Consider the following 144179-nt stretch of genomic DNA (forward strand, 5'->3'; position numbering starts at 1 on the left):
TATTTGTATTTTATGTACATTGTCAAGCACAAATGCAATTCATCGGACCTGGTGCATTTGGGGAGTGAAGAGGAAGGTTATTGGTCTAAATCTAACATCATCAGTTTCATTTAGGCTATTAATACACTTCAGTATTTTCTCTGTAACATAATTTTTAGGCTGCTGTATGGGACATTCAGATGTTAAGCATTTCACCTGACTGTCACAGGAAGGTCTTAAACACTAATTAACATTGGTCCACTACCACCCTATTCTCTGCTTCCTCTTATTCTTTTGGGGAAGAAAGAAGTTTTAATAATAGCAGAACAAATTTATAGAGAAGTTTAAGGTTTACAAAGAATTTCTTTTAATTTCCATATTTGATCTTCACCTCTACTTTTTTTAATGCAAACATTGAAAGCTCAGTGAGACTAGTCAGTAACTAAGTTCACAGAGATTATAAAGATAAAATATAGGACACAAAGTTATATATTCATACTCAAAACCCTATGTTTCTTTCCATTATACCATAACAAAGATAGAAAGAATAAATGGTATTGATAAGCAAAGAGGGGAAGGATGAGATGTAGAAAGACATTGGGAAACTTGGACAAAATTCCATGCTTCTTGATGAACTTCAAAATTGTGGTGGCCAGAAGTCAACATAGGATTTCAGATGGAGTCTGATCAAGACAGAGTTGAGTGAGACTATCATCTTGCTAAAACTGAAAGTTAGGCTCTTCCCAACAAAGCCCAAAGATTATATTAACTTTTATAAAAGTTGAATCTTATTGAGTTTGGTGTCCACTAAGACCTCCAGATTCTTTTTAGAATGAATGTTATCCATCGCGGACTTCTCCACTTTATATTTATAAAACTTAGTTTTTGTCCCAAGTACAATTTAATACTGTTGAATTTTATCTTATTAGATTAAGTCTAGCTAGGAAGATGAGTGACTAGACAGCTGGACCTAGATTTAGGAATATCTGTTTTAAAATCTGAATTTAGTGTCATAATAATATATTCATTAGTTTTATGACTGAGCATATCATTTAACTTCTGTTTGCCTCAGATTTCTCAACTGTAAAATGGGCATCATAATTGAAACTATGCCTCCAGAATGTTGTGGGGGGAAAATAATTTTAAAATTTTAGTTTTTAAGATTTTAAAATGGGATAAAAATTAAATTAAAAAATAAAACATAGCACAATTCCTGGCACATTATAAAATGCTTGCTTCCATCCTTTCTAATTTGTCAAGATTTTTTTTGGACCCTGAATCTGTCATTCTCTATATTAGTTATCTCTTCCAGCATTTTGTCATCTTTAATTTTGAATTCCATACTACTTTGCCCTTTACAAGTCATGAATAAATTCATCAAAGTGAATATGTATTTTATTTTAAGTGAGTGATCATTAGATGAATTTTCTCCTCAGTTTTATATACATAGTAGTCAACTGATTAATAATTATTTTAAGTGCCCACTATGTGCCAGGAAATGAGAATATAAATATGAAAATGAAATATTCCCCATTTTCAAGGAAATCACATTGTACTAGACCATATAAACACTGTTCAACTAGGAAAAGAATTAAATTTAGAAAGGAAACTTTATTAGAAGTTAAAAAGTATAACAAGAAGAAATACACAAGGAATGTTCCTAAACCTGATGGTCAACATAAGTAAAACTAGTATGATGTGTATACCTTTAAAAAGTAAACTTATCAAAACAGGATATGGTGTTGCATTCCTGCAATACTTGCTACCAGGAGATTTAAGTTGGTGAGGCACTGGAGCTGAGAATATTCCAGGAAAATAATTTTCGCATCTTTTTTTACCGTTCTAAGTTGCTCACCTCCTTCTCTTATCTCCAACTGCCTATTGGGTATCTCAAAGTGGATGTTCTTTAGATACTTTAAAATCAACATATCCAAAATAGAATTCATTATTCTTCTTCTCAGTTTATCCTCTCTATAGCTGCTCTATTACTGTGGAAGGCAACGCCATCTTTCCTCTCATCATCCCCCAGGTTTGCAATCTTAAGTATCATTCCTGACTTCTAAATCTCTCTCATTTTCATATTCAATCTGTTGCTAAGTCCTATAGAATCACCTTTAAAGATCCTTCAGATATACTCACTCTTCTGACACAGCTACCACCTTGGTTCAGACCCTCATCATGTCTTGATTGAACTATTCCAATAGGCTTCTGGTTGACCTACTTGACTCAGATTTTTCCCAACTAAAGTCCTTTATCCACTCAGCTATCAAACTTATTTTTCCAAGATTAAATCTAATCATGTCACATAACTCCAGCCATTAATTAAACTCCAACAGTTATCTATTACCCCCAAGATCAAATATAAAATCTGCTCTTTGGCATCCAAAATGATCATAACCTTTTCTCCTACATTTCCAAATTTCTCATCCTTTAACACCCCCCAAACACATCCTCACCAATGCAATGACACTATTTGAAAAAATTAAAAAAAAGATTTCCTATGGAACAGAGGGTGTTAAAAGTAATACTGTTCCAAGCAGATAACTTCCAAACATTGGATATTTTAGATTCTGCCTAGTGTTAGAACTGCAGCTCATCAGATTATTTGTGCTCCCATTAGTTAATTAAATGAGTTAATCAATTAATTAGTTAGTTAAATGAGTTAATAAGTTGTGCCAATTTGGGCACATGCCATCCAACAAAAAGCAATTTGTTTAACTGCTTTTGTTTTAACTGTCATCACAACAATTGCCATTTAAAAATAACAATTAACATTAAGGGAAAAGAAGAAGAAATATAACCATCCCCAAATTTTCAAATAGATTGGTGATTCCATTCATATTTAAGTGCCTTCCAATGATCCTGATGGCAAACTCTCAGTGAATATCTATCCTGTATGACATCCATCTTCTAGCAATAAGTTAACCATAAGGGCTAACCAACTATGCTAAAAGCCTTCCTTATATTTTGCTGATACTAAGAAGGTATCAGTGGTACACGCTGTCAGTCTAACTATCATCCTTTGTCCTCTCTGCCTTACCCTCTTTATCTTTTCTTCTATCATATAAGTATTTATTCCATTTCTTTAGAGTTCCTCAATGGATCTATATAATAAACCGCTCACTTTCCACCATTCACCTGTCTCTTTTATGATGCCTTCTATTATGCCCTTGTTATTTAGAAAACATTCCATTCCATAGCTCACAGAAGTACACTGATGTCAATAGAATTTTGATTTTACAGAATTAGATTATTTGTGTTCTTGGGTTCATTAAAGAAGCTTTGCAGTTTTCTGAAGACAATTCAACCTGTTCTTTTCCTGTTCAGTGCTTGGGTCAACTCTTCTCTCTGCACAGATATATAAAGATCAACTCTATACATTGTTCTTTCAAATGTATGTTACATTCTGGTGAGTAGACATTCTTCTTCTACTTGGTCTTTCCTAAGTGAATTGTCAGTCCTGACTTCTTGATTTACCAAAGAGCTCTTCCATGAAGCCCTATGATGTTGCATACAATTGGCACATTATCAGGAAATGTGAGCATCTTGAGGACCTAGACATCCTCAGAGAATTCTCCTGATTTGAATTTTGCACTGGATATCTTCCATCACCATGATGACCATCTATGGTAAGCATATATTTCCCTATTTTTTGATGACTGACTTGATGCTTATGATAAGACAGAGAATGATCAGGGTTATTTCTGCTTTTATATTTTTCAAATATTTGGAATGATTTTGATGTGTGGATGGGATATACTTTGTTGCAAGAATATCCAGTAAGGTGGCATTTTGTTCTATAAATTTTTCAGCAAACAATAATGAAACTGGGACCTTACATTCTCTCCATCTTTTAGTAAATTATAAATTTGTTGGATCTGGCCCATTGTTGAATTTTTCTTGTAAAAGCCTATTTATTTCCTATGAACATCCTTATCAAGGATGCCCAAGCTTCACCAGTTTAGACTATAAATTCATTTATAAAATTTTACAAGGAAGGATGATGAGTGATTATGAAAATTATCCTCTCATAAAGTAGAAAGTGACAGTTGAGGGTAAAACCAGATTGAAGATAGCTTGGCAAAATATCCAAATAAGCAAAATTATCTCAAAAGCATTTAGGAATTAAAATGAGAAGAGTAAAGCAAACTAAATAAAAATAAAAAGTAGTTTATGTGTCATTGAAACAAAGCATTTCCTCTATCAAGCATAATAAAACCAGCATATTTAAACTCTAAAATGAAAGTCTCTGATATGATTATATGGAGACAGAAAGAATAAATAGTAAAATGATTAAAGATGAGAAAAACAGCCTGAATCTAGTATAAATAGAAGAAAACAATGCTGGCATGGACACAATTTGAGTTGGCCAAAACTTAGATCATATTAATATCCATCAAAAGATGACCAAAATATCACTGCTAACTATCATCCTATAGGTCTGCTCTTCCCATCTTTATAAGTCACCTATATACAAATATAATCATATCTTTCAAATTCCCAGGTTTAATCAACATTCTTTTGCTATGATATCCCCTCAAAAAAAAAAAGATCTTGACCATCATTAGAATGGAATATTACATTTCATATAGTATTATTAACACAAACACATAAACAAACTGGTTGGCAATGCATTCTAAGAGTCAAAGGATCAACTAGTATATCTGAGTAAACATCATAAAATATTCCCAGGACAAATGGCAAAAACTATGTCCTTAAGTCTATTTTTTCCAGAAAAAAATAAATCAAATAAAGAACTGTTGAGAAGTGAACCCAAACCTTATAATGAAAGATATTCTTGGAGAAAACACTTCAGGAGACTACTTCCAGAACACTGAAGCTCTTTCTGGAGAAGTCTTTGACAGCAGCAAAAGGAGTTTGGGAATGGATCAAAAATGAGCTAAGTTAGGAATCTATCTCCCTAGACAAAGACAGGAACTATATGAACACAACTACAAAACACCCTTCACACAGCTAAAACTAGACTTGAGCAATTGGAAAAACATTAACTGTTCATGGGTAGGATGAGCCAATATAATAAAAATGACCATCCTACCCAAACATATCTATCTATTTAGTGCCATACCTATTGAACTTCCAAAAAAATTTTTACTGAATTAGAAAAAACCATAACAAAGTTCATTTGTAAGAACAAAGGATCAAGGATATCCTGGGAAATAATGAAAAAAATACAAAGTAAGCTGGCCTTGAAGTCCCAGAACTCAAACTATACTATAAAGCAGTGGTCATCAAAACAATTTGGTCCTGGCTAAGAGATAGAAAGGAGGACCAGTGAAATAGACTTGGGGTAAGTGACCCCAGCAAGACAGTCTATGACAAACCCAAAGACCCCAGTTTGGGGACAAAAATCCACTATTTGACAAAAACTGCTGGGAAAACTGAAAGACAGTGTGGGAGAGATTAGGTTTGGATCAACACCTCACACCCTACACCAAGATAAACTCAGAATGGGAGAATGACTTAAACATAAAGAAGGAAACCATAAGTAAACTAAGTAAACACAGAATAGTATACATGTCAGATCTTTGGGAAAAGAAAGACTTTAAAACCAAGCGAGAGCTAGAAAAAATCACAAAATGTAAAATAAACAATTTTTATTACATCAAATTAAAAAGTTTTTGTGCAAGTAAAACCAATGTAACCAAAACTAGAAGGGAAGCAACAAATTGGGAAACAATCTTCATAACAAAAACCTCTGACAAAGGTCTAATTACTCAAATCTATAAAGAGCTAAATCAATTGTACAAAAAAATCAAGCCATTCTCCAATTGATAAATGGGTAAGGGACATGAATAGGCAGTTTTCAGACAAAGAAATCAAAACTATTAATAAGCACATGAAAAAGTATTCTAAATCTCTTATAATTAGAGATGCAAATCAAAACAACTCTGAGGTACCACCTCACACCTAGCAGATTGGCTAACATGACAGCAAAGGAAAGTAATGAATGTTGGAGGGGATGTGGCAAAGTTGGGACATTAATTCATTGCTGGTGGAGTTGTGAATTCATCTAACCATTCTGGAGGACAATTTGGAACTATACCCAAAGGGCAATAAAAGACTGTCTGCCCTTTGATCCAGCCATAGCACTGCTGGGATTGTACTCCAAAGAGATAATAATGGAAAAGACTTGTACAAGAATATTCATAGCTGCACTCTTTGTGGTGGCCAAAAATTGGAAAATGAGGGGATGCTCTTCAATTGGGGAATGGCTGAACAAATTGTGGTAAATGTTGGTGATGGAATACTATTGTGCTAAAAGGAATAATAAAGTGGAGGAATTCCATGGAGACTGGAATGACCTCCAGGAAGTGATGCCTCAGAGCAAAAGGAGCAGAAGCAGGAAAACACTGTACACAGAGACTGATACACCGTGGTTCAATTGAATGTAATGGACTTCTCCATTAGTGTCAATACAATATCCCTGAACAATCTGCAGGGATCTTGGAGAAAAAACACTATCCACAAGCAGGGGACAAACTGTGGGATTAAAAACACTGAGGAAAAGCAACTGCTTGACTACAGGGGTTGAGGGGTCAACACCCTAATGCAAATACCAACAATATGGAAATGGGTTTGAATCAAGGACACATGTGATACCCAGTGGAAATGTGCATCAGCTATGGGAGGGTTGGTGGGAGGAGGGGGGAGGAAAAGAAAATGATCTTTTTTTTTCCCAATGAATAATGTTTGAAAAATGACCAAATAAAATAATCTTTAAAAGGGGGGAAATGAGCTCAGTTGCCATCTGATGACAGGAATGGGGGTGGGAGGGTTAGGGTAAAAGATGATGAATTCTGGTTTGGACATATTGAGTTTAAGATGTCTATGGGCATCCATTTTGAGATGTCTGATAGGTATTTAGAGATGTGAGATTGAATGACAACAAAGAGTTTGAGGCATTTTAGGTAGATTTGAGAATGATCAGCATAGACATGATAATCAAATCTACTAGAGTTGACAAGATCATCAAATGAGGGATTTTAGAGAGAGCTCGAGGATTCAGGAGAAAATTCTTTAGCTAAAGGGAGTGATCTGGAAGAAGAAATAGCAAAGGAGACAGAGAGGTAGTCAGAAAGGTAGGAGAAAAACCATGAGAGAGTGGTGTCCTGAAAACCTTGTAAGAAAAGAATATAAAGGAGGAAGAAGTGCCAAAGGTTTCAGATAGATCAGGGGAAAAGAGGATTGTGAAAAAGTCATTAGATTTGGCAATTAAGAAATCATTAAGAACATTGGATAAAGCAGTTTCAGTGAAAAGAGAAAGTCATGAAGCTTTATCATAAGGGGTTAAGAAGAAAATAAAAGGAGAGAAAATGGAGGCACTTATTGCAAATGGCCTTTTCAAGGAGATCAGCTACCAAGAGACAAAGAGATATAGGATGATCTTTAGCAAGAATGGAAGGATCAAATAAAGTGTTTTTTTTTGTTTTGTTTTGTTTTTAAGAATAAGAAGCTAGTAGGCATAAGGGAATGAGTTAGTAGACAAGGAGAGAATGAGAGTAAGTGGAAGAGTGGAGATGATAGAGCAGACAATCTATAGGAGGAAAAGAGATGAAATGAGATCACGTGAACAAGTAGAGGAGTTAGCCTTGGTAAGGAATAAGGCCACTTCATCATGTGAGACAGGAGTGGAGGAAAAGATAGTGGAAGAAGCATCTGAGACATAGGATATGAGGAAGAGGGAAAAGGAGGAAATTCACAACAAATGGCTTCAATTTTTCTGTAAAGTATGAGGCAAGATTCTCAGCTGAGGAAGAGGTTAGGTCTAACTATGTACAAAAAAAAGCAGGAAAAGACCTTATAGGAATAAACATATATCACAGCTATTTTTTGTGGTGACAAAAAATTAGGTTTGCCCATCATTTGAGGAATGGATAAATAGATTATAATGTATGAATGTGACAGGGTATTGTTATACTATAAGAAATAAGGGAATAGATTATTGCTATGATTCATAGAAAAACACATAAACTAGTGACTAATTAAATAAACATAAACAGCTAGGTGACTCAGTGGAGAGAGACAGGAGTTCCTAGGCTCAATCTGGACTCAGACAGTTCCTAACTATGTGACCCTGAGCAAGTCATTTAAGCCCCAAAGCCTAGACCTTGCTGGTCTTCTGCTTTGGAACCAATAATTAATAAAGATTCTAAGGCTGAAGGTAAAGGTTAATAAAAAGAATTAAATTAACAGAGCAAGAAGAACAATTTGTAAAATAACAATAATGTAAAGATAAACAACTTTGAAAACTGTAAGAACTTTGATCAAACAATGACTATCCATAATTCCAAAAGATCAATCATGAAGCAAACTATCTCAGAGAAAGGTGATGGATTTAGGTAACAGAATTTAATATATTTACATACATATCCATATGTTGTGTATGTTTATAGAGATGCATATAAACTTGTAAATATACAATCTATACATATATAAATTTATATATACATATATACATTCAATGAGAAATGTTGTTTTACTATGCATTTTTATTACAAGAAATTTGTTTTTCTTTGCTCTCAGCTACTCTGGGATAGTCTTTGATGATATATAATAATAATATATGATTATGATTTTACATGTGCAATAATCAAAGTGTTTTTTAACTACATGTGTACCTGGAACTTCCATTTTCCTAAGTTCTTCAAATCAAGCATTTCTTTCTTGCCAAAGAAATCACTGCAACAACTGTTTGAGGAGGGATATGTATTTGATTATAAATACAGTCTTGAACAAATCATCTTTTGCGCAAGTCCTTATTCCCTTGGGACTTTCAAAAGTATGTGTTCAAGCACCAAAGTAACCCTAAGCTGATGGGTATAAATAACCCTGTTGAAGTGTTAGAAGATGAGTAAACAAGTGATTCTTTTATCTTCTTTATGTGATAATTATAGTGAGGTAAATCCCACAAGGAAGCAAATTATATCATTTGAAACTCCTCATTGAGCAATCTCTGCCTTTCTTTTTATTCAACCCTATGTCCAGAGAAATCAAATTTTAATATGAAGTATGAGCCAAAATAATAAGATCATAGAATCATAGTTCAGGAGGTAGAAAGGATCATAGGAATCATGTAAATGGGACATGATCAAAGTCTCCATCAATTCTCAAGGCATCTAGAATGTAGGTTCCTAAAGCTGAGGGACAGAAACCAATTCAATCTTGTCTCTATAGTAAATCGAAATAATGGGCATATACACACTTTTATTTTTGTCTTAAAGAAAGTCTTATAAGAATTTCTAAATAAAGAATTTACTATAAGAAATGAGGAAATAGATAATTTCAATGATTCATATAAAATATATAAAATGATAAAGAATTAAATGAACAGTCAGCCAAGGTGTCTCAGTGAATAGAGAGGCAGACCTAGATAAAGGAGGTCCTAAATTCAATTCTGCACTCAGATGTTTAAACCTGGGCAGGTTACTTATTGTCTAGTACTTGCCGCTCTCCTGCCTTGGAACCAATACTTAGTATCCATTCTTTGACAGAAGCTAAAGGTTTAAAAAGAAAGGAATGAACAGAACAGGAAAAATTTTCAGAATAATAATACTCTAAAGATAAGCAACACAATGACATTTTTTTCAATTTATAAACTTTTCCAGATTATTCCCACTCCATGAAAGCATTCCTGCAACAAAGCAAAAAAAAAAAAAGTGATACTAACAATACAGTGACCTCATCTGAAAAAACGTGCAACATTCCACATTTGTAGCAACACCCATTTCTGTTTTTTTAATTACCAGAAATGTATTTCCTTTCCCTCCCTCCCACCCTCCACCAATTTGGAAAAAAGAAAGTGGAAAAAAAAAGCAAATTCCCTCATTGACTCTTACACATGTGTGTGTGTGTGTGTATGTGTGTATTTTATAGAGATAGACATATATATATATATATATACATGGATAGATGTAAATATGGATGTAAAAATCAATAGACATAGGGATAGGGACAAAGATATGACTCTCTACCCTATTCAAAAGTAACTAGAATATTACTTTCTTGGTCCTTTGAAATCATGGATGATCATTTTATTTACCAAAGTTCTTAGTTGTTTGTCTTAACACTGGACAGAGTAGTATGCCCAGAGCCATGAAGCTTGGAAGTTTCTGAAGATGGATTTTTAAAATCAGGTCTTCTCCATTTCAAGACCAGAATGATAGAACCTGCCAAAGCTTGGGTTTCAGAAGAATTCCCTTTAAGAACTCAAGACTACCTTCAGTGCTATGATGAAAGGAAGATGTGAATAGAACATTTGCCAAAAAGAAAATATTGTCCTAATCACTTATCAAGGAAACACAGTTGAAGTCACTTAGGACTACTCAGCAACAAGAAATCAAAAAACAAAAGTTTGAGATATGATATTCCACATATAAAGTACACTGTCAAATTTATGCAAATTATTTCATCAAACAGAAAAATGCAAAATTGTCATCAGTCCAATGAATGATCCTTTTGCTTCATCAATGATGGGGGCAAAGTAATGGAAATTATAAAGAGGTTACACCTACTTTTAAGACCATGAATGAACACTACCTTAACTATGATTAATTCAAATGTGATTTTTTTTATACATTGTCCACGAAATGTACATACTGCTGTAGGAACAGAGCCAGATAAACCTTTGCCTTCTCACCATAAATTAAAACAGAGATAAATAGGGATCACATTTTATTTTAGCTATTTTTTGTTTGATTGATTGTTTCAATGAAATATAAAAATGTCTCACTGTTCAGAAAAGTCAACAATGAGCCATTTACAATGGGCCAAGTACTGTACTAAGTGGGGAAGATAAAAAGAAAGATCAAATCAGGTCTGCTCTCAAGGAGATCACAGTTTAAAGGAGAAGACAACAGGAAATAATTAGGCAGTGTGGGGTGAATATGGAAGTAAACAAATTATGAAGTAAAGATAATTGTAGTTTATGTACTTCCAAGGGCTATAGATGATAAATATTTAGATAGATTCAATGAAGGTCTTTCTTATAATTGATTAACATAACAGCAACACAAAATTAACAGTTATGTCAGAGTAACATTTCCTATTGCTTTTGGATACAGAATAAAATTTATTTTACAGTGTATTGAACCTCTAAAACTGCTTTATTTGTCATTATATTTATTCTTATTTTTAGCAGCGTCTCCTGTTTAAGTTTTAGCATCCTTCTACCTAATCTTGTAACCACAAAATGGTGGCTCTGGACCTAATGTAGGGAAGAGCTGAGTTCAAATATAACTTCAGGTTTTAGTTGTATAACCTTGGACAAGTAATTTAACTGATTCCTGCCTCAGTTTCCTCATCTACAAAATTAGACTAATAATAGAACTAATTTCCCAAAGTGTTTATCATAATAAAATAGCATTTTATGATGTTCTTTGTAAAACATAAAAGACTAAATAAATGTAATTATTAATATAAAATCATGTCATGTTTTTGCATTCATCTTCTGTTATCTGCCTTTGTTTCCATCTTCTATGTATGCTATTTAAAAATGATGAATCTAGACAACTTTCTAAGACATGAAAATTGCTCTAAATTGCCTTGGAGAATGGAGCTTCTGGCCCAGAGATCACTGTAATGGTAACATCAAAAATCAAGGTCAATCCCCATTCTTCCTCCCCAATTGAAAGAAAATATCAATAAGTAATTGAAAATAAATAAATAAAATAAAAAAACTACCTGTCTAACATAAGAATTTTGAAAATAACTTTTTGATTAGAACGAATAAACAGTGTTCATTTGATCCTTTTGACATTATCACAATTCAGTTGGCTCATTTGATTTTGAATTTTCTTGAGGCAAATCTCTTTGTCAACAACAACAACAACAAAAAGAAAGCTGACTGTGTTCTCCATTCCCAATTGTTATGCTTTTTATACATTGCCCCACCCAGTCCACTTCAGTTTAACAACCATTTATTTGGTATCTATTATATGAGAGATAACTGTGTGCTGGATCACAAGGAGGTTTTTTAAAAAATAACTCTGCCATTTTAGAGATTAGGACATTTGAATGAGTAGCAATGATAGTCTGGAATAAGAAGTTAGAAATAATGTTGAAATTAGGGTTATGAGCAGAAGATGAATTCTTTAAATAAGAGGCAGAGGTCATTTAAAAAGATTAAATTCTATGCTTTTGCTTAGATGAAACTGAAAAAACCATTTGCACAAATAAAATTAATATATCCAGGAAAAAATCGGAAGTGGTTATCTGAAAAAAAATACTTTTGTCTCAAATATATAAGCTAAGTATTTGTTATGACATATAGGAAAGTGACAGAAATATAAAATTAGATGTGATAAAAAATATCAATATTATCCCAAATAATAATCACAAACTATTAATAACTATAAGAAAGAATGCTCTAAATCACAAATAGGAAAAATGAAAATAAAAAGAATCTTAAGCTCTCACATAAGACCAAACAAATGAGTAAAATTGACAAAATAGCAGTCAATGTTTCATGGCCAATGGAAATACTAATGCATTTTTGGTTGAGCCATGCATTGCTATATAGCTTTTCTGGAAAGCAATTTGGAATTATGCAAATAAAGTTGCTAAAATATCCATACATAGTGATCCAGAGATTCCACTGCTTTGTAAATATCCTAGATATAAAGCTGGGGAAATAAAATAAATAAAAATATGCACCAAAAAAATTTAGTAGCATTTTCCTGGCAACAAGGAACCAGAAATAAAGTAGATGTCCATCACTTGGGGGACTAGATAAACAAATTATAATAACAACAATTTTACTATGGCAAATAATAAGGACAGAGAAGCATGGGAAGACTTGTGCAAAATGCCACAAAGTAAAATACATTAAGTCAGGAGAAAATATGCATCATGATTACATCAATGAAAATAGAAAACACAACATACCACTCAGTTCAACTGAAGATTAATATTGTGAAATTACAGAACAAGTGGAGATGCAAAGAAGGTATATGAGAAAACATACACTTTTCAGGAGCAGTGGGCATAGAGATATTGGACATGTTATATATCATTTTATAGATCACACTTTTATTTACTGACCAGTGTCATTGACTTTTTTCTCTTTTTTTTCTTTTTATCTTTGAAAAAATCCTTACCATATGAGACGTCTCTGAGAAGAGACATAGAGAATTCTAGGTGATATAAAAAAATCTTAATAAATATTTATTACAATCAAAAGAAAAAACCTTAGTGACTTTTCTTCTATTTGTATAGAGCATTTCAACTTCTAAAAAATCACAGGAAATATAACTAAATAGAGTGAATATAGCATTGTAGAAAAAGAACTTTGAGTCCAGCTCTTGAATACAGATACCATCATAAGACTGTTATTTGAAGGAGCCGAGAAAGATTAGCCTGGAAAAGGAAAGGTTCAGGAGGTTATATACTAGGAGACTGTAAATATTTTTAAAACAAAATTGTAAGAGAGTCATTAACTTTGTTCTACATGGTCCCAATGAGGAGAAGTATAAACAGTGATGAAAACTTAGTTTTGATGTCAGGAAGAACTTCCCAAACATTAGAGGACTATCACCTTGGCATGGAATAGGTTCCTGCTTTTTGAGGTATTGAATCAGGGCTGGACAGCTACTGGGTGATGATGGAGAATGCCATAGAAAGGATCCTTCTTCACATATAGATTAAACTACATAATATCCAAGATCCCTTTCAAAACAAATAATCTGCAGTTGGCACAAAATTCCCCTTCCCCAAAGGAGCTCAAGATCTGGTAAGATCAGTACACGAAAGTATATAAAACAAGTTAGAAGTTTGTGTTAAGTGCTTAAGTGAGGTCCCAACAAAATGCTTGAAGAGTTCTCAAAATCAGGCCATTAACGTGGTTTGTTGTTCCTTTGCTTGCTTTATTCTAGCTTTAAGGAAGGTTTTCAAAGATTTTAGAGTCTCTCAGGGTTTTGTAAAACATCTTCTGTTTCAGGGATTCATGAAAAAGCCTGAGGGTTAATGCATTATCACTCACATCAGTATTGTCCCAATAAGATGTAGGTTCCTACCTTATTCAGCTTAAGAAAATATCACACACACACACACACACACACACACACACACATACACACACCCTTATATTTGATGCTGCAATTTCAAGATTTCAAAGATGCTTCCTTCCTATGAGCTTCACTTCTATTTTGTAGTTTACAAGACTACTTCCAACTCCCTAAAGGTTCTTAGCTATCAGTATTTCAGGTCTGCAAAAGATCAGCCAAATCTCCAGGGGACAGTATTCAAAGCATGGACAGAAGAATCTGTATTTAACATATTTATTTATTTATTTATTTCACAAATTTGGGGTTTAATAATTTTCTTTAATTATAAAACACTCTTTATGAAAGGAAAATTATTTTATGCTCATTTTCCCCAAATTATTGCTTTTAAAATCCATAGCAACTTTGAATATTTTTAAACACCCATTCTTCTCTTCCTCTAAGAAATCAGAAGCTGTATTTTTTTAGGAATGCAAATTAATTCACACCCTAGAGTTTAAAAAAATGAGTACCCACAAAGTTGTAGTTAATTAAAATCCCAGCAAACCATCTCTCCTGTCACTTGTTAAAATTTATAGAAACATAGATAAAAGAACTCACTATGTTCTAAAAAGAAGAAGAAAAAAAGAAAACCTTCACAATACTATAAATCCTCTCTATGCAAGATCCAAAGCCTGTGGAAAAGCTGGAAAAGTTTTATGAATTATAAGAGACAAACAACATACCCATCTGGAATTACTCAATAGATTTGTTAAGGAATTTTGATTTTACACCTGGGCATGGATCTGCGAACCATTAAGGCTAATGTTGGACCTGTGCTCATACATTACTACGCTTTAATGGCACCATTCACACTGCATCCCTGGCGAGGGTGGCTGGCGTACATACACGCTTCTCTTTTCCCAGTTCTCTCAGCATTTCCCCATCAATCTCTAGAACCTTTTTTCAAATATTATCAAATCAGATTTCCCTGTGACAGGTTTCTCACTTTTAGGTCCCAGGAACATAATGACCAGAATGTCTCCCTTGCCATCTTTAAAATCAATAACCTTAAAACAATATTACTGTTCCCTCCCGTATGCAGGGCCAAGCCTGCCTTCCAGCTGGAGAGGAGTATCCACACATATACCTCCCTGAGATGCATAGAAACACACAAAAGGGGAGAAATAACATTTTTAGCTTTACCAGAAAGAGCTCCAAAAGATGGGAGCAGAGGTTATCTGTGACACGTTGAATAGGTGGGTGCATATAAGGACCCAGCTGCCTTATTTTTTAAATGGACCTTAAAAATTATTTAAAATGTTTTTTCCCACTGAACTCTTACAGCAGAGCATCCTATAGGCTAATCGAATTTGTTCCTACAGGTAGCACTGTGTGTAGAAACAGTTATAGACGTGTCTACTGGATGACTGGGGAGGCCACTCTCAACAGAATGGAGACTCAGACCATGACTTGGCTAGCTCCCAAGTTCCAAACCAAGGTCTAGGGAGGGAAGAGCAAGGAGGCAAAGATTCCCCACACACACAAAAGAGTCTGCCAAGAGCCCTTGTGTAGGATGGAGCACAGGAGTCATTAATAAGACCCCTTCTTGTGAGGCAGGATGCCAAGGGTGATTGTCACTCTGTACGCAGAATGGAGAGTGAAGCTACCAGCTAATGAGATTCTCAGAGTCTTGGAGAGTAAGTCCCTCTTGGCTGCCTGGGAAACCATACAAAGAGGGACAGAAAGGACCTTTCCAAGGTGATACTCTGGCTGCATTTTTAAAGCAGTGTGAATGGATAGAATGTTTGGTGTCACTCCCAAAGGCAGCTTTAAGAATCAAGTATAATGATGTAGGGCTGTCACCTAGCAAAGCAGAATTATGCCCAGCCACCTAATTAGCCAGAGGCCTGTTTCAGAGAAATCTTTCCCTACTCCTTCTGCACCTGGCCAATTTACCACCTGCCATATAGTAATCATGGGGAGGTGGGGGGGTGGAGTTGCAATGAGGAGTAAAATGATTGAAGTCTGCTGAAGCCTACAAATTCCTTCTCAGAATAATGTCTAAGTGCATTAAAAAATACAATTTATTGAAAAAAATACAATTTAATAAAAAAAATCTAATTTATTACAAAACTAATACAATGTATTACAAAATACAATATATTGAAATAGTTTGTATATATAAAATGTATACATGTAAAATGCATGTGAACATTCTCATATGTATGCATGTGTACGTATATATAAATATATATTTTTTTTAAGTTCATATACCCAAGTTAAGAATGTTTTCTCTAAAACTTTCCCCTTACTACAGTCTTCATTCATTCATTCATTCATCCATTTGCTTATTCATGCAATTAATGAGCATTTTTAAGCACTTCTCTGTTCTCAAAGAATGTATATATTATTGGAGGAAATGTACACATATAAGTATACATATATGTACTTTTATTTATATGTATTTATATTCATATATAATTTATATTTAATGCATAATACTACCTAAAATGTAATACAGATTTATATGGAATAATTTATTATTTGATACACGTTCATTACAATTTGGTTGAGCATTAATTACTGGACTTATAGGAGAGGCACTGGAAAAAGGTGAGAAGTTATCTGAGTTATGAAGGAAGCTAGAGATTCTAAAAGGCAAGTGTAGAGATGGAATGCATTCTAAGAAAAGGAACAGTGGTCTATGCAAAGATTCAGGCACAAGAGATGGAATATCATATATGGTGGACAGAAAGTAAGACCATCTGGAAGAAATGTAGCATTTCTACAGAGAAGAAATGCACAGAGAAGTAGGCTGATGGACTTTAAAAGCCAGAGCTTTTTTGCTTTAGCCCCCATAGAAGCAGTAGGGAACCAGCCATTTATGCTTTTTAAGAAAGGGAGTATATGGGCAGACTTATGCTTTGGGAATACCATTTGTCTGTTCTTAATTATTATTACATTAAATTAATTTATTAAATACTGATTATTAATTTAAAACAAATTAATATAAAACTTAAAATTATATATATATATATATATATATATATATATAATGAGGGAATGAATTAGGATGATGGTGATATGAAAAGAAAGGGAGTTAACAAAGATATTGTGAAGGCAGAATTGGCAAGACAATAACTGACTTGATATATGTAACAAAGGTGAGTGAGGAAATAAGCATAAGTTTGAAAGTCTGAAAACAACTGGGAAGATGGTGATGACCTTGAAAAAACTAGAGGAGTTCAAAAGATGCCAAGTGTGGGAATCAAAGGTAATGAGTTCTGTTTTGAACATGTAGGATATGATATGCATCAAGGACATTCATTTTGATATGCCCAATAGGTAGAGATGATCTGAGATTGGAATTCAGAAGATGGAATTGGTTGGATACATAGATTGAGCTCATGGGAGTAGATTAGGTCACCCAGGGAGAGTCTAGGAAGAGAAAAAAAAAGGAACCTAGAGGTACATCTACATTTAGGACTCAAGACATAAATGATGATCCAGAGGAGTAATGTCATCAGATGGGTGGTAGAACTAAGAGGAAGTAGTGTCATTAAAACTCAAAGAGAAGAGATCATTCATACAGTGGTTTTCAACAGTGTTCAATGCTGCAGAAATTAGTCAAGAAAAATGAAGAAAAATCCATTAAATTTGTCAATTAAGAAATCATTGATAACTTTGAAGAAAACATGCATAGTTGAATGTTGAGATCAAAAGGCATGATGCAAAGTTATAAGCATAAAAAGCATAAAAAAGAAGATTTGGAGATAAATGTGGAAATAAAAAATAGAGAAAAAAGGGGGGAAAGAGCTGTGTGGAGAGCTGTGAATGTGAAAGAGAGTAAAGTTATAGGAGCATATCTTGAAGGTCTACTATAGTCAATTGAATCTGTTTTGGTTTGTTTGTTGTAAAAGATAAGGGAGGGGAAAATATGGGTTGTCTGTAGGCATTTTAGGCAGCTGGCAGGAACCATGAGATAGGAAGAGATTGAAGATTAAATAGATGAGATAGTTGTGAGAATAATCTGTCAAAAATGGTTCAATGAAATAGAATCTCAGGTTGACAATGGTAAGAAGAGTTTCTGATCTAGAGAAACATTTTACAATTAGTGGAATCAGTTCAAGGGAGCTAAGTTCTGATTATGCGTGCATGTGTTTGTGCATGCATGAATGTATGTATATGTGTATCTAGAGAGAGAGCAAGTTTGAATGCCCCTTTAGCTTTTTAACTTGTTTTTTGTTTTGTCTTCCTTTCCCTCTTTTGTGACACCTAGAGTACTAATATTCTTTTTCCTAATGTCACTGTATCAAATTTGAGGGAGGATCTTGGAAAAATCATCTCATTTATACCTCTTCCTTCAGGTAGGGGTCTTACCGTAATTTTAAAAGCCATCAAAGAGAGAGAAAAAGAGAGAGAGAGAGAGAGAGAGAGAGAGAGAGAGAGAGAGAGAGAGAGAGAGAGAGAGAGAGAGAGAGAGAGAGAGAGAGAGCTTTAACCAGATAGGATGAAAGTTGAAAGAGAACTGGTGGAATGAAATTATTGTTGAGTAAAATGCTCATTAAATGTTAATAGACATTAATCCAAGTGACATTTAGTTACAAAATAAATGCACACACATACACACTCATCTTTAGAAAGTAGAAGCAGTTTAAGGGTTTAGCTGAAGGGAAAGTCATACTGTTATCTTTGCTTTTAAAGGCTCATGACCTTCCAATTCCCAGGAATATCTTCTCTCCCTCATTGCATCCTCTTCTAGACCCATTTATGCTGCACCACAAATTCAAAACCTGTCTCTCTAACTTATTAATATAATTATGTGAACTTGGGCAAGCAGACCAAGCAGTGCACTTCCCCTTCAACTGCTTCCACTTTATAAAGATCATTGTTTATGTGTGTGTGTGTGTGTGTATTTTGTAACTAAATGTCACTTAGGCTAATGCCTATAAACATTTAATGAGCATTTTACTCAACAATAATTGCATTCCACAAGCATTCTTTGACAACTTAGTGCAGTAATATGACTGATTTTTTTTTTGCTGGAAACACAAAGATGAATAAAACATTGCCTGCCCTCAGAAAGCTTAGCATAGAGTAGGCGAGCTAAGAAAAGTATCTAAATAAACACAGTGAGAAAGGCAGTATAGAAACGTTTTTAAAAATGTGCGTTTCAGAGGATGGAATAATGCTTCACAGATTCCTTATTAAGGTTCATCTTTAAAGCTTTGTTGTCAATTAAAATTTTTGTTTGTTTACAGTCAGACCTTCTTCCTGGCCTCTGACCACTATTGCCTGACAGTGAAAGATAATGTGTTTGAATTTGACAAGTCCTTGGGAACTATAAATTCCCTATGAGAGCCCCACTTTCAGTCAATATTTTCACAGGTTGACGACTCTCCCAAAGGAAAGATACAGCGTCTTATTTGAGCTAATAAATGGCTATACTGCACAATGGATCTACAAATAGGACCCCAATAAATGAATCTCCTAATAGATTTTCCCTGTTGTCTCTTCTGTAGTCATGGGGCTCACTTACACCTGGGTGAAAACTTACTTGAAAGTTTCCTCCAAACTAAGGCAAAAATGACAGATATCAAGGAAGCCTAATTTTAATGTTTATCTTTTTAGGAGAGTTATTCCTAGTTTGTTCTATGGCTATTCTGTTTGCCCATGAGTCACTACTCCAACAGTGGCTCATTCATTATTTATAAGCCACTTTGGGACCCTTTGAGTAGGAAAGATGCTACAGAAAACCAATTCTCTTCCTCTTATTGTGTTAATCCTGGATTAAAATTAATGAATTTTATAGCAGAGGGAAAATGAAATAATGCAGAAAGCTAACAGGGCAAATACAATGAAAGTCGGAAAATTAAATTTTAATACATTTCGCTTTGGAACTTTTTGGTTAAGTGTCTTATTACAACTGCCTTTGTTCTGAGACTTTTACAGACCTTGTGGCAAAAATCACTGAGAGCCTATGTTCTATCTTCACTAACCTATCAATGGGTGAGCTGTTTGCAGATGAAAGATAGAGTTAACCTCCACAGTGAATCAAAGGGCTTTAAGTCATCACTGGGACCCTTGGCTCCTCTGATATCTCTGGTCTGTGCTTTCCTGTCTGAAAATTTCACAGTGAGGTGATGAGGACTGGAGCTCCAGTTACAGCATCACACCTATGTAGTGAACGTATAGGAAGGGAGATCAAAAGTTCAGCCAGACTTGCTTACAAGTCACTGTGCCTGCAAAACATGCTCCAATGAAAAGAGGGAACAAAGATATACAGGAACACTGAAAATAGTCAATACTCAGCAGGAGAGCACCTACTTGCAAACATTTTGGAGTAAAAGCTCAGCACCGTAAACTTAGTTACTAGTGAAAATGATGATTTATTTGAGTTAAAACAACATAATCAGCCTAATTCTTATACCCATAGGTCCTTGGCTTGCATAACCAACCAACTAAGGGAAATTTTCCTTTCAGGACATGTACCAGACCCAAGGGAGAATAGCATTCTTTTTACACTGGTAAGAAAGAAAGTGGCTCTCTCTCTCTCTCTCTCTCTCTCTCTCTCTCTCTCTCTCTCTCTCTCTCTCTCTCTCTCTCTCTGTCACTCTGTCTCTGTCTCTGTCTCTCAACTTCTCTGATCTTAGGTTATATAGAAGGAATTCTTAACTTTTTCTATTCTTTGAGCCCCTGGTACAATCTGGTAAAGCCAATGGACCTTTTTTCATGAACAAAATAAAATAGAAAAAATTTCAAAGTGAGCCATGTTGACTTAGTTGAGAACAGAGAGTTGAATGTTGGGGAAAAAATATTATCAACATATTTAAAAAAATAAAAAACAAGTCCATATACCTACTCTCTCTTGTATCTTCCATCTCTCCTTATCTTTTTCACAGCTTCCTTGCTGCCTAAAAACATGCCCATGTCTCTTCCATTCTCAGAAAACCCTCACTTCATCCATCTTTCCCTACTTTCATTCTATAGTCCTCCTTATTTTTGTGACTAAATTCCTTGAGAAAGTTGTCTCCAATTGGTGACCTAATCTCTTTTCTCTCACTCTCTCCTTAACTCTGTAGAGTTTAGTTTTTGACCTCATCATCAACTGAAATAATCTACTCCAAAGTCACTCACAATCTTTATTTACGTATTTATTTTAAAAATATTTTCCATGTTTATATCATTCATTTTCTTCCCTTCCCCTCCTCCCTCACCCCTCCCAGAGCAATTCCACTTGATACCTATTTCCATATTATTCATTTTTGTTATAGAGTGATTTTTAAGGCCTAAACCCCGAATCACATACCTATAAACATGTGTTAAGTGATGTCATATGTTTTGCTTTTGCATTTCTACTCCTATAGTTCTTTCGTTCAATGTAGATAGCATTATTTTATGCAAGTCCTTCAGGAGTGCCCTGGCTTGTTGCATTGCTACTAGTAGCAAAGTCTGTTACATTGGATTGTTCCACAATGTTTTACTTTGTGTGTAATGTTCTCCTGGTTCTGCTCATTTCACTCTGCATCAGTTCATTATGGTTCTCCCAGTTCATATGGAAAGTCTACAGATCATCAATCCTTAGAGCACAATAGTATTCCATTGCCATCATGTGTTCATCTATTCTCCAATCAAGAGACATACCCTCATTTTCCAGTTTTTTGTCACCACAATGAACGTGGTTATAAATATTTTTGTACAAGTTTTTTTTCCCCTTATTATATTTTTGGAATAAAAATCCAGCAGTGCTATGACTGGGTCAAAAGGCAGGCAGTCTTTTAAAGCCCTTTGTGCACAATTCCAAATTTTCTCCCAGAATGGCTGGATTATTTCACAACTCCAACAGCAATGCATTAGTGACCCAATTTTGCCACATCCCATCCAACATTTATTATATTCCTTTTGTTAATATAATTCCTGATTTTTCTTGGAAGTAGATTCCCAGGTAGTTTATCTTGTCTAGAATAATTTTAAATGGAATTTCTCTTTTAACTCTTACATCTGGGTTTTGTTGGAAACATATAGGAATGCTGATGATTTATGTGGGTTTATTTTGTACCCTGAAACTTTGTTAAAGTTATTGATTGTTTCTACTAGTTTTTAGTTGAATTTTTTGTATTCTCTAGGTATACCATCATGTCATCTGCAAAGAATGATAGTTTAGTTTCTTCATTGCCTACTTTCAACCCTCTGATTTCATTTTCTTCTCTAATTGCTACTGCTAGCATTTCTAGTACAATAGTAGTCATGATAATGGGCATCCTTTCTTCACTCCTGATCTTATTGGGAAGGCATCTAACTTATTCCCATTGCAGATGATACCTGCTGATAATTTTAAATAAATACTGTTTACTATTTTGAGGGAAGGCCCTTCTATTCCTATATTTTTAGTGTTTTCAATATGAATGAGTGTGGTATTTTGTCAAAGACTTTTTCTGGATCTATTGAGATAATCATGTGATTTCTATTAGTTTCGTTGCTGATATGATCAATTACGTAGATGCTTTTTCTAATATTAAACCATCCTTGAATTCCTGGTATAAATCCCACCTGATCATAGTGAATAATCCTTGTGATAATTTGTTGTAACCTTTTAGCATGTATTTTATTTAATATTATTTGTATCTATGCCCATTAAGGACATTGGTCTATAGTTTTCCTTCTCTGTTTTTGGTCTTCCTGGCTTGGGAATCAGTACCACATTAGTATCATGAAAAGAATTTGATAAGACTCCTTCTTTGCCAATTTTGTCAAATAGTTTGTAGACTATTGGGATTAATTGATCTTTAAATGTTTGATGGAATTCACTTGTGAATCCATCTGGCCCTGGGGATTTTTTCTTAGGGAGTTCTTTTATGACTTTTTCAAATTCTTTTTCTGATGTGGGATTATTTACATATTCCATTTCCTCTTCTGTTAGTCTAGGCAATTTATATTTTTGTAAATATTCATCCATTTCACCTAGATCACCATATTTATTGCCATATAATAGGGCAAAGTAGTTTTTAATAATTACCTTAATTTCCTCTTAATTAGAGGTGAGGTCACCCTTTTCATTCATGATACTGTTATTTTGGTTCTCTTCTTTCTTTTTCTTAAGTAGATTAACCAATACTTTATCAAGTTTGTTTTTTTCAAAATATGAGCTCCTATTCTTATTTATTAGTTTAATAGTTCTTTTACTTTCAATTTTATTAATTTCCCCCTTGATTTTTAGGATTTCCAATTTGATCTTTATCTGAGGGTTTTTGCTTTGTTCTTTTTCTAGTTTTTTAGTTGTATGCCCAATTTGTTAATTTCTTCTTTCTCTTTTTTGTTAATATGGGGACTCAGGAATATACATTTTCCCCTGAGTACTGCTTTTTCAGTATCCCAAAAATTTCGATATATTATATCCTTATTGTCATTCTCTTCAATGAAATCATTAATTGTTTCTATGATTTGTTCTTTAACAATCAGCTTTGGAAAATCACATTATTTAATTTCCAATTTATTTCTGATTTACCTCTCCATGTACCTTTACTAATTATAATTTTATTTATTTATTAATTTATGTAAGGATATTAGAAAATAATTTTTCTAATTTCTAATTTCTAAATTCTAATTTCTAAAAAAAAAAAGTTTAGGGATAAGAAGGAAGTGGCTGGCTTGAGAAAAGAACTAGAGTTTGAAGCAGAGCTGAGAGAGCATGTAATTTCAACTGCTGACAGTTATAACCAGTTTTCTATGTCAATTACTCTCTCTGGCAGTTGGAAGTTTGTCTCTGGCAGTTGGCAAAGACACACTCTCAGAGACTCTCTCTCAGGGATGGAGGAGGTAACATCTTTGCCTCTCTCTCATTCTGAGGGAAAGACCTAAAGGAGCTCAGTGTTTTCCTTTCCCAACTTGGGAAATACTATTGATTACCTATTGTGGTTTTTATAGATTGTTAAGAAGACCAAAGAAAAACCTGGTCTTTCGTTTGGACTCTGAATCTGTTAAGACTCAGAGTCCTAACTGGATTGTTGTTGAGACTCAACCAGCTAGCCTTTGCTAGTTTATAATTTGAAGGCAAAGTTAAGAAGTATAAGTATAATCGTGATAGTTTTTATTTAGATAATATAAATTTGGGATAGCCAGATCAGGGAGGATTAGTGTGTCCTGTGAAACACAGGAGAAGTGGTTCTTTGAGGAACTTGGGAATTTATTTGGGTGGATTTAGAATCCCTCAGAATTAGAAACCCTTTATTTATCATTATATATTTCAATAAATATTTTATTTTTATAATAAGAGTCCTTTTAGCATCCTTGCACCCGGCCCTGAAGATAAGTAAGCATTTGAGCTTTACTTCATCACTGAGGATACTTTTGATTACATGTATCAAAAGTATCCAAACAGTTCTGAACCTTTATTGAATAGTTTGAACCTAATTGGTGAGTTAAATATTTTTAACAGTTTTTGAACAATTTTGAACAGTTTTTCTATCTATATTTATGTAGCTCACCATTATTTTTTTTACACCATGTACCCTTACTAATTATAATTTTATTGCATTATTATTTGAAAAAGTTGAATTTATTATTTCTGCTTTTCTGCATTTGTTTGCAATGTTTTTATGCCCTCATACATGGTTAATCTTTGTGAATGTACCATAAGCTGCTGAAAAGAAGGTATATTCCTTTTTGTCCATATTTATTTTTCTCCATATATTTTAACTCTATTTTTTCTAAAATTTCATTCACATCTCTTCCTTCTTTTTTATTTATTTTTTGGTTTGATTTATCTAGATCTGACAGAGGAAGGTTGAGGTCTCCCTCTAGTGTAGTTTTACTATCTGTTTCCTCCTTAACCTCCAATAGTTTCTCCCTTAAAAATATGGATGCTATACAATTTGGTGCATACAGATTGAGTACTGATATTTCTTCATTGTCTATACTGCCTTTTATCAGAATGTAATTGCCTTATCTCTTTTAATCAGATCCATTTTTACTTTGTCAGATATCATGATTGCAACTCCTGCCTTCTTTTCTCAGTTGATGCCCAATAAACTGATCCAGCCTCTAACCGTTTACCCTATGTGTTTCTATCTGCTTCAGGTGTGTTTCTTGTAGAAAATATATGATAGGATTTTGGTTTCTAATCAACTCTGCTATTTGCTTCTGTTTTGAGATACTAGCTAACATCTATTAGATTGGCAAATATAATGGAAAATGGAAATATATTTGAGAAATGAGGCCTTTAGCAAAGAAACTTGATGTAAATTTTCTCCCATATCTTGTTTTCCTTCTAATTTTGGATACATTGATTTTGTTTTTGCCAAAGCTTTTTTTTTAAATTTCATGTAATCAAAATTATCCTTTTTTACTTCTTGTGACCTTCTCTATCTTATTTGGTCATAAAAGTTTCTCTTATCCAGAGATCTAAGTACATTTGCCTATAATCTCCTAATTTACATTTATCACCCTTTATGTCTAAATATTTTATGCATTTACCTTACTTTGCAATATAGTAAGATGTTTATCTATATCTTGTTTATGCCAAACCATTTTCTAGCTTTCCCAACAATTTTTTTTCAAATTGTGAATTCTTACCTCCAAAGCTTGTATCTTTGGGGTTTTCAAACACTAGATCACTAAAGTAATTTACTTCTTCTATTATATCTAACCTATTCCACTGATCCACCATTCTATACCTTAGTATCTAACTGTTTTGATGATTAACACTTTATGATATATTTCAAAATCTGGTACCACTATACTATCTTCACTTTTTTCTCATTGATTCCCTTGATAATATTGATATTTTGTCTTTCCAGAGGAATGTCATTTTTTCTAGTGCTATTAAACAATACTTCAGTAATTTGATGGATAGAACACTAAAAAAGCAAATTAACTTAGGTAACATTGGCATGTTTATTATATTAGCCCATCCTACACATGAACAATTAATATTTCTCCAAATTATTAGATCTGCCTTAATTTGTGTTTAAAGTGTTTTGTATTATGTTCATATAGTCCCTGGGATTTTTTTTGGCAGGTAGATTCTCAAGCATTTTATGTAGTTTGTCAATAACATAAATTGAATTTCTCTTTCTTTCTCCTCCTGCTGAGTTTTATTGATAGCATATAGAAATGTCAATGATTTCTGTGGATTTACTTTGTTTCCTACAACTCTGCAGAATTTAACTATTTCCATTAGTTTTTCTTTGTTGGCTCTATAGGGTTCTCTATGTATAACATATCTTGTGCAAAGTGACAGTTTCGTTTCCTCGTCTATTTTTATTCCCCTAATTTCTTTTTCTTGTTTTATCACTATAGCTAGAATTTCTACTGTCATACTAAATAACAGTGATGATAATGGACATCCTTCCTTCACCCATCATCTTATTAGGAAGGCTTCAAGTTTATTCCCATTGCAAATAATGCTTAATCTTGACTTCAGATAGATATTTTTTCTAGCTCAATAAAATAAAATTTTTGCCTAGTGGTCAGGAACCATCTCTATTGCTACCACTTACTTAGAACCAAAGAGTCTTGTCTTCTGATCTGTTACTAAGTACTACTTGGCCTTCCCATATGCCATTGAATATAAGCGTGGTTGCAAACTATCTGTTTAGTCTCCTTCAATTCAAATGTGAGCTTCTTGAGAGTCAAGATTGTCTCCATTTTCTAAATTTGTATCTATACATAATCCACATTTATATCTGCCTCATCCAGAAGTATTACTACATAATATAAGGTGAGCACATGGAAAATACTTATATGTTCCATGAGATATTAAAGAAAATGTAGTCTTCAACACAACTAAGTAATATAACATTGGAGCTGGATTAAGGAAGACTTGAGTTTAAATTCAGTCTCTGACACTTCTTAGCTATGTGACTCTGGGCTTGCCTTAATTTATTTATCTATAAAATGGAGATAATAATACCTTTAGCTCTGGAGTATTGTAAGGATTAATCATAATATTTGTCAAGCACCTTGTAAATCTCAGGATGCTATATAAATGTTAGCTTTTGTCAGTATTGTTGCTAAAAAAACTATGTGTCATATTATTTTTCATGTTGAAAATTGGCAATAAAAATTTATTTTCCCATTAAATTCTTGAGAATTCTAATAGATTTGTGATATTAATGATGTAGATATTCACTCAAAGAGTACAGATTTTTTCCCATCAATACCTTCTCCTATGTGAACCTTTGTCCATCTTCTCTTCTTCTCTGTCTTATAAATATCATATCTTTTATATTGTGGGTGCCTAATAAATGCCTGTTGACCAATAAGGACTTTCCTGAGAGAAGTAGAATAACCCCCCATATGCTAAACATCTTACTCCCAGTCCCTTGGCATATCATGGGTACCAGACCCCAGTAAATGGGGATATGTTTTGCTCCCTGATTATTTAATCCACTTATAGTCCAAGATTATTTGAGAATAATTTATTGTTGGTAAAATGATATAGCATATTTAGATATATCATAATTTCTTAAATAGTTTCTGAATGATTTTTAATTTTGATTCATTGGAAAGGATGATATAAGTCAAAGAGCATCACTGAAAATGAATGGGTATAGTTTAATATTCCTTTGTCTACTTGCCCTTCCCCTGTTTTACTCTTCTGTTATAGGAGTAAAGATGTTTTCTCAAAGTATTCCTAAGACTGGACTCTTTACTTCTTGAATTTCTAAGTGTTTAAATTCCTGGGGGAAACTGGGGGCTCAGTTGATAGAATCAGACTTCAAAATGGGAGTCTTGGGTTCAAATCTGACCTCAGACATTACTTAACTGTATGACTCTGGGCAAGTCACTTAACCCGAATTGCCTAATCCTTTTGCAAATATTAATACTATAGAAATAGGTCTTGATCAATGATACATGTAAAACCCAGTTGAATTACTCATTGTAATGGAGGAGATGGGAGAGAGGAGGCAAGGGAAAGAACTTAAATCATGTAACCATGGAAAAATACTTTAAATTAATTATTTTTAAATGAAACTATGTAGATATGTGACCATGGGCAAGTAGCTTAACCCCCATTTCCTATCCTTTATTGCTCTTCAGTCTTAGAACCAATGCAAAGGTTTGATTCTAAGATGGAAGGTGAGGATTTAAAAAAAAAAGGAAAACAAAAGAACATGGGTTAGGTCTGGTGGCGACAATACTACTATTTAAGAATAAACTAGCAAACAGCTATATAAATATATAAATAAAGGTTTAGGAAGAAAAACATGAAAGAACAATGATACAGAATCTAAGGATGGAGACAGAATCAAGGTAAGAGAGGTTTATTCAAAGTCATACATGCTAAGGAGAGGTCAAGAAAGATGATAGAAAAGAAATGTGCAATTTTATGAAGTTTTAAATGCCTAAATAGGATGTTTTTAATTTTGAAGAGCACTTCTTATTAGTGAGAATAGAGATCAGGATGAAAGGACTGATGGGGAAGGAAGTTTACCCTTTCTAGGAATCTGTAGGTAAAAAAAGAAAAAAAATAGGAAGACTAGGAAGGTGTGCTTCTATTCTTCCATCTGTCCATAGACCAATTTTTTTTTTCTGGGGAGGGGGGATATTTTTTTCTCAAGAAAGCTTAAAGTTATTCAACCTATGTGGTACAGCTAATAGAACACTAGACTAGACTGAAGAAGTTCCAAGTTTAAATAAAATCTGGCCTTACACACACTTTCTAGCACAGTAACTCTAGATGAGCCTGATCCTTTGTCTGTGTATTTTCTCTTCTATAAAATGGAAATAATAATAACACCTAATTGACAGGATTGTCATGAGTAGAAAATGATACCATGTTTGTAAAGACCCCTACATACCTTCAAGTGTTACCTATAATCCTAGCTATATTTGTTCAACAGGGATATGGAGTCCATGAACATTAAAAAAAAATTTTTTAAATTAACATCTAACTAAAATTTAGCTTTTCCTTCAATTATGAATGTGGACAACAAACCATAGTAATCTTAGCAGCACCTGTGACTATACTGCCAATAAAAATCATAAACAGATTTATATCACAAAGCCACTGAGGTAGATATCTCAAAAATATCATTTACACTCATCATAATTTCAAAATTGTTATAGTTACTGTAAATTGATGTATGGAAGTTTTCATTCCATGCCCAACAACATATTTTTACCTATCAAAATATTCAGTGCTTGAAAATATCTAACTAAACAATGGAAATAGCCCTGAATGTCCAAGATAACATATATATTTCCCTGTTAAAGATCATCCCATAGACCTATGCTCTTATTCAAGCAAAAATAACCTTCATTATTATGTATTTATGACATAAATTTTAACTTTAACTTTTCTACCTTTTAATTTTTTTAATTTAATTTTAAATTTAATTTAATTAATTTAATTTATTTAATTTATTTAATTTATTTTTTAATTTAATTTTAAAAATAAATCATTATCTTAATGAATATATTATTAAAGAAGCACATATATTATCCTATTACATTTACACTTCAACCTAATGGGTTTCCTTTGTAATCTCTACACATTTTATTTTGTATATTCTTTTAATAACACTATAGAGAGATGTCTCTGAGATTCACCAAACTACCAAAGGGTTCCATGACACACACAAAAAGGTTAAGAACCCATATTCTATAGAATATTCTTTAAATTAGTGGCATACTATTGTGTCAGTGACCAAAAAAAAAAGGGACAAGAGAAATGAAAAAAAGAATTTTGAAGCCAATGGTTATGGGATGGATTAGAATCACTTACGGTGAGAGACAAGAAAGGGTCCCCTTTAGCGGGACCTGGGAAAGGATTAGCTCAAGAGGATCATCTAGTTAGTCTGGGAAGCAGGAGCAAAGAAGTAATAATATGAAGCACTGTATAGAGAAGTCATTAAAAGTTTGTCTTCTGTTATTCTTTGTCTGTGAGAATGTTGGAGGTGAAGTGGTGACTTTCATTGTTCTTTCTCATCCTTTCTCAAGATATATGGGCTGAAATGGGAAAGGAGATGCTTTTATTCACATTGCCCTCAATGTTTTTTTTTCTTTTTTTTATCATCCCAAGCATCCGTCTTTTATAATTGCAGTATGTAAGAGACACAAAGAGAAACTTCCAGCTGAGACAAGTAGAGCTGAGAGCCTCAGTTCAGCAAGAGAATGACTGCCTTTTCACACACTCAATAGCTTTTCTGTTGTCAAACCTTCCCCCTTCCCCCTAAAAAAGAAAAAAAAATCCATGAGATATAGGATCTATGGATCTGGCAAACCTGATGAATATGAAATAAGTCAAAGCGTCATATTGCTGGAATATGTGATATTCAGGTGATAGATAGTATGTGACCAGAATTAGTTTTTTCTCCCTCTTGAATCCTATCTCGCCCTACTCTACCCTAACCAGAACACACTTGGTATAATGTATTCAAGTTCCAGTCTCCAGAGGTTGGGAAGGCAGCATCTAGGTGTAACAGTACTGGGTTTGGAATCAGGAAGATGAATTAAAATCCTGCCTTGGACACTGCCTGAGTGACCCCAGATAAATCATCTAACTTTTCTCAACCTCAGTTTCCTTCTCTGTAAAATAATGGAGTTGGAGCAGATGGGGTCCAAGTTCTCTTCCACCTCTAAACCTGCAAGCATATGAAGAGCATTGGTAGACTGGAAAGTGTCTAGAGAGAGTCAACCCATATGGTGAGGAGCCATGAATCTCTTCCATATGAGGATCAGATGGAGGAACTAGGAATATGTAGCTTAAAGAAAAAAAGACTCAGAAGAGACAAGAAAAACTTGCAAATATATTAAGGCTTGTCATTTAGTGACAGAATTAATCTTTTTTTCTATTTGACCCTGTATGGTAGAAGCAGGGGAAATGGAGTGCAAAGAGGTAATGATCTCTGGAAGCAGCTCATTCCACTTTTGAATAAGCAGAAACTTTTTTTGTGAAATCCAGTCTAAATCTGACTTAAAGAGCATTTAATACTGCTTCTAGTACTGCCTTCTATGGACAGATTCTCTAGGAGGAAGTCCTTTAAAGACTTGAAGGATGCCGTCCTGGATCACCTCCCACAATAAATTTACTCTTCAGCCTAAATATCCCCCCATTTCTTCAAGCAATACATATGGAATGTGGATTCAAGAGGAAGGCCCAGAATTGGAAGCCAAAAGCAATCCAGCTGGTTTGTTCTTCTCTGAATATAGTTGGTTCCCCCTTCTTTGGAGATCTTCAAGTAGAATCTTTATGCTCATGTTTCAATAACATTATAATGAAAATTGCTTTGCCGTGTAGATTGGACTAGATGGCTGTTTCTAACTCTAAATTCTATGGATCTGGGATTCCATAAATATTATAAGATTTCCAAATGGACAGATTTAATTTTAAGTCATTTTTGGCTAATCTCAAAAGCATTATATTGCTCGTGAACAAGGTATCATAGTATGATTAATAGGGCACTGAATGTAAAGTCAGGAAGACCTGAGATTGAGTTCTATATTAGATACTTAATAGCTGTGTGACCCTGGGTACCATGAAATTTATACTCCCACCCAGTCTAAATCTATGATTCCACAATTTTAGGTTTCTTGCCAAAGGAGAATTCAAATAGCATAAATGTGTGATATAAAATTTACAAGCTTTAGGAGTCATTTGCCTTCTATTTATGTTCTCTTGTGTAATTGGAAGAAAAATGGCAAATATATTTTTGAATTTCTGTGGACTGAATTACCATCCAGTTGGCCAATACATAATAACTTCTTGGACTGAAAATCCAGATTGTTAGGGAAATAAACATCTGTGATAATTTCAGATTTTTAAAAACAAAGAGCAAAATGTTAAGGAGCTTAGTTTATAAATGGTTTAGCTGTGGGGGCAGCTGGGTAGCTCAGCAGATTGAGAGCCAGGCCCAGAGATGGGAGGTCCTGGGTTCAAATCTGGCCTCAGATACTTCCTAGCTGTGTGACCCTGAGCAAGTCACTTAATGCCCATTGCCTAGCTTTTGCCATTCTTATGTCTTGGAATCAATACTCAGTATTCCAAGTATTCCAAGAGCAAAGTTAAGGGTTTAAAAAAATGGTTTAGTTGCAATAAATGGATGTTCTTTTAGCAGAGTCATAGTTTGGTGCACTGAATTTTTCAATGCACAACTTCATGACTTAAAAAAAATGCTCTTATTAAAACTTCACATTTATTTTATAATGTCTTCCTCCCATCCTCATCACTACTTTCCCATGAAGCAAGCTATTCCTAGTAACAAAGATTTAAAAAAGAACTAACTTTCAAATAATAAATTTTTACATGTTGAAGAAATGAATAATGTGGGAGAAAGAGCAAAAAACTTGCAACTTCATACAGTTCATTGTATCAGGCTAAATCAATCACAAAATTTCTAAAGCCATCCAATCCAACTCACACGTAATCTAAGTCGTCTATCTAGCATGCAGAGTATCATGATAAAAACCTCTCCTGAAAGACCTAGAGTAAGGGAGAATCCATTACCTCTCAGAGGCATCTGATTTCATTTTCCCATAGTTTCCATTAAGAAGATGGTTTTCCCTTACATATAGTCTAAATTTTCCAATTCAATTTAATACAACAATCATTCATTAAGCACTTACTATGGGAAAAGACGTATCTTTTTCTTTAGTCTGTAAACTGAAAAGGTTGTTTTGTATAATTCTAATAAATTTTTTTTAGCTCTAAAGCCTATGATTCTATCTGTTGAAAACCTAGCAAAGTCAAAATAACAGAGCAACATATAGGTTTAGACCTATGAAAAGAGCTATTTGAGTTTGCTTAAGAATTTGTTTTTGTGAAAACTGGCCATTCTGGCATCTTAGCTACAAAAAGTCAGCTGTCAGATGGGAACTCTGTGCACATATCAAAAGAATATCTTACAGGTAATTATGATGCATTTCTAATTCATTGTCCTTTCCAAAGGGCACTTACTGAAAAGTATGGCCCATTCTGAGTTCTATGTTAAGAGAAATTGGAAAAAAGTAGCCATCTCAAGTTCAGTTTCCCTATCACTTTCCCAATCACCTCATTGTTTCACCAATAAACAGCACAATGCACATTTAGGTAGGAATACTAGCTTTTAATATTTATTCCCTTATTTTCTCTGTGCTTTAAACTATTTTTGATTGGGCCTGTCAAGGTGAAAACTTAGCTCTAGTCATGTTGTTTCAGAGACTTGTCTAAAATGATCTAGAGAAGAAAATAAATGAAAAGAAGTCTCATTGCTCTCTCTGTCTAAGTGGAGCTGGCACATGTTACTTTTTAATAGAATATGTTTGTGACAAGAAGTTTTCTTTTAGTACTTGACATTTTCAAGACATTTCCTTAACTGACGGAGAGGTAGTCCCATGGTAAACAGTCAGTTAAGATAATACAATTTGATTACACAGTACTGTGGCAGCCTTTATGTGAAATATTCCTGGACAATTTACAAGTAGCATACAGTGAAATTAGCACTGAAAGAAGGCATAGGGAAATGGGAACTCTGTGGGTTTGGTTGACTGACAGGACTCTTAAGAAAATGTACCTTGGATTATCCAGACCTAGATAATTAAGAGAAACGATCTCTGGTTATTTTCTAAAAGCAGATGATTTAAAGAAAATAATCATAGTAAGTTATAGTGATGATATCAATGTGAAATTAGCATTTATTCTTCCACTTTGGAAAGTGTAAAAGGAATGTTATATTAATCGTTATCATCATTAGTAGAATGTTATTTATTATTAATTAATCTATTATTAATAATGATAAAATAATTGTGTTATGATAAATGCATAATTATATGACACGATATGGTGATCATTTATATACTAGTATAATGTATTTGATTAAATTATTATTGTGATGTTGATATAATGACATTATAATATTAGTATTGATATAATGCTTGAAGGTTTACAAAATGATCATTATTAATACAATGTTAGTATAATAACAATTATATTATAATAATATTTTGGATTACAAATTTATTATTGATATAATTTAATAAAATATTATAGTAGCAATAATTATGCTTCTATTATTATAATAGTGCTTGAAGATTTGCAAAGGGATTTATATATATATATATATATCATTTGACCCTCAAAACAACTCATTAAGGAATAAATTATATTATTATCCTTAAAACAGATGAGGAAATTGAGGCTGGTTGAGGTTGCCCAGGATCACATAGCTTAGCAAATATCTAAGGCAGATTTCAAACTCAGATCTTCTTGTCTCCAAATCTAATGCTCTATCTGCTATGAATTTATAGCCAGGTGTACCAAAGAATCCTCTCTCTCTTCCTCCTCTGCCCCCACCATTACCAGCAAAAAAGAATTATTTTGACTTAAATAAAATGTTATCATATTTTTATGACAAAATAACATTTTTGGACTGAAACTATACACTTTATTATTAGTCCTTAACCATTTTAATTTCTTAGATCCTTTGGCAGACTGTTGAAGCCTATGGAACCTTTCTCAAAATAATATTTTTTAAATAATTGAAGGAATTGCCAAATTTCAGGTAAGGGTTAATAAAAATAGGGAATGTTTCCCCATTCCATATTTACAGACCACCTGAAATCTATCCATGCATTTCTTAGAGTTATGAAGTCCTGTGCAAGAATGTTTGAAATAAAGATAAATACAACTCCAAATAAGATCAGAGGTTGTCATTTTGAACTCTTCTGCCAATATATTAATTTATCTCTATTGGTAATTTCCACACTCTCCACTGTTCTTCCTGTCTTCTACAATGCCAAATGTGACTTGCTATGCCTCAGATGAGAGCAAATGAATAGAACAATGTGACTCAAGGTCCAGTGTCAACTAGTACATGTCACCTTTTCCTGAGGCTATACGTTGACAAGCTCCAATTCAGTTTTCTACAGTTTGCTGGCATTTTGATAAAGAGAGAGGCCCCTTGTCAAGTAGCAGTCAGGATACACAAGGGTCAAAGGCAAAGAAGAATGAATGGGAAGAGAAGAGGAGGGGAGTCATTTTTCCAAGTATGAAGATTAAATTTTGACAAGCTTGTGTATTTCGATGATTTTGCTTAGGAGAAAGAACCATGTGAAATGGAGCCCTTGTGGAGATATCAAAGTTCCAGCTATTGCTAACAGTGAGATCAGAAACTGGGTATTAGAGCATATTTCTTAATATTCTATATAAAGCCCAGATGGTGTGGCATTTGGAGCAATGGGAAAACCAAAGCAATGTGATCTTGCCAAGTGTGTTTGACTTCAGACCTGAATCTAAAAAATTAGAATCATAGACCTTAGGAGATCAAAGTTTCTTCTGAGATTTATATATTTTCTGTTGCCAGCCTTGTAGAAAACACTTAGAATATATGCAATCTATCTAGAAGTTAGGAACCATTGTTCTTCAAGGCCTCTCGAATGCTTCTATATTATTTCTGTGAATTTTATATTGTCTCCATTTTGCTTAGTCTTAGAAATTTAGCAACCAAGGAATGTATACACTCCCACTTCAGGATTAACTGTGAGAAGGATGGCCTGTGACCACATGTGCTAGCATGTGACAAATCAGAAACAACTGATAGACCCCCTAGGCTGTCCTAAGTCAAGCTTAAACTACCATTGATACATGTAAGACACAGGACATGATGTAAAGGATGGTCTATATATTTCATGTAGCTTTCTCTCTCTGGCCTCTCTCGTGGAGACATGGTTCTCGCTCTCACTCACGCTCATGGAGATGTTGGTCTCTGTTGGCAGCATGAGGAGTGCTGGGCAACATTTGGTGTGCTTGCAGCTCTTGTTGAGTTTTTAGTGTTTTGTGGCTGGAAGAAGTTCTTAGCATGCTTGGTGAGTGGTTTAGACTGATTCCCTTTTCCTTTACCTCTTAAAACACTATCCTCCTAGGAAACCCCTCATCTCTGAGGAAGCCTTGTGATGGGTAGCCGAGCTAGATTGAGAAGGCCCCTTGGCCTAGGCCTCTGAAATCCTGCCTGGCTCAGCATTGGCTGGAACAGTTTAAATTTTCTTTCCCCTCTCTGTCTCTGTCTCTCTCTCTGTCTCTCTCTCTGTCTCTCTCTCTTTCTCTCTCTCTCTCTCTTCATCTTAATTTCTTCCCTCTATTGTAATTAAACCACCAAAAAAATCCAAAACTGACTTGATTATTTTATTGGGATTGAATTAATCCCTGGCAAAAACTAATATAATATATTCAGTCAATAACCGCTAAATTTTACTCCTTACATTTCCTTCCCTTAGATTTAGACCAATAGTGATCAGATCTATCATTTAGGTGCTTCACTTAAGGAAATTTCAGGAAATATCTTTCCAGTCCTTTTAATTTACTTTATTATTTTTTTTATTTTTTAATAACATTTATATCACCTACACTCCCAATATAGGAAAGCTGTACTTTATGATATAATTTTAAAAATGGGAGGGAAAAAAACATAGTTTAGCAAAACTAACAAAAATTCTGAAAAATTTTGACATTAGGTATATTATTCTATATTCATAGTGCTAACCATCTGAAAAGAAGCAGAGGAGGCGTTTTGGGGTGGGGAGTATATCTGAGGTAGGAAAAGTGGAGAGACATCCCTTTTTTCATATCTCTTCTAGGGAATGGTTTCATCATTATTCTTTGGTAACATTGAGTTTTTACCATTTTGTCAATATTGTTCTTTCTTTTACATTATTTTATAATTTGCATTTATTAAAATGCATTAAATTATTCTTACTTTATATTATTTACATTATTTTTATTTCAAATCAATTTACATTATTACATTTTACATTATTATATACTTTTACTTTCCAATCAACTGACAGGAATGAACAGTATTTTTGTGTGTGTTTGCATGTCTATATAAGAGATATACATATTATGAAGATGGGATTGACTCTCCCCTTGCCTACTTTTAAATTTAATAAACTAAAAGCAAAGACATCCCTACTTAACATTAAGTAAGGGAGGTTCACAAATGACTTACTAATGTGAGATACACCTCCAGAAGTGACTGACTGACCCCTGGGCAGTGTTAAGCAAATTTAAAGACTGCAATTGGTCCCCATAAAGTGGAGAAAGGCAGGAAGTGATATAAAAAGGAAATATAAAAGATTATGAACTTCCTATCCAAAGGGGCCTTCTATCTTTGGCCTGAATCTTACTGCTTCTGGTAAGACTGCTCTTTGATATTCTCCCTTTGGACATTGGGTTGGATGAGTCAAAAAAGCTGACCCTCCTTTCTTGGCTTCTGGAGAGATTAGCAATCTTATAGCAAGCAGAATTTGATCAGAGCTTTGAAGGAAGTTACAGATTCTTAGAGGCAGAAATAGTCTCCTTTCATCCTTTCATCTCTTAATCCTATCAAAAATTGTCATCTATTCTTCCATTTTCCCCAATAATAATGACTAAATTTTAAAAATATTCTTTTCTGAAAGCATGGATTAACCCACCCCCCTTTTTGGAGGATATTTAGTTTGTTTTTCTTATATTTTGAACCCCCTAGCATAGGGCATTGATAGCAGCAAACACTCATTACATTCTTGATGGTTTGGAATGTTGGGAAAATCATGACTACCAGACCTTTAACTAGAATTTATTAAATATCTATGATGTGCCAGGGACTCTTCTAAGTACTGAGAATAAGATGACAAAATTTTTAAATAATCCCTGATTTCAAGAATCTCAAAATTGATGGGATATATAAAACCTTGATTTGTATAAAACCATTAGTTGCATGAATTTTTGGAACTAGATTCCAACTTTTATAAAAATTTCTACCTGAGAAAATGAGTTTCTGTCATAAGAAATGACAGACAAAATGTTCATTGAAAAAAAAAATCTGGAAAGCTGAAATGAAACGATGCAAAGTGATACGACCAGAAACAAGTGAATGTTGTACACAGTAACAGCAATAAAGTACAATGATCAGTTGTGAATGATTTAACTATTATCAGCAAAGCAAGTATATGATACAACTCTAAGAGTCTCATGGAGAAAAAGGCTATCCAGTACCATAGAAGGCAATAAAAAATCTGAATCCAGATTAAAGCATGCTACTATTAATTTTATTTCTTCTATGAATTTTTCTCTAATGTAAGCAATGTGTCTTTTTTCAGAGAATGTGGATCACAAAATGTCAAAAAAAAGATTATTGAAAATTAATAACAACTTGTAATCTGGAGAAAAAGAAGAAAAAATAAAAGAAAATAGAATGTTAAAACACAACAAAGGTGTGATAATCAAGCCTTACATGTTAAGAAAAATATTTTTTGAATATTATAATGCCCTTCAAACTGTTCTCTCACTGTCTCTCTCTATCTCCCTGTCTCCATCTATTTATCTGTCTCTGCCTCTGTATCTCTATGTCTCTGTCTATTTCTGTTGGTGTCTGTCTTTCTGTCTCTCTTCTTCACCCTATTTCAATCTATCCTTCAGATAGGTTCCAAATCAGTCTAACTGAGACACAGTTCTAATCTTCCTTAGACAATTTTCCCTATGTTAAAACACCTTAATGATTCCTATGGACTATAGGACTAAAATGCAAATTCCTTGGCTTAATCTAGAAGGTTCTCTACTTACCTTTCCAGCCTTTCTCTACACAAATCAATCATTCAAGAAAGAAACTTCTAGTAAGTGCTTTATTCGGTTCCAGACTTTGCAATAATAAAGGAACTCCCTTTGGTCCCATTGCCATGTGGTCAGAGGGTCAGAGTTTACATTTCACCATTAGTATTTACTACCAGGATGACCTGAGACAAGCCACTTAAACTCCCCATGCCTCAGTTGCCTCATCTATAAAATGAGAAGATTGAACTAAGTAGCCTCTGATATTTCTTCTAATGCTACACAACAACCCTGGGATCTGGGAATTCACAGATGTAATGAATCCTCAATGAGAAACTTTTCCTAGTACCTCCTCTGCTGTTCTATCATTGTCTAGTTCTACCACTGAAGAACTAGAGTTAGATGTCCAGAAAAGGGGTCATTGCATTCCCCACTCCCTGTTTTAGACTGATGAATGTGGCATGGACCAACTCTTTTCCGGGGGGAAGCAGCCTCTACTTTGAACAAGTAGATTTCCCTTTCTCAGTCTTTGACTCATAAGGTTCCTTACCTCCATGCCTTAGGAAAAAAAATGTTGAAGTCCTAAATCACACGGCTCACATCTAAGACTCCCTGTATAAGAGAACAAAAGAAGTGCTCAAGGTTCAAGTATGAATCAGGAATGAGACAGGTAATCTATTCCTACTAAACCCAAGGCACCCAATTGTGCTTTTAAAAATCACAAACGTAAAACAAGATTCAATAACTTATCCCCCATGTTACAATCTTCTGCACTTTCGCTTCATCGGGACATAAAGCAATTTGCCCAAATGTTAATCAGGCGTTTTACATTCTTTCACTTTTCTCTGAATTATCAATCTACTCTATGCTGGACCTCTTCTGAAACATTCCCTGCAATTGACCACCTTTGCCATAGCTGAAACAAACCACTCCAGAGGACGCTACCACTCCAATTCCGGTAGACACTGATGCCACAGACTTCTAAGCCTTTTAATGCAAAGGTTATCTGAAAGCTTGAATATATTATCCTGCTGGAGAGAAAAAGCATAAAGAGGTAGCTCAGTTCAGTCAGGATCTTGCTTAGGTGGGACGTGCTTTAGATGTCATATGTTCATAGTTAAAAAAAAATGTCAAGGTGATGAAATGGAGCCGTTTTCCACTCTCTGTGCCTGTTTTATTCTCAAGAACAGCTTCAAAACCGTCTTGCACAACTGGAAACCAGAATGGAAGTCAATCCCTTTCATGCACACTGAGTCATCTACTCCTCCCACTCAACAGCCAATTGGGAGATTCTAATCTTACAGTGCAAACCTCTCTTAATCTGAAGCAAATCCTAAAGCTCTCCTGCCATCAGTCAGAAGGAAAGACTATGTGTATTCTCTTTGGAACCCCTCTGTGGTATGGTCTTAGGATGGTTAAGTGAATTATACTATAAGAAATGAAGAAAGGGACAAAAAAACAAAAGACACTTGTATGAAGTGATGCAGAGTAAAGTGAATAGGACCAAGAGAACAATTAGTATAACAAACACATTGTAAAAGCAAATAATATTTTTGAAAGACTTAATTATCCTGAGTAATGCTATGTTCAACTCTCATTCTGAAGGACTAGATGGTGAAGGCATCTATCTTTCTTCTGAAACAGATGATGATAAAGAAAGAGATACACATTTTTTGGACACGGTCAGTGTATGAATTTATTTTACTTAACCCTGCATGTTTATTATAAAGCTTTTGTTTTCCTTTTTAAGGTGTGGAATGGGGAAGGAGGATAGAGGAGAGGAACAAAAATGAATGATTCTCAATTAAAAATTAATTGGAAAAAAAAGAAAAGTTAAGTAAACTGCACTGGGTCATCCATGAGATATGTATAAGAGATGGGATTTTAACTGGTTTTCCTTATTCCAAGGCTAAACTCTAATCGCTCTACCATGTTGCCTCTCAATTTATAGGAAATATTATTGTCATTTCATAGATAAGGAAACTGAGGCACAGAAAGACAATAGCTTGTTCATAGCCACACAGCTAGAAAATATTGAGATTGAGATTTGAATTTCAATGAGTCTAAGTTCAGAATTCTATCTTCTAAACTCAGCCATTTAATAATTGTTTGTGAGATTTGAATTTGGAAGATTGAGTAGAATGGTTTTGATTCAAGTAGAAGTTTAGAAACTGAAGGATCAATACACCTACTAGACAAACAAAAGAAATTGTCCACATTTCCTTTGCTCTCCTCCTACCATCCTCCCAACCCCCATCAAATCCTCTCTGCCTCAAAAGTGTCAGTCATATATTGATCTTATATTTCCTTAGACTTTCTTCTCTCCCCTTCAGGCTTTCAAAACAAAGTTTATCCTCAAGACCCATGTTTTCCTCTTCTCCCTTAATCCGATAGCACAGATGGTTCATTTGTTGTTATGGGAGCTGAAATGCACAGCTTGGAACAGAGGAGTTGCCTGGTTTGTGGGGGGAAAACAATGTGAGCCCCATCAAGTACAACAAGTACAGCCTATTAGTCACATGTAAAGCCTTCCCTGCTGAGAGACAAATCCAAGGGAAGATAAGGAGCGAAGCAAAAGAGAAAAGTAGGGAAATTGAGGGAGAAAAAAAGAAATGAAAATGGTAGGCAGCTCACCCTAATGGGCATATAAATAATACTAAACTTTTCATGCCCTCTGGAGTCTACTTCCAGTATATTCTTTGGAATCCAGGAGTATATGGAGAACAGTTGCTTTAAAAATAAGTAAGTTCTTGTGCTGGGAAAAAAAAAAAAAAAGAGCCAGGCTAGTCATTGCAAAGATGATGCTCCTTCATTGATGATTCCCTTATTGGAATGGATTAGAAGTCTACACATCCTGGCCATTCCAATGTGTGAATTTATTTTTCTTGCCAACTTGGTAAAGTGACTGGAGTACCAGCCCTGGAGTTAGGAAGAATCATCTTCCTGAGTTCAAATCCAGCCTTTGACACTTATTAGCTGTGTGATTCTGGGCAAGTCACTTAACCCTGGTTGCCTCAGTTTCCTCATCTGTAAGACTCAGAGGAAGGAGGCATAATACACAACCAAAAAAGGTTGGTTTGGCTTGATGGTAGAGTGACTAAAGGAAAAGGGTATACAATAAGCTTAGAAATATAGTCAGAACCTACACTGTGAAAGTCTTTAAAGCTCAAACACAACTTTTAAATTTTTATCCTAGAAAAAGAGGACATCAAAGGAGAAGCTTCCTCCAAAGGGGAGTGATTTGGTGAGATATGGGCTTGAGTGATTTCAATTTGCCAACTTTATGGAAGATGGACTGCATAGGAGAGAGATAGGATGCTCAAAAAGGCTACTGCAGTTGCCAAGGTAAGAAGGGATGAGTGCCTGGATGAGATAGAAACACCTTTAGGGAATTCAATCTTCTCTTCTTCCATCTTCTGATCATCAGCACCTAGCACTGCATTGCAATTGCTGAGTCTTAAGAATTAATTATTGATTTTATTGCAAAATACTTTTGTTTTCTCTTCATTCAGAATTTCTGACAACGGCTCCATTTTGATGGCATCTACCCTGAATTAGTCATAACTAGATACTTTGTTTCTATATTTCTTAACTCTTTTTGTAAATGATCTTGTTATGGTTTTATTTTGTCTATGAGACAAATGTCTCCCCATTTGGCACAGGAAGTGCAGGGACTAATTATGGCTCCACTGGTGATTGGGATGGAATCTCAACCTTATCTGTTCCTTCTCTAGGCCAGTTTACTCCTTCTTTGGCAGCTTGTGTTGTCTTCCACCTCTACCCCCTTTCCCCTCTGAAGGCTTGGATCTCAAGATAGTGCCAGATTTAGCCAGTTTTAGACCTACTGTAGCACAGAGCTCCCTAACTCATGTGATTCACCACCAGCCTTTTCCTTTACAATAGCAAGATTTGCAGGCATGTGTTACCACACTTGGCTATTCATGTGTTTCTTAAAAGTAGTCATGAAACATCTTGGTTATGCCATCTCAACTGACTTGGCCCTATTAGGATTAACCTGTCTTGAAAGCTAGAAAACCTGGGGTCACTGGTGTATGTTGAAGGATATACATCTAGGCAGTTTTTATTTTTGTTTTATTTTTTTTTTTGAGATCCATAATCCTAGAGATTTTACTCCGAGGGAAGAAAAGTGCACCATATTTCAATTTGCAAGCCATTAGCATTGTCGTGAAAATCTGCTTTATGGAAAAAAAAAATAGGTAGGAAAGCTAGGTTTGGAGGATGTGGATTCAGGGACAATAATAATGCATAGACAGTTTTCTTTTTTCATGCAAAAAAATCTATTGACTCTCTAGGTGGGAAACAGACATTAGTTATTAATGCACACTTCTGGAGGTTCATTTTTTAAATGAAGTAATGTAGAGCAATCATCTCTTTTTTATTTACTACAGGTTATGGGAGGACATTAAGCAGGATTGAGGAAGTCATTAATTGTAGGCACTAAAGAATGGTGGTTGGAGTAGGTAATATGTATTTCTTTTTTAATTTTTTTTCCAGAATAAGTTTGACTTTACATTCATTTTTTATTTAAACTCTCAGAATAACTTCTTGATGTAGATTCTAAAACCAGTGTTATCCTCATTTTGACAATAAGGAAACTGAGGTTCATTCAGGTTGTGACTTTCCTACATTTGTATAGTTATTTTTAATTTTGTTTTTATATCATTCAAATTTTCCTTTGTATTTTTTACTCCTCCCTTCCAGAGAGCCAAATGTTAAAATAAATATTTTTTTAAAAAATAAGAGAAAAAGAGGAAGGCTGGAAAAAATATTGAGCTAAACCGATCGACACAAAATTTGACACACAACAAACAAAAAAACTCATATCATGGACAATGTTCCAGACCCTTATGTCTCTTCTTTGGATGAAGCTTTTCTTTATAATCTTGTAATATTCAGTTTTGATTATTTTATTATTAGTTTTTCCATTTCCTTTTTATTTTATAATAATCACATAAATTGTTTTTATGACTGTTTAATTCTCTTTGCATCAGCTTGTATCTTTGTATTCATCATGTTCTTTGTTCTTTGCAACAGAGTAATATTCATTACATTCATGAACTAAAATATGTTTATCTGTCCTCTAATCTATAAGCATCTACTTTGGGGAGAGGAGTTCAACTCAGCCAAGTCTTCCTTGACCCTAAGTAATGCACTTAACCTCTCTCTCTCTCTCTCTCTCTCTCTCTCTCTCTCTCTCTCTCTCTCTCTCTCTCTCTCTCTCTCTCTCTCTCTCTCTCTCTTTCTCTCACTCTCTCTCTCTCTCTTTCTCTCTCTCTCTCACTCTCTCTTTCTCTCTCTCTCCTCTCTCTCTCTCTCTCTCTCTCTCTCTCTCTCTCTTTCTCTCACTCTCTCTCTCTTCTTCCTCTCTCTCTCTCTCTCACTCTCTTTCTCTCTCTCTCTCTCTCTCTCTCTCTCTCTCTCTCTCTCTCTCTCTCTCTCTCTCTCTCTCACACTCTCTCTCTCTCTGTCTTTGTTTCCTCATCAGTAAAATGGGTATGATAATAGTACTTGACTTCTAGGGTTCTTGTGAAGATCAAATGAGCTAATATATGTAAAATGTTTCATGAATCTTAAAGCACTATGGGGTATAAGTCATAGCTAGCATCAAACCCAAGGGGTTTAAAATATCACTCTTAACAAAATTAATAAGAAGTCACTTTGTAATTTCTTATAATTTCTAAATTAGATTTCATAAAAATGCCTATATTAACATTTTCTGTAAAGGCATGCCAAAAGAAAGTTACCATAAACAACCACTCCAAAAAACAGTTTCACAAAGAGAAGTCATAACAGAATTCCTTGAAGAAGTGTTAGTTTTCGATAAAGGCAAGTGTTCCATGATACAAAGGTCAAAAACTCCCCCCTCCCTTTCTCCCAAAGGTCACATTGTCTTCTATTTACTTTCCTTCTTTAAAATTGAGATTAAACATTTTTATTTGTCCTGTCTCTAGCTGTTAATCAACATCTGGCAAAATGTCAGCAATCCTCTTCCTCTTTCTTAACTGCTTTTGTCACCACTCAGCATCTGGGACAGGCTGGGAATCCCCCTAAGGAAATGCCACTGCCCCCTGCCTTGCCCTGTAAGTTGCCCCCTTCAAAGGAAGTTTCAGATGGTGTTTTGAGGCCAGAAGTCTTTTTCTGTTGTCCAACCCTAGCCCCAACTAAGGATCTGGGCTAGAATGCTTTCATGCTCGTTCCTGGTTCTTAAGATTCATTTAAAAGCATAAGCTTTTGAAAAATGAAGATTAAGCAAGCTCTCATTTGCTCTTTGCCAAAGACACTGCATATCTGCCTGGTCCTGGGGCTAATTCTGAATCAAGCAGTCCTGTTTGTTGACTTTGTGGCAGGAAGTAAAGCCTGAGCAAAACAGAGTAACTGAGATAATGGCTGTCATTCACGCTGGGAGCACCAGCCTGTAAAGTTGAAAAGTGTTGTTTATGCTCTGGCCTCTGACTCACCAGACAGCATCCGTCCAGGCAGCTGCTTGGGTTCCCTTAGCCTTGGTTTTCCCCCATTAAAATAATAGCTCTTTCTTACAAAAGAGTACCACTCCTGCATGTTGTAAGCTTCCTGTCATTTATGTTATCAGAGGACTTCAGAGGCTTGACAGAAAAGATGTTTTTTACAGGCGCCATTTTGTCCAACCTCCTAATGTGCCATTTGGGAAAATTGAGGCGAAGAGAGTTTAAATGACTTGTGCCCCAGGTCAGGCAGTCAGTGACCTCTCAGAGACAAAATGAGAAGCAAATTCTTCTGAAATCAGAGCCAGTATTCTTTGTATTGTATACCACAAGCTCAAACCACCCAATGAAATAGTGAGGTCTGGTATTATTATCTTGATTCTGTAGATGAAGATACCGGACCTACACACATTCAATGGCTTCTGAATTATACAGCTAGTAACTGGCAGAGCTAAGGGTACATCTGAGTTGTTTAATTTTGTCTAGTACTAATCTGGATAGGAAACACTGAATATAGAAACTTCCACCACCCATACCACTCAGCAACTCATCTAATTTGTTGTCTTCATTCATTTCAATCCAATATGTTTCAACAAGCATTTATTGAACACCCATAATAAGAAAGCATTGTGTTAGGTGTTGAAAATATAAAAAAAAAAATTGAAAAAAAAAAACCCTTACCTCTAGGAATTTAGGTTCTAAATATAGATTTACCTGATGCAATAAGAGAGTCCTTGGTTACATGGCTAGAATATGTCATTGAGAGTAAAGGGATTTGTGCCAAAGGTCATATAGGGGAAGAAGAGACATTGAAAGACGTCAGTCAATCCACAAATATTTTTATAAACTCATACTATGTTCTAGGCAGTGGATAAGCCCTGAGGATATAAGAAAGGGCAAAACCATTTCCTGCTTTCAAAGGGAATATATTCTAATAGTTGTAACATGCAAGCAAACTAGGATGTTCCAAGCTCATAGCCTGTAAGAAAAAGAGTCTCAATTTAAGCATGATGCTGGGGTGAGGAAATGCCTTTCCAAACTCCATATTTCATTTCTGAGATGAATCTACCTAATCATCTGAGGAATAGTTTTACACAAAGAAGAGATTTCATACTTTCCTAAAGAATGAGAATGTGTCTACAAATGTGACAAAGAGCTGGGTGTGTTACATGCTTGGTCAGAAGGGGATCCTGTGCTAGAGTCAACTCAAATCCAATCTATTGTTAAATTTTCAGTGTTGGTACCCAAACCCTGGAAATCAACAAATACTATATACATGAGGGCTTGTTTTATTGTTTTACTGATTGTGTGTTACACAAAGTAATGGAGTAAACGTTAATAGTTTAGATGAAAGTTAAATGTGTGTCTTGCTGGGCATTTGCTTTCAGAGAGATAGTTGTTAAACATTTCTCAGCATACCTCTGGATTAGCCTATATTTCTGAAGTTAATTTATTATTTGGTTAAAGAAAGCTACTTTCAAACACAGTTACACATAGAATAATCATTCAGGTTTCTCAAAATTCTGAAATCTACCTGACCCTTTCCCCAGAAAAATCTTCTGCAAATATCAGCAATAGCCATATTTGTAATAATCGTAAAGCACTTTGCCTCCATTATCCAGAAAAATTTAAACTACTAGAAGTCAAGGATAGTTTGGGTTTGTTGTTGCTTGGTTTTTGCTTTTGACTTTGCCTCTCCACCCACCCCACACACAGACTAGCATGTAGGAGATGCAGGACAAAGACTAGCAGAACATATGAATTACATTTTATCCTCCCAACCACTCTACAAGGTAGTAACTACATGTTAGCCCTGTTTTACAGATACAAAAACTCAGACTCATAGAGATTAAATACCTCCCCATTCCACAGAGGAGTGGAACCTCAATTAGAGTAAAGTATTTCCCAGAGAGACATCCACCACCATACACTAAACCATGATTTCTCTCAAGTCCAAAGAAAGAGAGAAGATCTAACCTTTCCCTCACAGTCATGGAATCACAGAATCTCAGAATTATGAAAAGAACCTTGAGACAGTTAGGTGATTCAATGAATGGAGAGCCAGGTTCAAATTTGACCTCAGGCATTTCCTAGCTGTGTGACCCTGGACTGGTCATTTAACCCCTATTGTGTAAACCTTATCATTCCGCAACCTTGGAACCCATAATTAGTGTTGATTTCAAGACAGAAGGGTTTAAAGAGAAAGAAAAGAAAAGAACCTCAACAACCACTCATTGTAAATTATATCTGAATTAGAATCTCTAATCCAACATATCCAACAAGTGATCATCCAGAAACATATCTAAGGAAGGATTCCCTTCTGTGGAACCTAAATACTACAGTATACAATATATATAGCAGTACATACATACTCCTAAATGCTAAATATATTATATACTACTAAATTCTTAGTATTACATTACTGATCTATTTCCTTGTTGTGGGAAGAGACCTGGTCTTGAGTTGGAAGACCTGGAGGAAACTGAGGCAAGATTGAGTCTGAGTTTCCACCTCTTAAAAATGGAAATAACAATTATTTGCCTTTTGTCCCTTATGTGAATATTATAAGGAATATAGATTGCAGAAATGACAAGTTGTTTTTATTGTAGTGGTTGTTTTTATTGTTAGTATTTTTACAATTATTATTCACGTGAATTTAGAAAAAAATGTTCGACATTTTTTCCAGTTCTAAAGAGATGTTTGTGTTAATCTCATTTTTTTTTTTTTGGAAAACTATCAAATGTCTCTTTCCAGAGAACGCCCTGAATAGAATGAGATGGGATTGGATGAAGCTTCTTTTAGTGCTCACTGTTTAGAATCAGGTCCCATGTTCATTTCTCTCAAAAAGATGTTTTATGAGAATAAATGTTAAAGACCTTTCTCTGTCATTTATCTTTTGGGCTTCTTTCATGTTTCATATCCCCTTAGAGATTTGAATTCTTAATAGAAAGGATGGAAAATCACCATTCTTTATCTGCCCCATAATTAGATCACAAGTCAGAGTTGGGGAAATATCCACTAAGATATTGCCAAATTCCCTCACCTCCAAATATTTTGTACGCATTGTCATATTACCCTGGAGAGTATTCATGTGTAGTTTGTGTATTCAATTCATGTAATTTATGTAAGGAACTTTAAAAATCTTAGAATGATACATATAAATTTTTATTATTACCATGAAAATGAATGAAAAATCATTGTGTTTTCTATATTCTAGGACCTTTACCAAGCGATAAGAATGCAAATAAGATGACAATGATATGTCTCATTTTTAATTTCTGTTGAAAGTTTGATAGATAGCCAGAGTGCTACACGGGTGTTCAAGAACTATTCAAATAAACAGAGAAAGGCCTCCAGAACATTTAGATATATCCCCTATGGAGAACTTACTGAAAGTCAGAATCTCATAGAGTGAGAAGGAGGTACTGAAGGCTACTATAAGAACTAAAATTTATATAATAAAGTAGTCTGAGAGGAAAGTGCTATTATTACCCCCCCCCAATTTTATGGGTGAGGAAACTGAGACTGAGAAGTTAAATGACTGTCCCAGTGTCACAAATAATAACTAACATTTATATAGCATTTTCTATGTGCAAGGAACTGTGCTAAGTACTTTACAGTTATGATCTTCTTGGACCCTTGCAAAAACTGTAGGAAAAAAAGTTCTATTTTTATCTCAATTTGACAGATGAGGAAACTGAGGCAAATAATAGTGAAGAGATTTGCTCAAGGTCACAAAGTATGAGGCAAAAGAGGAACTCATTTATTCCTAACTCCAAGACCAACACTCTATCTACTGAGTCATTTAGTTGCCAATGAAGAGCATACCTACTCCAGGGAGAAGACACAGGACACAGTGACCCAAATGAGAAAATGCTAAAATTCTTGCAGGAAACCTCATTTCCTTTTGACCCACATAATTTTACTGGGTCCATGGGCTCATGCTAATTTGTACAATGGGCACAATTTAAAACATTAATTGCCACAAATTATAGCAAGGAACAGCTAACCGCTTAAGTGCCAACTTTGAAATCAACTCTTGTTATTCACCTTGTGCCAGGTAGATCCATGCCAGCTCATTTACACAATGTTCTCAACTAAGACAGCTCACCCAGAAAACCATGTAATTAGAAGTACAATTTTAGCATATCTTTTCAGTTACATATCAGACAATTCATTATGTTTGCTATTTGAAAGAACCATTGATTGTTGTTTTTTAACTCTGACTTATAACTCATGGCAAGTTTGCTGTTTCCCATAAGGAAATAAAGGGGATTTGGAAATTATTTGGGACCACACATGGTTTATAAGATTGATGGCTATTGATCCTCAATTCTTCATTCTATGTTGTCCCAGATAGCTTAACAAGTTGCCTGTTCTTAATTTTATCGCCACAATACCTCTCAGAAATGTCCCCTTCTCTTCCCTCAAACAGCCATGTCCCTAAATCAGGGCTATAGAATCCCATATCTATTGCAACAACCTCCTAAATGTCTCCCTTCCTTAAGTCTCTCCCTCCAATCCAGCCTCCACATCTATGCCGAAGCATCAATATTCCTTCATCCCAAAGGGCAGATCTGAATGTGTATATCCACCCTCTCATAAACTCTACAAATTTATTTTTTTCTTCTAGGATCACATAAACTTCTCTGACATTTAAGGCTAGACCCTTCTTACCTCTGTAATCTACTTACAGATCACTTTCCTTTTTGCTCTCTCTAGATCAACCATTCTTGGCCAACTTGCTTCTGCTTAAAACCAACACATCATCTCCTGACCCAGCTCCTCAATGCTAGCTCTCTCCATTCCCTGAATTATTTCTGCCCTTACTTCAACCTCCAAGGACTCCCTTTTTTTTAAGATTTAACTCAAATGTCACCTCCTTAAGGAAGTCATTCCCAGGTCCTCATTAGCCAGTGCCTTTCCTTCCAAGATTGCCTTGTATATTATTGGTGAATATCTCATATATACCCTAGATACACAGATTCTCTCTCCCGTCATGATGTAAAATTACTCATAGTAGGGAATGTTTCCCTTTTTCTATACCCTGACCCACTCCCTCATTTTGCAGATGAAGAAATTGTAGGTCACTTAACATAAATTTCAGAGGTGGAATTATCACTGATCTCATATCATGCCTCATCTTCCAAGACAATAAAATCTCTCAAAGCACCTCTGATTCCTACTCTGCTACGACAAATAATTATTGACCCAGAACACATGGACATGTAACTGTATGACTGCCCTAACTACCATATAATGAAATAAAGAGATTCAGGAATCACTAGATCTTTTGGAAGCAGATTGTACTGTGTTTCAATTTGACTCCATTCAATTTATTTACATGATGATCAAATAATCTACCTCCCAACAGGGTATGAATCCTGAACATTTGCTTTCCTCTTTAAGGCTTCTAAATCATTTTGAATTGGTAATAAATAATGTTGTTGGTCTTATCTCCATCTGATGACTTTATTAAGGAAACCTGTTTAGATTAATCTATGGAGCACAATGATGACTTCTATCACATTTCCTGTTTTCCCCCCTTCTGTGTATCCCCTTGACATTATTCCACAAATGATTTGTGAGACAAGGCATTTCCCTCAATTTTTCTGGTTTCAACTCACACCAAAATAGCAAAATTAGTCTTTGAGCCCTTGGGTAGAGATGAGGAAGATTATTCCCTCTTTAGAGGACAAGAAACTTTACTATCATTTTGTTTGCCAACAAATGCCTATGCCAGTTCATTAAATGAATGTGTCCATTTAAAGGAAAGTTCTTACTTGCTTAGCATCCTCAGTATCCATTAGGATTATGAAATAGAAAAAAATCACATCTGAGAGAAAAAAACATACATATTTAGAGGATCCATGATTGAGACTGAATCACTGACATTTCTTAATGTGTATCTGTTTAGAATAAAGTCTGCTGAGAAATTGTTTGTAAATTTCACAAAAATAATCTATTCTCTCATTCATTAATCAAATATTTATTTAAAAATTATATAGCAGATAAGAGAACTTGACAAAGTGGATAGACCAACAGCCTTGAATCTAGGAAAACCTGATTTTGAGTTCTGACTGGACACATAAAAATAATTATTTATATAAGTTTAAGTTTGCAAATTATACTCATATTATATAAACACATTTGTTTTGCAAAGATAAATATATACAACTACACACATATGTCACATTTAATCCTTACAACTGCTCTGAGAAGCAAATGATGTTATTGTCCTCATTTACAGATGAGAAAACTGAGACCAAGAAAGAATAAGGTGTTTGCCCAGAGTCATATAGATAGGAAGTTTCTGAGGAAGGATTAGAATTCAGGTCTTCCAGATTCCAAGTCCAGCCTTGTGCTAACAAGTTTCTTCATCTTGCCTCTGTAATCCTAGGGAACTCTCAACTTCATAATGATTTAATTAAATCTCTCCCTAAGACTGTAAACTGGAGATGAAGTGCTGACCTATATTAGTAGAAAGGATTTCCCATACGGATGAGATCAGGATTCTAGTTCCTATTCCTATCCATTCTTCCAGGCATTGTGTTAGATGCCACAATACCAAGACCAAAACCAAACAAAACCAAAAACAACCTAAAACAAAACAAACAAATAATTAGTTCTCTTCAAAAGGAATTTAGATTATACTTGAAGGAGAATAGGTTTACAGATAAGTAACTACAAATTATATGAAATCTCATTCCCAATAAGTGTAATCACAGAAGGCTCAGCCACTTTAATTAAATCAATCAATCAACCAACCAATAAAATAAACTATTAAAGCATTTTCTTATAAAAATCATAACACTCTGCAGAAAAAAAAAAACCCTTAATTAAATTGAAAGGATCAGTGATCTTCTGGACCAAAGAAGGATAATGCCACACAGGAAACATATTTTGATCATTGAACAGATTTTCATTGGGAAAACTGAGTCATACCTCATAGGCTCTGTACAAAAAAAAAAAAAAAACAAACAAACAAAACCTTGTACTAAGTTTAGCAATGAACCTGGTCAAGCTGTGTATCTACTTAGTGACACTGAGTCCCTGATTAGACTTGAGTTTCTGCACATGGAAGATAATTTTTTTTCCTCTGTCTCTGTCTCCTCCATGTCTCCATGTCTTTATTTCTGTTTTTCTGCCACTTTCTCACTATTTCTTCCTCTGGCCCTCTCTGTCTCCATCTCTCTATCTGCATCTGTATATTTCTATGTCTTTCTCTATCTCTGACTCTGTCTCTGTCTCTCTTTTTTTCTCTCTCTCTCTCTCCCTTTCTCCTCCTGCTTATTAACCATACAAATCAGAGGAACTTTTGGCATTGCAGAGGCAGAGCAAAATGGTAGAGTACAGGAAATGGCTGAGTTTGCCCCAAAACAACTTTAAAATAATAGCCCAGATTCACTTCTAAAGTGTCAAAGTCAACAAAAGGTAGAGGTGAGAAATTTTGCAACCCAAACCAACTTAGGCAATTGAAAGGAGAGGTCTGTGACACTAAGGTAGGAGCTGGCCTAGAGAACACATGGTGGCAACACTAATTATGGTACCTGGTGGAGGCAACATCAGCAACAGCTATTTTGGGAGCTCTGAAGCCAGAAATGATAAGGAAATCTGGCAGCTATTCAGAAAGAAACTACAGGGGACCCTTATGATAGCACCAAGCAAAGGACAAGGCACTTTTTAGCAATTCTATTTCTTATACTACTTCAGCAGGGAAGAGAAAGATGCTTATAATCAAATGGGTGCAGGGGCTCTTATGATCAGTATCACATGTTGTCCCAGGATAGCTGGGGCCCTGAAGAGCAGTATAGCTTCTAGCTTTAAGGTATGATGGGGCTTTCCTGGGAAAAGATTAGAGTGCAGAACAGGAGAGCAACATGCACAGAGTTACCTGGATTATAATAATTTGAAACTACTGAAAATTTACAGACTACCAGAAATAGATTGGAAGAAAAACAGTGTGGAAAGCACCTGAAACTTGGGAACCTGCTCCCATCGTTACCCCAGGAAAAGAGCTCAACTTTTCAATTTTAACAGAAAGACCAGAGTCAAGAAATAGAAAAGGAAGGAAGGAAGGAAGGAAGGAAGGAAGGAAGGAAGGAAGGAAGGAAGGAAGGAAGAAAGAAAGAAAGGAAGAAAGGAAGAAAGGAAGGAAGGAAGGAAGGAAGGAAGAAAGGAAGGAAGAAAGAAAGAAAGAAAGAAAGAAAGAAAGAAAGAAAGAAAGAAAGAAAGAAAGAAAGAAAGAAAGAAAGAAAGAAAGAAAGAAAGAAAGAAAGAAAGAAAGAAAGAAAGAAAGAAAGAAAGAAAGAAAGAAAGAAAGAAAGAAAGAAAGAAAGAAAGAAAGAAAGAAAGAAAGAAAGAAAGAAAGAAAGAAAGAAAGAAAGAAAGAAAGGAAGGAAGGAAGGAAGGAAGGAAGGAAGGAAGGAAGGAAGGAAGGAAGGAAGGAAGGAAGAAAGGAAGGAAGAAAGGAAGGAAGAAAGGAAGAAAGGAAGAGAAGGGAAAAAAGAAAATAAAGAAAGGAAGGAAGGAAGGAAGAGAGAGAGAGAGACATAAAGAGTTACTATGGTAACAAAGAAGATCAAGACAAACTCATGTGATTGAAGAAATTTGGGCAAAGACAAAAAGTTGGATCTGCAAAGCAATGAGAGCTCAGAACATTTGGAACACACAAATCATCAAAGGAGGGGAGAGTGTTCCAATGGAAGTTTGAGGGAGAGCATTTAGGGTCTCCAGATGCCTGGGAATTCACTTGGCTATTTCTGCTTAAAGGTTGAAGACAGATACCCTTCATCAACTCTCTGGCCATTGCCTTCTACTTATACTGTGATCTGAAAAGATATTTGGTCTTGCCCAGAAGAGACTTATTATAGCAGTGCTCTTATTATCTATCTTTAGGTGGAGAATTTTTTTGAAGAGACTTTTATTTCAAAAGCCTTCAATCAACAAGATAATTTAGAATTAGGGTGACCCTAATTTCCCTCTTTCCCCAGCCTTATCTTATCCCCTTCTTCCCAAAGAATAAAAGATTCTTTAGTTAAAGTACTACTTTGTAGGAATGGTTATTAGTGGGGAAATTTACAAAATTGTACTAGAGATAGAAACTTGGTGAATTATAGTGGGGGGAAATTTAGAGATGTTGCACTAGGAAGTAAGCAAAAGAAAGAGGCTTAATCATGAGCCCCTCCCCTTTACTCCTTCCTGTTACTTCATTCCCAACTGTCTTGATGGAGATTTTCTCACAGATGGTAAGTTGTAAATTTTCCCACTAATAACCATTCCTACAAACTAGTACTTTAACTAAAGGATCTTTTATTCTTTGGGAAGAAGGGGATAAGATAAGGCTGGGGAAAGAGGGAAATTAGGGTTACCCTAATTCTAAATTATCTTGTTGATTGAAGGCTTTTGAAATAAAAGTCTCTTCAGAAACAAACAAAATTATCTTACCATAAGGGTAGATAATAAGAGCACTGCTAATAAGTCTCTTCTGGGCAAGACCAAATATCTTTTCAGATCACAGTATAAGTAGAAGGCAATGGCCAGAGAGGAGATGAAGGGGGTCTGTCTTCCACCTTCATGCAGAAATAGCCAAGTGAATTCCCAGGCATCTGGAGACCCTAAATGCCTCTCCCTCAAGCTTCCATTGAAACAGACTCTCCCCTCCTTTGATGATTTGTGTGTTCCAAATGTTCTGAGTTCTCATTGCTTTGCAGATCCAACTTTTTGTCTTTGCCCAAATTTATTCAATCACACTCAGAAGACAAGGATCTCAACACAGCTAAAAGCAAAACATCAAAGAAAACTATGAATTGGATATAAGACCAAGTAGCATTTCTGGAATAGCTATTTTTAAAAATCAAATAAGATTAGTGGAAGAAAACATGGGAAATGAGGACAATGAAAGGAAATTATGAAAAGGCATTAGCAACTTGGAGAAAGAGGCGCAAAATACTGAAAATACTGAAGAAAATGACACTTTTAAAAATCAGGATTAAATAAATAGAAGAGGTACAAAGAAAAGAACATCTTAAAAATATAGTTGACCAAATGGAAAAGGAAATGTAAAAGCTCCTGAAGAAAATAATTACTTAAAAATTAGAATTGGGCAAGTGGAAATGAATAACTCCATGAGATATTAAGAAACAATAATACAAAGTCAAAAGAATAAAAAAGGGGAAAGGAAATATTTCATTAGAAAAATAAAACTCACCAGGAAAGTCAATTAAGGAGAGAAAACTTAAGAACTTATGGACAACTTTAAAGCCATGATGGAAAAAAAAAGCCTAGACTTTGGTTAGACTTCAGATTTTAAGATATTGTCAGCCAAAAGTGCCCCAATATCCTAGAATCATAGAGTAAAGTAGGAAATCAAAAGAATACAATGATCAATACCTGAGAAGGATTCAAATATAAATTCCCAAGAATATTATAGTCAAATTCCAGAGTTCCCACATTAAAGAAAAAAATTATTCATACAGTAAAAAACATTCAATATTGTGGAACCATAGTAAGGATCATGCAGATTTGGCAGCTTCCATATTAAAGAAGCAATGAATTTGAAATATGAGATTCTGGAAGACTAATAAGCTAGGATTAGACCCAAGAATAATCTACATAGCCAAAGTATAATACTTAAGGGGAAATGAATATTAATTAAAATAAGAATTTTCTTACATTCCTGATGAAAAGAACATAGCTGAATAGAAAATTCAACATTCAAATACAAGACTTATGAGAAGCATGAAAAGATAAACATGAAAGAGAAAACATAAAAAGGTCAATAGGTTTAAACTATTTAAATTCCTACATGGGAAAATAATACTTTAAACGTTAAGAACTTTATCACTGGAGGCAGTTGGGTAGCTTAGTGGATTGAGAATCAAGCCAGAGATAGGAGGTCCTGGGTTCAAATCTGGATTCAGACACTTCCTAGCTGTGTGACCCTGGGCAAGTCACTTGACCCCTGTTGCCTAGCTCTTACCACTCTTCTGTCTTAGAACCAATACCCAGTATTAATTCTAAGATAGAAGGCAAGGGTTTAAAAAAAAAAGAACTTCATCATTATTAGGGCAATTAGAAAGTCGCTACATAGAAAAGGCACTGGGAATGAGTTGATAATGGTGTAATGTTCTAAGAAAAGAAAAAAGGATGAATGAGAAAAAGGTATACACTGAGAGAAAGGGGATGGGAGAGAGAAAAATGTAAAAGAGCAAAAGGAAAAAGCATTATAGTAAAGAGCAAAATTGTGGGGAAAACACCTGAATCTTATTCTCATTGTAATTGGATCAAGAGGATATAAACACACAAACACATGCACACCCAAATGGGCATCGAAATCTATCCTATTCAATAGGAAAGTAAAAGGGGAAGATAATAAGAAAAGGGGGTGATGATAAAACAGAGCACAGATTAAGACAGTGGTTAGAAGCAAAGAAGACATTTATGGAGAAAGAGGGTAGAAGAAAGAGAAAAGGATAAACAGATGAAAATAAGTTGGAAGGAAATGCCCAATTAGTAATCATAACTGAATGTGAATGGGATGAATTCACCATAAAACTGAAGTGGATAGCAGAGTGGGTTGTAAACTAGAATCCAAAAATATGGTGTTTACAAGAAATATATTTGAAACAGAAAGATGCACACATAAAATTAAAATAAGGGACTGGAGCATAATCTATCCTGCTTCTGTTGAAATTAAAAAAGGCAGAAGTAGCAATTATGATCTCAAACAAAGCAAAAGTAAAAATAAACCCAATTAAAAGAGGTAAGCAGAGAAACTGTATCTTGCTAAAAAGGCACTACAAACAGTGAAGTAATATCAATAATTAACATAAGCACCAAATGGAATAGAATGCAATTCTTATAGGAAAAGTTATTCAGATTCAATGAAATAAATTTTCAAGTCCTGAAAGAACTGGAAGATGTGATTACATGGTCTAGAAAGAAGTATAGAAAGATTCAGATGCAGAGGTCAGAGGGATAAATGTAAAGTCATTCATTTGGTACAAAAAATAAATATCAAAAGTAGAATATGAGAGAGGCATAATTGGTCAACAGTCATTCTGGGGAAAAATCTAAGGGTTTTAGTGGTCTACAGCCTAAATATAATGGCAGCTAGATGGTACAGAGGATAAAGTGCCAGATCTGAAGTCAGAAAGACACATCTTCCTTAATTCTTATTTTGCCTCAGACAATTACTAGCTCGGTGACTCTTGGTAAGTCACTTAGCCCTGTCTGCCTCAGTTTCCTTTTCTATAAAATGAGCTGGAAAATGAAATGGTAAAGCCCTACAGCATCTCTGCCCAAAAATCTCCAAATTTGGTCACAAAGTTTTGGCAACAATTGAAAGTGGCTGAGTAACAGAAAGTTCAATATGAGTCAACAATGTGACTTGACAGCCTAACAAACTAATTAAGAGAATTCTAGCTTCCAGGAATAGGAAAATGACAGTTTTGCTGCACTTTGATCTTGTCTTACTCTGCTGAAGTATTGAGGTCATTTCTGGGAATCACAATTTAGGGAAAATGACAACCTGGACAGTGTCCAGAGGAGGCCAACAAAATGGGGAAGGGCCTTGAATCTATGACTTTTGAGGGCCAAATGAAGACATGAGGAATATTTGATCTTGCAAAAAGAAAATTCAGAGATGACAGCTGTCTTCAAGTAATTGAAAGAATATCACGTAGAGTAGAAATCATACTTTTCTGGTTAGTAGCTTAGGAGACAATCAGAGACAATGGGTGGAAATTGTTGTTCATTAATTCAGTTATGTCTGACTCTTAGCAACCTTGCATGAGGTTTTCTTGACAAAAATATTAGAGTGGTTTGCCATGTGCTTTTCCATATCATTTTATTTATAAGGAAACTGAGGGAAACAGGGTTAATTGACCAGCCCAGGGTCACACATCTAGTAAGTGTCTGAGACCAGATTTGAGCTTAGCTCTTCCTGACTTCAGGTCCAGCATCTATCCACTGAGATACCCAGCTGCCTCATAAGTAATAATGAAGCAATTTAGGGTAGGTGTAAGGAATAGCTAACAATTAGAGCTATAAAAATGTTAAGTTGTCAGGCATTAGCCTGTTCCCCTTCCCCAACTTTTAGGTTTCCAAATTGGCCTTAGAAGAATACTTATTGGATACACAAATATAAGGATCTTTGGGGACAAAGAATTGGAGTATATGATCACTTATGACGCTTTTTGCTCTCAAATTCTATAATGATTCTTTGTCTGAAGTAATTGTGACATCACTGTACTTGATGATTTGCTGAGTATCTGTTCAATCCAGTAGGATAGATTAAATTAAACAACAAATTCAGTTCTCTTGTCTCCTGCCTAGAAATGTGACTCCAAGAACTCATGAAGCCCTCATCGGTCTTCCAAACAGCATATAGTTGCTGTTTATTATTTGTTCCCTCTCTCCAGATGACAGCTTAAGAGATTTATAAGTGGAAGGGAATTAAGAAGATATTGAGTCCAACCCTCTTGTTTTATAGTTGTAGAAACTGATATTAAGTGTATTGAAGTAAATTGTTTGGTCCCTGGATGGAGATACAACCCTTTGTTGGTTAATGTTTGTTGTCCTTCATAATCAGAGTACTAAAATGGCATTAGTATGTTGGGGTCAATGTAAAGTATTGTAAGAGAAGAGGAGACATTCTACATGGAGGAGAGAACAGTCTCTGAGAGAGACTAGCTGAAGAGAGAGTAGAGGAGGAAAAGAAGAAAAAACTGGGAATTCTAAAGAAGAATCAGAAGCACGAAGATCTGACTGGCAGTTTGCTTCTGGCTTGGGGAAGGCAGAGGAGAGAAGGTGGATTCCCTAAGCTGAGAAGAAGCCTATTTCTTTGGAGATCTACTGTCCCTTCTGAACCCCTGAATACCTTCAAAAAGACTCTGTGACAGCAGTCTGAAGTCTGCAGTGGGATTGTGGATTGGAACATTTGAAGGGAGCCATCCACAGACCTTTTTCCTAGGATTTCTCTCTGTCTCTTTCTCCCTTACTTGTCCCTGGACTCATATTTTTAAGGTCTAGCTAGTTGAGAGTAGGGACAAGAAGCAGTTGGCAAAAGGGAGAAGACAGGACTGAGAAGACTGTGACCTCTAGACTGGGGCGGAGGGAGGGGGGACCTGCTAGAGGGGACAATCTATAGGACTTCCTTGCTTGCCCACTTTCCTACCTGATATCCTTGCCACCCCTTCCCTGCTTGAACCCCAATAAATTAGCTGACATTTAATATTTATGTTTGGGCCAGTCTCTAAACAACATAGTTAAGGGGATTGAAGATTTGGGGACGGTCACATCTCTCCCCAAAAGAGGGTTGACTTCTACATCCCAGTGATTCAAGATTGCCTGATTCAAGGAACTGACATCTTTCCTTGGCAGTTGAGTAGTCCTAATACCCTGAAAGGAGCCGATAGTTAATGTCCCTGGGGAAAGCAGAGGCATAAGAAATCATCTTGCCTCTCAAGGATAGATTGGTCCTCAGGAGACCTGGGATCCTCTGAGGGAGGCATCTTGCCATCTCACTGAGGCATTCCCTCTCTAGTATCCTGTCCTCTATTTCCCAGAAAACATCTCAGGAGAGACATACTCCCTTATCAAGGGGACAGGACCTGGCTTATTTCCCCCCAGAAGGAAGGGAGGAGAACAATCTCTTCACTCTCTCTTACCCCTATTCCCTCTTTTTCCCATCATCACCATCTCCTCTCTAATCCCTTCATTACATTTGGCACCCCAGTTAGAGAACAAGAATCCACCACTGGCAGTTAGAAGTGACTGGGGGAGGGGTAGCAATCTTGTTACACAGAATTCTGTCAACAGTACTCCATTTCCTTCATTACAGTATGTCCAATCAGCCCAATAAGGACTATTCAGAACAATATGAGCCCAGAAGGTTTTACCCTGTTGTGGGCACAGATATTCTATTTGAACATTTAGGTTAGAGATGTCTCTAAATTGGCATATCTCATCTTTTTCCTGAGCTCCTGCTATTCTACATTGTTCATATATAGCACAGCCCTTTCTTTGATACAGGTAAGCCATATAGGACTTCCCTGTGCCATTGTCTCCTGTGTCTCACAATTGATAGTTTTCCAGAGTGTCTTGTATCACTTCTTCTAACTTCTGTGTGAATGCTTGCCTTGAGTTCTCTGTAAACCTACATTTGGCATTTGAACAATATGACCAGTCAGTTCATGGGAGCTATACTTTTTCCAGTAGATTCTGAATGCTTAGCAGTTCATCTCAAGAAAGGACCTCAGTGTCTGGTACTTTATCTTGCCAGTTGATCTTCAGAATCTTCCTAAGACGATCCAAATGAAAGCGACTCTTTTTCTAGCCTACCACTGGCACACAGGGTTTCTTGAGTATACAACAGTATCATACCACAAGCCTAGAGGATCACTCAGAAGTAGGGTCTTTGCGTCTTCCCTTCCTTGACAGAGGGTCCAGATAAGTTCGACAAAGGTTAACTTGTAATGACAGCAAATAAGAAAGGCCTAAAGTGTTAGGATTATTTAAACTAAGGAAGCAATAGCTTTCAAATTAAAATAATCCTCATGTACTCATGCATACCTTCCAAAATGACAAAGTCTGTAAAAGACAGAAGATTTATGATGTCAGAGATCATGGGAAAATGCATTCAATCAATGTGAATAAAGGAAAACAAACTCTCTGATCTAACTAAAACTTTATTTAAAAGCAAAAATAACTGGAGCTCTAGCTGCTTGAAATTGACTAAACCCCCACTTCTCTGACTCTTTTCCAACTGAATGGTCCCTCCTTGGAGTGGGATTGGTCTACATAAAGACCAATCCCGTGCCTGGAAGTAGGAGGCGTGGTCCCTCCCCCAACACAGAATTGGGCCATTCAAGACCAATCTCACACCAGGAAGTAGGGGTGAGGGACCCCTGAAGCATGCTAGGGGAGTGTAGTTTCCCTGGCCACAATATTTTTAAAAAAGCAGATGATAATTGAGCTGGAGTTGGTCCAGCCATTGGGAATTTTGCATAAACACCTATGAAGCTTTTCATACCCTTTGACCCAATGCATCCTTCTATTGGGTTTATAAGCCAAGAAATTTATTGATGATATGAAAAGACCTTTAGTTCTCCAGTGGATCTGTGGTCTGTTGCCTCCAATGATATAGATTACAATCTATTGATACCTATATACTCTGTGTGATTCTTGCCCATGTCCTCTTGAATCCTTCTTAGGGAAGACTTATTGAGGCAGCTTCATGGAGGATCCTCTAAGATGTGATGTTTCTTAGTAAAGTATCTATACACTATTTTACTATCAATAGAGATAAAGAGGAAGGGAAATAAAGAGGAAGAGAGAGGGAGAGAGAAGAATAAGAAGGTAGAGAGAGGAGAGATAGAGAAAAACAGAGAGAGAGACAAAGAAAAAGAAACAGCAAGCATTTACTTATATATACCACAAAGACTGGGCTATGGTTGAATAAATGGTACTTATAATAGCAACCTGGGATACTGGAATATTGCTGTGCCATAAGGAACAACAGATAACAAAAAATTGGGGGAAATATAAAAAATCTTGTGAGAAGTCATCCAGATTGATCAAAGGAGAAGAAAAAGAGCAATATGTGCAAGTAACCAAATATGCAAATTAATCTCTCCAAATGGCAGCAAAATTCTGATTTTTTTTAAATGAATAACAGTGGTCCTAACTTCTAAAGCATACATATGTCTTTTCCTATAACAAATGGAAAACTGTTGAAGTGTAAAGTTTCATGTATAATCCATCTTCTAATTCACTCTTTCCAGGGATTAAAATTCAGTTAGAAGGAAACATAGTCCAAATGAGAAGATTGATATATCCGGAGTAAGAAAACCAGGGCTCACTTTCTGGTAATGCTACTAACTACTAAAAAGCCATTTAATTATTATCTAATAGCATATAGAAAAAGGCAGGGTTTTTTTGTGTTTTTTTTTTGTTTGTTTTTTTTTGTGGGGAGGAGTGTTTAATGAGAAGAATGACAAGGTATTTTCCATATTGTCCCCTGATCTACAAACTATAGAAAATGGACTAAAGTTAGTATAAGTTTTACTTTGATCAAGAGAAGATTGATTAGTGAAGGAATAAAATGTCATAGTGAACTCTAAAATGCAGTTATAATATTGTACTATATTCTTACTTAGAAATCTTAAAGAAAAATAAATACATAAATGGTTGACATAAGTTTGACATTCTGCTGCCAAAAAATCTAAGGGTTGAATAAGATATTTCTTTAGATTCCATCAACTCATCACTGCAAATGGAAGCCCTAGTAAAATGGGGTAACCTATTGTATGGTCTACATCTCCTTGTTACTCTATTATGGAGCAAATAAATTAGGCTGATAGAAAAAGTATATTACATCATTTTGGATTTTTTTTATTTGTTTGCTTTTGAGACAATCTCCTCCTCTTGTCCAAGATGGAAATTTAGTGACTCTGACAGCAGATGGTCTCAGAAGTCTTAACTTGCCCTATTTTTTTAAACCCTATACTTCCATCTTGGAGTCAATACTATGTATTTGTTCTAAGGCAGAAGAGTGGCAAGGGCTAGGCAATAGTGGTTACACAGCTAGGAAGTGTCTGAGGCCAGACTTGAACCCAGGACCTCCCATCTCTAGACCTGACTCTCAATCCACTGAGCTACTCAGCTGCCTCCTAACTTGCTCTATTTTCCAAAGAGGGCCATATTGATCATCTTAATCTCCCCACTCCTCTGCCCCTCTACTTCCATGTCTTCAGGCACTTGCCATATTGATGCCAAATTTAATATGAACTCCTCTATAGCAGTTTTGAACTCCCAAGCTCAAATCATCTATCAGCCTTAACCTCTTCTAGTAGCAAGAAATATAGGTCTGGGCTACTATCGTTGACCAAATATATTCCTTCACACTGAAGTTCCTATGGTATATTTTGAATACAAATTACAAATTTGACCAAGATTACCCAGCTTCTTCCTCCTAACTAGCCTTTCTTTCAGGATTTAGATTCCTGTTGTCATGACCTACCATCCTTGATTCAGTCCATACTTCTGAAGAGACATGTGGATCATTGTGGATGAGATTACAGATTGTTGAAATAACATCATGCAGAAAGAGGATGGAATTCTGCTGCCAATGGGGGATGGGGCTAGAACCTCTCACCAAGAAAAAGAGATCAGCAGTTGGAGAGAGGATTCTTCTCTCTTTTGAACTTGAAGAGAGGGGAGCATCTTGCTGCACTCAACCTGTTGTGATCCCTCCTCTATCTGAAGAAAATCAGATTAGCCATCCACTCCTCACTGGTGGATAGAGACTTTTTCCCTTTGGGGAAGAGGAGAGACTATCCACCCAAGAAGATTTTCAATTGCCCTCTTATACAACTGTCCATCCCTCTATTTCAGGAAAATCCAATAGCCTGACTCCACAATCTATTCCCCTGAGGGGAATTTAGGATAAAATAATAATTAAGGGATTCCTAAGTTTCTTCAGAAGTCTTAACTTGCTCTATTTTCTTTTTTATTTATTTATTTATTTTTTGAAACCCTTACCTTCTGTATTGTAATCAATACTATGTATTGGTTCCAAGGCAGAAGAGTGGTAAGGGCTAGGAAAGGGGGGTTAAGTGACTTGCCCAAGGTCACATAGCTGGTTACACTATTCCTAACTACTACAAAGAATAAATAGATTTTATTAATCCAGAAAAAACTGAACATCTTGTTCATCTAATATGCTAAGGGGATCAGGATAATATCTGTCAAGGGAAGAAGCCAGAAAACCAGAGACTGAAGAGGAGTTCCTCCTTGCCTCTCAGCTCTGGACCTTGATCAAATCTCCCCTATTCCCTTGTGTAGCTTTACCTAAGAGAGGAAGTAGTGCTTCTTTTTATCAGTCCCCTCTCTCTCTTAGACCTTCCAAACTTTAGTTCCTGATCCTCCTGCTAGTACACCATCTAAATGTTAATGCCTCCAGCACTGGTACAACTTCTACAATGCATCCATCCTTCAGTATCTTTATGACAATCCTGCCTAAACTTTGACCCTTCTGAGTTTGCTTCTAACCCATTTACCTACTCAACCCCCACCTTACAAATCAACTTGATCCCACTGTCACATAAGACAGAGCAAAAACCCTATAGAGATTAAAAAAAATAGAATAGCAAATAGGATGCTGTTCATCGGAGATGTTATAGAAGAGATTCTTATACCAGTATGGATTGGAGTAAAGGGACTCTGAAGTTTCATTTAACTCTAAGATTCTCTATGATTCTCTGTGTGTTGTGAACATGAAAAGCAGCAAGGGCCTTCTATGGCTTTGGAGTCAGAGTTCCATGTGGTCCCACGCTTTCACTTCCAGGTGCTGAAAATAGAAAATACAATTAATAATAAAGATGGTGCTACCCACCTGTTACTTTTTCCATCCTTTCATGAGAGTAACAAGAAAGAAATGGAAAAAAAGATACATGCTTAATGAGTTCTGATTCATGCTGAGCTATCTTGATCAGGTACTTTTCAAATTCAAAACCCTCTGAGCCATTCCACTTCATAAATCACATAAAAGTCAGAATTTATTCTCCCAAATTGCCAAAAATCATATCTGATCACAGCAATTTCTTATGAAGTACTTTGTTATTTTGGCTAAATATTATGAATCTTCATCTCCCATTAGCCCAGTATAAGTTCTGTGACTTAACAATTTGGGGTAAACAAATGTCCTTTGATTTACAGAAGCAGCTGTGAAAATTTCTTATTGCAATACCAGCAGTCAGTGAAAATTTTTGCTATTATCAGTAATTATTGTCAGCAGAGAGAGAGATATCCTGAGCTGCCATTCATCTGAGGACTGGAAGAGAGAAAAGAAGGAGGAAGCTAGCAAATGTGCAGAGAATTGGATTAAGCATATGAATTGACCTTGAAAAAGGCATGGAGAAGTAGGGCAAGAATCAAGCAATATTAAATAGAAACACTGCAGGTAAGATGGTAATTACATGGAAACAAGCTGCAATCTAAAACATTTTTATATACACATATGTAGATTTTTATTTCTCTTATGTTAAAAAAGATGTAGGAATTGAAGACATCTTCCATTTAGGCAAATGGAGTAGAGTTAGAATGTATCTTGAATATTTACCTTAGGGTAATATGCAATACCCCAGGCTGTTTCTGAATCTCAATTTATGTATCTCTGGGGGAAAGCAAAGGCAGTGTTTTATTGTAAGCTCTCCTAGGTAAAAACTCAATATATCTTAAATAAAGCTTAACTTTTTACCCCTACCCAAAATAAATATTCTTAATTTCTTCTTATTCTTGTTAATGGTAATCCCATCATTCCAATTACCAGAGTTCAAATTGTCCCTCTCTCATGTCCCATACAAAAGAAATCACTCTCAGTCTCCAATTTGCTTGCTTCCTTCCCCTTCATTCATCCCCATTGCCATCACTCTCCTTCTAGCCTTCATGAACCTTTTTGTTCATATGATTCACATTCCAAGTCATAGTTTCCTTAAAATTGTCCATCTTTTGGCTTTTTTATTCGGCTTATGCTGCCACTCTGAGTTCAGTTGGATTTTTGGAGTTAGGATGTGAAAAATTCCTTTCAATACATTTTCACTCCCTCAAAGCTAGTTGTGGTCCATACATTTCTCTCCTCCATGTTCCCACTCCCTGCACACTAGAGCAGAAGTGGAAGAGAGTTCATTTGTGTCCTGATTCCCTACTACAATCCTTAACAAATAATAATTGCACTATCAGATGGTCTAGGAGGATTATTCTCAAGAAGATCTGTGTATGCCTCCTATAAGCAAAAATCGACTTATCGTCATGATGGTGATGAGACTCTGAACAGATCTGGGTTGATCCTCTCACAATAGACATCCAATTTGTCACTAGGCTCCTATAAGACACATTTCTAGGCTTGTAGGAAATGCTTTCACTCTTCTAGAGCAGACATTAAGAACCAGGTCATTTCAATTCCAGGTTAAGAAATGATAGCAGGACTTCTATGTTTTATATCACTCTTCTTTTGTGCCTTTGATTACCAAAATGAACAAATAAAACAGAGGAAGCCCAACATCATCCTGTACACAATTCTGGACTAGGAATCAGGAAGACCAAAATTTAAATTCTGCCTTAGGCACTTACTATCTGAGTGACCCTGAGCAAGTCATTTAATGCTGAGCCTTAGTTTTCCCACTTATAAAATGAAAATAATAATAGTTGTGCAGATAATTAAGATAATACATACAAAATAATTTTTAAATTTTAAAAAACACTTATCTTCCATCTTAGAATCAATACTGTATATTGGTTCTAAGTCAGAAGAGTGGTAAGGGCTAGGCAATGGGGGTTAAGTGACTTGCCCAGGGTCATACAGCTAGGAAGTGTCTGAAGCCAGATTTAAACCCAGGATCTCTCATCTCTGGGCCTGGCTCTCAGTCCACTGAGCCATCTATCTGCCCCCTGTGTAAATCTTAAAGATATTTTTTTGTTGTTCAGTCATTTGAGTCTTGTCAGACTCCATGAGACCATTTGGGATTTTCTCAACAAAGATACTAGAGTGGCTTGTTATTTCTTTCCCCAGTTCATGTTCCAGATGAAGAAACTGAGGCAAACAGGATCAAGTGACTTGCCTAAGATCACACAACTAGTAAATGTCTGAGCACAGCTTTGAACTCAGGGAAATGAGTCTCCTTGACTTTAGGCCAAGCACTCTAGCCTCTCTACTAATTACATCCTTGTTGATACAGATAGATGGATGGATGGATAGAGAGATAGATAGATAGATAGATAGATAGATAGATAGATAGATAGATAGATGGATAGATAGATAGATAGATAGATAGATAGATAGATAGATAGATAGAGGGACAGAGATAAAGAGAAAGAGAAAGAGAGAGAGATGGAGGGACAGAGAGAGAGAGAAAGAGAGGAAAAGAGAGAGATGGGTAGAGGGACAGAGATAGAGAGAGAAAGAGAAAGAAAGAGAGAGATGGAGGGACAGAGATAGAGAAAGAGAGGAAAAGAGAGAGAAAGAGATAGATAGATAGATAGATAGATAGATAGATAGATAGATAGATAGATAGATAGACAGACAGACAGATGGATAGATAGAGACATAGATATTCTGGATGGGGAGGTGAATAAGAAGCAAAGTGACGGGAAATCTGATCTGAAATTTGATTCTTAGATTCCTAGTCAAGTCTACGTGTCAGAAACTTAGATGTGACCTTTAACTCTATTGACAACCTCATTTTTCTCTGAGCTGGTGAGGTTTATGTTCTTGCGTTAGTTTTAATGAATCCTGTTCCTACATGTAATAAAGAGGAAATAATGTCTTACTCTACTGAATCCCTTCTTCCCTCCTGATTGTCCCTCTTCTGTCATGTCTTATCCTCAGATGTTTCTTCAATTCCAATTTTCTCTAGTGAGTGGACTTGATTTACTGAAGTTGGCTTATGTCAGTCTGGAGATCCTCCCTTCACCTGCTGTTCTAGATATGAGAACCCCAGTCCTTAGGGGGAGCAAGTCTATCCTCTACATTCTTTCCTTTTATTTCAAACCCAAACTTTTCCTGCCCTAGACTTTCTGGTTAAAGACCTAGAGATATCTTTTATTCACCTTACCTCCTAGATAAAGAAGACTCTTCCTTCTCTGGCCATCCAAGTTATTTCTCCTCTCAGGCTTCAATCAATCACTTCATTTAAAATTTTTTTATTAAATTCCCCAAAATTTCAGGAATAGGCATAGGTATGGAAGATACATAGATAAAAATGAAGACAATCCCTGCTTATAGAATAGCTTCCATTGACTTTCTGAAGTTAACATAGAGGTGAAATTCAATTAAAAGGACAAAAACAGTGAAAGGAGTCCTAAGAATTCAGCACCAGCATCACTTGGTGAGTACAAGTTACAAGCATGGTAAAGTGGAAAAAATACTGAACTTGGAATCACAGGACATGAATTCAAATTCTGGCTTGACCACTTGCTACCTGTATGACCCTGACCAAAACCAATTAGCATCTCTGATCCCCAGTTTCCTCCTCCATATGATTAGGGTATTAGATCAGTTCTAGGTCTACATCTGTGATCTCAGGACAATGTAAGAAACTGGAAGAAGGGAAATCCAAGCCACTGTTTGTGAGGTTTGGACTATTGGGAACATAAATAGAACTTTTCATTGAAGTAGAGGAGGGCCAACGATGACCAAATTCTCAAGAAGAGTTACAGACTATCTTTTTTGGAAAACATGAAATGCCCTGAAGGATACATGCAGGATAACCTATTTGTTGAGGTTATAGTAGAAAGAATTTATGCAGTGGGTCGAAGGATTGTTCAAGTCAACCTCTAATATTTTTCCAACTCTGAAATTCTATCAGCTGTGACTGATTTCATGGGTGAATATCCCTTCACACAGAAAATGATTGATTCAGTTGCCCCATGTCCCAAGGGAGCTTCCTGTTATCCCTAAATAATATAGTGGATGGCTTTACTTGGTAATAATAGACAAGACCTGAACAAGAATCAGAAGCACAAAGAGTAACTTACAGCTTCCTAGTATTGTCACAGAATATTAGATCTGTAAGGAGACTTAAAGGAGCTCATCTTATCCAACTCCCTCATTCATATCGTAACAATGATGGCTTGACAATGTTCACTTGCTGGAGTCATCAAGGTCAGTTTCCAGGAAAATTTAATTTTTAAAAAAAAAATTTAACATTAAAATTGACTTTGACCAGTCACGCTAATATTATAGCTCCTGCCAGTCACTTTAATTGGATGATGGCCTAACCTTGTTTGGAATGTATTTCAAAATTCTATCTTCATCATATTTTTTAGATTAGCTATTATAAGAAAAATGTAAATTAGAAAAATTAGTAAAGGGAGCTGAAGGGATATAGTGGCATTTGTCACACATATATCATCTTCTGCATAAAGAGATGACAAAAAGCATTGTATTTGGAACAGTTTCTGAAAATTCTGATACAAAGCTTGACAGGTCCCTAAATATCAGCATTACTAAATTCTACTTTGAGAATTCCATCAAGGCTGACCTTTTCTTCTCCCTGACTACATTTCCTTAAGAAGGGGCCTCATTTAATTCATTTTTTTATCAAAATGAGTTTCTTTAATTTTGACTTAATAATTTGTCACTATGATGAAGTGAATAGAACTCTGGCCTCTGAGAGGAATACCCAAGTTAAAATCCCTCTTCTGGCACAAACTGGTCATGTAAATAAAGCAAAGCAAGTCTCGAGGTCATGGAATTTGGGAAAGAGTAAATTAAGAAAGAGAAGGAAAAGAAAAGGAGAGGAAATAAAACATCAAATTATAATTCTAACATGAAACAACTGATTACTGACATGACGATTTCTAATTATGAATCTGTGTAAAATCAATCAACAACAACTTTTTAAGAATTAACTTGGGGTGAGGGGCCAGCTAGGTGATAGTGGATTGAGAGCCAGGCCTTGAGGCAAGAGGTCTTGGGTTCAAAAGTGGCCTTAGACACTTCCTAGCGGTGTGACCCTGGGCAAGTCACTTAACCCCTATTGCCTAGCTTTTACTGCCCTTCTGCTTTGGAATCAATAAACAGTATTGATTCTAAGATGGAAGGTAAGATTAAAAAAAAAAGTAAAAAAAAACTAAGTATGTTGGGCATTGTGCTAAGCACTGAGGGTTTAAAAAAAAAAAAAGGATAAATCATCATTCCTAACTGCAAGATTCTAACTAGTTAGAGCTAGAAGGGACCTCAGAAGGCATCCACTCTTCAATTTAGAGATCAGGAACCAAGTGAGGCACATATAGACGAGGTACCTTAACCACAGTAAATAGCTGAGCCAGGATTTAAACCCTGGTCCTGTGAATTCATATCCAGAACTAATTCCTGGTCCTTGCTTTTTGCCATTTTGGAAAAAGTGAAGGATTTTAAATGAGAGGAGCTAGGTTCATATCCCATTCCTGAAGCTCATCACTTGAACATCTAGTCGAGTGACAACCTTCCTACGCCTCATTTTCTTCATCTCTAAAATGAGGAGGTTGGATTAAATAGCCTGAAGCCTCTTCCAGCTGTAAATACATGATTCTAGAATCTTAAGACAGTGGGCATAAGATATGTTGCTTTTGTTAGCATACACACATTTTCAAATGAGATACTATGTGTAAAGTACTTGTCAGAACTTTAAACTTATAACTATTAGCTATTATTTGCTATCAAATAAAAGCAAATTTGGTACTTCAAATCTGAATCCAGCAGTCTAAAACAAAGTGGGGAGCAACTAAAGTAGATATATTTTTTATTTCCTCCCTAAATTAATAGGTATAAAGTTTAGAATTGAGACTACTGCCTTCTGAAAGAGAAAAAAAAAACACTTTTAGGTAAATATTAATTAAACCTACAATAGATACCAAATCTCTTTGTTTCTAGGTATATCATTATCCACTTATGGAAAAAAATAATCTCCCCAAGCCATCTCAAACCTGTTCATTAGTTATCTTACCCTACCCTTCCTGTCACCTGATGAGATTCTCTCTAAGCAATGGTATAAAGGACTATTCTATTGCTTCAATGGTCAGCTTCGAAGGTTTCAAACTTTTCCACCATCGTCAGCATCAGAGGTCTTCAGCAACTCCAGCCTCACTCCTGCTTTAGACAGTCATGGGAACTCAGCTCCACTACTTGTATCCAGAACTGTAAAGACCAATATGTCGGGGGTCAGTCGGTGGGGTTTGTTTCTTTGATTGCTAGTTCCCGTTCCCCTTTGGCTACTAATAATTGGGACATAAATATAGTCATTTTCCCCCCAATCCTGAATCAAGCTGAATTCTCCCGTAGTCAGTCCTTTCTGGTTTTCCAGGGCTTCATTGTTTTTCAGGTGCCAAATAAACTACATGAGTTTGTGCAGTCTTTTTCTTGCATACAGCTGTTGAGAAATTATATACCAAATGGGTATTACTTAGCATTCTGGTGGCCGACTAGAGGAGAGGAATAGAGGAAACATATTAAATGAATCACCTTCTTGTAGAAGATGTCTATTTCTTTAACATATATTTATTTACCAGGGCTCTGTTATTTTATGAAATATTGCTTGGGCTGTGAATAAGCATTTATCAGATCAGCTTTCTACTGATTTTACCTTTCAGTGAACTGGAAGTTCATTCCTTTGCGCCAATTTATTCATCTTGTCAGGGACATTCATTTTAGAGGAGAGAAAGAGGGGAGAAAGATGTTGCTGTTTCTAAAGATTTCATTCTAGTACACAGAAAATCAGTTCATTCTTGGATCTCCTTCTCTTTGGGCTATTTTCTCTAATGGGTCCTCTTGTTTTATTCCAGCCCTACAATACTGAATCCTTATTTTCAATGATGCTCAGGCCCTTAGAGAGTCTTTTGGGGCAAGATAGATAGAATGGTGATCTCTCCGATGGTGATGTGCAGAGCCAGGCAGAGGCATTTCTTCACCTGCCCACGGCAAGGTTAGAAAATTGTGCCCATTCTCTCAATTTCTGCCATTTTAAATGTGCCCCTTTTACATTACTGTTCACTGGAGGCAGTGATCCTTCATGGAAACATGCGGCTTCACTAATCACAAAACAAATATGATGAAGAGAGGAAGTTTATAGCTTTAAAAAACAAGGGAATTTATTCCTTCCACAATCGCATGTTTATTCAGTTCTGAAGTTATTGAGAGGCAGCTAGGTTGCCTAGTGGATAGAGTAGTTGACCTGGAATCAAGAAGACTTGACCCTGGGCAAGTCATTTAACTCCTATTTGCCTTACTTCTCTCACCTATAAAATGGGAATAGGATAGCACCTACTTACCTCCCAGGATTGTGGTGACTTTCAAATGAGACTCCAAAAGTTCAGAGCACAGAGCCTAGCAAATGGTAAGCACTCTATAAACTCTAGTTACCATCATTTATTAAGCACCCACTCTGGGAAGTGTTTTGGTGGATGCTGAGCTTACAAAGATGAAAACAAGAGAGTCCTTGTCCCTCCTCCCCCATTCTAATGGGGGTTGGAGGTGTTAATTATATATGTGTGTGTGTGTATGTAAATAAATTCAATAATATCTATAAAGTTAATACTAGATATCTTGAGTGGAGTCTAGAAGTATCTATGGCATGAAAGTTGGGGAAGGGCTAGACTTGATAGCAGTTGAGTAATAATTGTTTTCTCTCTGTAGATCCTATCTTTCCATTCTCCAATTAAGTACTCAGTTCCAAACTCCTACAATTTTTTTAGAGCATTTTGTCTGGGTCCCTACTTTGCATCTAACATACTCTACCTTGGAAAAACAATATAGCATTGTGGATAGCATACTAAACTCAAGGTCAGGAAGATCTGGGTTCAAATCCTGCTTCTGACACTTGCTAGTTCTGCAAACAAGTCTCTGAGTCTCAATCCTAGTACTTATATCACAGGGCTACCAGGGGGTTTCAAGGAGATAATACAGGTGAAATGTTTTTAAAAAGTTAAAATGCTTTTAAGATTTATACAAGTTTATTATTATTATTATTATTATTATTATTATTATTATTATTATCTTGTATTACATTTATGTGTAAACATGTCATATTCCCTAACCTCTAAACTGTGTTCAGGATAATCTGTTGTTCAGTCATTTTTCAGTCGTTTCTGATTCTACAAGACCCCATTTGGGGTTTCCTTGTAGAAAATAGTAGAATGGTTTGCCAGTTCCTTCTCCAGCTCATTTTACAGATGAGGAAACCGAGGTAAACAGGGCTAAGTGATTTGCCCAGGGTCACATAGCTAGTAAGTGTCTGAGGTTGGATTTGAACTCAAGAAGATAACTCTAGGTCTGGTATTCTGTTCACTGCACTAACTAGCTTCCCCAGTATAATCCAAACTCCTAGTATGCAGAAATTATACAATTTATGTCTCTATCCCTATTGCCTAAGACAGTTTTATATGGAGCAGGATCTTATTAAATATTAGTTTAATTAAATTGTACTCTGAGTGAAAGTGTATTAACTCTTGTCCTTTCTTATATATCTAATCCATTGCTATGCTTGTTTAAATAAAGTCAGGCTTCAAGAACAGAGCTAAACACCCAGGCATTTATCTCTATGCACTAAAACATGTGACCATTTTGCCCTCAGTATGGGATGAGGATTATTGTCCAGTAGTGTCACTTTGGGATTTATGCTCCCTCTTCTTATTTTTCATATGAGACATAAAGTTTTGAGATTTGGATCTTTATAGAGATCTAGAAACAATGGTGTCTAGTCCTTCCATTTTACATATAAATAAATGAAGACAGATAGAAGTAAAGTGCCTTGACCAAAGCCACACAGCTAATAAGGACCTAAGGTACGATTTGGATTTAGATCTTCCAGATGAAAAATGAAATGCTCTATGCACTGTACCCTCTGGCAACATTACGAACTTGATCAAACTGCATTGTTGGCTAATTCTATTGTTATTCTTTAGTTTGGCCTCTTTTATTTTTACTATGTGAAATGGGACTCTGTATTCTAGAATCATAACTAGGGTAGGTCAACTAGATTTTTGTCTTAGGGCACTAAAAAGTAAAGCAATGAAAATGCCTGGAACTGATACTATCTCTATTTCTTCCTATTTCTATAGGAATGGTATCCTTTTTATCACTGGTCTTATGTACCCATAAGATCTCTCTTTGTGGTGTTTCATAGAAGACACATTTTGTACCTCTGTTCCAGGTATTGTCCTAGACCAATGATGGGCAACCTTTTGAGCTTGGTGTGTCAAAATTCACCAAAAAACTGACCATAACTTGGGCATTGTGTCGCTTTAAGGAAAAATCCCATAATTTCATGAAATCTATAGTTTAAGTCAGAAAAATATATAATTTTAATATATAATTATTTAATATTTATTTATTTAACTTACCTGATTAGTGACTTCTTTGTTCATCTGTCAGTCAGTTTCTTTTGTTGGCTTTGATATTATTTAACTTGTGTGGGGTGCCCTGAACTAAGATAAGTGAGGAGGGCAGAGGAATTCTTTAGATAATATGCCTATTGGTGACTTTTTTTGTTGTTGAATTTCATTGGTTAAATCTTCAATTGAAGGTTGGTATTTTGTACACTTCAAGCCCAAGCAAGTACTACTAACTTCATCTGTCAATCTGTTTCTTTTGTTGGTTTTGATATTATTTTGAGAATAAGGTCTCAAAAATACATAAAGGAAAAATGTGAGTAAAGCCATTGTTATATTTTTCAGGGTGCTAAAAGTGTCTGGTAATCAGTTCCAGGCACTCCTCCATTGCAGGTGGGCCAGAGCCCCTCCCAGTCTTCCACAGGCAAGGCCCCACCCCACTCCTCCCCAGCTGGCTGGCCTGAGGCCAGCCTGTCCCCAAGAGCTCCTTCCACAGCATGTGCTCCTCCTCCCTGCCCCCATGGGAGCCCCAAGAGCCCCAGTTACCTGGCAAGCAGTGCCTGCCTTTTGCCCTGTACCCCCCACCCCCTTAGCCAGTGCATGGAGCAGCCCTCCCCACTGGGCCAGGGCAGGGCATGGCCAAGCAGGGGAATTCCTGGCCCTAAGGCACCCTGAGCCCACATGTGGCCTCGTGCCATTAAACATGGCTATGTGTGTCAGTGTTGACATGTGTCATAGGTTTGCCATCATAGTCCTACACACTAAAATCACTTATTTCTGGTCAGATAATTCTTGCAAACACAAAGACTTTAATTGGGAACAGTTTAGATAATGTGATACTATGCTGCAGAAGATCAACAATATTTATTTTAGTTTTGATTGAAGACACAACCAATTTATTCATTTTCTTTTTCTCCTTTCAAATTGAATAGATTGTATAGATAGACATTATTAAACACCTTGCCCAGAAAATCTGAGAGTAAAATTTTTTACTATAAAAATTATGTTTGTAAAAAGATATAACTTCTACTTCATCCAAAAATAACCATATTGAGTGTTTTAAATTTTGGAGTCTGTGAGCTTTTTAAAAAATTATTTGATAAATGTATTTCAATATAATTTATTTATTTTTGTAATTCTGTGAATTTTATTGTATTTAATTTAAAATATTCTGATATTGTCAGAGAAGTACAAGACACTCAAACAAAGTTAAGAACCAGTGGACTTGGAGTCTGACAGAGCTTGGATTAAAATCCTGCCTCTTACATTTGCTAGCTGTATAACCAGGAAAGATAGATGAATAGATGGATAGGGAGAAAGAAAGAGAAAGACAGTAAAATAGGAAGAGGGTGATGAATCAAAAGATCTTGAGTGAGAAAGAGTAAGACAGACAGACAGACAGACAGACAGACAGACAGACAGACAGATAGATAGATAGATAGATAGATATGTAGCAATAGATAAGATTGAATGGATAGATAGTTAATAGTTAGAAAGATAGACAAGTAGTCATGTCGTTTCACCACTCATAACCCAATTATTTCAAGTTAAGTGTGTCTAATAATAATACCTGTGGCATTTACCTCCTAGTGTTATGAGGCTCAAAGGAGATGATACTCAAAATGTCCTTTACAAACCTATGAGTACTATATAAATGTCAATTCCTATTTGTACTTTAAGCAATTCTTCTGAGCTATTATCCCTGCCTTGGATAATTTCATAGCTAAAGAAGCTCCTAATGTCAGAGGTCTTCATATTTTAATATCCTTGAAAAAGACCCAAATTAAGAACTTCTACTGACATCCAAGTGTCAAGTCTGAAAAACCAGCATCTGCTTAACCTATCATTTTTTAACACAATTAAGGGATGAGCTGGAAGTGTGCAGGCATAGCCATTAATGCCTTCCAATGGGCACATTCCTTCTGCTATCTATTTTACAATGTCTTAGCTGTCTATCTAAACTTTTCACAATAGCATTAGCACCCACATTGTTCATTGTTTAATGAATAAGAGATTTGTTTTGTTTCATTTTATACTTAATCTGATTAAAAAAAGAGAGAACCCACCAGCATAAGGGTTAAGAGAGTTCACCTAGGAATCAAGTTCTGAGTCAAAACCCAGCTTCTAACATTTCCTAGCTGTGGGAGCATGGGTATTTAATCCATCTGAGCCTCAGGCAACTCTAAGATTATCTATTAAGTCATAGACAACCTTAAGGAGCTCACATCCTAAGGGGAGAGAAGATGCAACAAATTAAACATTTAAGATAAGTTATATGTTGTATAGATTAAATGTATATTACATATAGATAAAATTTAAATAGAAATATTAAATGTGAATAGAAATATATATTAAATGTAAATAGAAAATCATTTTAGAGGAAAAATAGTAGTACTGGGACGAACTAGGAAAAACCTTTTACTGAAGGGTTGCTTTGACCTGAGATAAGAGTCTTCTCCTTAGCCTTCAAAGTCCTTCACAACCTGTCTCCAATCTACCTTCCTGACCCAAGTACTTAGGATTGTACATCACACCCTCTTGCAGTCCTTCACACATGGTATCCCACCTACTATCACTAGATTTTGGTAGATTATCCCTCCTGCCAGGAATGCTCCCCCTCCTCACCTCAAAAATTGAGGGTCTCTACTTCTTTCAACCCTCTACTCCTTTGCAACCTCTTACAATCATCCCTTGTTTCCTTGCATATATGTGAGTATACATATGCATTGGCTTACACAGATAGAGATATGTAAATATACAATAAATCTGAATTTTTATATGTTCCCGCTTGTTCTTTCTTCCCTCTTGTTCTTTCCACACCAAAATGCCTATCATAACAGAACATACATGGATGGCCTTCATGAGTCCTAGGAGTAGATGTCAGGTGGGCCAACATTGGTTGGGGAACAACTGAACAAATTGTGATGGATTCTGATGGAATACTATTGTGCTATAAGGAATGATGAATAGGATGATTTCAGAAAGAGCTAGAAAGACCTACATGAACTGATGCAGAGTGGGATAAGCAGAACCAAGAAAACCCCATGTACGGTAGCAGCAATACTATGGAATGATCATCTATAAAAGACTCAGCAATACAATAATGCAGGAAAAGTCTGAAGAACTTATGACAAAGAATGCTATCCACCTCTAGAGAAAGAACTGTTGGAGCTGGAAAGCACATCAAAGGATGCTATTTTTCACTTTAGCTTCTTTCAGTTTTCATTATGGTATTTTTGGGTTTATATGATTATTCTCTTTTAAAAAATGAACACTATGGAAATACGTTTGCATGATACTACATGTATAACTGTAAATCTTGAAATTTCTCAGACTTGTGAATGTTAAAAATTTCCACATTGAGGAATCCTCCATTGGAACAAATTCCCTACTGGGAAAACATTCCCCATTTTGATGTGAGAACTCACCAGGATCAGAAATGGGAGGACCTCTACTCCACCCATACTTAAGACTGCTTTAGGGGAGAAAAATCCTTGCTATGGGAGGACCTCTACTCCACCCATACTTAAGACTACTTTAGGGGAGAAACTCCTTGCTAAACAATGAAAGTACTTGGACCCATGCTTATAATAAGGCAAGGAGTTCTTTGAGCCATTCCTGTTTTTTAGAATTGATACAATGAGATGCTAGGTACCTAAAAGGGTCGGGCAAGTTTTCTCTTAATGAGATTAGTTGACTCAGCTGTGTTTTCACTGGTTCAGATTTACTGAGGAGATTAGTCGACACAGCAGCATTTTTTCTGGTTCAGACTTACTGAGGAGATTTGTCAACTTAGCAAGAATTCAGATGGGCAGTCCTTTGGAAAACGTCTACAGTGATTGGTAGATGTAAGGACTTAGGGGAGGTGACATAGGAGAAAAACCCCTATATAAGAAAAAGCAGAATCTCTTGAGAGACAATCCTTTTGGAAGATCTCTGATGAGGATCACTTGGGAAGAATCTCTTGAGAGAGGCTCTGGAGAAGGGAAGCTCTTAGAGGACAATCTCTAAGGAGGTCTTGCTGGAGCTCCTCTGAGGGGACTCTGTCCCTCTGGAGGCTCTGGAGAGAGGCCCTTTGGAACAGTCTCTGACTGGAAGGCTCTTTAAGTAGGACTCTGGCTGGAACTCTCTCTGGTGAAGTCAGCTGAGATGGAGCTGGCCTGGTGTCACTAGAATCCTTGCTTAGACAGACCTTGTGGTGAGTGTTAAAAGACTGACTGACTGATCTCTCTCTCTTAAGACTCAGGTATAGGCCATGTTGGCTTAAGGCCCTTCATACTTATTTCCTTTATCTCTCTCTCTCTCTTTTCTTTAATTCCACATTTGTATTAATTAAAATCTCTATAAAACTCAGTTGACTTGGGTATTTGAATAATTGGGAATATTTCCCTGGTGACCACCTTATATTTGATTTAAAAACCAAGACACTGTAGTGAAACATATTTTCTGTGGTCAAATTTACTCACCCTCTCTTATATCTATCACAATTTATATCTTCCACCATTTTAACTCACTACAGTTTACAACATCACTCTTTTAACTGTTACAGTTTAAGGCCTTCAACCATTTTAAATCTAACATAACCCAGATCAAATTGCTTGCCATTTCTGGGAAGGAGGAGAAAAGGAAGGGAGGGAAAGATTTTAGATTATGTAACTTCAGAAAGCTTATGTTGAAAACTGTTATTATATGTAATTAGTAAAATAAAAATATATTTACAAAAAATAGACTACCAGAAAACTTGGAACAAATAAAAATAAAAGTATTTTTAAACAGAGAATAATTGTCTTCAAACATGAGTGTATTTCTCAGTTTTTTAAGTTTTAAACAATCAAATCTTAAAATGAATATATGTAAATGATCTTATATATATATGTGTGTATGCCTACAAATAGACACATACACAAACATATAGCATATATATTTGTTTATATGCTGTATTTCCAATTAGTATGTGAGATCCTTGATGGATCTCAAGATATTTTTGTCTTTTTTTTTTAATGCCCAGCACTTAGTGCACTATGAGCACAAAGACTAATAAGTGCTCAGCACGTGACTATCTATACCACCTTTAGCCAGTGTTGATAGAGTCTGTCCCCATCCAAAAGCCTTGTACTTTGGTATGACAAGTTAAGGTTTTTAATTAATCAGGCAAACATTTTGGTTTGCAATCTGTTTTCCACGTAGGCATAGAGTTTTACAGCTTGGGTTTTTGTTTTATGATGGCACTATCATTTCAGGTACATCTGTAGCTTTAAAAATAAAAATATCTCCCCTGTCACCTCTTCTTTATATGAGATGTCCTTTCCTGTCAGCACGTCATCTTCTTGAGGACAAGTTCATCAGCTAATCATATCTTAACTGTTGTATCTGTATCCCCAGTGATTTGTGCATAGTAAGTACCTAAGCTTTCCTCCCCCTCATTCATTCATTCATTCATTCATTTTATAGAAATAAACAAAAACAGAGGAAATTACAACTTCAGTTGGTTTCCTGCTCATCTTCTACAGGGAATAATCAGTGAAAAGTTTTCACAAGTTTAAGGAGAATTAAATGAGAAAGGAGAAATAGTTTAGTTTCATTATCTTTCATTTCCATGTCACAGAATATCTGAGGTTCATGAAAAGAAAATGCAACACTTTGAGCAATGCTCTCATAAATGGCATTCATTTTCCCATTTGTTTTTCTTAAGAAGAAAATGAATTGCAAAACAGCAGGAGAGACTATTTGAAACCCACAAATACAGAGGTATAAAAAGTGATTAGGTGATTGATAGTAATAAAAATGGGTTGACAGATATACTGTCTTAAATCAGAGACAAAAGTCATTTATAGTATAGTTTAAATGTAGATTCTAATTGACAGTACAGAAAAGCTAAATGAGTTAATACTACTAGAAGCAAATATTTCTTTTGACATATAGGAGTTTGCTAAGTGCATGAGGATTATTGCGTATTTTTATGTTAGGAAGAAATGAAAAGAAAATATTTAATTTACTGTAGTAGGTCCTCTTTGAATATACAACACCATTATTATCAGAATTGATCTTCTCGCATCCTAGATGTTTGAGGTGGTATTTCTACCTTCAGTTCAGGTAATAAAACAATAGTCCACAAACTAAATATAAATTGACAATTTCTTTTGTAAAAGCCTAAAAATGGTGACATGCTACCAAACTGCAAGATGTCAAGAGACATGAAAAGCCATTCAAATATATCCACCCCAGAAGAAAAATCCTCTCTGCAACACATCTGAGAAGTGGTCATCCCTCCTCTCAGGGTCCATCTTGTTCTAAATCTAGATCTGTGAATAAGAAGAGGAAATTATGCTATACTGTAGTCTGAAGATTCAATAAAGTCAATCAGCTCCCTACCTGCTGCCAAAGCATATATTTTTAATATTTAATATCCTCCTGGTTATACTCTGCTTTGAATAATCAAAGTTGAAGGTGGCTCAAAGGACAGAACTCATATATAATAGGTGAAAATAAACTATAATATGCTCTTAATGATGATCTTTGAATAAGAAATGATTAAAAAGATAACAACATTTGAAAATGGATAGGGGGATGGACTAGTTACATAAGGGTTAATAAAATGGGCAGCTTGAATGTTGAACTTATAGACATAAGAGAGTAAAAGGACCAAAAGGTCTTCATAGAGATCAGAGCTCCTGTGGAGAAGAATTTATAAGAAAACATGAATAAGATACAAATAAGACAATAAGCTACAAATGGGGCATTGTCTATACTAGTAGAAGGAATACTCATACCAGTAAAATCACAGATCACTCGAAATAATAAGATAAGTAGTGTGATCTATACAGATACGTGTATATCTGCATACACATGTATGGGCCCAACTTCTAAAGGTTATATTTCCACTTTGGTGAACTTTCAGGAATATAAGTGAAAGCCAAGCCTAAAAAAGAAAAAAAAATTACACGAAATCTCTTTTCATTCCAAACTCGGTGCCATGATGGAATTTAAAAACAAAAGTGGCATCTGAAGCTTTCAGGACTAATAAATTACTAGCACAGCTTCATGTGAAGGGACTGGACCCTCGGCATTTATGATGAAGTGTGGTGGCTGTTTGCATGTCAAAAACAGAGAGGGCTTGGTTTCAGTGATTGTGGAGTAGCAGAAAGAATGATTAATTAATGAAACTGTTTAAAGGTAGAAATATCATAAGAGGGGTGTGCGTGCATGCATGTGTGTGTGTGTGTGTGTGTGTGTGTGTGTTTAGTATGTGTGAATTTGGTATGAATTCTCTGCAATTGAAGGTATATTTCAAGCCTTCAGGTGTAAATGTCCAGAGGGCTCAGAGTGATGCTTAGAGCAAAACTCCACTTAGGGATCTTGGAAATGATTGAACATCTTGGCAACACACAGAAACAGGTGCTCCTAAACTACATCCAACCAGCAAGATTGAGTGCATGTTCTATCCCAGTGCCAAATCTCATGTAGCAGTTCTAACATTTGAGAATTAGGAATTTTTTTTAAATCAACAACTCTGACAGAAGTGAAGTCTTTGGATCTCTACAGAGAAGAGAGCACCTATGAGAATATGAGTGGAACCAAAGCCAGAGTGTAAAAGCATATGTGTGAGTGGATCTGGAACATAAGGAACTTGGCCAGGAGGGAAAGGCATATTCTTCTTTCCCCATTGCCATTTTAAAAGTTAAATTTCATTGTTATCTTTTGTTTTTACATCATCTATGTTTCCTATTATAGCTCTCCTCTCTTTCTCTATCAGAGAGAAATCCCAAGTTTAGAAAAAAAAATGAACAGTTCAGCAAAACTAACTTAGAAGAAGTCTCCCAAGGTCGTGAAAGAACCTTTTCAAATTCAATAAGTCAAAAATATGTATCAAGTACTTATTATGTGTGAATCACAATGCTAGGTGATAAAAAAACTCTAGTGAAAGAGTCTCTACTTTCAAGAAGAATATATTGGAAGGGTAGAGAGAAAAATATAGAGATATATACATGCATACATAGATGAATACATTTATATATGTATATTGTATGTTTCAGCACAGAATATGCACAAAATAATGCAAGGTACTGTAGGAGGAAAAGGGGGGTAATTTTAAAAGGGTTGGACTGGATTATTTAAGAGTATGGTCTCCAGGAATTTAATTTAGTACAAAGAGATTTATTTACAATTTATTTACAAAATGTAGAAAGAGTGAAATAAGAAAATCAGAGAGAGGATAAGGTAAGTCGCTCCTGAGGTTAGTTTTTTCAGAAAATCCAGCAGTTAAGGATAAGCTTCTCACTCACCATGTGTCAGTTCAAAGGAAGAGATTTTAGAACAGCCTCAGCAGGAACAGGGTCTTGGGTCCAGTCTCCACTCCAAAGAATGAAGAATTGTCTCCTGTCTCCACTCCAAAGAATGAAGAACTATCTCTCACAGGAAGTGACAGCTCCTTTTAAAGATGCTTCTTTTGAATCACTTCCTATCTTCCCCTAATTTTACATCTAACAATCACAGTTGAAGCTTTGCTTTATGACTGCCCAGGGGCAGTTAGTTTGATTCTGATTTGTCACCCACTATTGCACACGTGGGTCACAGACTTCCCACTTAATGATTAAGTGGGATGTTTACACTTTTGGTGATTAGATCTAAAAATGGGCAGATCTCCATACTCAACTTTTAAGTAGGATGTTTACACTTTTTAATCCTCACAATCAGGAAAGAGTTCATTTTAATCTTCATAGTACTTTGAAGAGGTTGTCTATTTTTTTTATCAAATACATAGAGCATCAACGATATTTTTATCAGCCAATTGGAACAAAAACATCGTTGTGGGAAAAGTGCTTAAACTGAAAGAAACCAGAGTTACCAAGATATAGTAGTGGAAGAGGAAATAAATTCAAGGCATAGGATACAGCCTGTGAAAAGGTTTAAAGATAGGAGATTTAGAAAGATTATAAGCACACTACTTTGTAGGTCATCGGGGCACCTGAGTGGTACAGTGGATAGAGTTCTAAGCCTGGAATCAGGAAGACCTTAGTTCAAATTTTACTTTTGACACTTACTAACTATATGTCACTGTGTGGAGTCACTTAATTCTGTTTGCCTCAATTTCTCCATCTATAAAATGATCAGGAGAAGGAAATGGCAGAACATTCCAGTTTCTCTGCCAAGAAAACCTCAACTGGAGTCATGAAGAGCAAGACCCAACACAAGAATAACAAATTGATTAAAAAAAAAATAGGCACTTAACAAATGTTTATTGAATTGAATCATGTGTGAGAACAATGGAAATGGAAGAGCGAAGAGGTTGTATAGAGTTTTAAATGTCAAACAATTTATAATGGACTATAGAAGCAATAGATAGCAATTAGTGATCACTGAATGGGGCAGAGGTAACATGATAAGACCTGTGCTAAAAGAAAAATAAAATAAATCCTGACAGCTGCTTGGAGGAACTTTAGCAAACAGGGTAAAGTGCCTTGCCCAGAGTAAGACAGTGCATAAGTGTCTGAGACAAGATTTGAACTGAGGAAGATAAGTCTTCTCAACTGCAAACTTGGTTTTTGCAAAAAGGTTTCATTCTATCTACTGCTTCACCTAGCTGTTCATAATCATGAAGATTAGATGAGACGATATTTGTAAAGTGCTTAACAATTCCTGGTGCAAAGAAAGGGTTTAATAGATGCTTACTTCCTTCTTTCTTTCCTTTTCTCTCTTAATTCCCACTACTAATAGCCTAGAACAAGACTTCATTACCACCTTCATTCATTTATTATTTTGTAATATTGTTTTAGTTTCTCCCTTCATCCACCTTTCTAATTCACCCTTCAAACCATTGGAAAAGTAAACTTCCCAGTATACAAGTCTAATCATTTTATTCCCCTGCTAAAACAACAGCAACAACAATAACAACAGCAAAAAAAAAAAACACTTTCTTGGTTTTCTATTACATACAGGATAAAATACACATTTCTTTAGTTGATTTTTATTATCTTATGTCTTCTAGCTTATTCTTCTCTTTCAAGATTTGTTTACTATGTTACCAACCATATGGGTTACTGACTATTCCCCAGTCTTCTCTCATGGCTTCTCTTACCATCCTGTATTTGTATCAGATCTTCCTGGTCTATGGGCGATACCCTGAACCTTTCTACCTGTAGGAAATTGGTCCTTACTTCAAAGCCCAATTCAAATGGATCCATTTCCTTCAGACCTTTCCTGAGCTATACCTCTGCCTCTTTGCTTGAACTACAGTTCTAAGTCTTTCTGTGATCCTAGGAAAGCAGTTCATCTGGGTTAGGGGATATGAACTCATGAGAGCTCTCTAATATTCTCATTATCCCATCTGTGAGTTCTCTAAAGAAAACTTCATAGATCCAGTCCAATCTCTAATCCTATGACAAAAATGTCCGAATAGAGATAGTGAGGGGACGAAGTAGATAGAGACCTGGACCTGGAGTCAGGAAGACCTGAGATCAAATCCATCTAAAAGACACTAGTTGGGTGACCCCAGGCAAGTCATTTAACCTCTGTTTACTTATCTGTCTCATCAGTAAATTGGGGATAATTCTAGCACCTACCTCCATAATCCTCCTCAAGATTAAATGAAGTAATAATTAATAAATGTATAACATAATGCCTGGCACATAGTAAGCACCATGTAAATGTTAGCTACTACTACGATTGTCATTATTATAATTATTTTTAATACTTACCTCTTTCTCTCAACTAAATTATAATCTCATTGAGGGTAAGAGCTATTTCATTGTTGTCTTTGTATCTCAAAATCAATCATGATTCCTCCAATAAGGTTGGGAAATATTTGTTGACTTGAATGTTGTTGTCTGATTCACTTGAAACAGAAGAATTTTTGTTAATTAAATTTGCTTAAAGGGTAATTTGACCGGGATAGGACGTTTATAGCTGATCTAGTCAGAAAATTGAATTAAATACTTCTAGAATGGATAACGTAAATTTAAAATTGACATATGGAAAGATATCTGGAGGCTAGCTAATGCTTTTGATCAGATGCATTTTGGAGACTTCACATTGATCCTGAGATAAAAGAGGGCTTACCCTTCAAATATTTTGCTTGCTAAATGACTAAGTGTACATATTGGAATTTCCTCTTTGGTTGATAGTAAGTAACTAGAGGAACATCTTTGTGTCTCATTCCCCAGGTGGTCCATTACTGGGCAAGATGTGCCTTTGAAAAGTAGCTTATGGTTCCCTAATTTTAATCACCCAGTGATTTTCTGACGTGATACTACAATGTACTGCCTTTGATGCTTATAGTACATGAGTGAACAGATTATTTTCCTTGGTCCATCATGCCAGCAGTTAATTCTAAGTTTGTGGAAAATTGATCCAGACTGAGACTTTAGTGATTCTGGTTTTTACTAAGGAACTAGTTTTTCTTGGCTCTATATCCCCAAGCTTTTGTTAAATCAGACTATTAACCTTACTCCCGTCACAATCTTACTTTACATTTTATTAGACACTCCCAGTGTGCTTGGTAACACAAAATAAAAAGGGGAAGACATTGCTTTTCATCAAAGCAGGTGTGTAGATAACCTCTATGTTTATACAGTTCCACATTTATTTAGGCACTTGTAAAAGGGGTTTTGATGATGAGAAGTCATTATAGATCCAAGACATATAAACTGAAGCCTGTTTTCTGCAGTTGAATGCAGGGTCAATAAAGCCTTCAGAGTGGGTTATTTTGTTAATCTAAAACTGTTATTAGTAGGATTGATGCACGAAAACCTTTGTGTTCCTGTTTTCCCTCAAAATCCAGCCTGATTCTATTTTTATCCCATGGAATGTGCAATGGTAACTCTGTATGGAAATACTACTCTAAAAAGTCCAGTAGCCTCCTTCTAACTAAAAAACAAAACACAAAACACAAAAAAGCCATACACAGAAACCTCAATTCTCCCAGATACCTCATAAAAAAAAAAGGCCTCCAATAAAGGCAAAAAGCCCCTTTAACTCAAGTAGGTAGTTTCAGTATCAAGTAGCCACCAATTCCCTGCACAGTTACCCTATGTATGACAGTACTTGGCCCAAACTTTGACCTCTACCTTAGGTCAGAGCCTCCCACTTCCTCCCCAGAATCCTTGGTTCTGCTTGAGCTAGAAAAGAGCCCTTTGAAAACCTACTCCATTTCCCATTTTGTGCTGTGTTCTATCAGGTGGTTTTCAGATTCCCAGCTAAACCAGTTTTCTCCTTAGAAGCATCAGCTCAGATCTGAGATTGATCTTAGCAGTGACATCTACCTCCATAGCCTCAGCTTTTAGGGAATGTAGAACACAGAGACTGGACTTGGGAGCCATGTGACCCTGAATACCCCAAAGATATGTCTGACCGTGACTATGGAAAAAATAAATTTGATACCTCCCTCTATTCTCTTCCACTTACTCTGTTCTTCTAACAATGGTTCTTCTGTTTAGGAGGTTCATATGATAACTTATTTTAGAATATCAAGGGTCTTTAGGGAAAATCTAGTCCCAACCCCTCATTTTACAGGGAGGCAAACTGAGACTCAGCGATACTAAGTGATTTGTCCATGGTCATATATCTGCTGTGAAACATTTTTCCATGTAGGTCTAAACATTTAGTCTATGAAGATTGAATAAGGTAGTTATTTCATGTCTTTCTCTGATTAGTAGAGATCAATCCATTTCTTCTTCTATTGTATCACTGTTGTAAGAGTTGGATATTATCTGATTTGGGTGGGTACCCACTTAAAGAATTACTAGGCTCCAAAGAATCTTTAAAAATAGAGGAATTTATCATGTGAATGTCTGGGAGGCAGGTGCAAGTGAAATTGGCTTCCACTGGGGAGAAAGGGTCCCAGGTTTTTATAATTTAAAGGAACAGAAGCTATGCGACACTGGAAAGGAAGGTAAGGGAGAGAGACACTGAAGGAGAATTAGATGACATTCTTGCGGTCTGGGGTAGGACAGTTATACATTGTTCATGATATATTAGGCCTTGATCAGAAAGAAGGGTGAGTTGCATATGTCAGAGAATCTAGTGATATTTGAGATGCAAACAGAAGGTATACATCTGTGTTACTACATCTGTAAAAATGGAGATTTGAACTCCAGACTTCAATCCCCAGAAGTCCTTGCTCTAGTTCCCGAGATGCCCTCTAATCTCACTGAGATTTCCACCTGGGCGAGATCAAAAATTTCTATTTAAACTGGATGTAAAGCCTACTGATGCTCTCTTCCTACTTTCGCTTCCAAGCAGACGCGTCTCTCATGATGTAAGTGAAATTGAATGGGCCTTTTGGCCCTCCTATGCACGTGCTTTCTTACTTGTACTTTCTTAAATTCTTAATCTTTAATAAACCTCATAAAACATAATACTCCTAGCAGAGCAACTAATTTTAAATGCTTGACATCCTTATCATAAAACTAGGGGAAATGCATGTAAACCAGAAGGAAATGTATCTCTCAAAGGATTCTTTGTTTATGCTGTTGTCTCTTTGGTTGAATCAGGGTCAACTTTCTTCCACCACCAACATTCTTGTGGATCAAAGATTGAGGAATTTCTTGTGTCCTCTTTTGACTTGGGATTCCCCTAGAGACTTAGGGTGACCAAGGACTGTGTGCCCCATTTCATCACCCTGACAAAAATAGTGTGGATAGGACAGATTTATTTTAGAATTAATAAGCATTTAGTAAACATGTTCAATGTGACAGGCACTGGAGCTAATCACCAGAAAAAAAAGAGAAAAAAAAAGAGACTGGGGATTTTATTTGAAGGAAAGGAGGCAAGGAGGAGAGGAATGAGGCCATTTCTGTCTGTCAAATGTAAGTTTATCCCTGAAGTAAAGATAGGAAAGGAGTTTTGGGGGCCAGGCAGGGTAGGAAGGGGTAGATTAGAGGAAGGACCTAGAAAGAAGATACTACAGCATAATGTGAGTTCCCTGAGAATAGGAACTGCCTTCCTTCTTTTTCTATTTGCATCCTCAGTGCTTAGGACAGTGTTTTGCACACAATAAAACCTTACTGCATGTCCTTATTAAATAAAATTTTCATCCATTCATAATACAAGTCAGAGACAAATTAATTGATTTGATCATGAGTGAAAACTTATGATCTGTGTCATTAAAGGTCATTATGAAATCAGGGCTCAGACAAAGAGTTAGCCTCCCCAGACCTTGCTTGACTACCTTCTTGCAGGTCCACAGAAGTTAGAAGATTGAAGAAATGAATTGCGATCCGATAGGAAGATGTAGGACCTTTCATAAACAAGTGGCCAGATAGAAGAGAGTATGAAATACAAAGAAGGGAAGAAAGAGCTGAAAAGAATCAGTGTTCAAGCAAGAAAACCCAATTTCAGGAAAGTTGCTTACAAGAGATTGTACAAACCCTGTGGAATAGGAGCTATATGTCACCTCATGCAATACAGACACTAAATAAATGTGCAGTTATTACCATTATTACTTTTCTATTGCTATCATTAATGTTATTAATTTATGAAAACTCAGAAAATAGATGGTAACCGTAGTGCTTAATTAAAACAGGCATAGTGCTAATGGATTGGATTTATAATAAAGAAAATTCCCCAGCTCTCCATAAGAAAACTTAAGCAATATAACATTGTTACACTTCTCTCTAGTAATTTCCTTCATAGAAATAGAAAAGTTAAGGCAAGCCTACATTTTAAAAAAATTCTCATCATATCTGTCATTGCCTCATCATTCAGATAACCACATACACTACGACGTTCCTACCTGACATATACATTTTGGCAGAGAGTTATATTTTTGTCCCCAATTCTCTAGAAATTCTGTATATATCAGAGGAGATTTAATCAAAACTGCTTAGTTTAAAGAAGAGTTACTTTTTTCTGCTTTAATATTATGCGAACAATTTAAGGTCATTATATTCCATCATTAGCTTTACTTGCTTTTCTGAAAAACATTTTTATGCAAACCTGGATTTGATAAGCATTGCAATTCATGACACTTGTCCTTCTTAATGAAGGCTTTCCTGGGGAAGTATCCCCCATCTCCCTATGTATTAGTGCTCTCTCCTTACTAAAATGATATTGTCTTTATTTATCTTTTTAAATGCCATATTCTTCTCTGCTCAGAAATATGACAAAATCATCAGACTCTACAATCATAGACTTAGAGCTTGTAGGAATTGTCAGGGCCAACTAAGGAAGAAATTTAGCATAAGGGAATAGTCATTGACTGACCTTGGATTCAGGAAAGTTTGAATTTGAAATCTGCCTCAGTGGCTAGCAACATGACACTTAATGTCTCTCAGCCTCAGTTTCTTCATCTTTAAAATGGGGAATTAATAGTATCTCCAGGGAGGTAAGTGGAACAGTGGATAGAGTACAGCACCTGCAGACAGGAAAACCTGAGTTCAAATTTGGTCTCAAACACTAACTATGTGATCCTGGGTAAGTCACTAAAAATGTTTGTCTCAGTTTCTTCATCTGTAAAATAAGCTGGAGAAAGAAATAGCATACTACTCTAGTATAAATATCTTTGCCAAGAAAACCTAAACGGGGTCAGGAAGAGTCAGACACGATTGAAATGACTGAACAACAACAAAAATAAACCTTCCTAGCAGGTTTGAAGTGAGAACACATGGGACTTTATATGCATAAAAGTTTATGAAACATTAAGTGCTATTCGATTGCGAGTTAATATTCCAATGCCCTCACTTTACATTTGAAATTCAAGTTCAGAGGTAGCCCAAAGGGTTTGTCATTCTTTCTGTACAACAAAAATAGTAAGATGAAGAGAATAAATTTGAATCCAGACCCTCTAATTCCAAAGACAGTAAATTCAATTTCTACTGGACAATATTGCTCTCTGAATATTAGTTTCTGGAGTATATACTTTTGTTGTATATTTTCCCAAATAATTTAATTCTTACAAATCCATTAAACTATTAATCAAAAGTAACCTCCTTGTCCCAAACTAAAAGTCATGGTTATAATAGACATGGTATTTTTTTTAATATAGGATTTCTTGCTCTTTTTTCCAGGAGCTGAAATCATAGACATACTAGTCTAGATGGGAGAAGGTAAAAGATTTTAGTGGAGTGTAAAGCTTCGCCACACTTCCTTTCTTATCTTGGTCTCTTGGTGAATCAGTTCAACTATATTGTCCTCTTCTCTTAGAACCATGAACTACTTATAAGTATGTATACACATAAATACATATGAGAGAAAGAGAGAGAGAGAGGGAGAGAGAGAGAGAGAATGTCTTACTAAGGTAATTCCCCCATCTTTCACATTTCAATCACTACATTTAACAGTTATTCATGATACTAAAAGACTCTAGCATAATGGTTCCAGTACTTGACTAGTTCCAGGCTCTAATGAAATGCTAAAGGTTTTTGTCCTTGGAAAAGGACATGGATGAGAGGTACCCATTACATGTAGCTGAGAGTAATAGGAAATATGTTTGATGATGGACTCAAGAGTCGAAATAGGCTAGAAAGATTAGCTGAACTGAATAAGATTAAATATAACATTGTGTTCTTGGACATTAATAAAATGGGCCTATACTTAACATAAGATTCAACACGAATGCTTGGAGGAGGAAGCAACAACTTGGCATCTGAAGCTTGGTTATTTGCCCAACATTTAAAAGAATATTGTGTCTGTAATAATTTTGTTCCTTTCTTCATAAGGAATTCATTCAGAGACAGACATTCCAAAGCTCTTGTTCATTGTTATTTGTTACAGAAATGGCTTTAAAATGGTTTCTGGGAAACTAGAGATGAATTACTAGCTTCCTTGAGCATCCTAGATTCCAGTGGATACAGTTACCTGGGTGTGGTCCTTTTAGATAGAGCTGATTACTAATTGTAGGGAGGGGAAAAAAGCAACATATTGAATATAAAAAAAAATCAAGCTATCACAGACTGGACAGGCTGTCCTATTTGATTGTTTGGAGTCTACCGGGAAGTCAACTCTGCCCTAATTTCCTCTGTGACTCAATAGGGCATTTTTCAGAGAATCTAGAGCCAAAAGGGATCCATTCCAATGTGGTCACTAAAAATATCCTCATGGTTATAAGACTTCTATGAGAAAGATCATTTGTTTGTAAGAGCCATTAACTAATAAGAACAGAGCTATTCAGACTGCAGTATTATCATGCAGACTGTACTTATTCTGAGCAATAAGAACAACTAATAGGTCCCTCTTAGAAATAGGAATCAGCTCAAATTGACAGAAAATTATATTCACATGCATATCTTATCTTACACATTTCATGCATCCTAACTCTGGAGGAGGCTGTAACACTTTAGAAGACATTAGATTTAATCATCTAGATGTATTTGTACTCTCTAGATAAGCCTTTTATCATGTGAACTTTGTTCTTTTTTATTACTTTGAATTGTGTCCTACTTTTGGCCTTGAACCCCAATCCTTATCTCTAACCTAATTATGGGGAATTATTGATTGCATTCTAATTCTATGCATATGATCAACATTAATATCAGCTCCACAGTGGAGAAAGAAAGAAAGAAAGAAAAGAAAGAAAGAAAGAAAGAAAGAAAGAAAGAAAGAAAGAAAGAAAGAAAAAGAAAGAAAGAAAGAAAGAAAGAAAGAAAGAAAGAAAGAAAGAAAGAAAGAAAGAAAGAAAGAAAGAAAGAGAAAGAAAGAAAGAGAGAAAGAAAGAGAGAAAGAGAGAAAGAAGAAGAAGAGAGAAAGAGAGAAAGAGAGAAAGAGAGAAAGAGAGAAAGAGAGAAAGAAAGAAAGAAAGAAAGAAAGAAAGAAAGAAAGAAAGAAAGAAAGAAAGAAAGAAAGAAAGAAAGAAAGAGAAGAAGAAAGAGAGAAAGAGAGAAAAAGAAAGAAAGAAAGAAAAAAGAAAAAAGAAAGAAAAGAAAAGAAAAAGAGAGCGCGTCGGCTCATCCGCCGTTGCACTTTCCAAGATGAAGAAGAGGAAGGAGGAAGAAGAGGAAGGAAGGAAGGAAGGAAGAAGGAAGGGAAGGAAGGAAGGAAAGGAAGGAAGGAAGGAAGGAAGGAAGGAAGGAAGGAAGGAAAGGAAGGAAAGTTTGGAATGCCTATTGACCAGACTTCTCATATAGGCTTAGCTAATAGGAATCATCAGTGTAGTACTGATGTGCTCATAAAAGTCCTGTGCATTTAATGGGTGAAAAATTCCACATGCCTGAAAGAGGGAATATGCTGGTCTTCATTTAAGATATACAAAATGTTTCACTTGTATATACAAAATATTTCATTTGTAAATATGATCCATGAAAAGAAAAAAATATAATTTCAATTTTCTCCAAAACAATGATGGCCACAGCAGCAACAATAGCAGGGACAGTATCAATAAGAGAAACAATAGCACCAGCAGTAAGTGCAACAAGAGAAGCAAATAGAGCAACAACAGCAGCAAAACAATAACAATTGCAATGACAACAGCAGCAGCTTTGTTTTGAGAAATGGAGCTGAAGCATGAGGAGTGGATACAATTTTAGTTCCTGCACCACAGTATTAAAGTAACCTTCTATTTATGATCATTTGTAAAAAAAAAAAATTAAAATAGAATATATGAAAATATTGTTCCAGGGGATGACACATAAAAATAAGTGCATTTGAGACCATTCCTACATCTCCAGTTCCCACTCCAATGCACCCTAATGCTTAGGTAACATAAGTAAATGACATAGTCCACCACATTTGACTTCTGCTCCATGTGTCCCCAGTGGGCATCAGTCTCATAAAGATGGGGTGGGGAGGCAGAGGAGAGGCTGTATAAGCATGACTAGACAATTCATTGGATGTCAATTTTAAGGAAAGTAACCTTTGTTTTTCCTCCTGGGATTCTATAGATGTGTGTACAAAATGTGTCAGGTGAACGAGTTAGTTGTAAAGAGTAATATTGAAAAGACCATTTTAAAAATTATTATAATTTTTTATGTTTTCCAAATTACACATCAATACAATTTTTCAATATTCATTTTCTGATATTTTGCAGTCCATATTCTCTCTCTCTCCCTTCCATTCCTGCCTCGTCCCAAGAAGGTAGGTAATATAACATAGGTTATACATATATTATCATATAATATGTATTTCCATGTTTGTCATGCTATGAAAGAAGATAAAGAGGTCAGTTCTTATGGGCTGATTTAGTATACAACACACAAATATAAGCCTGGAAATCTTGCAGGAGGTAGGGTGGCATAGTAAAAAGAGTAATTAATTAATTACCTTAACTTAAGAACTCTTCCATTAATTAAAGTGTCTGTCACTCTGGGCATGCCATAGTATCATAAATACAGAATTGGAAGGGATCATAGAAGTTACTTAGTTCAATCTCCTCATTTGACAGATGTGGAAACTAAGACTCAAGAGGTTAAGTGATTTGAGAAGGTCATACAGTAGCAAAGTCTTCTTCTCCATTTTAGATTGCAAATTCCTTGAGGGCAGATTTTTTGTGTTTTGATTTTTCTTTTTTTTCTCCAGTGTTTAGCATTGAATAAATAAATGGTTCCTGGAAGAGTGATTAATTTGTCTCCAAAGCCTAAACTCTTTCTACTATTCCACCACACTATTTCTTAACCTCTCCAACTGTCATTTCCTCAGTTTCTTTATATTTAAAAATGAAAATGTTGTCCAAGGCTCATCCATGTTTAAATCTTTGCTTATATCAGTCTTTGTTCTTCCAGAAAATATGCCTTGAATCAGGTCCAATGTATCCAACAACCAGATGTGGCCAGAGAATGAGCTGAGTGTGTATTAGTCTATTATCTTTTTTTCTTTCCTTTTCAGATACTAGAGATGAGCAAAGCAATTAGATCAGCAGAGTTGTTATCAATGGAAATTAATAAAATGTCTACCATAGTCATTAAGATAAACTTCCCTGTTGCTGTGGAAGACAGCAATAACTCTCTCTTAAAACATTCATTTGCCAACCACTGTAAAAGCTGCAATTTCTATCAGAGCTGCCTAAGAGAAGAGCCCTTGGTTTTGACTATAGGCTACAGAATATTTTCGGCATTCCCAGGGTTTATGATTGAGTCAAAGCTGACCTGAAGGTCGGAAGATCTAATTGCAGCTTTTCTTTAGTAGGTATTGAGAGAGATCTGAGTTAAGCACCATTAAGGCTGATGGAATAGGAATGCATCTGTTTTAAATGACTGGATGGCATATCATCAAAGTCTATTACTATTTCCCCATTTTCATTCAGATAATAAATAATGGCCCTGGAGCATCAAAAGCAAATTGAGTTTGCATTTACAATTTTCTTTTGCACATGAGAATATCAGTTTTAAAGTTTCAACATATTTTTGTTCTTTTTGCTAGGAAACTGCCCCGTAGGGGAAGATTCTTCGGAATGCTTTTTCAATTTTGTATTTTTGATATGTGATGATGTTCTCATGAAAACCAATACTTAGGGTACTTTAGCCTCAACTAAAAGAAAAAAAAAGTAAAGACAATAGAAAAGAGAGTAGAAGATGAGAAGGAAGGGAAGGAAAGAAGACTTTTTAATATTCTTATATTTTATGAATCCAAACTCTTCAAAATCATCTACCAGTCTCCTCTATAATTATGTTCAAGTAAACCTTGCTTATTAAAAAGTTGGAGCATGTATTGTCTGGGATAGTAGATGGGCTCTTCCAGTTTTCTATTAGTATAATATCAATTAAACAACGTCCCCATGACTTTGTGATCATTAGTCAAGGGCTTTAATTTTTTCCACATAATCCATGGCTCAGGCCCCACCTCAAGGCTTGGGGCTCACACAGACCTTTCTCGTTCAGTTCCGAAGCTGACCCTTCAGGACCAGTTTCCCTCCTTGCCTTAATGCATTCACCTATTTAAAAAAAAAAGTCTAAAGATACATAAGGTATAGCGTATGTGAAAATTGTTCTAAATTTGGATAACAGGGTTTCCATTTCTCATTGAATCACTCAAGGTGTTAAATACAAATCAGGAACAGGACTGTCTTGATTTCAATACACAGAAAATGCAGCAGAAGCAAAAAAAAAATCTATGACAATAAACAGACACAGAAAACACTCCAACAACTTATTCATCTTTTTCTTATAGAGAAATTAACTTAGAATGCTATAGGGGTAACCTTATGACATTCTGGTAAGCCACTCCTTTCCAGAGAAATACGTATATCTCAACACAAATTGTAGTGCCACTCTGTGGTTAGGATCTTCCCAGAAGGCAAACATACTATGGAGGTTGCTGAATAAGCATTTCTCTTCCCATCATAGTGGCATAGAAATAGTGCCAGTAGGAAGATCTCTTGCCCATCCTAATTCACCATTACATGATTCTAGTCCTTCCACTATGGAGATCATATTAACAATCCTCTTCATTCTACAAGAAGCATGCTTTTCAGGTAATTTCAAGGAAATCTTCTTCATCAATGCCCAAACTCCTGAAATTAGGAAATGTGGGGTCCATGATCTCTCAAAAATCATTGTTACCCATGAGGTACAATCAAGAAAATAGCCCCTCTCTGTCTGGAAAGAAGCAAGATTGTTGCCTCATGTTATCAATCGAATTAAAATTCCACCCTTTTCTCATACAAAAGTTCGAGGTTTGCAAACACTGCCCATGAATTACCCTCTCAAACTGAATGGGCAGCTGCATACATATATCTTCCATCATGAGATCCTGCAAAAAATTTTATTAGTGACTCAATTTTGCCATTGAATTGAAAAAGATTGAAGCTACCAGACACCCTGTGAGACAGATAAAGAATGGTATGTGCCAGGCAGTCAGATCACCACCACAACCTTGATCACCATCTCCCCTTGGATCCTGATAGAGAGAGTTTAAGATCAAGAGCATTATGAATAGCAATGATTCTATCCTGGGGAGAAACTACTGTGGAAATATTGCCTGAAATTTTCACTCCAGAAGATTGGAAGAAAACATCAAGTTTATTGACTTCCAGATTTCACCTTATTGGAAGAATAGATGGGTAGGGCAGTGATCTCTTGTTCCACTGTTTGACAATACAGATAACTCATTTCTCCCCAACTTACACCACCCACTGACAAATAAGTGACTTCAAATGAATCCCCATCACATCCTACTATATCAAAGTTCTGATGAGAAAGAGCCCATGTCTTGTGGGTCATTTTTTCAGATATATGCACAATAAATACTTACATGATTAAACTATCCCTTTCTACATAAATATATAAATATATAAACTATCATCTTGTCTTTGAAAACCTTGAATATTTATATGATTCTCATTGAATTGTGAAGTGATCTATCTTCTTTTTGTATTTATATTTTATTAATTTTTCAAAAATATTAAATTAACATGTTGAATAATAAAAGAGTCAATAAGATTATTTTATAAGCTGTGCATACAAATAGAAAGAAAAGGCAGTTAATAGGCATACAGAATTAGAACTATAATTGCAAATAGACACATATCTCAGTGCATATTACACTTTTGTAGTTCACAGGAAACTAGTAAAGAGTGTCACAATTCTTATCCTTTTCACTGAAATATATAGTGAAAGATTAGAGAAAGTAAAAGGAAGCCTTATATATCACCCAACTATTGAATACAAGTGTTCAGTTCTTAAGTGAAACTAAAATCACTCCTAAGCCCATGAGTAATCAATCTGCTTGGCTAGCCTATATTTTTTAAAACCAGTGTGTACTTCAGGTGTCCTTGAGATCTACCACCTCATTTTTAACTCTACTTAGTTTACATTTTACTTACTGAGATTAATCATCCAGTTTGCTAAGCACATTGGAAATCATGAGTACTAACTATGTAAATGATGCCAGAAAATATATCCCCAAGTATAAAATAAAGCTCCAACTAGATAATGCTAATAAATATTAATGTATGAAGATAGCAAAAGGAATATTAAACAATTAAACAACCCCAAATAAGAATAATACATCTTCTGTCCTCCAGGCAGCCCCTGTGTGGTTTAAGTTTCCACAAATATTAATAAAAGAAATTCTGTAGACAGATCTGGGAGAATCTTCGAATTTTATAACTGAACAGGAATGGCTAGAAACTACAACCAAACAGACAAACACTCAACTTGTTTGGGAATTAGAACTGGATTTATTTTAATTGTATCAAGAAAAGAAAATAGAAATTAGTAATAGATTCACTGGATGTCAAGAACTTTATTGAATTAGGTTGGAAAGTCTCATGAAATTCTTTACCTAATTTCTTTAATTCTTCCTCTTCTAAATCAGATATTAGTATATAAGTTGTAATTTTTAATAGAGATATTTTTTCTTAGGATTTTCTTGATTGATACAAGGTAAGATATTCTTGTAAAAGAGGACACTAAGAGTTAGAATTCCTTAAGAATATGCAAATAAGTAGATGTTTTAAAAGGAAGACTTGAGACTTGAAAATAGGAAAAAAAATACTAATAGTAAGTAGAAATTAAAATAGAGCAATTCATACTAGTCAATAGATAATAATCTCATTCCAGATAATGCAGACCTAGAGAGAGGAAATTTGAATTTGAGTTATTTAGCTATGAGACCATGGAGAGTTAGGTGGTAGAGCCAATATAGTGTCTGGCCTAGAGTAAGAAGGTTCTGGGTTCAGATTGGCCCCAGACACTCCCTACCTGGATGATACTGGACAAGTCACTTAACCCTGTTTGTCCCCATTTCCTCATGTGTAAAATGAATTGGAGGAAAAAAATGGTGAACCACTCGAGTATCTCTGCCAAGAAAATTCTAAAGAGGTCACAAAGAATCAGATACATCTGAAGTGACTGAACAACAAAAATGCTGAGATAATAAACTGGGCACTGAATTTCATGAGACTTCAATCATTCGACTGTAAAAAAGGAGATAATAGTTTATTATCTACTTCAATGAGTTATGGGGAAAACACTTTGCAAAGTTGAAAGTTTACATAAATGTGTTATTATTCCAAACTCAAACTTGGTTTGTACATTTATCCATTTAATTTATCTTATGTAATCACTTTGGTTGGCCAATAAATTATTAACTTTAAATTTTGACATTGTGCATAGAGCACCATACTAATTAAAGACATTCTGTGGTGCAGAGGAGGATAATCTAAAGAGAAAATAATGGGGGTTGGTAGGTGGTTCAATGGATTGAGAGCCAGGTGTAGAGACAGGAAGTTCTAGGTTCAAATATTGCCTCAAATACTTCCTACTTGTGTGACCCTGGGCAAGTCACTTAACTCCCATTGCCTAACCCTTACCATTCTTCTGCCTCAGAACAAATGCATAGTATTGATTCCAAAATGGAAAGTAAGGGTTAAAAAAATAAAATAAATAAGAAATAGTCAGCAGATGATGAGGCTGTGAACATAGCAATATTGCAGGATTATCTTCATTTTTCTATTATTTCTTCAATTCTGTTTTTTGGTGTTGGATATTTATACCTTATATTTGAAAGTGTTAGGTTGAAACAGTGGAGGGGGAGTAATGATGATGTGGGAGAGAGAAAGAGAGAGACTAAGAGTTTGTGGTTGACTAAAAGTCTGCTTAGCTCTCCCTCCCCCTCACTAAAGGATTCAACAAGGGTATCCCTGTGATGATGTTTGAACAGGGATGGACCCGGACTGCTTCCCAAACAAGAGGCTTCTATGGGACAAGGCACAGACTTTTTTCCAAGGCTCTGCAAAATGCCTAGAACCCAAGAAAACCTCCTCTGGACACAGTCCTGCCAGGAAAGACTGAATGACATTCAGCTCTGGATTTGACTTTGACCTAAGCTTACTACACAGCCTTTCCCAATTCCCTCTTTTTCCTCTTTATTCTTCTTACTTTTTCTCTAATAGAAAATCCTTAATCTGACTACGATTTCTCTGAAGGGGGGTCATTTATTAAACAGGAATTAATAAGGTTAGGATGGAGGGATTAGGAGACCCTAAATGATACACAGGCAGTTGTATCTGCTCAGCTGAACCAAATGGCTGTGGCTTCTGTGTTCTTCCTCCTTTCCTCTAAACTATCTGCTTGTCTAACCTAAAGGCAGGTCCCTAGTGTCTTTCTTGGAAAGGCACAAGTCAGGACAGGTCTTCAGGGTGACTCTCGCGAGGTTTTGGGTTAAATGTCCCTCATACAGCAGATGAAGGTCACTCTGCTCCTTTGATAGATGTTCAGGTGAACTCAGGAATGCTTTCTGATGCTCCAGTACAAGGGAAAGATCAGGAAATTCTCAGGTATCCCAGTGTTGGGTCCCAAGCTCAGGTCTCAGTCTCCTGTCTCCCTCAGAGTCCAGAGAGCAAAGATCCCCTCCTTTGTTCTATTTCCCACAAGCCTCTTTGTTCCTTCCAACTGTCACACTCCTGCAACATTCCAAAGGGTCTCTTTCTGTGCCAAACTTATTCCTTCAAAAGATTTATAATTCATTCAGTCTAGGGAACTCCTTCCACCACCACAGAACAGATTATACCCACCTACAACATCATATGTTTGCTGAAGTGCATAGTTGTCAAATATCTTGAGTAGGACAGATAATTAATAAGCATCAAAGGCTGGATTTGAACCCTGGCTTTCATGACTAAAACCAACCGGTAGTACAATGTCTAGAGCAGAGCTGATTGAGATCCATCATCCCCTAAACCAGAATATAATCACAAAATCTTAATGATGTGTTTAATATTAAAATTTTACCAAAGGGTTCCTTAATGAGGTATGAAAACTATTCTCAAAGTGAATAAAAAGGAGCAATCTTGGGTTGATAGAAAATTGACCCAAACCTAGGTAATCTTTATGCGACTGATTCAGAATTTGAGGATGTGCCATGGCAATGATTTACCCAGAGGAAGAAGTGTTCATGGATTTGATAGAATTAGAGGCACAATTGAGAGAACAGAGATGATGCGTCATTCAAACAATCGTGTAACAATAGCTTGCATTTATATGGTGCATTAAGTTTTGCAAAGTACCTTACAAATATTATTTAATTTTATCCCCACAACATGGAAATGTAGATGTTGTTACTCTTCCCTTTTTACAAATGAGGAAACTAAGGCAAAAAAAAAAAGGCTAAATGATTTGTCCAGGATCACATAGCTTATAAGTATCCAAGACAAGATATGAGATCAGGTATTCCTGACTCCAGGTCCATTTCTCTATCCACCTGGAAACATAACTACTTTGTTATGATTAAAATTTCTTGGAGACTGTATAATAATTTATCATTATTTTTAGTAAAGTTGAGAGAGAAATAAAGATCACCTCACTTACCTAACAAAAAAGAAAAGGTTTCCAAGCTGTGCCAGATCACTCAGCCAGATAAGACCAAGCAAATAGAATGTAGAGAGAGCCACATCAGAAGAGACCTCGCTACTGCCCTGTCCCCTTTCTTATAAGGCCAATGTGTAAAAATTAAATTATATCTCTAATAATATAAATATTATATTTTATGAGATTTATTAAGGATTATTGGAAATCAAGGAATAAAGAAGATACAAAATAAAAATCATGTGCCCATGGCTGATTAGCCAATTCAGAATCCCCACACTTAGCTTACCTTGCTACATCTTTGCAAAGGAAGAGAGCTTGGGAGGTGTTACTGCCAGTTAAATACCAATTGTGATCTCGTCAACATGGAGACTCAGGAGAGATTATAGGGAATTCTGAGAAATACCAAGGATTTCTGGGGAATGAAGTCTAGGGTTCAAAATCTCCATATACAAATGATATCTCTTCACTTCTGTGTTCCTGATAGTCTAGACTTAACTTCAGTTGGATTCCCCAGGTCTACAGCCCAGACAAGTCACCAACAGGGACTTCTGGGTACATGGCTCTCAGATCCCCTGCCAGAAAGCCATGGTGACACATGTGCAAGACCAGTCAGAGGTGGGGCTGGTATGAAGGATCTTGTTTTCAAACAGAATAAGTGAATACAGCTTAGATTACATTTATACAACTTCTCACTAGAAAGGTAGTTATTTGAAAAAAGAAGCAATATGGAGAAATAATACCCCAACAACAAAGAAACGAGTCAGCTCTTAATTCAGGAAATAATGAGCTTGAGTAGTCAAGAGTTGATTTGTTGAGTGGAAAAGACCTTGAGCACCCAGATGAAGAACCTGAGAGAAATGATAAAGAAGGGCTGAGTAAGAAATCTAGGAACAGGGGAAAGACTTCCAAGACTTGCAGTAAAAATAGTTGTGTTATCTTTGTCACATGTATCTTCCCCCATATAAAAGTCACAACCCTTAGACTCTAAGTTTGAGCCCGTGTTGCCCATGAAAATCATGTATATTTAAATGGGAATGAAGCTCTAAGGATTTACAGGAGAGGGAATATTTTATAGTTACTGCTTTTACAGTGCCATTTAAAATATTTACTGTACTAGATGTGAATGTTAGTGAGGGACTCAAGAGTTATAGTTTGAAAAAGCTGACCACATAGGATAACTCTAGAACCTGAAATTGCAACAGCCTTCTGGAGAACCAAATGAGGCAATGGGAATGACTAGTTGAGAAGTATACCATAGGTAGTGTTACATAAAGAACCAAATATATGTTACATTACTTTATTAGATCCAGTTGTGTTGTATTGCATCCTATATGATATGCTATTAAATCAGTATATCATTTTACATTCTATCATATTCCATATCATAAAATATATTATGTTAAATCATATCATATTATTTCTATATATATTATTTCTAAATATATATTTTATATTATTTCTAAAAACACACGGAGCACCTTGGTAGCACGCACACAGAAAGAAAGGATCTTTACATTGTTACATTACAACCATTTCAGAGAGCAATGAGCTAGAACTGGTTTCAGGTCAGAAAAGGCATTATAAACTTTTGCATTTGCAGGAAGAATGAGAAATGGACAAATGAGCAACCCCACTATGCTATCGTTATCCACAAAATATAAAAAGAAGTAGCTAAAAGACTTCATTGCATTCTACAAATATTTTATGGTGGGCTTTCAGAAGTATAACTTTCTTTCATCTTTATACTGAGATCATAATAACCTTTGCTCTTACATTCCAGTTTTGGTATATGCCTTACAGATTCATTAAGCATTTTAAAATTTGTCGCAATAAAACTTCTGTATAGAGGTCCAGAATTTAAACTTACATGATGAGAAATATTAGGGAAAAACATTTTTTCAGGTCAAATTGAATAAAAGAAAAATTAAGAAAAGTATAAAATGTCTCTGAGGAATGACTCAATCAGTTATAGTATATGAATAGAGTGCTATATTATTGTGCTATAAAAATTGGTAAATAGATGATTTCAAATAGATATGAAAAAAATATATAAACTGATATAGAGTAGTATAAAACCAGAAGATCAATTTCTTTATAACATAAATGTTATGGAAATGAAGAATTTTGATGACTTAATGAAATGAGCAAAACCAGAATAATTTATACAATACCAACACTGTAAAATCAACAATCATGAAAGATATAAAATTATAATCAATACAAAGATAATTCATAATTTCAGAGAGCCAACAATGGAATTTGCACTCCATTAAAGAGAGGTGATGGATTTAGGGTATGGAATGAGACATACATACACATATACATCCACACATTAGGGGAATTTGTTTTGCTTGTCTATGAATATTTAGAAATTGGGGTTTTTCCCCAATTTGGTGAGACTGGGAAAAGATAAAATATATTTCTAATATTTTTGTTAAATAAAAATAGTAGGGATAACACCAATGTGAAGCACTGTATTGACTTTCAGATGAGGTCCCTGTATTACTACAAAGCAAGAGTAATCTGTAAATGTTAGTGTTAAATTTATTTGTGGTTAGACTTGAATATATTTAATATAGGTGGTTGCCAGGTATTTAATTTCTAAACCCCTAAAATGAATTACTAAGTAAATTGAATTTATGTTGGTTTTATTTACAATAGAGCGAAGATATTATGGAATGAGAGAGAGATGAAACTCCATCTTCCTCTAAGCCAGGTAGAAATACTAAGGCTCTAATCAGGGAAGAGTCTCAAGAGGAAAGGCGGGGTTACTAAATCAGCCTTTCACTCACCAGAGGTGACTATCTAAAATGGAAAAGCAATCTGAGGTCTCCTGCACAAGTTCCTCCAGGGTTCCAGTTCCTCCAGGCCCCGAGTCAGAGAATCCTCCATCCAACTAGAAACTTGAATCCAATATATCTTCTTCTGGCCTCTCGTCCTCTTTTTAAAGATCTTTTTCTCTTGTGTCACCTCCCCTAAATTTTACATCTATCAATCACTGTAGACACACCTCTCCAGGACTGCTCACTTTTTAGTTCACACCTTCTTTGGTTAGATTATACCTTTTTGGGTTACATAACAACCTTTTTTGGTTAGTTCACCTTTTGTAGTTACTTAACACCTTTTTGTAGTTAAAATGGGTAGATCTACTTAAAACAATGAGTTACCACCTTTTTGTAGATTAAAATAAAAAAATTAATTATGGATTATAATTTAATCTTCACAATAAAGGAAGAGCTAAGTAAGTATCTTCATTGTTAAAATAAGGAGATAGCTAAATCCAGTCTTCACATTAGTAATGCAGAAACAAAGCACATCAATGAAACTGAAAATAAAAAAGAAAGTTATATAAGGAACCAATTGCAAAGAGATTATCCCCCAATTGGCAAATGACCAAAGGAAATGAAGAGGCAGTTCTCCAGAAAAGGCATCTCAGTTATCAATAGCCCTATGCAAATTGATCAGTACAATGACAATCCAGGATTCCAGAGGATTGATGATGATCTATGCTGCCCATTTCCTGAAAGATGAATTCAAAATGCAGAATGCGATTCTTTTGGACATGGCCAATGTGGACATCTGTTTTGCAGAACTTTGCATAATTTTAGGAGAATTTGCTTTTTTCCTTTTTTTTCTTTCTTTTAAATGAATGGTGGTAGGAAGGAGAAAAAAATGCTTGTTCATTAAAAAGAATTTTTAATGTAAAAGAAAATGAAAAGTTGACAGGAAGGAAAGAAGGAAGTTGGGAATGGAGGGAGGGAAGAAGGAAATGAATTGAAAGAAAAAATATCATTTTAAGTGTGCTATTGCTGAGTTGTTTCAGTCATGTCCCCATCTTCACGAACCCACTGAGAATGTTCCTGGCAGTGGTTTGACATTTTCTTCTCTAGCTCATTATACAAATGAGAAAACTAAGGCAAATGGGGTTAAATGATTTAAGAAGGGTCACACAGCTTGTAAGTTTCTGAGAAGAGATTTGAAATAAAAAAGATGAGTCTTCCTGATATCAGACCTAGCACTCTATCCACTGGACCACCTAAATGGTTCATCTTAATTATGTGTGTAGGCAATTCTCATTCCTTCAGTAAATTTGGAAGACATAATAGTTAATATTGTACAATTTATGTGCTCAAAGGAATAAAAAACTGGAGGGATTCCATGGGAACTGGAATGACCTCCAGGAATTGATGCAGAGTGAAAGGAGCAGAACCAGGAGAATATTGTACACAGAGACTGACAAACTGTGATACAATCAAATGCAATGGACTCTCAATTGATGGCAATGCAGTGATCATGAACAACTCAGAGGGATCCAAGAGAAAGAACTCTATCCACATCCAGAGGAAACACTGTGGGAGTAAAGAAGAAAAACCGACAAAAAACAACTGTTTGAATACATGGGTCAAGGGGATATGATTGGGGATGTAGACTCTAAATGAACATCCTAGTGCAAATAACAACATAGAAATAGGTTCTGATCAAGGACACAAGTAATATCCAGGGGAATTGCACAACTATGTGAAGGGTTGGGGAGAGGATGGAAGGAAATAATGTGATTCTTGTAACCAAGGAATAATGTTCTAAATTGACTAAATAAATTAATTAAATTTAAAAAATATTGTGCAACTTAAGGTTTTGAAACATGCTTTACATATATTTTCTCACTTGATGCTCACATTTGCCTTTAGAGGTAGGTTGTATTATTATACCCCATTTTATAGATGAATAAATTGATGCTAAGAAGTTGAGTGACTTGCCTAGGGGTACATCCCTGGCATTTATGGAGGGTTGTGAACTTAGATCTTCCTATCTGCCTGGTCTAATAGTCCACCTACTACATCCCTTCTTGGTATATGAGTCCCATATATGTATATGAGCATATGAGTCCCACAGGACTGTAGAGAACAAAACAGAAAAAAAAACTAGTATGTTTTAGTAATAATTTTATACTTCAGTGAGCAAGATCTCATTTGAGATACTTTGTAGAGTAATGGAAACAAGTGGGTGGCACAGTGTATTGAGTGCCAGGCGTGGAGTCAGGAAGAGCCGAATTTAAATACAGCTTCAGATACTAACTAGCTGTGTGATTGTGATTAGGTCGTTTAACCTGCTTTGCCTCAGTTTCCTCATCTATGAAATGAGCTGGAGAAGGAAATGCTGACCTACTTTTTTCTTTGCCAAGAAAAATAGCAATTCTTCCCTATCACACAAGTTGGCACCATTGATAGAGCAATGGGTTCTGGAGTCAAGGAGGTCTGAGTTCAAATCCTACCTTAGATATCTACTAGCTTTGTGATTCTGGAGAAGTCATAAAGCTTCTTAGCTTCATGTTATCCCTCTGTACAATAAGAATATTATACTTGCCAGCCTCTACATTTCTTTGAAGCTGTAAATCTTTTATTCTGCCCCATACTTATGAGTATGATCATATGTATGATCATGAGTATGAGTATGATCATGGCAGCACACAAAATCTCTCAGTGAATGGCCTCTAAGAGTATCTTCCAACTCTAAATGAATGATTCTATAGTTTGAGTATTGTGTATTTGGAAAATCTTTAACCTTTGAACTATGTTTCCCTGAATTCCTTTTGCATCTCCCAGCATCCTTTACCCTGCATCCTTTCCTTTGTGTGGTTACATGATTGGTTATAAGTTTGCTGTAACTCCTCCCTCCTCCTCTTTCTTTTTCAAGGCTTAAGGGAGTTAGTTCCCTTTTAACTCTAATTTCTTAATTATTTTAATAAATCTTATAAATATAATACTTGAGTTATTGTATATTCATTTTAATTTTCACAGTATTGATCCCCAATTAGAGAAGGATTTGGAAAATGGACCAAATTCCACAAAATATACTGAGTAGCATAAAACAAATATTCACATCACCTTTTTAAAACAAATTCATTTGGTCCAGGGAGAGACATGGAGACAACACCCTACAGTGGAAATACCAAAATAAGCACTATGGACCTCATGGACAAGGGTACCTCACATTCCCTAACAGAGAAGCTATTTCAGGGTGTAGGGCAAGAAGTAAGATGGGACTGAATGGGGGAAGAAGAAATGATGGAGAAAAAATAAAGCCATTTGTTAGCTTCCATCTTCACTAATTATTGATGCTAACTGAATATGTGCTCTATCTTGTTTGTACATAGCAATTTGCATCCAAAAGAAGGTCCCAGAGAATAGTTACTATCTTCTGCCTCTCTTTGTACCCCCAGGACTTGGCATTGTGCCTGGCACATAATAGGCACTTAATAAATGTTATTTGATTGACTGCTTTGTGACTGTGGGTAAGTCATATAATCTCTCAATGCCCCAGATGATTTACTAATGTTAATTGTGCCAGTTGCTGATCTTTATTGTTAAGGGGATTTTCTTCATTGAGATTTCCCTCTATCAATTAAGTGGTAGATCTTGTCCAATACATATACTTCCCTCACCATCCCTCCCTTTCCAAATGTAAACTTAAACACAAAGGAGACTTTTTTTTTTCCATTTTGCCTTTTATATCTCCAGCAGCAGCAAAGTCATTTGCATTACCACTTAATAAATTAATCCAAAATTAAATGAAATTAAAAAAATAAAATAAAAATTAAATTAAATTAATTGAACGAAATTGACCTGAATTCAAAAAATGAACTGAACTAAATCTTTGTCAGAGAATCACTTTGTATTTCCTGACCCTTATACAAGTTGCAGAGTGACAGCTTGGTGAAGTGGATGGAAAGAAGGTCTCTAAAGCCAACAGGACTCGGGTTCCAATCCCGGCTCTGACCTAGACGGACATAGACATAGACACTGACTGATCCTAGATAAGTCTCTAAATCTCTGAAGACCCTCAGCAGCTAAAACTGGAAATTGTAGAGAAGGCAGAGATTGGTGATGAGAAAGAAACAGAGGAAGTCTGCCCTGACTGTGAATTCCTTTTCCTAATGACTCAGAAGATCCAGTCCTTATTTTTATCATCACAGAACTACTTGACCTTCTTGCTTATGGCAGTGAGAGAACTATGTAATGCAAAAAATGAGAAAACAGGAAACAATTGTGTAGTCATGCTATAATTATTATCCTTTGGGGGGGGGGGAGGAGAGGAAAGGAGGGGGAGAGAAGCTAGAATCCTTAGAAGTCACAGTACAGAGCATAGGACATATGGATGCGGTTTCAAGTTACTCAATGAACTTCTATACAGTTCATAGCTTTCAGCCTCAAGAAAAGGCCAATTATTAATCCTGTAATTATCCAGCCTTATCACAGCTATCCACACATGCTGAGTATGGGGAGAGTTGTAGACGATATTGTTTTCATTAGTGTGACCAAAGGGAAATTTAATTAGAGATACATCTCTTGAATGGACAAGGGAAAATATACGGATTAACAAATTAATCCTAATACTTAATTACATTTAAATGTTTTGCAATTCTGGCTAGGAAATATTGACACTCTAAACAATCCCTTTTTAAAATCTGTCCTCTTTCATATAACAAATTCAAACACCCTTTTTGAAAAGGGGAAGGGGAGGGAAGGTGAGTTATCCTTCCTGCAGCTTGTGTACTGAACAGGAAGAAATAATCAACATAGTTTACCCTGGACCCTATCCGTCCCTGGCCATGGACCGTAAATGAAAGCATTTGGAACACCAGAAGCAGATGTAAAGGTAACAAAATCAGAAATGTGCTCTGATAGTGAGATAAGAAAGTGTGTGACTAAATGGATCCAAGGAAACCAAAAATAGAGTCAAAGAAAGAAAGCAGAGTGCGTAATTTAAAGAGATAGCCATGGATGCATTATACAGCTGTCGTATCCAAGGCATCGACTCGATTTCTCCTCCATAAAATAATAATAATAATAATAATAATAGTATCTGTCTTTCTCACTTTGTCTCCGTCTCATGGTTTTGTAGCCTTTTCCATACTTCAGTGCACCGGATAGAAGATAATTCACGTATTTTCCTGGCAGGTTTTTTCAGATATATATAAATAAGGGCTAGATCTGTGTCTCAAAAACACCCAACCAGCCTTTATTTGCTTTCACTAGAGCTTCCCTATTATTGTTTTGACATCTAGGGAAACAGATGCATGTTTGTCATTTGGGAAGGCATGCAGCTGTTCCACAGAATTCTCTCCAGAAGCCTTAGTTTTCTGATTAAATTAAAGAAACAATCTCATCTCTTCCCTCTACCCAGGTACCCCAAGAAACAGAATATAGAAATGAATGAGTGAAGCTGATACATTCGAGGACTTTGTAGGCTTGGACGAAATCAATCCAAAAGAAGCTCATTGCAAAATAATGTATGCTAATGTAATTTGCCTAACATAAGGAATGAGGGAGAAAAACTGAACTGTGCCCTGGGCTCTGATGCATGGAGGAGGCCAGTGGTGGACCCAGCAGCCAGGCACTTCAGTGGAATGCATAATGCAAGAGGGGGCAAAATAATTTCTGTCTCCAAACCTCATCGGCCAATTGTTCCCGACCTTGTGTTCACCGCATGGCAGGTTTGAAGAGGAAATATTTTTAGGGTACATCCAGAGAAAGATGTGTGTTGTTTTTAGGAGAAGTGACCACCAGCTATCTCTATCTCCTTGGTTTTGCAGAATTCTAACTTTCAAATCGCTCAGAAAAGAGTGAGTTCGTCAAGAATCTGTACGTTTATTAATGCACTATTCTCTGAGGACAAAATGGTATGTTTTAGATGAATTTTGGATGTAAATTCTAAACAGGTGGATGAAGCAGCAGGAGGGCAATAGAAGGCAGTCAGCAGGGGGCCAGCCCTATCAAGTTGGAGAAGATGAATCACAGGGGTTGGTGGAGAAGTCAATCAGATTTGCCAAGATGAATATTTTGATATATGAAAGGAACATGAATACCCAATACATTATACAAATAGAGAATATATGACCATATGCCTATAGTTCATGATAAACCTGAACCTCACTACAGTCTACTAGCTGACAGTTAAAAGAATAGAATATATTTTAATGAATTTTCATTTCTTAACCCATTCCAGAATTTTGTTTTGATCAGGGAAAAGGTATTATGTTTTGATGATGGCTTTATGATAACCTTGCTAGTAATACCACTAATGTTAACTAGCTGAAATGGAGGCAAACAGAGGTAGATGTCAGACCTCATAGACTTCACAGACAAATCTACCTAGAAAAGGGAGAGTTTCTGCCATTTTCTAGCTATGTACAAATACTTCTATCAAGAGACATCTGTTTTTATCACATGCTCTCAGCGTAGGAATATAGATATTTCTATCGTCTTCTCCTTATAACTAATGTCCCTCCAAAACTATTTTCACCAAGTTAGCAGAAGTCTTATAATGGTCCAGTTTTTTGAGAAAAACCTAATTTGGATATTCTCCCTGCCTCCAAAAAAGTAAAGTGTATCCTGACAAGGCTCTTGCTTAATTAGTCTGTATTATTCTAACATCCTGTGGAAATTTAGCCATAGCGTGTACCCTTTTCCTTGGCACCCCAAGACAACCTTGGGCTTTTTAAAGGGAGAAAGGTTTAATCTTAAGACTGAAGTTACAGTTTTGCTTCTTCCCCCACACTCCAGTTGAATAAGAACCTAGAGAAAGACTTTTGTCTATCTATAAACAAATCTCTTCAGATAGTGGAGTAGAGGAAAGAGAGTGGGGTAGAGAAAACTGGACACCTGCACTCTGCAGCCTTTCAAAAGATCTCCTGTCTTCTGGCATTTGGAAGACCCTTGTCTTGTTCCCCTCTTTACTCCCTGGCATCTGGAGGACTTGTCTCTTACCCAGAGAGAGGAGCTTTGGAAAAGGACATCCCAAAGAGCATAAATTGGAGTATAAGAGGAAGTGGAAGCCTTTTCCCTGGGAATTCTGATGGAGTAGGTGTGCAGGAGGAGACTGCAAAGGGAACACATGGCTGATACCTTTTCTTTCTCTGGTCTGCTTTTTTATTATTTAGTAAATAATTATAAATTTAGAAAGTCTCCAGAGAATTTTAATCATAACAATCCTTCAAAGCATTTGTTTGTGTGCCTTCTCCTTCATGAAGTCTTTCCTAACACTCCGCCCCATAAACACTCCAGTTTTTAGTGTTTTCTCCATTTTGAAATTATAGTGGTACCTTGATATTTGCATTAATTCTTTCCAGAAGGCAGGAGGAGTACCAAAAAGATCTAGTACCAAATGAATTTTTCCCATAAAGGGTAATGTAAACTGAATTAATCCGTTCCAGGAAACCCAGACTTCATAAGGCATTATATGCATTAATAGAGTTGTGTTTTACTAAATAAACATTACTAATACTTGGATATCGATAAAACAATAATTAAATTAAATTAAATAATTTTAACTTAACTTCACCCCTGTTGAGAGGAGTTCATGGCCTAAGGGGGTGGTGGGAAGGAGAAATGTTTTTGTCTGGAAGAGGAATCCCTTTCCATAATATCTAAGGGCAACTACTCTTCTGGAATTCTTTCTTTTTCTGTTCCTTATCAGGACTGAAACCTGCTTGAGATTCACCAGGTGTAAGCTTCACTAGAAACTTAATTGATGATGTTTGTTTTTGTCTGGGTTTCAAAATTCCTCTAAAGTGGGAAATGGTCTGGTCATTTAATAAATTTACAATTCTGCTTGTTAAAGCTTTATCAGGGTGATAATTTTCAACAAAGTTTTGCACTTCCTCCCATTTTGCAAACGTTTCCTTAATTAATGAAGAGGGGACATCCTCCTTCCTCCTTCTCACTTGAAGAAAATATCCTGCCATTAGCTATTGCTGCTCTCTTGGAAGCCCCTACAGCTCCTCAGGGTTAAGCTCTTCTTCACGCTCCTGAACTAACACATGATCGTTGTTTTCTTTGGAGCAGGCATATGTTTCCTGAGATCTTGATGCCAACAAGTTCTAGCAAGCATGTCAAGTGCCAAGCAAACGTCAAATACCACAACAATTTTTTCTTGGCAAAATGCATTAAATACAACATTTGACAAGTTCCAAAACTGTGGAGTATCGAAGTTTCGTTGTACTTTGTCTTAATTTGTATTTGAGAAGCTTAAAGAAGTGACCCAGGAGTCCACAAAACTTGGGTTCAAGGCTCAACTCAGACCTACACTGGCTTGGCAAGTCATTTAGTCTTTTGGTGTCCCTGGGAAATTCTCAAAGACTTGTAAGATAAAATCAAAATGATGATCTGAACTGGCAAAGAAAGTTCCTCACTAGAAACTTCCCATACTGGTGAAATCATAGACAAGATTAAAATGATCAGAAATAATTCTGTATTAACTTACTGATGTATATATTTTATTGTTGCCCACTGCTGAAAGAATGTAAGTGCCTGGAGGGAAAGGTCTTTTATCTATTTATTTTTGCACTGTGTAATTTGTAGTCACTCAAAAGTAACACTGGAAACAACACTGAATCCAGGATTGGAAGAGCTACTTTCAAATTCTATTTCTCTTACAGTAATAACTGTTTCCAGATCCTTAGTTTCCTCATCTGTAAAATGAGCAATTGGGACGAGAAGTACTCTAAATCCGATTTTTCTCCAAATGTACGATTCTCTGATCCTATGAAATGTTTGATTCTCTGATCCTATGAAATGTTTGTAAGATTTAATCGGATTAATTGAAGCACTGTGAATAAGTATAGGTATCTTTCAATGTTCAGCTGGGATCTAAATGACATGCTATTTTCTCATTTTACAGATAAACAAAGAGGCCCACACAGGTTAAGTGTCTTAACCAAGGTCACTTCAGCCATGTTCTAGGGACACTGACTTCATGAGTGTGAATGTGTGTATATAACCCATATGATATTTTCACAAGTTCTCTTGAATCTTTTAAAAATTCTGTTGAGAAGAAAAACAACTGCTTGATCACACGGGCTGATGGGGATATGATTAGGGATATGGACTCTAAATGATCACCCTAGTGCAAATATCAATAACATGGAAATAGATCTTGATCACTGACATATGTAAAACCCAGGGGAATTGGGCATCAGCTATGAGAGGGGGTAAAAGGAAGGGGAGGGAAAGAACATGAATCTTGTAACCATGGGAAAATATTCTAAATTAATTAAATAAAATTTCCCAAACCTTAAAAAATTAAATAAATAAAACTTCCATTGACTCACAAAACAGAATTTCCACTAGCGGAAGACTCAAATAACAAATACTATTGAAGAAAAGCATATAGACTATAGTCTGTAGAATTCAGAGGTGTCTGGGAATTGTCTGCCAGACCTTTCAGTGACTACAACCCCAATTGTGTAAAAAATCCTACAATTACATGTTGTATTTTATCACCCGCCTGCACAGCAATCCCACTGGTAATCCACCAATTTGCTGCCGGGATTGAGTTAATTCATTGACTTATTTGGCACTTATTTTTGTTGCTTGGCTGTCTAAAGTGCAGGTCACTCATGTTTGGCTAGCTGCTCCTCAATCTTCTGCCAGACATGCTGTTCACCTGCTAGACTGGTCAGTTCTTCCAGACAGTTTGCTGTGCCCTATTTGACTAGGTGCCTGGGATCATTCCTCTCTTTTCTAGCAACTGCTCAATAATCTAATAGTGAAACATTTTCAAAGTATAGGTATATTAGTAGAATTTTACTGTATTTGAATTGAAAAAGAGCTCACTACTCCTCTAGTCCAATCTCCCATTCAAGAAGTCTTCCTTCTACAACATCCCTAAAAGCTGGTCATCCAGTATCTATTTAAATGCTATCACTACCTGACATGTGGCTGCACATTAGTACAGAATTCCAAACCTGAGTGAAACTTGAAATCAAAGATGGCATCCAAAGTTTCCATATTCTCTCCTGGGGTTGTTATGAAAAAGGTGGGTACTAAGTATATCCTCAGTAAATAATGAGAACCATAGAATGCTCTCCCATGTCTTGTCTCTACCTCACCAAAACTCTAGATTTCATCAAACTCAACTCAAGGAAAATCTTTTTTATTCAGCCTTTCCCCTTCCTTGTTGGCTCTCAATAATTTTGTTGTTATTGTTATTTCTGCTGCTGGTGGTGGAATTGGTGGTGTGGCAGTTAGATGGCACACTATATGGATCCTTGGGTTTGGATTCCAGAAGACTCATTATCATGAGTTCAAATCTGGTTTCAGACATTTACTAGCTATGTGACCCTGGGCAAAGCACTTTATCCTATTTGCCTCAGTTCCTCTTCTGTAAAATGTGCTGGAGAAAAATTAGAAAACTACTCCAATACCTTTGCCAAGGAAAATCCCAAATGATATCATGAAGAGTCATATATGACTGAAATGATTCAGTAACAATAAATATCTGAGGCACTGTAGTAAAATTTTGACAATTATTTTCTCATTTGATCCTGACCACAACCCTCAAAAGTAGGTGTTAATGTCCTCATTTTATAGATGAGGAAACTGAGGCAAATGGAGGTTAAGTGAATTTCCCAGGGTCACATTGGTGGTAATTATCTGTAAACTTCATTGTTCCTGACTTTAGGCTCAATGTTTTATCCACTGTACCACACCTTGATGCAGATAATTATTTTACCTTGTATTTATTTTCTACATACTTTTATGCATACATATTATTTCTTTGATAAAATGAAAGTTCCTTAAAAGCAAGAGCTATATCCCTAGTGACTAGCATAGTTCCTGACATGTGATAGGTGCTAAATAAATTCTTGCTGACTGATTGATTGATTTTCATTTATGTTATTTTCTAACCCTTCCCGTCCTGCTCACTGGTCTTAAAAGCTTTTCAGTTAATTAACTTCTGAATGTAAAGTATCAATGAGTTCCTTGATACATAGATCACAGTTTTATTATATTTGAGTTGCCATGATCAAGATGTTCACTGCTTTTATTCTGAATATCTATTCCCATATTGCTTTTCTCATTTTTAAAGAAGAAAGTTACCATTAAAGGCAGCAATTGATTCATCAGATGTTCTACTTTTTAGCAAGAGTATTCCATCATCTACTCACCTGGATGGTTGACATTTTTCCTTAGTAGGATGCCAAATCTCCATTCCAGGTTCGTATTTTGCTTGCTGGATTCATCAGTCATCACCTCCTTCTATAGTATACTCCTGCCAGAGAAGGATATCACTTTTAATACCATGCTTGTCACCTTGAGTTTGTGCCTTTCTTCCTTTCATCGTCTCTCCTTGATAGACTCTGCCAAGAAATTTATCTAAATGATTCTTTTTGGATATCTTTTACCTTTCTGGAGCTATGTTCTAAATTCATATTCTATGCCAACACATTTATGACATCTGTGAGGTTGAATTTATTTCTGTATACTAAAATCACTTATAATGAGGAATGCCTTATAACAAAAATTAAAAACCAAAGGGGAAAATCAATTTGGCAAAACTAGCAAATAAGTTGTGTATGATGGTATAGATAGCATTCCACACCCATAGTTCCCAACCTCTATGATAAAGAAAAGTAGATACATTTCCTCAGCTTTTATTTGAGGCCAATATTAGTTATTATAATTCCAATAACTATTTTCAAAAATGTGTTCTTTCTTTTCCATCATTACAGTCATTATCCTCAATTTTTTTCAGGCTATATTTCTTCCCCTTCTCACTTTAAAACCTGACTCAAAGTGAGTATCCCATATTTCTTGACAACCTCTCTGAGGTTCCATTCTCTTTCTCTTGCTTTCCCTTATTCCCAAGATCAGGTATACATATATCAAGGCCCTATAATCCACACTATAGTTTTGAAACGATTTTATTCATTTGCTTCATTTCATTTGCTTCTATGATCACATTTATTGCTCCATCCAATCCTCTTCTGCCATGAACAATCCACCAAAAGCAATTTATGAAGCACCTACTCCAGGAACAATGGTAGAAACTGGAGATCTGTGTTCAGAGAAAGAAGCAAATAGCAAGAGCAACTGAACAATTTCCCAGCAGATCTGTGATGACACAGAATCTTTGGAGTTCATCTGAAAATTTTTAAAGACAAAAATATAACCCATTTGTCTCCATCACTTTCAAATTGTCAAATGTCGATGTAATGCATATATAATACATGACTTTTCATTATACATTGATCTATTATCAAGTGGTACTTTTGCCTACACAGCCAATGCAAATTATGGTCAGAATGTTGTTGTTTTTCCTTTGTTTTTGAAGACTGATGACTAACTGGTTATAACAGGACTTCAAGATGGATAAAGAAAGAAATAATGAGTGATGTTTTAACTCGTGAATGAATTTAAGTGAGACAGATTTGCTCAATTATCAGCTTCACTCTCTTTTCTGTAGTCATTGGTATCCAATGGCAAGGCAGAAGTCAAGATGGCTGGTGCAGTAGACCTTGGTGTCTTCTATGGTCAACATAAAGGCATATAGACATACTTCGGGTCACAGTATAAAAAGCACCAATATCAGTTCACCTTTCATCCACACTTTTTTGCTTATATCCCTGCTTTCACACTATTTACATTCTAATAGGGGATATACATGTACATATATTGATCTGGAGAGAATAAATGTAAATAAACACAAAGTAATTAGGGACAGAGGAAACTAGTAGTTGGCAGGGATCAGGAAAGACATCATAGGGAGGATGAAGCATTCATTCTATATTGAATGAAGAGAAGGATTCTATAAGAAGGTAAAGTGGGGATTAATTCCATACACAAGATACAGTTACTTCAAAGGCATAAAGGGGATGCATGGCATGCCATATGCAAAGAACAGAAAGATCGGTTTGACTAAATGACAGAGAAGGGGAATGGTGAAAATAATTTGGTAAATAATTACAGAAACCTAGGTTGGGGCTATGTGAAAAAAGGCTTTGGAAGTCATACAGACGGGTTTATACCTTATTCTTGAAACAAAAGAAAGCCATTGGATTTATCAAGAATACTGCAGTAAAATGGTCAGGTCTTCCCTCAAAGAAAATCAATTTAACTATAATAAGGAAGAAGAAAGGAATGAGAAGTGAGGTGGAGAGATTGATAAGAAAATGATGACTATAATCTATGAGATATGAGGGACTGAAACAAAGTCACAGCTATAACTTCTACCAGGGATCCTAGTTGTATTCTCTTAGGTCAAGTACAATGACTTGAACTTTTCCTCTGTTTAACAATCTTTTTTATTCTTATAGTTACCATGTCTTTCCAAATACAGGCTAGTAATTCCCAGTTTGGGTAATAATCTTTATATGCCATGACCTCTGTAACCATTATTTATTTTATATATTAAAATGTGCCAAGATCCTTCCTAAAATATAATTACTCTGTTGACCTTTTAAAAATAAACCACTAAATTTAGTAGAACAAAATGGCCCCTTAAAGACTCTCTACTGACAATGTGTTTTCTATATTATCTCCAACATTCTCAAATGAGGTCACAATCTCGTCAATGTATGTATTGCTTCCAATAATGAATACCACAACCTAACCATGCCTGCCCATCCTATGCACCTCTTAGCCCTGACTTCCCCTCAGAACAGTGCAACAAATATGCCAAGGGTCCTCTTCACATTTTTTGACATTTATTATGAGAATGCCAATGGAAAATACAGGTTTCCCATTTGGCTACCCATTAGCCCAGTCCAACTTCCTTCCCACTCACACATTTCTTGGATGCTATGCCTTACAGAGTTTCTACATTGCAAATATTTGCCTTTTAGAGTCCTGTAGCCTATTCATGTCTACAGTACAACCCACCCCCATAACTCTCATTTTAATTCTTCAGAGACTACTGTTGAATATCTTATGGTAAAGACTATGAGAGATGGCAAAGGCTCCCCTGCATGTGCCAAAATTATAGTAAGTATTGATCATTAAAATAGAATTTGTTATTATGTCCACTCTACTATTTGCTCACATATACATTTCTTTCTTTGGGAAATACAAAACAATAAAGACCAACCATCTTTTCTTCAGAATAAACACTAACTCTTTTTGCTATGTTTTGAATAGTATTATTCATTCTTTCAATCCTATCCACTTTGTATCTTTCTTCAAATATGCAGAATTCATTCTGAGCTAGTTAAGAATGTGTCAGCACTTCCATTATGGCTTCTTTTCTGAGGGAGTTATAAATCATCCATTAAAAAAATGTAATGACATTAGAAACTAGGCATATAGCTGTTAGCCCAGAAGCATATCCTTTTCTGTTTTTTAAAATAATGTATAATGAAATTCATTTGGTCATTAATTTAAAAGGGCCATACCATGTGAGTTTTCTTACTCAATGTGTTTCTTGTCCTGTTGCTAAAAAAATAACCATTAAACAAAATGTAAGAAGAAAATATTGCAACAGATAGTTCAATACAATTGATGCAGGGAAATCATTATGAAATGTGTCCAAGGTTCTTTGTTGCAAATATTCAAGCATAATGGAAATTGCATTTGTAGTAAAAGCTCTAAGATTGTTCATCCACCACTGATACAGTAACCAAGTAGAAAGAGCAACTAAACAAAGTCCCAGCAGATCTGAGATGACACTGTATTTTTGGAGATTCACAGAAAATTTTAAAGGACAAGAATAATTCTATTTGTCTCCATCACTTGCAAATGGTCAACTTATGAAACAATAGCTGGATAATACACAACCCTTAATTTTGCATGGATTTATGACCAATTAAACTCATATCTACTTCAGACAAGACAAACAATGGTCAATATAAAGACATGTAAACATTCCTCAGTTTGTAGTATTATACCAGTTTACCTTTCATTTATACTTTTGGTATTTTTATTTCTAGGACATTAAGAACAGAAGAGTGTCTCAATATTTACATTGTATTTTTGCAAAGGATGAAGGAAATCAGTTATTCTCTTCCCCCTGGATCAGGATTGAGTTCTATTCATGTTATCCTCCAAATATCAGGCTTGGCATCCTAAAACCACAACAGTAGATGGAATTTCAGAGACTATCAGGTCTTACATTTGGGTTCCAAAAGGTAATTTCACAAATACAACAAAGGGGATATTTTTTCCAATTTATCTGAAAAAAAAAGGATCTGAGGTTTTGAATGGGTTGTAAACTTAAGAAGAATCAATGTATATGGTAGCTGAGAATATAATTACCATCTAAGGCTGTGTCAAAGAAGCATAAGATACAGGACTAGGGAGATGCTTTTCCCGCTCACTTAAGAATCACTTTTGTTTCCACTGATCCACAATGGCATAGTGAGGTCATAATGTAGTTTTACTCTGTTATGTCCATTCTTCAACTATTTTATTATGTTCAGTTCTAGGAGCTACATTTTTGGAAAGACATCAATAAACTGTCCCAAAGGGGGAAAACATGTTAATCAAATTTCTTAGGTTCATATGGCATGAAGATCTATGGGGAAAATTGTTATGTCTACCATGAGAAAGAAAAGATTCCAAATTAGAATGAATAGGCAAGAGCAGTTTGAGAGTTGACTTGACATCCTAAGATTTGTAATTCAGAAGGACAAATGTTTCTCCTAAGCCCAGAGCAAAAATCTGGACTACAATCCTATTTGAGCCAGTAGATAAGCTTGAGTCCACTCTAAAGTTTGAAAAAAAAATACACGTGGTCAGCATGAAAAAATAGAAAGGAAAGAGCCTCTGACATATAAGTCAATTAGCAACGAAAATGGGAGAGGCAGAATCCCAGTCCTTGACCAGAGTCTAATGAACTGAGCTGGAAAGAGAGGGACAGAGGTGAGAGACAAAGGAGAGAGAAACAGACAGATAGAGATAGACAGAAAGACAGACAGACAGACAGACAGAGAAAAGTATCATGTCAAACTGGCAGGTCCATGCAGGTGTCCACCATACACCTGGACTGAAGTTATTAATTGTAATTACTTCTCAAAGAACTGAGGAAAACTCTAGAGTTTCTCTGCATTGATTTCCTTCTCTTTGCTTGTTCATTAATACATACTATTATATATACTCTTTTATTGTTTATTTTTAGCTAAGCTTTTTCATTTATCTTGATTCTGCTTCATATGAAAGCTCATGGTTCTACTTGAGGGCTTGTATCTACATTCTTTTTCTATTCGTAGAAAAAAGGGAATTGAGGAAATCTGGGACTATCTGAAATATATAAATATATAAATTATATATATAAATATATATATATATAAATTATAAAATATATAAAATTCACATTCATTCAGAGAGGTAGACTTCTCTCCAAATGTTAAAACACTTATTAATTCTGACTCTGAGTTAGGACTTCATGTCTAAGTGTTTTACTGATAGAAATTTTTGTGGCAGATTAAATCTTCAGACCCCAACATGAGAAAGAACGGAAACACGAAGAAGATCCAATGACAGCTAGGGATGCATGAGAAGGCCACATTCTGAACTTACCCCTGGGGGAGGTGATAGATGAGGGCTGGGAGGTTTTCCTTCCCAGAAAAAAGAAGGGATCCACATGGAAGAAGTTCTGCCTGGCCCACTTTTCCCATATGGTCCAGGATGAAACCTGGAGGTTGTCTATTAAAACTATCTTCAACTATTTGAAATATTTTCATATAGGAAAGACATTCAATTGGTTTTTCTTCCCCCCAGAGGACTATTCTAACAATTATTGTTTTCAGTAGTTTCAATCCTGTCCAACTCTTCATAGTCCAATTTGGGGTTTTCTTGGCAAAGATCATGCCATTTCCTTCTCCAGCTCATTTTAAAGATGAGAAAAACTGAGGCAGACAGTTAAGTGAGTTGTGGAGGATCAACATAACTAGTAAATGCCTGACACTGGATTTGAATTCGGCTCTTCCTGACTCCATACCTAGCACTCTATCCACTGTGTCACCTAATTGCCCAAAGCCTAACAAAAGCAAATGATATTTTGAAATAGGTTAACATTCGTGAAGCTTTCCCCTTACAAAAACCTTATGAAATATGCTTTTATTCACATTTTACAGGTGAAAAAGGACTCAGAGATAAAATAATTTTCCCTGAACCACATAACCAATGATTAAATTGGGCAGGGTCTGAACATGTCTTCTAGATTTTAACTTGTAGTCATATATCTATTTCACCATTCTAGCTGGCCACTGAAAGAGATGCAAAAAGCAAACTTAGGGTTACTAAGGATATTTTTCCTAATAATTAAAGTAGAATCGACTGCTCAAAAATTGAAATTTGCTGTCCCAGAAAAAATGGGCTTCCTCCCTCTGGAGGACTTTTCAAGCCAAAGCTTGATGATCTTTGGTTGTCTATGACACAGAGACAATTGTTGTTCATCTAAGAGAGACAATATCTGGCTACAGAGGACCCTTCCAACTCTGATATACATATATTATGACCTGGAATACTCTCTGGAGTATCCAATACAAATTGCAATATGACCTGCTCTTTTTTCTCTATCAAACACCAACAATATGTCAAAAACTGTGGGAAGTGCTTTATAAATATTATCTCATTTGATCCTAAAAACAAAGATGGGTGCTATTATTATCCTCATTTTACCAATGAGAAAACTGAAGCAGAAGTTAAATGAGTTGTCTATGGTCACTACTAAGAAGTTTCTGAGGATGGATATTAACTCAGGTCTTCCTGATTCCAGGTCAAGGTATCTTATTGTTCTATGCTTATCATCTCCTTTTGTATGTTGGGTTTAGCTCTCTGATGAGTATTTTTATTTTCTGTGTTCAAGTATTAAGAAAATTCTTGGAAACTCATTTTATTTTGATTGTCATAAGTTACAAAGACACTGTGGAAATTAAATTATTTTGTCAACAGAAGGAGGGGACTTTCTTGAGGTTTAATCTTTCCATACTTGCTCATTAAAATAAAAAATAAATGGCAAATCAAGCACAGAAATATTCCAGAATAATTACAGATTATTAAAACACATTTATTATTTTGTCTCTTCTTCCCATTTCCCCCCTTCCTCCTTTTCTCACAATCTTTTAAAATAAAATATCCTCTAAATAATGAAATGCCATATCCTTTATCATAGACCAGGCCAGCAACGAGATGTTATAAAGCTAGATTATTCTTTTGGAGAGATGCAGACCAGTTTCCTCTTAACCTTATATTTCATACCATGGGGAAACAAGGCAAGTGGTCATTAGTAATCACCCTGTAGGGAAATTAACTCTTTCAGGGAACTGACTGCTTTGTGTCCTTGAATAAATATAATACCAAGGGACCTCTGGAAGTAGTTCAGGGACTTCACAGGGTCGTTATTTCACTTGTTAAACTAGGCAGTCTTGAACAGACACATACACTTTCAAAGAAATGTCCCAATTGGATACTAGAAAAATGGAATGGAATGGCCTCTCTGTCCAAGAAATGGAAATAATTAGAGAATACTTGGAAGATTCTAAGAGGAAGTTGAATAAAATCAACCCAAAAGATGTTTCCTGAGATCATAAAATATGGCCCAATTTTTTATATCTCAGAGGACAGATGAGAGATTTCACATTCTTATCCAGGTGGTTTTAGATTTAAATGCCCCACATCCATAATGAATCAGCCATCTCTAAGTTACATGATACATCCTTTACCAAAAGGCATTTATTAAATTCAATTCAATAAACATTTCATATTTATCCTCAAGAAATCCCAAAGGTGATTCCATCATGTACTATGTAGTTCATGCCAAGTATTCACTGAGTATGAGAGGAAAACTGCTCAAATATTCCAATTCTCTGAGGAATCTGCGATCTCCTTAATTCAAATACAACTGAATGATGCATATATTGCAACCCATCCCATGCTGCTCATCCTATGAGACATCTGTCTATTTTTATTCCCAAATATTCCAAAAGGTATATGATCTCATCCACTTAGGACCTCCCTCCAGTGGTGTAGACCTAATAGGTGTCTGCACATTTCTATACATTTAAAAAATAACCAATTTGACAATCAGAAGTCCCCAGCTGTCTTAGTCATCTTTTCAACTTTTCTCCACTGCTTTCTGATGAAGAGGAATAGAGTTCATATCTGCTACATTTCCATGCCCTTACTCTTCAGTGATTCAAGCAGAGGATATATTCAATTGTACTTATTTAAATAAGCAATATGTACATATCTTTCAGGATATAGGGTGTCTTTGGCCAATATATGTTTAATCTTAAATTTGCTTGTTCACTCTCTTTATCTTTTTCTTTCTCATCCCTGCCCTCTCCACTAGTCAGGCTGTTAAGAAATCTGACCGCTTCTAAAACCTATCCCCTTCTCTCAGACCTAACCCAATCAAGTAGTACTTCTTTTCTTCCTTCCTTCCTTTTTCCCTTTCTTTCTTCCTTCCTTCCTTCCTTCTTTCCTTCCTTCCTTCCTTCTTTTCTCTTTCTTTTCCTTCTTTCTTTTCTTTCTTTCTTTCTTTCATTCTCTCTTTCTTGTAGATACACATTCTCTCCTGTTACTGAGGTACATTAGAGTCAGAGGACCTTGGTTAAAATCCTACCCTTGGCACTTTTTGCCTGTGTTACCTTGCACAATTGCTTTACCTCCTGAGATTTTAATTTCCTTTACTATAAAATGAGGAATACAGACTAACTTCTGAGAGCCCTTCCATATCTAGAGTTTTGATCCTTTGATCTCTTCTACCCTTTGACTTCATACTAGAAGTTCCTTTAGAGGAAGATTTCTGTTGAATCTATCCAGGTATTATGAAACAAATGTCAGGCTTGGATTCAGAGAATTTCAGGCTGTCAAGAGCCCCTTGGATAAATATTTTAACCTCTCTAGGATTTACGGCCTCTTAAGACCTCTTCCAGCTCTACATCTACAATCCAAATCTTTTTATATCCATTACATACCCTAGTAGAGAGTTATTTTCATAATTAATTAAATGGTAAGATATAAAGGAATCTTCTGTTATGTTAATGGGTCTCATGTGCTAATATTTCATTCACTCAAAGTGACAAAAGTACACTTTAGCAACAGTCATCTGGATGCAATGCATTAATTAGAGATGTGATTAAGTTTTTTAGAATTGTTGGACTCTTTAATAGGTATATGGTATAAATACTTTTGGACAGGGATGCTTGTATAATTCCTCAAACTAGAGAGCATGAAGAAAAAATTGTCCACTCTATCTGCTAGTTATTCTGGTCCTAGATGTCACATATAATCATTTGGAAGAGATATGGGAGCAGTTTGGGTAGAGGAGCTAAGCCATGAGAATGAATGGGGACACAAAGAATATGGAGAAAGAAAAGAAGCATGGTCAGAATCCTGGGGAATATCCGGTTTAAAAGGGGATAGAAGATCAGAGTTATTTAAAGAACAATTCCATGCAAATCAGAAGCTACAAAATAAAGGGTGCCAAGGAGATATCTCATTACCAATAGTTTCAAAATGGCTAAAGGATGAAAGAAGATTATAGAAAAGGGATATTTTATTTCATGATAAAGAGTCAAGGCAGCGAGGTGGCTCAGGAGAGAGTTAGACCGAGATGAAAAGTTCTGGGTTCAAATCTGGCTTCATTTTCTAGCTGAGGGATTGTAGATCACTTAACCTAATTGCCTATCCCTTACCACTCTTTACTTGGAACCAATGCTTTGCATTAATTCTAAGAAAGAAGTAAGGATTTTTTAAAAATTCTATTTATGAGACAGAACAGATCTGTTTCAGTATAATGATGGATACAGCAATACTAATACAGGAGGATAAGTTATGAATTGGTGGGAATGGTATCAGTAATTATAAACTATTCTTTCAGAAGGGCAAGAGAAGAAAGAAAAAAGGACTTGAGCTAAAAGAGACAGAGAATTTAAAGAGAAGAATTAGGACTCAAGAAAAAAGACCTAAGAAAAAAGACAAAGGACAGAATTAGGAGGACAAATAGAGAAGAAGGAAATAGAGAAAAAGAATTTGAGTCAAAAGAGGATGAGAACTTTTGAAAGAAGGGAGGAAGTGGAAGAGAAAGAAGGACTCAAGAAGAAAGAAATTAATGAGGTAAAGTCACATACAACAAGATAAAAAAGAGAAACTAATAAGATAATGTAATAAGTCAATGAAAAAGGAAAGTTGAACTCAGTTAACGTTATCATGGCGTTAACAGGAGGGATACAGTTGGAGCTGAAAAATCCTAATTCTTTGCCATAGCAGTTCTCTAGAAGTCCTGGAGTCCAGAAGATATGAGTTCAAATCTAGCCACTGATAGTCACTAGCTGTGTGACCTTGGGTAAGTCATTAAGCCCTGCCTACTTCGGTTTCATCATTTGCAAAATGTGGATTGAGTAAGATCATATTTGTAAAAAGTTTAGCACAGTACCTGGAACATTACAGACAGCATTACAAAAATGTTTGTGTTATCATTAGTGGAAATAACAACAAAGAACTGAATATCTCATTTCTAGCAAATACAGAGAGTTTTTGTAGGAATTTTCAATGATTAAATATCAAACATAGACAAATAAGTATTCACTGTCTGTGTCCAAAGTACAAGCTGTCTCAATTCCCAGAAGAATAGAAGATGAAATAACTAGAACTGTGGCACCAGAGGAGACACAGATTTTAAACAGCAAAGAGATCCAGATCAGTCAGTACTTAAAGAAATTAATTCAAACTGTTCAGTGAGACAAATATTGAAGCTAAAACTAAATACTTTGTCCACAGAATGGATAGAAGATAGAACTCATCTGGAAAGACCCTGATGGGCGGGGGCATACAAAGCAAGAGAAGAGGGGGACAGCAAAGGATGGAATGAATAGATAATGTCATGGATGAGCTTGGACAGGCTTTGGGAAATAATGGATGACAGAAGAGCCTGGTCCATGAGGTCACAAAGAATTGAACACAACTGAATGAATGAACCACAACAACAAATTAAAGGAACATGTCTTCACTTTCCACTTAGTCAGAAAGAATGAAGGAGCACTTAAAAGAAAAGGATTCTGGAGAGACAAGAAGAGTTGGATGGTAGAAGAATGTGATACACAGGAAAAAGGGAGAGGAAAAGGATCATTGAACATTTAGATCAATGTACCATAAACAAAGACATTCCCAAAAGGAGGACAGGAGACTGACTTCTCTGAGAAGAGAGCAGCTTCTTCTCTGTCCTTTACAAATTGAGATGGGAGAGCTCCAAGAGCCATCAAGTGAGAGATCATCCAGTTAAAGTCAAATGAAGAGGAAATGAACAGTGATAAATGGTGACTTCCTGCTGAGGGAAATCAAGGTAGCAGCCATTTGTCACCCTCATAATAATGAGAAGCCTATTGTCTTTTAGGGGTATTTTTATCCAGAAATGGACAGGAATATACAAAGATCAATTAAACTGACTATTGTCCAGTTTGATTCACATGGGCTTTGATAATAATGCAAGAAATATTCTCCAGAAAGTATTATTATGGTGGGGGGAGGGCAGCTGGATGGATCAATAAATTTTGAACCAAGCCTAGAGACAGGACTGTAGTCCTGGGTTCAAATCTCACCTTAGACACTTCCTATCTGTGAGACCCTGGGCAAGTCACTTAAATCCCAATGTAGAGCCCTTACCACTCTTCTGCCTTGGAACCAACATGCAGTAATAGTTTTAAGGGAAGGTAAGGTTTTTTTTTAAGAAAGTATTACTATAATTATGAATTCTTAGATAAGAATGGTAATAAAATAATAATAAAATCATATATAATAAAATCATATGTAAAATAATAAAGTACTTTTAAGCACTTATTAAGTACCAGGCATTGTACATGGGACTTTGAACCAAATCATGAAAAAGTTTTTGCTTTCAAGGAGCTCACATTCTAATTAAGGAATAAAATATATATGAGATAATTCTATAATAAGGTGGTTGATAAACTGTTGTGGTCCTCAAGTCATCAGTTCAGGAAATTTTCAGAGTCTGGAGGTCTAGAAGGTATGATAAAAGCAAAGATAGTCAATCAGTCAATAAGCATTTATTAAGAAGTTAGCACATTCCAGGAAATGTGTCAGGCATAGATGGTAAATATCTATCTTTTTGGAATTGTAAATGATAACTTTTTCCCTTATCCATGAGGTATAAATAGCCAAATATACCTGTAGAGACTAGACTCATGCAAAGAATGATGTGGCAGAATTTGAGTAAAGACTCTAGGTTCCTCCTTATGGCGGTAGAAATTGGGGTAACTTTCTATAGAGGAGGCAGAAAGGGAGAGAGACTGAGGAAGGAGAAGGTCCTTCATGCACCTGAATTTGCAGGACCTACAGATGGAATCTAAGTCAGAGAAGGTAGTCTAGGGCAGACAGGGAGGGCAGTTTTCTGTACCTGCTTCACTTGGACCTGATAAAATCTGAAGACCTTGCGGTACAAGTCATCCTTGCATCAATCAAACAATTAACCAGGATTGATTAATAATCTACTATGTGCTCAATAATGTGCCTGGTAATAGCAAGAGAGAAAAAAATAACTCCAACCTCAGGAAGTTTATATCCTCCTGATCCTAAGTGATTGTACATATTCAGACTCAAAAAAGTATTTTATTTAAATAGTCTACTTTTAGAAGGAATATTTGAAAATAAATAAATATTGTTGAAGGATATAGAGATATGTATTTGAATCAAGGGCCAGATTATAAAAGGAGGCCTGTGATCACTGAAAATGATGCCTTCATAATTTTGCAGGAAAAGGAGAACATAAGTGATTTTCTCAAGTTCAGTTGAAATAGTGAGCACTGTTCATCCACCAATAATATTAGAGATCAGGAGTTTTGGCCTAAAAGCAGTTGTAGATGACAGGAATTTCTATTTATAAATAAAAAGTTATACATTTGTTTATTAACTATCTCAAAAAATATCCCAAAGAAAGATGAAGGCTCATTCATAATTGACAGTGAATCAACGAGAAGAAAGGAAGAGCCAGCCAACAAGAACTAGACAAAAATGGATGAGTGTGTTTCCATCGTTTCACCTAATAGTATTTGCTATTGACTTTATGAAATACAGAGCCTAATCATAACTGAATCATTCATTGAAGCCATAACAGAAAGCAGAACAAATTGAGTGCAAACAACTCGAAAAGAGAAAGTCCACTGTCTACTTAGTCAATAAAGAGAACAGTTTTCAGGAACCTGGTTGAATCGCTGTTATTAATCGACCTACCAATTTACAAGAGACAATTTTGTGCACTAGATGATTGATAATCCATTTGGGCCTAATGTCATTTCTTCCATGAACCATGAAGGTTTGAGTCATGTATTTGAGAACCCATAGATTGGTGAAATCCACAGTTCAACAGCTGCCCAAATTAGTTTCTTTTCTTTTATCTTTCTCTTTTTTCTTCCTTCCTTCCTTCCTTCCTTTTCTTTCTTTCTTTCTTTCTTTCTTTCTTTCTTTCTTTCTTTCTTTCTTTCTTTCTTTCTTTCTTTCTTTCTTTCTTTCTTTCTTTCTTTCTTTCTTTCTTTCTTTCTTCCTTCCTTCCTTCCTTCCTTCCTTCCTTCCTTCCTTTCTTTCTTTCTTTCTTTCTTTCTTTCTTTCTTTCTTTCTTTCTTTCTTTCTTTCTTTCTTTCTTTCTTTCTTTCTTTCTTTCTTTCTTTCTTTCTTTCTTTCTTTCTTTCTTTCTTTCTTTCTTTCTTTCTTTCTTTCTTTCTTTCTTTCTTTCTTTCTTTTTTGTTGTTAAAAATAAAAGAAATGTGTCCATGACTCAGGGGGAGAGAAATGTTAAAGACCAATTCCTGTGATTTCTCAGATCATTTTTGAATTGCAGGTAAATTTACAACACATTGAACATCAACATAAAGGCTATTAGATGCAATTGTTCTATAATAAAAATTGAACGTGCATGATGTCGCCAAAGCACAAACATCTGTCACTCATGCAAGCATCTTTCTGGAAGCCCGTCTAACTAACTCTATTTTCCTTTCTGATTGTATCAGGCTTGCTCGCGGCGTGACAGCAAGTTGAGTGACAGGCGTCCAACCTGGAGCAGGGTGATGCATACTTATGCTTTGTTTATGGGAATCATCCCTCCTCGAAAGATGTAAATTTTTAAATTGGTTTTTATTGAAAAGAGGAATAGGAGGCCCGATGTTGTTACCTTGCACTGTTTAAAAAGTCAAAGTTATTATGGTCTCCAGCTTTCATAAAAATTTTACTAACTTTTTAAATTGACTTTTTGGTTTTGTAATGAAAAAGAATATGAATTATTTAAAAGGAGACTTTTTTTATATTAGAACCATATAACACAACCGAAAAGACGACATTCAAGAAAGAGCTTAAATAAACCCTCCAAGAACTGATTACAACATTTAAAGCAGGTTGAAACAAAAACACAGGCATGCACTCGCATATGTACACACACACACACACACACATACATACATATGCCCACTTGTGCTATGAAAGAGGCAGGTTGCTGAGTATTCAACAAAATTGCAAAAGATTTTTCCAATAGAGCTATAATTAAATAAATCACTGAAGTTTCGTTTTGAATATGCATCTATGATATATTGAAGTTTAATTATTTTAAACAGTCCTTAGGGCATGAACCTGACATGTTAGCACATATGAATATGAATCCCTCTGGGGGGGGGGGGTTTGCAAACCTTCTCATAGCATCCTTACAAATCCAAATGGCTTCATTATGGCAAATCAATTCCCAATTTTGACATGACTGTGAAGAAATCCAGAGCTATTGGGAAGCATGTCTAGATGTCTGTGCTGTCGTCTTGGTCCCACTTGACCATGTCTCTAGTTTTCTGAGAAAGCAGCAGATGAAACGGGTCATATATCAAACATTCTAAACAAAGCTTTCCACCACCAGATCTGCAGTGTAGGCGAAATGCAGTCCCTTGCCAATAAAATCATGCTCTCTCTTCAATTATACCAATCTGTATGTTGGCATTTTGCATTATGTACTTATTTGTCAAGCAGTAAATTGATTTGTGAGGGGGTGAGAGAGAATGAGCAAGATGGAGGCAGGGAAGGAAATAATTTATATGCCCTTCACTAAGCTTTGAACCACAACACTCTACTACAGAGAGGTGTGTGTTGATTGTACCAGCGACCTTGTCATCCATTATAAATCCACACCCTACCACCAAAAGGATAAATGGTGACCGATAATTGTTTTTGTATTCTGGAAAAGCACAACCTTCCATATCTATTCATTAATCAGCTGTAAGCTATCTTACCTGTCACTCAGTGTGTTTGCACCTTATGATTCCTCGTGAGGGTTATAGTGGAAAGAGCATTTTGATCTGATGAATTGGGTTGGAATCCTGTCTTTATGTGCATTTTCTACATACTTTTATTAAGCACATCCTGCTTTTCCCAGAAGAATATAGAATTCCTGGAGGTCATGGACTGTTTTCTTTCGGTATTTATAGCCCCAGTATTAAGACCGGTGCCTGAACAATTATAGGGGCTTCATAGACGTGAGCCTCAAAGAAGGAAAGTGATTTGTCAGGTAGTGGATATCAAAAGCTCAGTCTTACAGAATCTAAACAGAGCAGTCTGTCCACCATTCCATGGTTCTACTTTCTTTGATAATCTTAATCCTCATATATGAATGAAAATCAACATATTTGTATTTCATACCCCAAAGGGCTGATATAAAAGAAATTTTTTTCAGCCTTGCTTTTTGGGGGTGTGAGGGAAATTCTGATCTGTAATTTCCTCGGTCAGTCAAGTAGTCAGTTACTTTACAAGTATTTTTAAGCAATTTCAATATTCTAAGCACTGTGAAAATCATTTGGGATACAAAAAAACGGGGGTACACCTCTCTTCCCTCAAGGAGCCCACATTCTAAATAGAAAAAATAAACTATGTACTTCCAATACATATACAAAGTAAATGGAAGGCAATCTCAGAGGAGAGGGACTAACAGTGTGTGCAAGGAGAGGACACAATGGGAAAGACATAAAAGTAAAGATGTTGGCTGAATCTTATTAGGAATCCACAGATGTCAAAGGACAAAGGTGAGAAGGAAAACATTCCGGGCATGGGGAAAGCCAATAAAAAGAAAGATGAACAGAAGATGAAATATATCATGTAACAAACCGTAAAAAGAGAAGTGTTGCATTCTTAAAGTATATATAAACAAGGCAACTAGGCAGGGTAGTGGATAGATTGTTGGGTCTGGAATTAGGAACACATCTTCCTAAATTCAAATTTGACCTCACATACTTACTAGATATGTATTCCTGGACACACCTTTTTGCCTCCATTGTTTTTTTTTTAATATTTCATCTATAAGATAAGCTGGAAAAGGAAAGGCAAACCACTTCAATATCTATGCCAAGAAAAGCCCCAAATGGGGTCACAAAAATCAGGCAGGATTGAAATGGCAGAACATCTAGAACAAACAGAGTAAAGTATAAAATATATGAAAAGGGGGAGGGTTTTAAATGCCAAATAGAACATTTTTCATTTTATTCTGCAGATAATAAGTAGCTACTGAAATGTATTAGTAGGGAGGTGATATAATCAGAGTTGTGTTTAAAAAAAAAAAAAAGAATTCTTGGCAGTCAAGTGGAGGAAAAAGACAAGGCAAGGAGGCCAACCAGAAGGCTGCTACAAAAATGTACACTTGATGCAAAATTCTGACTTGAAAAATGTCTTAATCTTTTAAAGAATTTTAGAGACAAAATTTAATTTTGAATCTGTAATCCCATTAATTTGGCAGTTTCTCCAATATATATCACAGCCCATCTATGCCAGTTCATTTTGTGCGACTCTTATGTCTACTCTCCCTTGAGATTTACACTGAAATCCAATATGCTGGAGAACTTCCTTGCTTTCTTATGACATGTCAAGTTATCATTAGAAGAGTCTGGTTGAGTACCCGTCCATCCTCCCACTCAATATATAACCAATCCCATCTTTCTCTTTTCTTTGAAGACAGTTTTTTGTTCTATTCTTTTAAATTCCTTATCACTAATATGTAAAGCTGGGTTGTTCATATCCATAAAGTGAATTTCTATTTCCCTTTTTATAGTAATAATTTTTAATTCTTAAAAAACAATTATTGCATTCTCTGTTTCATTGCCTTACTGTATAATGGATAGACTACATACATAATTTTTAAAAATGACTTTTTGTTTCTGTATAAATCTCTGTATCATAATAAGAGCATTGTAAGTTCCCAAAGGCAATCCAAACTGCTATCTTGACCCAATTTTTCATCTATCTGTAGTAATTGATTTAAACATACATATTAAATGGATAATCTCTATGATGGTCCATCAAATTGCATGTCACAATCTGGGCAATAAATTTTCATCCATTTAGTCTTTCCTGTGTGGATGATCAGGTTAAATACTTTTTTGGGAGTTACAGATATATCTCAGAAATTTTAGTGTTCTAGATAGTGATACAGTAAACACAGTGTCATCAATGAATGGGAATATCTGCAGGACCTCAGAATATACAGATATTTCCTTGTCAACTTAGACTTGATACTAAATCATCTCTATTACTAGAATAAAAACCTTTGGTAATCACTTATTTCACTGTGTTATGTCTTATCTACTGTTTATGCTCAGAGGATTATTGAATAGAAATATTTCAGTCATTTTATCTATCAAAAAAATCTTGGAATTTTAACATTTGGATCTGAGGTACCTTTTCATAAAGGAGCATGAAAGCTGGCATTTTTTTGGACCAAATGTTAACTCAAACTCAACAAACAAAAAGAGTGGGATTTTATATTTTCCAAATCTTTCTTATTATTATTATGATACTAAATATTTACAAATCTAAACAAAACAAGCATTTCTATATAAAGGCAGAAGATACTACATAAACAAAATCACAGATCTCATATCATTGCTGGCAAACCTATGGCATGGGTGCCAAAGATGGCATGCAATGAGCTGTAACTCCCCTCCCCAATTTCTAAATAGAAAGGTAGAGGTACTTGGGCAGGGTTGTTCCCCTCTACCTCTCCACTGAACCTGCAGACATTTTTTCATATCACCCACTCCTTTGCTCAACAGTCCAAGGGGAGTGCACAATGGGTGAGTGTCTCATAAGGGGCAGAGCTGGAGGGGAGCAGAGCTCTTGGACCACTCTCCTACCCGTCTTCATCTGTGCTAAGGACATTTTTTCACTTTATCCATCCCTTCACCCAGCAACCAATAGGAGAACTTCCTCCCTCCCCTGTAAGGGGTAAGGGGGCATCCAAGGATCTGGGGTACAGGGTGCAGCATGCAGCACTCCATCTCTGGGGGAGAGTGGGCATGACACTCTGTCTAGGTGGTGGGGTAGAGTCAGGGCCTAAAACTCCATCTCTAAAAGGTTTGCCATCAGTTTCCTATTTGTTTAACTTACTTTTCTTCATATTGTAATAGATCTTGTCTCATAGGGTCCCAATTCTTCACCTCTCTCCCCATATCACATAGGATGTCATCATGGAGGCCAACATGTTCATGTAAATAAAGTCTTTCATGTTTTCTCTTTCTGTTCCCTCTCTGGAGGTACTATTCTCAGTTTATTCTTCCAGTATTAGTTCTTTGGCTGTGTATAATGTTCTCTTGGTTCTATTCATTTCACTGTTCATTATCTCATATAATTCTTTCCAGGTTTTTTTTAATCAATCAATTGGGAAATAGTAAATACATAAGCCATTTTGATAATAAAAAGATAATGATGATGACTGTTTAGAATTTTAATGTTTGCAAGGAACTTCCCCTGGGACACAATTGCTATTATTATCCTCACTTTACAGATGAGGAAATTAAGGCTGAGAATGGTTAATAGACTTGCCCCTGATTACATAGCTAGTAAGTATGTGAGATAGAATTTTAGCATAGGTTTTCCTTACTCCAAATCTATTATTTTATCCACTATACCATCTATGCACTTATACTTGTAAAAGTCTGCTAATATCTCCAGCTAAGATGTCTTCAGTTTGTATATCAATAACTCCCTTAAAGATTTTGTATAGATAGGCAAGTAGGCAAACAGTGTTAGGGTCCAGGTTTTTGCCCACCACCACGGAAGACCAATAGACAATGCAATTAGCAAGCAGGTCATTTATTGAACTGGTACACACCAGGGGAAACTCAGCCACAGAGTTGCCCCGTAGATCCTGACTACTGGGATTATATACCCTCCAGCATGTATGACCCCCCCCCCCAGTCCTCATCTGGACATACCATTGTTGGAATGTTGCCAGCATTTATGGCCACTAAGTTCTTATCTGGTACCTGCTGCTGGGACCTTGACATATTAACTTCCAAGGCCCGGCAGTTTCCTGCTCAAGCCTCCCTCAACAGATTGGTAATTGTCAGAGCTTTCTTAGCTTCCCTTTTTATATTTATAAATTCAAGAATGTATTTTATAGGTGTGAGTTATTAATCTCCCTAAGCTTAGGTTTCTTTTTTTAAAAATGCAAGATGTTAATAATAATGCTAACTCTTTCTGTTTCATATTGTTGTTGGGTGGATAATGTTTTCTTAGCTTTAAGAGGTACAGAAATGTGAGCTATTCCTTTCCAACAAGCTTCTGTCTGGACCATGAAACTGTCAGTTCTAGAATCCAACTGAAGTGTAATGATTAATGAAAATGATAGTGACTAACATTTTATGGCATTTGAAGATTTGCAAAATATTTCTAATGTTATCGCATTTTATCCTCACAATAATCTGTGAGAGAAGTGTTATTTATATACTCATTCTTAAAATGAAGAAACCTAGGCAGAGAGGTTAAATGACTTGGTCATGGCCTAAAAGAATGTAAAGGTCTGAGGAAGTATTTGGATTCAACTCTTCCTGACTCTAAATCCAATGTTTTATTCATTTTGCCTATTCAACCTTCTCTACTCAAGAAAAACAAAACAAAACAAAATAACAATAAAAATTAAGGAAATCCATGGGAACAGTCATAGGAAATTTATCAGCTACCAATAGAAGTGCTGGGACATATAAAACTACCCAATCAACAACTGAATTGAATACAATAATTAACATTTATTTGGATGAACTCTGAAATTCTGTGTTTAATTCAGTCATTTAGAGCTTTAAAAAAAAGCATGGCTAGATAGACAGAGACATAGATAGATAGATAGATGGATGGATGAATGGTAGATAGATTAGATAGAGAGAAGCTTGGATTGAACCTAAATATAACTTTGAAAACATGACATTTAGGATGAGCTTATATGATGCTGTCAACTAGAAAAAATGCAGAACTATTAAGTAGTCAAAATCACTCTTTAATCAAGGGAAAAGGGGTTAGCACTACTAATAGGACAACAGAGCTGCTTTCCAAGACTGCACAGAGTCAAGCCACCCTGGTCACCAGCCCCTGGGAGTGCCACTTACTCAGGATGGACTCCAAGGAACAAAAGAACTTGGGGAACCTATATACCACTCTAGATGACCTGGGGGCTTTAGGATTAGAGGGACAGTTGATTGACTTTACAATGGCAAGAAAGGAAAATGAAGAGTTCCAGACAGGAATAATAGTGAGGGGCCTATGCCCCACAATGGACACAAAAGGGAAAGACTCAGCCAAGGGCTGGGACACCTTGGTCAAGGACCTTAGCCTAGGGGGAGAAAGCATTGGGACAAAAGGGATGCTTAATATTGGATGGGATTAGCTGTTCCCACCCAAACTACCAGGAAGTTCACTGTCTGGTGAAGAGGGACCTTCCCTCAGGGGGAAACCTCTCCTGTGCCAAGGTCAAAACCTGGGGTTTCTACCCTCAAACTAAATAAACTGGGGATCTCTAGATTTCCATGTTGACGATGCTAATACAATATTAATATTGGATTTTTTTTAATGTTTGGTTTATGTAGAACCAGAGAGTTGGGAAAACTCTAGGACCAAGCCCTTGATTTTATAGAGTATCTTATAACAGATTATTTAGAAAATTATTTAAATTGTGAACCCATTCCCTGAAAATGACTAAGAACCTCAAATATTAGTTTACTTGTTCACTTCCTTCCTGGGTTGGTGCTAAATATCTCTTTGTTGAATTGAATAGAATTGCCTAAGGATTTAATGGTAAAGCCTGGAGTAGAACAAAGGTCTCCTAACTCCTAATTCAGAAGGCTTGAATAGTGTAGACAAAACAATCAGGAATTCAATGAATATTTTGCTTTTCTATGTTTGTTTTGACTCCAAGTTCCTAAGGAGAATAAAAGCTATTAAAATGTTTTCTGAAAAATTTCCTGTGCAGTTAGAATGTTTCAGGCTTTCAACTAAAAAATAAATTGATAAGTACTTGTTAATCACCTACTATGTACCAGACACTCTGCTAAGCCTTGAAGATGAAAAGAAGAATAAAAAAAAAACACCTGAATATCGTTTTTTGTCTTCAAGGAGGTCATTCAACAAACATTTATTATAAGTAAGTTATCACGCTGGACTCTGTGAGTTGGAGGAGAAGGAAGAAAGGGAGGAGAGGATGTGAAGACCACAAAGACCAGTAAAACACAATCCTGGATTTCAAGATCTTTACAATCTAGTGGGAGGATAAGCAAATCAATCTGGTCATGTCATTCTTCTGATAAACACTTCCAGTGGCTGCTAATTGCCTGGGAAGTTCAATCATTTCTCCTGTGCCTGACATGCAAAGTTCCCCATTCTTTCTGGTCTTTCTCTACATTACTGACATTCATGAATTATCCTGTGCTCTAGGGAATTTGGACCACTTTCTGGCCTTTATAAATGCCCTCATTGACATCTATCCTGATGATAAACTGATCAATTGACAAGCATATATTAAGTGCTTACTATGTACCAGGATTTTGCTAAGAACTGGGGATACTAAGAAAAATTAAGGGTAAGTAAATGCATTTGAATGGGAAATGCAAGATGTATATGGGCAGTGCAGTGGATAGAATGTGGAGCTTGGAGTCTGGAAAAACGTGAGTTCATATCCAATCCCAAATAATTACTAGCTGTGTGACTCTGAGTAAGTCACTTAACCCTTTTTTTACTCAGTTTCTTCATCTATAAAATAAGTTGTAAAAGGAAATGGCAAATCATTCCAGTATCTTTGCCAAGAAAACCCCAGATGGGGTCATGAAGAGTTGGACACAACTGAAAAACAACTAAACAGCAAGATATGTGTAAAGAGCTTCATAATATATAGACATCAGACAGAAGGCAACCTTAGAATGAGCTGTTGTTCAGTTAAAAGGAGAAGCTCTAGTATTTAGGATGGGGAGGTAGAAGGAGGCTTTTGTAGAAAATAGTAGTTGGCCCAATTCCTTAAGGAAGTCAGAGATCCTAAGAAACTGAATTGAAAAGGGAGGAAATTTCAGGTAAAGGGGTCAGCCAGTATACAGAGACGAGAAACAGGGCATGATGAATGAGGAAAACAAGTAGGTCCATATGGCTGGACTTTAGAGTGTGTCAAGAGGAATGACGGATAGCTCGGTGGACTGAGAGTCAGGCCTAGAGACAAAAGGTTCTGGGTTCAAATATGGCCCCAGACACTTTTTAACTGTGTGACCATGGGTGAGTCACTTAACCCCCATTGCCTAGCTCTTACCACTCTTCTGCCTTGGAACCAATGCACAGTATTGATTCTAAAGATGAAGGTAAGGTTTAAAAAAAAAAGGGAATGATGAGTAAGAAAAGTAGAGAGATATAAAAGGGCCATATTGTAAATAAGAACTTTAAATGTCAAAAGAAGAGATTGCACAAGATGTTAGAGATAATAGGGAACTACTGGAGTTTATGGAGTAGGATCTAAACCTAGTTAAATCAACCTTTTAGGAAAATAATTTTGGAATTGGTATAAAGGATGGATTGGAATAAGGAAAGACATGAGAAAGAGAAACCAATTAGGAGAACCATAGAACACTCCAAATGAGAAGTGAGAAGGAGCCAAACTAGAATGGCATCTATGGGAATGAGGGTAAGGAGTAGATCTGAGAGATGTTGCTGAGGGAATGATTAGCCATCAGTGGAGTGATATCTGTGACAAATGAATGTGAGGAGTCGGGGATGATCCCAAGTTTGGAAGCCTGGTTGATTAAAGTATGGTAGTCATATTATAAATGAATAGGAAAGTTTACTAGGCTCAGAACACTCTGCCTTCAATCTGCTGAATTACAGCCCATCCTTTTAAACACACTCAAATGTTGCCTTATTTGGAGAAGCTTCATGTGATCTCCCAATGAAATAAAAATATTCCCACTTCAACTTTATACCAAACTTTTTTTTTGCATCTTGTCAATTGAGTTGGATGATAAAGTGACTAAAGGAAGAAGAGTGGTATGGAACAAACAGAGGCACAATCATAGGAACTTGGTGATGAAGGACTTTAAGAACCAGAAAGAGGTCTTTGACTTTGATTCTCTAAAGCTTTTATCTTCCCTATACTCTGCCCCCAGCAGGAAGAGTCATATATTCACTCCAAAGAAGCAGATCACAACTCATCCATGTGCGTTCATACTAGGAGGCTAGTGTCCATGACTTTCCATAAGTTTTCAACAAAGACAGTGTGGAATAGTAGAAAGAGCACTGAACCTGGAGTCAAGAAGGCTTGCATTCAAACCCTTCCATGGAGTCTTACTAGTTGAGTAATCCTGGACTTAATGGTTCTGTCTCAGTTTCCCGATATATAAAATGGAGATGAATGACAATAGTAACTATCACAATTGTTTTTTTGAGAATCAAATAAGATAATATATATTTTAGTTGTCTGAGAATCCTAAATCTCTGTAAAATGTTTGACTATTATTTGACAGGCAGGCAGACAGGAAGGAAGGAAGGAAGGAAGGAAGGAAGGAAGGAAGGAAGGAAGAAAGAAAGAAAGAAAGAAAGAAAGAAAGAAAGAAAGAAAGAAAGAAAGAAAGAAAGAAAGAAAGAAAGAAAGAAAGAAAGAAAGAAAGAAAGAAAGAAAGAAAGAAAGAAAGAAAGAAAGAAAGAAAGAAAGAAAGAAAGAAAGAAAGAAAGAAAGAAAGAAAGAAAGAAAGAAAGAAAGAAAAGGAAGGAAGGAAGGAAGGAAGAAAGAAAGAAAGAAAGAAAGAAAGAAAGAAAGAAAGAAAGAAAGAAAGAAAGAAAGAAAGAAAGAAAGAAAGAAAGAAAGAAAGAAAGAAAGAAAGAAAGAAAGAAAGAAAGAAAGAAAGAAAGAAAGAAAGAAAGAAAGAAAGAAAGAAAGAAAGAAAGAAAGAAAGAAAGAAAGAAAGAAAGAAAGAAAGAAAGAAAGAAAGAAAGGGATGAAGGGGGAGGGAGGAAGAAGGAAGGGAGGAAGAAGGAAGGAAGAAAGGAGAAAATAATCCTAATACAAAATAGAATGTCATAAAGATATAAAGTGCTACAAAGTTCTATTCATTCAGAAGAATGAGAAATCAGAGGCCAAGAATGGTTATTCCCCTTGCAGAATGAAAATCTTGGTATTGGAAGGGTTTATTCCTGAGAATGAAATAGGCTCTTTAACGCTCATCTCCTCAACTTTTCACAACTAACAATGGTTTAGGAAGAAGCATATAGCAAGGCATGTCTATGATGAAAGGCTAGCTATAGTGTAATCCCTGTGAGAAAAAAGAAATACCCAAGCATATGGGACTTAGTAGAATATGTAAAGCAAGCTAGTTAACCAGGAAGGAAAAAAGCAATGAAGAAAAGTAATAATCAGTATATATAATGCAGAAGGGAAATGAGAGAAGAGGGACACAGAAACAAATTGGTAGAGAAGTTTGACCCTGGAATTACTAAGTTGAAATTGGATAGGGGGAGAATCAGTATGTTTTGTTATTTTTCCTACCAGGTTAGCATCTTTCTAAGAGCGCTAGAACTCACAATTTTACAACTGTAGATATTTTCAATCCTTTTCTTTGCTCAATTCTACCCCCCAGATGTTTTAAAATAATATGAAAAATAAATCATATATACAAAGCCTGAAAAACAACTTTCAAAAGCAAAAGACAATACTATATTATTTATTACCCACATCTCTAAATATTTATATATGTATATATGCTATATGCACTTGAGTACATGTAAATATTTATATGAAAACATACTTTTAAAAATAATCAAACTCCAATTGTTTTATGAGAGTGGAGATTGGAAGAGGAAAGGCAAAATGTCAGTATCTTTTATAGTATACAAAAGCAATTAGTTTTCTAAATACTATCCTAAGATACAGAGCTGGAAGGAAATCTCAGAGATCATTTAGTATCCTACCCTACTATGCGATACAGAAGAGGAAACATAGTTTCAGAAGGTTTAAAAAAAGGCTTGTCCAAAGTTACAAAGATAGTTGGCAGATATGGGATTTGAATCAGGGTCCTCACTGTATAGAATACCTAGTTTGATCCGTGCTAAGGATAAGAAAGCAAAAACACTACAGATTTCAGAACCTGGGTCTTCAGTGTGGGAAATGACAGTAGATATTGCAGCAAAAATAAATGTGTGTTTCCCATAAATAATCTAACACTAGGTCCAAAGTGTCCCCTCAGATCTGTCTTCTAGATAAAGCCAAGTATACTGAAAGGGGCAGCCCTATTTCCAGTCAGTCTAACTCTCTCAGGGAGAGAATTTGAAAGCACCCTGTGAACTGAAAGACTAAATCTTAGCCTTTTAAAACTAAAAAACACCCCCCAAAAATATTGGATGTTAACTGAAATCTTTTGGAGGCATAACCAAATTAATTGAATCCTATGCTGTATAATATTAATTATGACATAGATTTTAGGTCATGGAAGGAAAGAAAGATGAGAATAAACATTTATTAAGTCCCTAATATGTACAGAACTGTGCTAATCTTTTTCTCATCTTTATTTCTTACAAATCCTAATATCCTTCAAAACTCTTCAGATCTGTTACTTCCTATTGCTTCATTACACCAGTTCCTGGCTCATCCCCCTTTCCTGGAAACCTTTGAGTTTATTGTGCTTGTTTTTGTATACATTTTACATGTAAATAGTCATATAAATATATTTATATATTTTAATATGCATGTCTTATCTCCACTCATTGAATATAATAATTTCCTTAAAGAAAATGACTATTTCATTTTTATATTTATATTCCCTTCTCCTAATTCAGTGCCTAGCATATAGTAGGTATTTACTAAATGCATATTTATTGATTGACTGATTGATCCATCTATGCCCCATACCCAGAAGAATGAAAGCTCCTAAAGAGCAGAAATCAATTACTGTGTGTTTCTGTATTCCAATATCTAGAAGAAAATCAGTCACGCTGTACTTGTTTGATAAATGCTTTTTACAATTAATTATTATATTTTTCAAATTAGGAAACTGAGGCCCAGAGAACCAACCTGATTTGTCCTAGGTCATTCCATCAGGAGATAGCAAGAGAACTACAGGATTCTTACTTCAAAAATTCAGTAATAAGAGATTTTGTTGGTGTGGATCCATTCATCACTTCTTATGATATGTAACTACATTTTAATAGGCAGTGAGTGTTTATAAGTTATTATGGGGGGGGATTATAATCTTTTGTCAAACTGTTAGTAGTTTAACTGATCTCACTCTTTCTAGGGTCCATACTTAATAGGAGAGGACAGAGTTATGTCTTCCAGCTACAGGAAGGAACATAGGGCCATACCATCTACCCCTTCTACTGCCTCCTCAGGTCCTCTAAGTCTGATCCTCCATTTTTTCTCTATTCCTTATATTTCCCTAGTCATGTCATCTGTTCTTCTTAGGAAATCTATAGACCCTATGTGCCTTACTATGAGGACTATTGGACTTTTCCATCTCCACAATAGCTGAACTTCCATTCATATCCCATAAAGCAGTATTACAGGGATGCACATGGTACAGCTTCTTAGAGCCACAAGTAAGAGTTGGGTGACAAGTGGACACCAAAGGTGGATAAGCAACCTTAAAAAGAGTTCAGCAAGCTCTCATACAAGAAGTACTAGCCATCTCAAACCATCTAGGCAGACAGACAAACCCATCAGTGCATTAAAGGGATGTTCACCTCAGGTTTTGGGAGACTCCTTTCAGGGTAATGGGATCATAAGAACAATTTGTTGCAATGGCAATGAAGGTGGCTGAAGAAGATGCTATGAAGCATTTACAGCATGGTCAGCCATCCAAGATGCCAAGGTCACCCACTGTTAGATCATCCCAAGTTTGCCTGGCTATTGTCTTGCCACCAGACTTTTATGACTCTGAGAGAGTAAGACAGAAGACTTTGTGCAAGTCTGCCTCATTTAAATCCAGCTTACCTTGTGATGCTATTGATCCTCTTTGAAAGGAAGGACCACCCAGTGGAATTGCTTGTCAGCTCAGGGAGCAGGGAGCGAAGAGGGGAGGGAAAGATCATGAATCATGTAACCATGGAAAATTATTATTTAATTAATTAATTAATGAAAGGAAGTAAAAACAGTATTTCTCACAAAGAAACTATCTAGCCTTCATCTCACACAATCAAATTCAAAATGTCTATGCAGTCTTTCAGGATGCTTTATCTCCTCTCACCACTTTGTCTACTAAGTTGAGATACAAAATGCTGTCATGAATAGGGCACTGTACATGGAGTCAGGAGGATAATCAATATTTATTAAGCACTTACTATGTACCAGATTCAATGCTAAGACATGAGTTAGCTTCCTACTCAAAATACTTATTGCATTTCTGAATCTAGGAAATTCAGTGAACAGTTTGGTGCCCCAGTTTCTTCATCAATAAAAAGAGAGAATAGAACTCCACAATGACCTCCAAGTTCTCTCCAGCTCTAAATTTATAATCTCATTTCCCATTAGCTTCCAGCCTAAACAGTCTCTTTGATCTCATACTCACCATCTGCTTATAAATGGAATTTACTTCTCATCTTTGTCCCTTCACTGGGGTCATTAGCTTACCTTAACGGGTATGCCTGTCCTGCTTCTCTCATCCATATTTCATTCATCCTCCAGAATAAATTGAAGTTCCACCTTCTCCTTCCTAAAGAGACTTAACTTCTCTGGCTCAACATTGTACATGAAACAATGGGAAAAGTATTGAATTGGGGGCAAAGAAGTGGTTTTGAACCCCTATTCTGTTTGTTACTGAGCTCTGTGACTTTGGACACTTTAGTCAGTGCCTCTAAAGCTCAATTTCTTCATTTGCAAAATAGTACAGTTCTGTTCCATGTCAAGAGGTCTCTGTATTTTCTATGACTATCATCATCCTCTTCTTTTAGTTTATTCAGAGAGAGAGAACAATGGAGGGGGAAAGGGAGAAGATTTTCATACAAATGTCATTAGGTGACATGAAGTTAAAAAGAGATTAGAGATTGGTTGGCATGGTCAGAGTCAGCTATAAAGTGTAGAAAAGGAAAAGAAATGTCTGAGAGAAGAGGTAAGAGAGAACTCCCAGACATAATTCTACATCAAGGTTGGTGACAGAGTACCAAATGGCAGAGCAGCCATCACGAAAATGTTGAGAATTCCTGAACTGTTAGTTGATCCACTTGTGAGTAAGAGATGGAGAAAAGAACAAAATGAGCTCTCAAGCCCAGAAGAACAATACAGGAAGAGGCAAATTTGAAAAGAGTCAAAGATGAGGGAAGGGCATTCCTCTGAGGAACTCTGTTCAGTGGCTAGGATCTTTACACCCTGCAGCAGCATCCTTCTGCCATGTCAGCCTCCTCTCTCATTGGTAATTTCATTTCAGGGACTTCATGATGTGTACAGGCCTGGAATGCCTATGCTTCATTCCCTTCCCACTTGTGTGTCTGACGCTAAGACTTTGCCCTAACCCGCTGCCTGGGCAGCCCTTATTGCCCCCCTCTTCTATGTTGTCTTCTTTCATTGGAATGTAAGGTCTTTGGGGGTCAGAGACTGTCTTACTTTTTTTGCTTCTTAGTGTATCCCAGCACCTAACACTGTGACAGGTCATAGTAAGTCCTTAATAAATGCTTGTTACCTACCTATGTGTAATAAGTGCTTCCTTCAAGTTTTCTTTTAAGAGGGGATTGCAAATATTGTGGTAAACACCCAGAGTTGGTCTTTCCCAAGAGGTAGTATCTTATGAGTCAACTCTCATGCTCTTTCATAGGGTCACTTCTACTAAGAGCCTCAAGGATTATTTATTCCAACCTTCTCATTTTGCAACTGAGACCAAGGGTGACTTCTCCAAGGTCAAGCGGTGGTCAAGTAACTACACTGAGATTTAAACTCAAGTTCTCTAACTCCAAATTCATAATTCTTATCACTGTGCAACACTGCCCCATTCACAACTGGATCTTAGAAAGGAGAGGAGGGGGAAGAAAGGAAAGAGACAAATTGAGACAACTTGAATTAACTCTTAATTAACTATAATTTCTAGCTAACCAACACTTCCACTTCCTCAACATGCCATATAACAAACTTCTATGCCAATATAAATTGATAATGGGGGATTCTATGCTGAAGAGAGCTCGTTGACGATCCCTCATGAAAGTAGCAGTGTAATCAGGCCCAATCTGGGAACAAATGTGCTAATGAGTCCCCTCTCTATCTTTGACTAAAAGAGCTGTGTATACAAGAAAACATCTGGATGAAAAGTGAAAAATCCAGTCAACTATTTGAAGTTTTTCCATTCAGTTGAACAAGTCTTCATTGAGTACACTTCCTTTGCAAAGCTCCGTGACAGGCTAAGTAAGATATTACTATGGGAAAGGACAAGTGGTTAGTCTTGGGATGTTTTCAATCTTTATTCATTGAATAACCCATCAAACAGGTTTCAGCACCAAGAATCTGTTGACAAAGTCAGAAAATCCCCCATTTTGAAATAGAAGTTAATGGGAATCAATTCAAAATGGATGATATTTGTTATCTGCATAAGATTCTCCCCCACTGAACCCCCAAGAATTGACTTTTAAGTATGTCACTGATAATGTAGATTTTAAAAATTAATATCCAATATTATATTTTTATGATTTATTAATAATAAAACTTGAAGCAGGGGAAGAAAAACCTCAGTAAAGAAAACTCACTTTTACAGCTGTGCAGTTGAAAAAGAGAGAGAGGGCAGGGAAAAACATCCAACTATATACACAGGTAACAAATGTAAACGTGAACTAAGGGAAAAGGATTCTTGGGACAAGAAAAGAATTCTGGGAGATGGAGTCCAAATTGTCTAATTATACAATATGACTAAAGTCACGTCTCAGTCTCAGCAAGGGGCCTTCATTATCTCCCAAAAACAGAGGTCAGGAGCCATTAAAGGAGCCTTTGCTGATGCTAGGGCATAAAATAATCATAGAGCACTCTGCCTAGGTGAACTATGTTCTCAGAACAAAGAACCCATGTAGTCAGAATCACATTTCTCTCTCTAGTCCTACAATCGTCAAATAAAGAAAATTCAACAAATATTTACTCAATAATGTCTACATTTATAGGACTTTCTATGATCTGCTTTGGAATATGCAAAGAATTCAAGTCCAGTCAACAAACATCTATTAAAGGA

At 35.8% G+C, this 144179-nt stretch overlaps 2 long non-coding RNA genes across 2 annotated transcripts; one reads left to right on the forward strand and one right to left on the reverse strand.

The window, feature by feature from the left end:
* Positions 1-58688: 58688 nt before the first annotated feature.
* LOC103104127 (uncharacterized) lies at positions 58689-71523 on the forward strand. The gene is made up of 4 exons (XR_008916083.1): positions 58689-59999; positions 61751-61834; positions 64686-64929; positions 70381-71523. It is a non-coding gene; the product is annotated as an uncharacterized LOC103104127 (long non-coding RNA).
* Positions 63700-118106, reverse strand: LOC103104007 (uncharacterized). Its single transcript, XR_001627654.2, has 3 exons — positions 118033-118106; positions 113952-114055; positions 63700-64317 (listed from the first exon to the last, which is right to left on the reverse strand). It is a non-coding gene; the product is annotated as an uncharacterized LOC103104007 (long non-coding RNA).
* Between the last annotated feature and the right edge of the window lie 26073 nt (positions 118107-144179).

This window comes from Monodelphis domestica, chromosome 2 (genome assembly GCF_027887165.1).
Source record: "Monodelphis domestica isolate mMonDom1 chromosome 2, mMonDom1.pri, whole genome shotgun sequence".
Classification (NCBI taxonomy): Eukaryota; Metazoa; Chordata; class Mammalia; order Didelphimorphia; family Didelphidae; genus Monodelphis; species Monodelphis domestica.